Source organism: Suncus etruscus, chromosome 18, assembly GCF_024139225.1.
Source record: "Suncus etruscus isolate mSunEtr1 chromosome 18, mSunEtr1.pri.cur, whole genome shotgun sequence".
NCBI classification, from domain to species: domain Eukaryota; kingdom Metazoa; phylum Chordata; class Mammalia; order Eulipotyphla; family Soricidae; genus Suncus; species Suncus etruscus.
In genome coordinates this window covers 55,728,658-55,872,836 of record NC_064865.1, presented here as the reverse complement: position 1 = coordinate 55,872,836, position 144,179 = coordinate 55,728,658, and the positions used below count along the sequence as shown (strand labels likewise).

The window sequence follows — 144,179 nt, the reverse complement described above, 5'->3', positions numbered from 1 at the left end:
GAATACTATGCAGCCATCAGGAGAGATAAAGTCATGAAATTTTCCTATACATGGAATCTATTGTGCTGAGTGAAATAAGTCAGAGGGAGAGAGATAGACGCAGAATAGTCTCACTCATCTATGGGTTTTAAGAAAAATGAAAGACATTCTTGCAATAATTTTCAGAGACAAAAGAGATGAGGGCTGAAGGTGCAGCTCATGACATGAAGCTTACCACAAAGAGTGATGAGTGCTGTTAGAGAAATAACTACACTGAGAATTATGATAACCATGAGAATGAACGAGGGAAGTAGAAAGCCTGTCTCAAGTACAAGTGGGGGTGGGGTGGGGAAGAGGGAGATTTGAGACATTGGTGGTGGGAATGTTGCACTGGTGAAGGGGGGTGTTCTTTACATTACTACTGAAATCATACTACAATCGATTATATTTGTAATCACTGTGTTTAAATAAAGATAAAAAAAGCTAAAAATTCACACACACACAAAAAAAGCTACCTACTCTTATATGAACCGGTAATTGAAATCCTAGCTATCCATCAAATAAAGACAAAAATCACAAATCAACACTAATAATAACTACATTACTATTTAAAATAGTCTAGATATGCAAACAACCTTAGTGGGTAAAGATATGCTATAGGTACATAATAGAAATCAAGTCAGTTCTAGAAAAAAGGAAAATCTTCTGTGATATATTCTTTTTTGTTTTGTTTTGTTTTGTTTATTTTGAAGGGTCACACCTGGCATTACTCAGGAATTACTCTTGGTTCTGTAATCAGGGATCACTCTGGGTTTCAGGTTGCTGGTGGGAGACTATATCAGGTGCCAACAATTAGATCAGCTCTGCATGTACCAGGCACATGCCCATCCACCTGGGCCCCTCAATTGTGGTAATATGGATGGCATTAAGGGTATCATGTTAAGGAAAATAATTCAGCAAGAGTATGTAAAACAAACACAAGAAAAATCACATGCATTATCTTGAAAAAAAAAAAATAGCAAGGGAAGAGACCAAACTATCCACAACCCTTCATTTGGAGCTACAGAACTGAAGTTGAAAAAGGAAAGAGTATAGAGGTTTAGCAGGTGGAGAGGGGTGAACTTCACCACTTTGGCACAGGACATTATGGTGTGACACTTCACCCATTAACATATACTTAAAAAAAAAAGTCTTCCTCAAACATAGAAAACAATTTAAACTCTGTGATCCCAACAAAACAAAAGAAATAAAATGGGTTTTGTGGAGTACTGTGAGAATCAATTCCAAGAGGTCCTGTAGCCCACACACTTACCTTGAAGCTCTGGCTGACATCTTCAACAAGAGCTGTGACATGTCCTTTGTGCTGTGGTGACCGCTCACAGCGCCAGCAGATGAGCTGGTCGTCGTCTTCACAGAAAAGGTGGAGCTGCTCTCCATGTTTCTCACACAACTGTTCATGGCCCACCTCCTTAATGGTCTCTATGAGGTTTTGCAGCTGCTTGTTGGGCCGGAGGCTCTCCTTCTTAAAGGGTGCCCGACACTGGGGACAGTGGAATACCCTCTGCATTGTCCTATAGCACTGGTTCTCCACGATGCCCACTATGCACAAGTGACAGTAGCTGTGCCCACAGTCAATGCTCATGGGCTCAATCATCATTTCCAGGCAGATACAGCAGGTGACTTCCTCCTTCATCTTCTTGGTAGCTGTGCTTGAGGCCATGGTTCTTTTTCAGAAATGCTTCAATATTGGATCTAGAGGCAGAACAGAAGCACCAAGAATCTTCCAGAATGATGGAATTACACCTCACATGAATCCCGGTGTCTCTCTAGGTCTTGTAGAGAAGATAGCTTCTCTTGGAGAGCAGAAGTGGATAGGAATGAAGAAAATGAGTGTCGTCCAGTTCGGTTGTGGAAGATGTGGTCACTTAAGTAGATGCTAAAATAAATTAATATAAATTGATATTTTCTTTCTCTATCACACTAGACAAAGTTCACTGGCTGAATTTGTGCATAAGCCTATTGTGTACCTGACAGCCCAAAACAAAACATGCCTTCATTGGAGGAAGTGTTTTGGATCAAGGACTAGGAGAGAAGATGACAACCAGACTTTCTCACAAAAGGTGTAGCAAGGAGAGGTTTAAAAACATTATTTTCATTCTATAAACGTTGAGAAGCACTAGTTACTACACTCTATAACAGGAACACTATTTCAGTAGTGGTGGGTCCTTGGAGAAAGGCTCTTCAGGCTTCACTGGAAAATTCATCTGGGACCTCTCTCCCACTCTCACCTTCAAAGAATGAAAGATGAGTAAATACAGTCTCCGTGGAGATCCCACCAGGACAACAATTAAAATCAACAAGGCAACCAACCAGAACAAGCAGCATGTCCATTCTCTCATCCTCCCAGACTTGAGGAAAACAGTATTCAAAGAACCGGAAAGAGAAAAGATTGGTCCTGACCAAAACATTGGTCAGAGCTACTTGAGGCTGTGGGAGGGGACTGACTACACCAAGCCACCCTGGTCTCTCAAAAGTCCCTAAACTTGGTTAAATAGACTCTAGAGTCCAGAATCTGCAGAGCCCAAGATATGGGGCAGGCAGAAGCAGATGGGGCTGCCAAGAATGAGATAGTTAAGATTTTCACCACGTTGTGCTTACTGGAGAGGATCTGATAGTCTGATGCAGGGGACAGGGACCAGGCAGGGACGAGATCAACCTTTCCCTACTGCTCTCACTGGCTTAAGATCTGCCCAAGTTCCCCCTTTTTTTTTACTAAAAAAAAAAAACTTCGAAAGGGAAGCCAATCTAGGCAGCATGAAATGTAATGAGATGTTTCTTTAAAGTGAAGGCTTCCTGAGAGGCAAAATAGGAATCACTTACGGTTATTGGAGAGAATATTCCCTCCAATGACAAGACTAAACTCTTGTAGTATAGAAAATCTCTTCTGGGACCTTATATCTGTTGACAATGACATCCCCTCAGGGTTGCTGCATTCTGGGGAGAAGAGTCTCCCCACACAGAAGGTGATGGCATGTTTCTGGGCCCACAGGGACCTGGGCAGGGCCTTCACTCACCTCACATCCTGGGTCTGGGTTTGCTGTAGATTTTCAGCTTTGTAGAAGCTCAACTCACACACACACACACACACACACACACACACACACACACACACACACACACACACACACACACAATGCCACTCCGCAGTTCTAGCTGCCAGCTCACTGACAGCCTCCAGGGCAGCTGCCTCTTCCGGAGTCTACAGGGAAGTTCAATTCATTGGGTTACTTAGCAAGTCCTCCTGCTGTGTGGGCGGAGCCCCGAAGTGTTTGGGGAGGAAAGAGGAAATAAGTGGGTCAAATGATTCGTCCTCAGTTTATAATCCAAGGGACAACAAAACAGATAGGAATAATCCTCTCCTTACCAATGAAAAGAACAAGTAACAACAAAGGAAATTGCTTTGTGTCCCCAAATAGGAAGCATCCATGGGGTCAGTTCAGAGACTGACTTGAAATCCTCTACTTTTGCCTCCAAGCTTTTTGGGAACCCAGGATCAATCCATCCTTTCTGGGATGGCCTTCACCATGCTATTCCAGGTCCCTTATTGTTTTGATCAGCTCTGGAGGTTTGGGGTGCTTTCTGGGCTCATGGGCAGCAGAATTAGCCCATGCTAGTTCCATTTCCTCTTTACCATCTTGTTTCCTTCTGAAGCAGGCAGGCAGGAAAGTCCTTCTCTTCCTCTCATGGCAATGAATTCTTGGGATGTAATAAAATTTCTTGGGACATAATAAGATCAAAAGATGATATCTGGGACTGGAGAGATAGCATGGAGGTAGGGCATTTGCTTTGCATGAAGAAGGACGGTGGTTCGAATCCCAGCATCCCATATGGTCTCCTGAGCCTGCCAGGAGTTATTTCTGAGCGTAGACCTAAGAGTAAACCCTGAACACTGCCGGGTGTGACCCCCCCCCCCAAAAAAAAAGAGATGAGATCTGAAGGAATTAAGATGACTTAGTGCCACAGCAGGACCTTTACTGAGAGAAGTTTCATAAGAAGAAACATAAGAAAGATCCAAGAAGTCCATCAACTATCCCTGGCAAACACCCTAGCAACAGGACTTGCCTAGGTAGAGAAAAAAATCCCATGTGAGACACCTTTGGAAAGCATTTTAGAAGTCAACTTAAAACAAAGGAAGTGCACACATGTGCTCCTTGGCCCATGTATTGACACTACACACAGGTGTTGACTGGGTACAAGGTGGCCAGACATGTCACTCACATATCTCCTCTTGAGATGTGGACTTTCATAGGAAACAAGGTCATTTGCCCAGGTGACAAAAGTGGGTAGAGAAAGCTTCAGATTCCCTTCCCTTATCTCCTTCTCTCTTCATGCAAGTCACCCGGGGGACCCTCATCAGCATCACATACTACTATAACTAATATAACTCTGGGACTTGTACTGTGGATCTCACCACCATTGGAGAAGATCATGTACCCTTTTAACTTTATTATCTTATCTTTACTCTCTTATGCTTTCCTGAATAAAACCTGCTTTATTTCACTGCTTGTCTCCTCCTGAAATTTTTTTCGGTGAGGGAAGATGATGGACCAGAAAGATCTGGGCAAGATCTAGAACAAGATCTAGAATTGGCTTTGCTTCCATTGCTCGAGCAAGACTCATAGTCCTAGATCTCCCCAGCCACTTCCCAGAGTGGCAGAGCTGGATAGAGAGGAAGCTGCAGATTCCTTTCTCGGGGTCTCTGCCACTTTCCTCCCTTCTTGACATAGGTCACCACAATCTTTCACCAACATCACTTCTAACTGCCCTTCTGTGGAATTTGGTGCCGTTTTTTTTTGTTTTGTTTTGTTTTTTTGGGGGGAGTCCTAAAGGACAGTGCTCAAAATCTACTCCAGTCTCTACCCTACCCATATTCAAGTAGGATTTTTCTTTTTTTTTCATGTATAAATTAATTTATTTTCTTGGGATTACATAGCTAAACAATGTTTAATGATTTGTTGTTTAACACAGTACTGCTAAAATAGTAAGTTCAAGGTTAGTCTATCAGTGTACAAACTTATTTTTGATAAAGGCAAAAGCAGCACATAATGTACAGAATTATTTTACAAGCTCTCCTGATGTAATCAAGTATTAGGTTATAATATATATTATTATAAATTATAAATTTAATTTAATTTTTATTTTGACTGTGGAATCCTATTGCATAATTTTCTTTTCTTTTACATCAGTTTTTTAATTTTGTAATTTTAGTAATTAAAGCACAGAAAAGAAATTAATACTTGCCTATAAAAGGTAGATGTTTGTTCTGTGATTCCAAGTTCATCTGCTGGCTCAGGGCCTGAGCTATAGACAGTGCATTCTTTCCAAGAAACACTATACAAACAAGATTCTAATTTCAGAAATATAGGAAGTAAAATCATTGTTAAGGCACAGATAACAAAACCAGAGTATTTGAACACAAGAAACTCTGTATTGCGGTATGAGAAAAGAAAGGGTAGGATGTCAGGAGTAGGCAGAGAACCATTGAGTTAGGAAGGCAGTCAGGTAGGAAAGGGTCCCCTATGGAAATGAATTCTACAAATGTGATCAAATCAACAGACAAAATTTGGAAGAGTTACTTTGTCACTGATAAGAGTCTCACCCTGCTCTACTGCAGGGCCAGAGAAGATTGGACCCACTATAGAGAGAATCTTTAGCAGAGACCAAGGCCACGAAAGGAGTATCACAGAAGACCAACAGCTCCTCCAACCCTGTCTCCCTGACAACCACTCTTGCAATGGACTCTTAACCTAAGTGAAAGTCCTGTATGTGGAGGGTTGGGAGAAACTCTATAAAAGTCAACCCGGCTGCCAATGGCCTCCCAGGCTGCGGTTCCTCCTCCTTCTCCTCCTCGTCCTTCTCCCCCTACCCCCCACTTTCTATTCTGCATCAAATCAATTCTGTGACAACATATATTTCTTCAAAAGAGTCAATGTGTGGAGGTTGGAGTCTGTCAAGGGCAGAGAGTAAGTTATCATGTTTTAAAAAACACATCTTCAATTCCCGGAAGACCCTTTTGCAAGAGACCAGATTCTAGAAGACATTGGGCATCTTTTTGAGTGCTATTCTCTTTCCATGTCTTGGATCTGTTACAGACCAGACAACACCAAATAGGTCTATACGGCTCGATGTCCAGCCTTGCCTGGCGAGGAGTAGGGGGAGATGTAGGGAGGCCTGAGCAATAGAGGGGGAGGGGGTGGAAGCTGGTTTCCCTGCATGGATATTTTTCTCCCCATCCTCGACTTAGACTCAGGGTGCTGTGACTCCTTCCCCTGGTTGTTGTATTTTGAGGAAGTGTGGTGTGGGTTTAGCAAAGGATGTGGGAATGGAAGGGATGTCTGAGTCCACCCTCTTACGAGATTCCCAGGGTGGCTTGTTCCCTGATCTTTTTCCAGTGTGAAGTTCAGAGGGTCGGGAGGGTTGGCCTTCTTCATTCCCACCTTCAAAATTGGAAATTACCCCAATTAAGGATAGAGTTTTAGTACCCACTTGTGGCAGGAATCCTGGGGAAAACAGGTCCCTTGTCCCTTTTATCTTTTTCTTTTTTTCTTTTTCCTTTTCCTTTTGTTGGCAACCCACCCCTGGTCTCTCTCTCTCTCTCTCTCTCTCTCTCTCTCTCTCTCTCTCTCTCTCTCTCTTTCTCTCTCTCTTACTCTCTCTTTCACACACACACACACACACACACACACACACTTACACCCTCCCCCCAAATTATCCACCAAGATCCACTCACTCCTTTAGATTGACTGATGAAGACATAAAGCTCCAACCACTCTATTTTTTTGGAGATGACATGAGTGGTTTTTTCCCTTTATTTTTTTAAATGGCCAAATGACAGCTTGACCCAGTTTGCTTACCAAATCAAAGGGCATTTTCTAAAACGTCTCTTTGTGGTACAAGAGACAATGCAAAAATGATGGCAGCTTACAATGGCGGTGCATCTGCAGCTACAGCAGGTCACCACCACCACCATCACCACCACCATTGTGCAGCCCCAGCTCAGGTACAGGCTGCTGCAGTTGTTTCAGTGAAGGCATATCATCATCAACACTCGCATCATCCACAACAGCAACTGGACATTGAGCCAAATAGACCTATTGGATATGGAACCTTTGGATTTGTCTGGTTTGTAACAAATCCAAGAGGTGGAAAGAGAGTAGCACTCAAAAAGATGCCCCACGTCTTCTAGAATCTGGTCTCTTGCAAAAGGGTCTTCCAGGAATTGAAGATGTTGTGTTTCTTTAAAACATGATAACATACTCTCTGCCCTTGACATATTCCAACCTCCACACATTGATTCTTTTGAAGAAATATATGTTGTCACAGAATTGACGCAGAGTGACCTGCTTAAAATTATTGTCTCTCCTCAACCACTTAACTCAGATTGTGTCAAAGTTTTTCTTTATCAGATTTTGCGAGGTTTGAAATATCTCCATTCAGCTGGCATTTTACATCCAGACATTAAGCCAGGGAATCTCCTTGTGAACAGCAACTGTGTTCTGATTTGTGATTCTGTGATTTTGGATTGGCCAAAGTGGAAAAATTAGATGAATCTCGTCATATGACTCAGGAAGTTATTAGTATTATTGGGCTCCAGAAATTCTGATGGGCAGCTGTCATTACAGCAATGCTATTGATATCTGGTCAGTTGGATGTGTTTTTGCAGAACTGCTTGGACAAAGAATACTGTTTCAGGCACAGAGTCCCATTCAGCAGTTGGATTTGATCACAGATCTCTTGGGCATACCATCACTGGAAGCAATGAGGACAACTTGTGAAGGCACTAAGGCACACACAATTGGGTCCTCATAAACAGCCATCTTTTCCTGTACTTTACACCCTGTCTAGACAAGCTGTTCATCTCCTTTGCAGGATGTTGGTCTTTGATCCATCCAAAAGAATATCGGCTAAGGATGCCTTAGCTCACCCTTATCTAGACGAAGGGCAACTATGATACCACACATGTTGCTTTTCCACTTCTACTGGAAGAGTTTATACAAGCGACTTTGAGCCTGTCACCAACCCCAAATTTGACGACACTTTTGAGAAGAACCTCAGTTCTGTTCGACAGGTTAAAGAAATTATTCACCAGTTTATTTTGGAACAGCAGAAAGGAAACAAGAGTGCCTCTCTGCATCGACCCTCAGTCTGCTGCTTTTAAGAGCTTTACTAGTTCCACTGTCGCTCAGCCATCTGAGATGTATGACAAGGCAGTCATACATTTTGATCATTTGAGCCATTCCTGAAGATTTGGAGTTTTCTAAAAGAATATAGAAACCCTGCCTTTGGTGTGGGAGTGACGGTGGAAGATATTGTACTACTGAAGATGAAATGTAGCTTTCCACTGGAGTCTGGGATTTGCAATTCTAGAGGTTAATCATGCTTGTACTGTAATTTTACTAATGAAGTTTTAAATTAACAACCACTACTAGTATGATAGGAATAATATTTAGAAAATGTTACTAGACTTTTAATCTTGTAAAGTGGTTGTGCTTTTAGAAGAAAAATTATCACACGTTTTATGAATTTAGTGCAGCTGTTATGGCTCACCTCAGAACAAAAGAGAACTGAACCAAATTTGGGAGTTGAGGTTTTGTGGTTTCGTTTTTATTTTTATTTTTTAATGAAGTGAGATTGTTCACACACATACACACACAGATCACAAGGCAATTATACATTTTGATAATTTAAGCCATTCTTGAAGATTTGGAGTTTTCTAAAAGAATCTAGAAACCTTGCCTGCGACCAATCATGGAGCCACCCAAGCTGACTGTGGCTGCACCTGGGTTGGGAGTCCGGGCATGCCACCTAATGATCAAGCCCTATAAGTAGCTTCTCATTAGAGCCCTGACAGTGATGTGTGCTGTCTAAAACCCATTGTTATGAGTAGAGGGAATAAGTTTGTGACTAGGAGAGACTAAACTTTTGTTAGAAAACAAAATAAAATATAGAAACCCTGCCTTTGGTGTGGGAGTGACTGTGGAAGATATTGTACTATTGAAGATGTAATGTAGCTTTCCACTGGAGTCTGGGATTTGCAATTCTAGAGGTTAATCATGCTTGTACTATAATTTTACTAATGAAGTTTTAAATTAACAACCATTACTAGTATGATAGGAATAATATTTAGAAAATATCCTAGTCAAAAACTCATTATATAAGTATATTTAATCTATTTTTATTAAAATTTTTTCTGCTCTTTCTTATATAAAAGAACCCCAAGCATGCATCTTTCATGTGTGTAAATAAGTAATTTCTGGCCTAATTTCAAAAGAATCCCAACATTGCTGTATCGAGAGAGAACTAACTTGCACATTTTAGGTCTGTGAAATTTTATGAGACTTTGCCTGCACTTGATAGTAAATAAATAAATAAATAAATAAATAAATAAATAAATAAATAAATAAATAAAAAACAAAAACAAAAAAAATTTAAGCCACACACACAAAAAAAGGCACATAGGGAATTATGTGTCCTTAGGCAAAGCTGTGAGAGTCTTGAAAAATCACAGTAGTAAATAACTTATTACTTTTTGACAAATTCTTTTTTCTGTTGGAACACTGAATTCTTCTTTGCATATGTATATATGAATACAAATTGAAGGCCTCTACCTCCTGGAAGTTATACAACTTGGTTTGTTAACCTCCACATGCTGATGATGACTTTTTTTTTTTTAAGTTCAATGAGGAGACTTGAAACTTGAATGTCCCTTCCAACTTTTATATTAAAAATAAAATGGCAATAAAATTGAAGATTGTTTTTCACCTGTACAAGGAATACTAATGAATAGTCTTAAAATTGGTCTAGGATAAAACCTTGATGTGTGTTATGGACAACTAACTATTAAAGTTACTGTCAGTTATCTGTATTTAGCAGAGTATTTTCATCTTGAGTGATCTGAACTGAAATGGAAGACTATTAATAAGTTATGTTTGGAAGTTTTAACTTCAATGAAGTAGTTATTTGCTGTGAAAGATTGAATTACTAAACAAAAAGATGGTGCAATATCTTTGATTTTTTTTTTATGAGGCTCCTGAGAATCAACCCAAGTGAAGCATTTCAATTCACTTGAATGAGAAACGTGTTTAGTATCAAAAGAGCCCAAGAAGACACTGGTGTGAAAGGTACAATCTGAGGTTGGTCAATCACCCACCGTAGGCACACTGACTGGTCTTTGTACAATGTAGATTTGAAGTACAGCGGTGAAAACATTAAATGTGACATTTAAAAAATAAATAAATAAAAGTCAACTTGGAACTGTTATGCCCCAGGTTGGCCAGGATGAAAGCGCTGGGCAAAGGTTAAGTCAGAAATTTTCGTTTTAGTTATGTAGCAACTGCACTTGACGCAATGGAAAAGAAAGAGCATCCGGGTACTCAGTTCATCCTGTCCTTTAAATTTGTGCGGTACATAATTCTTCAGCAGATAAACAAAATACACAATGGTAAGAAATGTGGTTACAGTTTCAAGGTTATTTTAGCTTTAAGGATCCGAGAAAGCCCTGTCTTTGTTCTGGACTGATTAGTTTATGCAGAGGTTAGAGTTTCAAGTGTTGCCTCCTCCAGAAAATGCCTTTCCCTGGTCATAAACTCAGGACACCTGCAAAGATTATGGAGCTGGTTACAAGAATCGACAGCTGTGGTTCTCAGCAAAACTACAACAGATAGATTTCAAAATAGTTGTTTTCAGGAGGCCTCCATTCTGGACCTGACTAATTAAGGAAATTCCTACTTCAGAAGGAAGTAGCCCTATCTCTGGGCTAGACAAGTTAAGGGTTGGGGAAGTCCCCTACAATAAAACAAGCAAGTTGTGGTGGAGGCTAAATCCAGTTAGCAGGCAAGCAAGCAAGAATCACAGAAACCTGTGTTTAGCAAGCATTTTAATTCAAGGTAAATGGGGAAGGGGAGGGAGGTCCATAAAAGAAAACCTGCCAAACCTTATAATTATGAGTCAGCAATAATGTTTATTCTTCTTCTGGGTCAAGGTTTCACATTTTCTCTTCCTGATCTGTTCATAGTGAAAGCATTCACACATTACAGACATACTATGTTCCCCTTCTAGGTCAAGACGGTGATAGTGTACCTGAGAATGGAGGAATATTATCTTCAGCTCCCTTGAGCAGGAATTAATATATTTATCAAACACATCCACCATGCAAAATTCTACCAGTTGCAATAACATTATGGAAACCAGAGGCCCCACTAGGGGTGGTAAACAAGGCATCCGGTCACAAAGTCCTGACCAGAGGACAGTCACCTGGCCATTTTGCTTGCTTTCTAGTTATTCCTGCAGCTTTCTTACTTTGTCTCAGATGGTGCCTGACCTATTTGCATAACAACAGCATTCTTCCTGCAGAAACAAGCATTTTTCCCTTCTTTTGGGGGGTGGTCTAGAGGTCTAGACCTTCATCCTGGAGGACTTCACTGGGCTGAAGTTTTCACAGGAACAAAGGAAGGTACACACGTGTGTTGCTAGCCGATGTACATGGTGTCAGCAAACATATGTTACCTGCCTCATCCCTCTTGAAATGTGGACTTTTATACTTTAACTTTGGGCTGGGTATTGGAGCTCTCTGCCTTTGGAGAAGCCCAAGCTCTCTCTTGCACTCATTTTTTTTACCTTCTCCCTCGCCTTCCTCAGTACCTCCAAATAAAACCTGTTTTTACTTTACTGCTCCTGATATTCTTTTCTGTGAGAGAAAGCTACATGCCTGAAAGGCCTGGGTAAGGTCTAGGGCTGACTTTCCTTTCCTACAAAGAACAATTTCTCACTCCAGCTTGCAGCACAGCTCCCTGAGAAAATGGGTGGTGGGGGATGAACTCCAGTGCCAAACAGGACAAGTGGACTTCAGGTGTGACTTGACATCTGCCTAGTGGAACTGGTAGGACTTGATGTCCATGCCATGAAGTGGCTCACTGTTATCAGTCCTAGATTTACCCAGTTACCGCCAGAGAGAAAGGGTGAGTCACATTCATCACTTGGGGTTCCCCATCAGCATCCTAGGGTCCTTTGAAGAAAGGCATGAAACAAAAGAAAAATGACCTAGATTCCCTATTCAAGTTTTAGGTTACTTTTCAAAAACAGGTTCTCAGGTTGCCCAAGAAAACAATTTTAACATGAACCAAAGTCAGTATGGTCAACACGAAAAAGAGTTGCCCCAAGTCCTTTGAAATGCAACCAATATACTCATGGTCTTAAATACTATCAAGAAATGGTTTTGGGAACTTTTGAGCCATAGGCTTATCTATGCCAGTTTATATGATCAGTGGTATTCTAATTTGTATCATATTATTAAAACTAGTAACAAGACTGAGGTTGTGAACTATTGGAGGCAGGAAGGTGGAGCTGTTGTTCACATAGACAGATGGAGAAAACAAGTCAAGAAGATGTTAAATAACTTGCTCATAGATATCTAGCCAATAAGTGGCAGATCTCAGGCTCTAATTTAAGCATTCTGACTCTAGGTTTGCTTTGTGCATAATTTCTATCACAATTCTTTGCTGCTCCACAGATTCGTGAGCAGACCTTTTCTCTGTGGATTGGTTATCAGTGGTGACATGTAATTAACTGATGTGTGAATCAGAGCTGAGATTAGGGGCTGTCTTGTGGGACTAAGCTTTTAACTCTAGCCCTTGTTGATCTTTTAGGACCACATCAGGCAGTGCTCAGGTCTTACTGTTAGCTCGGCTCTCAGGGATCACTCCTTCCTGGCAGTACTCAGATGACTATGTAAGGTGTTGGGAATTGAACCCAGGTAGGGTGCATGCAAAGCAAATGCTTTATTCACTAGACTATCTCTCAGGGCACTCAACTCTAATCTCAACACAAATCCAATTAGTGTGAGATGAATTAAATTGTGAGTCACCCACCTAGTTTGATGGGAAAACTTACTCAGATGTATCAGAAGTTAAACTGAAGTTTGGGAGAGTGGTGAAAGTGACCCAGTATAGATTTTCTTAGATATGTGTGCATCCTGTCTATACAGGGGGCAACTTAGAGAAGAGAGACTCAAGGTAGTGTTTAGAATTTGAGCTTGTAGAGCATCTTAACAAAAGAACAACAGACTTTTAGAGATGTGAGAAAATAAGGGAAACTGAAATTCTAGCTAGCAGTTTGGGGAAGGCAAAGATACAAGGTGAATATAATGGTATATAAGAGTCACTCAATAGGTTTTGTTCTGTAGATCCTTCTATTTTTATTTTCTTTTGGCTTGTCAAAAGTTTAATTTTAGTCTGATTTTAAAGTTGATATTTATTCACAAGGTAAGGCAGATCTACCTTTTGTAATGCATTAAATTTCTTAACTTAAATGTTTCTCTCAGTTGATACAGGTACTTTTGGTCACTTTGTTTATAAAAACAAAATGGTTCTCAATATTCCTAAATTCATTTTTCTCTAAAAAGTCATGTCAGAAGCTCTTGTCGAGTTTAAAGTCAGTGACACAAATCATTATGTAGAAAACACAACACATTCAGTGTTAAGCAAGTAGAGTACAGAATACAATAACTAGACATAAGAGGTAGAATACTTAATCACAGTTTATCAAAAAGATGCTGTAGTTTATACCCGTAAGTCTTGTAAATTTCATGAACAGGTGAAGACTATAACTTGGATGCTCAGAGGCATTTTTTGTGCAAACTAAGGTAACTGATAAGGCATTTACCTCAGTTTTGAAAAGATTTTGAATAAAAATTCTAGCAGAATTCTATATTCATACTTCTATGTTGATTATAACTTATGTAACAATTTACAAGTGCATACCTAAAATTCTAAAAGCAAAATCATGCTTGAAGCAGAATTCCAAATTTCTATAAGCTAGGATAGTAGATGCTTTATAGAACTAGCAGGGTAATACAGGGTGCTTAAGAAAAATTTGTTTAATTTTATTTACTGAGGTTTTTTTTTCTTCTTGGGGAGGAGGTTGGGTCACACCTGGCAGTACTCAGGGGTTACTCCTGGCAGGCACAGGGGACCATATGGGATGCTGGGAATAGAACCAGGTTCCATTCTGTTTTGGCTGAATGCAAGGCAAACGCCCTACAGCTGTGCTATCACACCGGCCCCATTTACTGAGGTTTCACTGAAATGGTTCTAAGTTTAGGGTTATAATATTAACCACAACATACCCAATATCAAAGTCCCAGTGTTCCTTCAGCACTATCTATATGACTATTCGAACACTCACCCTTGGAAACCTCAGATCTAGTCTTAAGGGTTTGTTTTCATTGGACATTGTGTATTGTTTTGCTTTGGTTCTTTATATACCACACATTCTATTGTTCATAATTTAAGACTTCCTGTCTTGACTCAAATATAATGACCGTAACTTGTTTCAAACATGAATTCTATACAGAGATACTCTTCTACCAGTATTGCTTATAGAACAGATCTCAAAGGGGGAAAAGCAAATAAACAACCAAATAAAAAACCAGTGGGCAAAATTGTCACTATATAAGAGGATATCCGAAAAGAGTTATAGATTTTAAGGGAATACATCTGAGATATACAAAGGATATATACACATGTCCCTTTTATGTTTTAGAAATAGTCAAGAGGGAGGGTGTTTTTTCCGATACACCACTTTGGTCTGTGATCTTTGCCAAGCAAAGAGCGCATGGAGCCATGTCATCATCACCCTGTTGCCTGCTGAAGCTTCCGACTTTGCTTCCTAATTGCCGCGTTTGCTTCCTAATTGCCGCGTTTGCTTCCTAATAGCCGTGTTTGCTTCCTAATTGCTGGAAGACAGAAGTTCACCAGTCCCCTCCCCACTCCCTGTAGGAACGGGGAAGCCTGGGGTCTCCTTTAAACTGTTCCTCGCCCCCAGGAACCCACTTGCTGGGACCCTGAGCAGGCGGCCATAGGTAAGGTCAGAGAATCTTAACACCAAAAAGTATTGTTTTAGCTTCTTTCAGTTATTGTAGTATTTGGCAATTTAATGACATTTTGGGAATAATTTCTGTTTATGTTTGGCTTACTTTATTTTATATTGTCCTTAATCACCTGTAGGGAGCCAGATTCTCCCTCACAGTCTTGGCATAAGCACAGCCATCTTGTAGCAAACTGCCATTTTCTTTAGTTGAATTGTGTACGTGCCAACTGGCCATGAGTTGATGCAGATCAAAAGAACCATAAGGTCACACTCTTCTGACTCAGGAAACTCAGACCTATCGATAGAGCATTTGGTGTGATAATAGGATGTTCCTCAGGAAACTTGTATTAAATTAACAGGCACATGCCAAACCTTTTGAACTACTTGATGACAAATACATGCTTGACAAATGTTTGCATTGTCCCCTCCTCCCTTTGTGTAAAAACTATGTAAGTCATGGCATTTTAAAAATAAATTGACGCCATAATCAGAATCCTTGGTGGTCCCCTTTTTTCCACCCATTTCCTTTCCAGATGCAGACCCTTTCCACGACCACGAATAAACTGAAGCTGCTGGCCGGCACAATCACCTTATCTAAAAGAATTTAGTTTAAATGTGAAATTTTCTTTTCAAAATTATCATATGCATGTTGAAAAGCAATTTATTTATATCTGAATTATTATAAAATGTATCCATAACCTGAGTTGCAACCACTGTTACTGAGATTTGAAAAAATTTCATGACAGTTAACCATTTTAAAAAGTCAATTTATTTTCTAGTTGAAGCCCTTCATCATAATTCCTTTTCATGCTTTCTCTTCTTCTCCTTTAAAGCATCTCCCTACAAGCTGAAATTAACCTTTCCTCTAACCTGATTATTGATTGGCTAGGGCAGGGCTTTCTAGGTATGGTGTTTGGCTTCACTTAAAATCTCATCTAGGGGGGCCGGAGAGATAGCATGGAGGTAAGGCGTTTGCCTTTCATGCAGAAGGTCATCGGTTCGAATCCTGGAGTCCCATATGGTCCCCCGTGCCTGCCAGGAGCAATTTCTGAGCATGGAGCCAGGAGTAACCCTTGAGCACTGCTGGGTGTGACCCAAAAACCACAAAAAAAAAAATCTCATCTAGGGATAAGGCTCATATGACAATCAACAAGCTGACGATTGGTTAGAGAATTCATTTTCTTTTAAGTAGCTGACAGAGCATTAATGATGCTTCTTTCATCCTTCACAAATGAGTTTCAACAATAGCAAACAAACTCAAACCTCCTTCCTGATCTCAGGGTATCCTGTCTGATCAACCAAGAAATCTTAGAAATCAAATATCCAAAATGAAGGGGAGTATAATACATAAACACTGCTCTTATTTGCTTCCCTCTAGCTTGGGCTCATCATATGATATTCATTTTATAAGGATTTATTCTCAAAGATTTATTCATATGTCATAAAGATGTTCATAAAGATTTATTTAAAGCTTTAATTATTCTGAATCTGACTGAAGCAGATCAAATTTATTGCCCTCACCTGGATTTACATGATGTAGTTTTCATTGGATGAATAAACAAGAGATTTTGTACTTTAGTTAGTTGGGGGAGGCAGGAACAAAGAGCAACATGAAATAAACCTAAAAAAGGGACGGAGAGTGTCAGAGAAGGAGGCCTTAGGGAAGTTATGAGAGCCAGTGCTCATGTTGTAAAAGGACACAAATCCAGCCTCATCGTCCAGGAAAACCCCCAGAATCTCTGGCTTTGCCTTTGTAGGAAGACACTTGCTGGGAGAGCTAAGAGCAGCCAAAACCTGATTTGTCAACAGTTGGATGCTCCATATTCCAGATCGAGGCCCCAAATTCTTGTCAATGTCTCTGGGCACATGTTCCACACAAACTCCCACATCACACCAAGTAGCTCTTCTCATATCAACTTCAAAGTAATTTCTTCCTGTGATGAAGGCCTCACGGCCCAAGACACAGCACAAAGCCATAAACCTCTTGGAAGTACTAGGTTTCAATGAATATACCTGTGGGCCACTCTTCTGTTATTCTCAGACAGAATTAGTTCAGAATGAGTTGTTTTTGGATCCAGAGTTATATTGACTGAGAGATAGAGAGAGTGAGTTTATATAAAATAAAACTGACTTATCTTCAAGCCTGAGCTTTTTAACTTAGTAATTGTGTGCGAGACCATCAGTTGGGTTAAAACTGGTAGGAAACATTAGATTTGCCACAGTGGCAGGAATACTGAAGGAGCTAACACATGTCTAGTGTTTGGTGTATGCAAAGGATCATAACTGCAATAATATCAAAATCACAAAAGTACAACTCCACCCCCAATAATGAAGTTGCCTAATCTAAATGGATGAAATAGCTTAGGCAATACTTGATTACTCTTATATGAAAGTGTTGAAATTGGTTTTCAGCAATCAGAAGTCTGTTGCAAGTGTGTTGCAAGAGTAAATAAAAAATGTATTTTCTGTATTCTTTCCTGTGTTTCTCCTTTAAAGATGGCTACATCAAGTAGAAGTAAAGCCAGGGAAGCAATAATAGATTTAAGGCTATTTCAGGAGCTGGAGCAATATTTCAGCAGGTAGGGGCTTTACCTTGCATGCGGCCGACCTGGGTTCCATCTTTATTATCCCATAAGATCCCCTGAGCACTACCAGGAGTAATTCCTCAACACAGGAGTAAGCCTTGAGCACTGGGTATGCTCAAATCCCCTCAAAAAATAATAATAATAAAAAAATAAAGCTATGTTTCAGAAAGGGCCTTCCATAAGTGTTAGTTAGCATAATGTAATACACTTAGTCATCATATGAAAGCTATTTGACTAGAGAGACAAAGGACAGAAAACAAACAATAAACTGAATGTGTTTATTAAGGGTCATGAAATGTTAAAAATGAAAGTGTAATAGGATAGTCTAGTATGAGTTCAACTTGCTAGAAACGAAGTATGCAGAAATACTTCTAGTTCTAGATGGTCTCATTCTCTTTTGGTCCCCTTTAGATCACTTCCTACCCTTTGCCCCATATTGTTTCCTAGCAAGGCTGACTCCTGTGGAACTAGGTTCCTTTTCCTCTTACTTCTGCTTCAGCCAGTGGAATGCACCGAGGAGACAATTGTGGAAAAAAATTCAGAGAGAAGTAATTAGTTCTAGTGACCCTCCCATTGCTATGGTTGGTAGGTTCTGGATTCCTCTGCTTCTGCTCACACTCTCCTCCTACCCTCACATTTCTCTCTACTTCCTACCTCCAGAAGCCCAGCACATATGATGGCTCCCTACACATTCCTACCATGTACACTTGACTGTTCCTTCATGGTCCCTATTCTCATCTTTGTAAATAGCACTTTGACCAAACCCTCTTTATTTAGTCCAGAGCATGAGTCAGATTCATAACATTACATTACTTTACTTTACATCACTTAAATAATCCAAAAAAAAATCCAGCTGAAATATTACATTGAAAGTGTAGGGGTGGGGATGGGCGGTGGCGCTGGAGGTAAGGTGCCTGCCTTACCTGCGCTAGCCTAGGAGACGGACCGCGGTTCGATCCCCCGGCGTCCCATATGGTCCCCCAAGCCAGGAGCGACTTCTGAGCGCATAGCCAGGAGTAACCCCTGAGCGTTACCGGGTGTGGCCCAAAAAAAAAAAAAAAACCAAAAACAAAACAAAAAAAAAAAGAAAGTGTAGGGGTGCAAAAAAGTCAACAAATAATCTAGAATAAGGGACCAGAGCAGTGGCCCAGCATTAGGACATTTTCCTTGAACATGGCTGACCTAGGATGGACCGCGACTCGATCCCCTAGCATCATATGGTCCCATAAGTCAGGAGCGATTTCTGAGCACAGAGCCAGGAGTAACCCCTAAGTGTCACAGGACGTGGCCCAAAATGCAAAAATTAAAATCTAGATTAAGTATGATGTTCTAAACACTGTTTTAGCTCTTGTGAATTCTCAATGAAGTGTACATTTTTGGTATACTTTTTATTAGTTTTTTAATTTTTTTTAATTTTTATTTTATTGTGACCAATGTGAATTACAAGTCTTTCACAATTATATTTAAGGTACAAAGTGACAGTGAATTAGGGCCATTCCTACCACCACAGAGAGGTCAACAGTGCTAATAAATAGAAGAGCAGGATTTTGAAGAGTCTGTACAATTATCCAGCATGATATGCCCTTTCCTAGAAACTGGAGCATATTCAATGGAGAGTGGAACCGCTCCACTGTTAAGAGCTTGATAGCCTCTCTGTGAGTTTTCTAAGGGTAGGTGGTAATTTGGTTATGGCTTATAATCCCTTCCATTGGTTGCATTTAGGGACTATTGACTTCACATACATTGGTAACGCTTCAATATTGTCTTCATATCAAAGTAAAGTTCTGAAACATGGCATTCTGTATCAAGATCGAATGAGACCACATCTGAACTCCTAGAATAAGCAGAGACCCACCACTTCTTCACTGGGAATATTACTTTCATTTTATATTACCACTACCCTTCCATCCCACATTCAGAAGGTTAGCACTTACCTGTTCAAGGTGTCTTTCACACCCTAAAAGGAAAAAAAGACAAATATGAGTGAGGGTTACCACATAGGACTGTAGTCTATACATCCTCTTACTAAAGAAGTAGTTATCCGAGTCTTGGATATTGAGGGATTCAATACAAAATTATTTCCATGCCAATTTCTTAGGATATTCAGATATTTCAAGCAGAACTTCTACCAATCCTCTTAAGGCTCTTTCATGAAATTAAAGAATCAGGATCACTTCCAAATCGTTTTTATGAAGCTATCATCACCTTGATACCAAAAACAGACAGAGATCCTGCAAATAAAGAAAACTACAGACCAATATCCCTGATGAACACAGATGCAAAGATCCTCAACAAAATTCTAGCAAATAGGATGCAATGACTCATCAAAAAGGTCATTGACCACAACCAAGTAGGATTTATTCCAGGAATGCAAGGATGGTTAACATATGTAAATCTATCAACATAATACAATACACCATATCAACAAAAATAAAAATAAAAACTAACTGATCATATCAATAGATGCAAAGAAATCATTTGATAAAGTCCAATACCCATTCTTGATAAAAACTTTCTTCAAGATGGAAATCAAAGGAACTTTTCTCAATATAGTCAAGGCCATCTACCACAAGCACAAGCCAATGGAAAAATATTATTCTCAATGGAGACAAACTAAAACACTTTCATTGAAAATCTGGTACAAGACAAGGCTGCACTCTCTCACCACTCCTATTCAATATAGTGTTGGAATTTCTTGCAATTGCAATTAGGCAAGAAAAAGATATCAAGGACATTCAGATAGGAAAGGAAGAAGTCAAACTCTCACTGTTCTCAGATGAGAACATGATACTATATTTAGAAAACCCTAAAGACTATCAAAAAGCTTCTAGAAACAATAGATTCATATAGTAAAGTGGCAGGCTACAAAATTAACATAAAAATCAATGGCCTTCTTATACACCAATAATAATAGAGAAGAAATGGAAATCAAAGAAATCTCATTCACATTAGTGCCCCACAAACTCAAGTATTTTGGAGTCAACTAAAGATGTGAAGGACTTACACAAAGGAAACTACAAAGCCTTGCTTCAAGAAATAAAAGAGGACTCACGGAAATGGAGACACATACCCTGCTCATGAATTGGCAGGATTAACATAATTAAAATGGCAATACTCCCCAAGACATTGTACAGATTTAATGCAATCCCTCTAAGGATACCCATGACATTCTTCAAGAAATGGATCAAACTCTCCTGAAATTCATCTGGAACAGTAAAAACCCATGAATAGGTAGAGCAACCCTTGGAAAAAGGAATAGGAAAGACATCACTTTCCCCAACTTTAATCTGTATTGCAAATCTATAGTCATTAAAACAACCTGGTTTTGGAATAAAGACAGACCCTCAGATCAGTGGAATAGACTAGAGTACTCAGAGAATGCTCCCAAGACATACAATCAATTAATATTTGATAAAGGGGAAATAAATGCAAAATGAAGCAAGGAAAGCCTCTTCAACAAGCGGTGATGGGACAACTAATCAACCACTTGCAAAAAAACCAACTCAGATCTCCATCTAATAACACTCTGCACAAAGGTCAAATGAAAATGAATTAAAGAACTTGATATCAGACCTGAAACCATAAGGTATATAGAACAATACATAGGTAAAACATTCAATGACATTGAGACTAAAGGAATCTTCAAGGTAGAAACAGCACTCTCTAAACAAGTCAAAGCAGGACACAGAAATGGGACTATATTAAGTTGAGAAGCTTCTGCACCTCAAAGAAATAATGTTTAGGATACAAAAGCCACCCACAGAATGGGAGAAGCTATTCACTGAATACCCATCAGATAAGGGGCTAATATCTAAGACCTACAAATTACTGACAGAACTTAACAAAAAACAAACAAACAAACATCTAATCCCATCAAAAATGGGGAGAAGAAATTAACAGACAATTTCTCAAAGAAGAAATACAACTGGCCAAAAGACACATGAAAAAAAATGCCCACATCACTAATCATCAGGGAGATGCAAATCAAAACAATAATAAAGTACCATCTCACACCACAGAAACTGGCACACATCACAAAGAACAAGAACAATCAGTGTTGGTGGGGATGAGGAAAGAAAGGAACTCTCATTCACTGTTGGTAGGAATGCTGTCTAGTACAGCCTTATGGAAAACAATATGGAGATTCCTCAAAAAAACTGGAAATTGTGCTCCCATACAAACCAGGTATACCACTCCTAGGGATATACCCTAGGAACTAAAAAAACTCAATACAAAAATCCCTTCCTCACACCTATATTCATTGCAGTGCTATTTACAGTAGCAAGACTCTGGAAACAACCAGATACCCTTCAACAGATGAATGGCTAAAGATATGGTGGTACATATACACAATGGAATATTATGCAGCGATCAGGAGAAATGAAGTTGTAAAATTTTCCTATACATGGAATCTATTATGTTGAGTGAAATAAATCAGAGGGAGAAAGAGAGACACAGAACAGTCTTACTCATCTATGGGTTTTAAGAAAAATAAAAGACATTGAAATAATTCCCAGAGCCAGAAGAACCAGCTCAAGATATGAAGCTCACCACTGAATGGTGAGTGCAGTTAGAGAAATAACTATGCTGAGAACTATCATAACAATGTCAGTAAATCTAGAAAGCCTGTTTCAAATACAGGAGGGAGGTAGGGGAGGCAGGAGATGGGGGCATTGGTGATGGGAAGGATGGTGAAGGGGGGTGTTCTTTGTATGACTGAAATCCAACTACAATCATGTTTGTAATCACTGTGTTTAAATAAAGATATTATTAAAAAATAACAAAATAAAATGTTTGGAAACATGGGAAGAAAAAAAGAAATTACTGATTGCAGGATAATTAGTGGTGAATACTTGTAGATCCCCTGAAATTGGGCCAGTAAGGTGGTGGCAATAGATACTGAAATAAGGTACCATTGCTGAAAAGGCCCCATAAGAACTTCAAAGAAATGGCTTGACATTCAGATAAATCCAGGGAATTGTTATCTCCATCAGGGAAATGTTATCTTGACATTCAGATAAAGGGAAATGTTAGTTTGGCTTCACCAGTTTATATGCACCAGACGGGTTTCAGGAGACATTCAAGATCCCATGCTCATTGGAACACATACTAATAGTAGAGAAAAATTATCCCATGATCCTTTTGGTTAAGAAACCCATCCAAATGAGTTTCCAAGATGTGTTCCAAGTTAGAAAACTACCAAGTTTCCAAAACTTGTGAATACAGTTTTGTTTACATAATGGATACAGTAGTAGAGGCCACTCTGCAGACTGTCATGTGAATTTAGAGGAAATATTACTTCATATTCCCATGAATCAGTGGGAATATGTTGCCTCAGTGTGCAAAATGTCAGAGAGATCTGAGTATTGACTGAGGCAGACCAGATCTTGCCAATCTTTTCAGGTTTCCTCATAGTTCTCTTGGGAATAGTAGGTATAGCCTCCTCCCCCACTCCCTTCCCTCCCAGCGCTTAGTTTAACCTGAAGCAAATTTGTAGATAAGTCCTGACGTTTCTTCTTTAGCCTTAGGATGTGGTTCTGGGGTTTCTGGCTCTGCTCTTCCAGGCTTGGCTTCACTGACATGCAGTTTCTGCAGAACTTCCTCTCTTTCTTTCTCTAGTCTTCATAGATAAGACTTCTCCTCCATACTCAGGAAATTTCGAAGACTCTTAAATCTTAACTAATTTGCTGTTTTTGATTATCTGTTATCTCCTATAAACAAGAAAGTGTACTCAAAAGGAGCAACAGGCTTAGCCTTTATCTGTGAATAAGTCAATGAACAAAATAAGGCATATATATATGATTTTTATCCTTACAAAGAAATTCTTATATTTCCTATAGCATGAATGAAGCATAAATATTGCAAGATGAAGTAGCCAGAATCAAAAGGACAAAGAGTGCATATGTTTTCTTATATGAGTTACTATTTAGCTTCTTATAGAAATTAAGTTTTTGGAGATTAAAAAATAAATAAATAATGGCTACTAGGTATTGGAGAGAGTGAGAAATGAGAATTATTTTGCCAATTTGTAATGATGAAAAGTTATAGAAAAGAATAATAGTATGGTTGCAAACAATATGAATTCCAATATACTTTACACTTAAAATGGTTAAAAATAATGAATTTATATTTAATATATAAATTTTCCTACACAAAATATTGCTTACCATCTATGATATTATTTTTGCCAGATTGTTTTTTGCCACTGAGTTTTTGCCACTGAGTTTTTTTCTCCACAATTGTCTATATTCTCTAAATTAATTTTTAAATTCTCCAGCACAAATACAAAAGACAGGAGGCTAGAGTGTTAGATCATTTAATCACAGATTTTTGCTAAAGGATATAAAGATATGGCTGAGTTTCAACAGAAATGAGAGAAGGTCTATCTTCCTTCAGAGAGATTGTTTTGAAGCAAGTATATATAATAAACTTTAATTAGATTATATGTTAAGTTTGGTAATCTCAAAAGGCAGGTCTGCTTAGATACTTCTGCTACAGACTAATCAAATGATCTGTGCTGTGAGTCTCAACTTTTAATCTGAGAATACAGAACGACAATTTCCATTAGTAATTTCTAAAGTCATTCAGTGTGTAAAAAAACTGAAGTTGTGATAGCAGGGTCATTGATTTAGTCTGAAGTGGATTGTTTATGTAGTAGATGAAAGAAGTTTTTATTCGGCATTGATGAGGTTTCATTATGTTAGTTATAATCAAGGTCTTCCACACTGTCCAAGCTCCCCCAAATGAGGGAAGCAAAGGTGTCTTTGAAGAGTTCAAGTTTACCATCTACTCACAAAGAGACCCCTGAATGACCACGAGTCAGAATGACTTAGTTGCAAGCTAATTGATGGCAGCAACAGTTTCATAAGGAATGTGTTTCTGATCCTGTGGGGGCTGGTTAGCCATTCAATAGTTTCAGAAACCTAACCTGTATAATTTTTTTAAGCAGGCCTGATTTTATTTTTATTATTTATTTATTTTTTACTGAGACCATTGTGAATTACAAGTCATTCACAGTTGTATTTCAGTCATATAGTGACAGTGATTTAGGGCCATTCCCACTACCAGTGCTGGCCTCCCTCCAGCGGAGTCCCCAGCATGCATGCCATACCTCCACTTTTAGCCCCGGGTCTACCAGTGTAACAGGTTCATTTTATGATTTTATGTTTAGATTGTTATAGCTTGGCTTCTTGATTCTATTGCCATTGAATTTGGCTTGGGTATTTAGTTCTGGCCATTTTCCCCCCCATTCAATGCAGCTGAGACTTGGCCACTGGGCCCCATCCACTTTATTTTTTTCTTTTCTCAGTTTGTAGAAAGACAGAGAAATATAAGGTATAGCAAAGTGCTTCATGTCCTAAGGTTCTATAAAAAAATGTGGGAGCCCCTATCTAGAAGATATAAAATTAAAAGAGGTTTCAGGTGTGACAGGTTTCCCCCCCCCCCATAGGTGCAGTGAACATTGGAGAAATTAGAAAGGAAATACCCTTGGCCTAAAAAAATTTTTAGGGAGCCTCTACCCATAAAGCATACTGTCATAAGACTGACTACAGGCTACAGACATATTAATTGTTCAACACTAAGGTCTTTCTTCATGGTCACAGGAAAAGTTTTACCTAGCTATTGTCGCAGTCAGGCTTCTGTAATTAGAGATCTTGGTTTTGCACAGATCCTAGGGGGAAGCCGGGGTATATTATGTTAGAGCCTCATTATACTCTCTTGAGATTGAACAATATGATCTTAACCAGGAGTGTTCTTAATAGTCTCACCTCATCACATTGTTAGGGATTATAATATCCATTCCAAACCATGTAATAGGGTTAAACCCTTTGAACTAAGAAGTTATTAAAATTTAAGTTATTTAGATTTTTTTTTTTTTTGGTTTTTGAGTCACACCCAGTGACGCTCAGGGGTTCCTCCTGGCTCTGTACTCAGAAATAGCTCCTAGATTGAGAGACCCTGTGGGACTTATTTTGCTTACAATGACAGTCTCTAATTATATTTATCTTATAGCAAAAGGCAGTTATTTTATCCTTACTTCCAGCTTATATGTATTCTGAATGAAAAGGATCGGGAGGAACTGGAGATAACAACTTCAGACTTAGATGACTAGAGGAATAAAAATATATAAGAAACAATTTTTTCCTTCTAGTTTAACTATTTGGGTATATAAAGAATAAATCCTTATTTTGTTTTGCACAATCATTTTTTGCTTCTACTTAAACTCTAGATAGAAAAGTTTGATATTAATTCAATTTAATTCTCACCACACATAAATTTGCATGCTGATTTACTAATGCCATTTGACTTTGACATTTTTCTTCCAGGTTCCTCAATGCTGCCACAGTTTCCCGCAACTTTCCCTGAAAAACAAAAATTAGACACGTAAAATGAAGCTCATTTAAAAGCTTTTTACTTGGTGAATTCAGTTCTCCATATTTATAATAAAACTGAATATTCATTTATTAATTATATTTCAAAGTGAAGCATACTGAACACTGTATGTATCTCCTTGCAATTCTTAACTGTTATTCATTTATTAATTATACTTCAAGGTCAAGTGTACTGAACACAGTGTATCTCCTTGCAATTCTTAACGGTTAGATAGGATTTTAACATCAATTCTGGATTATCGAATTTAGAATTTTGGAAGGAGTTAAATAGCTTTTATATGGGACAATAACTGGTAGATATTTGAGTCATAATTGTGAGTTTAAGCACTAAACAGCATCTGAACTATTCCTAATGTTACGGTCTTGCCTGTAACATCTTCACACAAAGGTAACAATCATCATCGTATCAAGACTTCCATCTCACTTCTATATACAGTCATTTGTATGAGTCCATCATCTGTGGGAAATCTCTACAGATACCTTCCCACTTGTTAAAAACCCCACTTACTCCAGGCTGTTTATTTACCCCACTAGACTACTAGATACCTACAAAGTCATGCGTCTTTGTCCTTTGTTTTCAGATTCTATGACATGGTCTGCCCATATGAATTACAAGGGGCAGAATTAACCATGTATGTGAATGTTTGTTCATCCTGGAACCTAAAGTAAGGGAAGCTCATGACAGCATCATTAGTTAGGTCAAGTGTGTCATCAGGACCTGATGCAATGGAAACATATTTATAAACTAATATTCAGAAGGACAATATAAAGAAAGCTGTGTTTCTCAATCACAACTTCAAATTTCATGATAAATAATCTGAGGTCTTAGGGAACAACAGAAGAGCTGGCATATGTGAAACTCTATAACTTATCCACTTGCCTTGTAGACTTGGCATGCAGCTGTTACAAGAAGAGTAGTATGTCCTCTGCGCTGTGGTGTCCACTCGCAGCACCAGCAGATGAGCTGCCCATCATCCTCACAGAACAGGCAGAGCAGTTCTCCATGTTGCTCACATTTATTTTTATGGTCTATTTGCTTCAGGGTTTCAATAAGGTTTTGAAGTTGCTTGTTAGGCCTGACTCCTCCTAAATCTTGCCTGGCACAGGGGACTAATTCCTGTCCTCCAGAGACAAGGCAATGGTCTGTTTTCAAAGTGGCCAGATATGCACAAGTTGCAGAAGCTATGGCCACAGTCAATGATCATGGGCTCTACCATAATCCTCTGGCAAATGGAACAGGCAGCATCATCCCTCATCTTATTAAGAGCTGCATCTGAGGCCATGACTTTTATTCTGAAAAAAATAGCAATATTAATTATATAGTCAAAAGCAATGCAGTCAGAATTTTCTACAATTATGGAAATGCATCATGCCTGAACTTCTGTGGCCCACAAATGTTGAAATGTCTAAAGAGAAGACATGAATTGAGAATTCATGAAAATTTTTAGCCAAATGGGAGTTTCCTCAACAAAAATTTTATGGATTTGAATAAAGTAAAATATTTTATATGTGTTTCTGAATAGATAAGACCGCCAACCACGAATGTCTTACCTTGCTAGGTACTTGAAAGAGCAGTAAAGAACTTTTCAGACAAAAGCTAAAGGGCTATTAGAACATAACACTTAGGAATATTTATAAAAGAAAAAGAATCGTTACTAGAATACTTTAAAAACCCTAAATAGACAAATACAGTTACCATGTCTGCACCCAGACAGTTCCATAGACTCACTCTGTTCTCAAAGATGTAAACAAAGCCAGGAAAAATGATGGGTGTGCCAGCCACAGAGCTGAAAGCTGACAATCTCAGGAGGAGAGAGTGAGCAAAGTCCCTGCCCTATGCTAGCCACACCTATTGTGTTAATCACTGCTTTGACAATGACCCTTCTTCCCCACTCTTCTGTGGCTCTCTGTAGAGACACTAACCTGGCCAAAACTCCAAGTATGCCAGTATTTGGGCTGATATCACCAAGAATTTTTTGGAGTGACCCCCATCTTCTCATACTCCTGGAAGCCCTGGCAGCCAAAAGAATGCCCCACAAAAGCTGCAGTATCAGCAATAGTGTTTGGAATTCCTGGACCTCAAAGCCACATTTGCAGCAGTATACAACTCTATGTTTGTTTAATACTGACATCCCCCTAGAAACACAACAATTTAGATGCTGATGTTTACCTGAAGCCACCTAATGTTCAAAAACAAATGAATAGAATGGTCAACTAGCAAAAAGAGATTACTAAACCTTCTGACAATGAGTTAATGACCGCATTGGAGATACAATGATTTTCACAAATTTGCCTGTTGCTGTATTCTTTTTTTTTTTTTTTTTTGGTTTTTGGGCCACACCTGGTGACGCTCAGGGGTTACTCCTGGCTATGCACTCAGAAGTCGCTCCTGGCTTGGGGGACCATATGGGACGCTGGAGGATGGAACCGAGGTTCGTCCTAGGCTAGTGCTGGCAAAGCAGACACCTTACCTCTAGCGCCACCTCACCGGCCCCTCTTTCTTACTTTTTTTAAAAAAAAATTTCTCTCCCACTTACCTTGAAACAAATGTCTTGTGATCAGGTAGGTCAACTATGTGACACATGCTCTTTAAATAAAGTAAATTAAATATAAAAAGACTCAAAATATGGAAGATAAAGAAAATAATAGAAACTTTTACAACAAACTTAAGATTTACTTTCTTTTTCATGGGAGTGCTATTAAGCAGTGTTTAGGGAACCCAAGGGCCACTCTTGGTGATACTTGGAAAACTGAGTCAGTTCACTGGATGTTATGTCTGGTACTGTGATGCTGCTTAGTTCAAATAAGTGTTGGGGGAACTGTAGGACTACATCTGATGGTGCTCAGGGGACTCTGTGGTACCAGTGATCAAACTTAGAGCTTTGTACAAGGAATATGGCCCTGAACTTCCAAGTTCTATGCTCTAATTGCTTTCAGTTTAAAAATAGACCATAAATTTAGTACCTTAGGTATAAACCTCATAATAATGGCAAAACAAAAATAATTAGACGAAATTAATAAGAAGAAACCAATGGAAGGGGTGAAGTGATAGCACAGCAGTAGGAAATTTGCCTTGCATGTGGTTGACCGAGGACAGACCTGAGTTGGATCCCCGGTGTCCCATTTGGTCCCCCAAACCAGGAACAATTTCTGAGTTCATAGCCAGGAATAATCTCTGAGCACCTCTGGGTATGGCCCACAAACCAAAATAAATAAATAAATGAATGAATGAATAAACCAATGGAAATACAGACAGGCAGGAAGCCACTTGACTATTTGACAAGTTGCCAATCCTGGTTCAATTCCTGGCACCATATATGGTCCCCTGAGTACATCCAAAAAAGGAGAAGGAAGAGGAGAAGGAGGAAGAGGAAAAGAAGAAAGAAAGAGGAGAAAGAGGAAGAATAATGGAATCTTACTGTTATACAAAAGACAGAAACAAGGAAAAAGTAAAAGAATATTAAAAATTACAAAACAGAGACATGCTGAAATAGATTTTATAAAGAAAAAAGGGAAATATTTTACATTAATAATTCAATAAAATTAAAAATTATGAGCCCAATTAAAAGGCAAGAAAAGTCATAATAAAAGAGAAAACTAAACAAGCTTTCTGCTGTCTATAGGAGACAGACTTAAACCACAAAGATAAACATAGACTCTAGGTAAAAGGCTTGAAAACAAGCATATAGGCAAACAGTGACCTGAAAAAGGTAGACACAGTCACACTAGTATTAAAATAGAGTAGGCAGCAAGTTAGAAAAGGTAATAAAAGAAAAGGATCATTCTATAATACTTAATGGCTAAGGGACTTAATGTTCATTAGTCTTTATGTACCACATGACAGGTATTAAAATATGAAAAGCAACAATTATCACACCTGAAAAGAGAGGAACTGAGATCAGAACTGGTTTAGAGAGAGTTTTTCTTTGAACTCACACTGCTCAGGCAGAACTTCAAGCTGGCACTCCTGAAGAATTAAATAGGCTATTTCCTTCTAGAAGTTATACTATCTCTTGCAGATTTGTAGGGAATTTCTTCTAGAGATTTCTATTGCTTTGCAGGGTACTTCTCCAAAGGTTACAGTAGGATACTTTCAATCAGGAGTCCTGTAGTCTAGGGAAAGTCACCTCCCTTTCTCTGAGTCTCTAGGAGGTTGTTCTGAAAGAAAATAGGGTAATAGACGGGACTTCACACACACACACACACACACACACACACACACACACACACACACACACACACACACACACACACACACCCCAGACCCTGACCTGCACTTTGCACTGCCCTCACAGCTAACACTAACATCTCTCTCTCTCTCTCTCTCTCTCTCTCTCTCTCTCTCTCTCTCTCTCTCTCCTCTCCTCTCTCTCTCCTCTCTCTCCTCTCTCTCTCTCTCTCTCTCTCTCTGTCTTTGTCTCCCCCCACCCCCCAGCCTTCTCTGGAGCTGCCACTTCCAGAGACCTCAACAAGAAGTCCAAACTGAACAAAACTCAGACCTCAGAAGTAAATTTATCATGGGGGTGGATACCTAGATTGTGAAGTTTCCCATATACTTTTTTTGTTTTGTTTTCTTTTTGTTTGGGGGATTGGGGGACAACATCCATTGACACTCAGGTGTTACTCTTGGCTATGCTCTCAGAAAGCGCTCCTGGCTTGTCATATGGGACACTGGGGAATCAAACCATGGTCAGCCCTAGGTCAGCCGCTTGCAAGGCAAGCACCCTACTGCTGCGCCACAGCTCTGGCCCCTCCCATATACTTTGTAAGATAGGTCAAGGTAGCAATCACTGCCTTCATTTGGAGCAATAAAGAATGAAACAAAACCTAGGATACTGCTGTGTGTCCCTATCCCAGAATCTCCACAGGGTCAGCTCACAGACTCTACTTTTCAATCATTCTACATTGTGGGGTGTGTGTGTGTGTGTGTGTGTGTGTGTGTGTGTGTGTGTGTGTGTGTGTGTGTGTTTTAGAAAGGGAAGCATACCCAGTAGTGCTCAGGGCTTACTCTTGGCTCTGTGCTCAGGGATCACTCCTGGTGAGATTTGGGGGAACATATGTGATCTTGGGGATAGAACTAGGGATGGTTGTATGCAAGGCAAGAGCCATCCCTCCTCGAAGATTTATCGATCCAGCTCCAGAGTTCATTTGGCTTTTGTCACAAAAGTCCTTTGGGAATTAATTCATGAGACTGTGTTGGGTCCAGATTCAAGCTTCCCCTATGGCATGGAACTCAGAAACCAGCCTTGATAATATAATAGCAAAAGGGAGGTTTAATTTCCGGCTAGGTGAGGTCCATGTCTGTCCAATGCAGTGAAACTTTGACAAGGATCCTGATTCATATATAGGGTTACAATCTTATAATCGTTTTTTTAAACAATGTATTCATTTATTAATTAATTGATTGGGTTTTTTGGCCACACCCAGCGATGTTCAGGGGTCACTCCTAACTCTGTGCTTAGAAAATCGCTCCTGGAAAGCTCGGGGGATCATATGGGATGCCAGGAATCAAATCGGGACGGACCCAGGTCGGCTGCATGTAAGGCATGCCTTACCGCTGTGCTATCTCTCTGGCCCCACAATTTTACAGTCTTAACAGTAGCTTAACATTTCAAGCAGCCATCTGATATCTTAAGCACAACTTTGTAGTTTCTTTTTGTTTTGTTTTTTTTGTTTGTTTTGGAACCTACATTATGACCTTAACCTCTTATTATTTAATTATTTTTGCCATCTCTGTCCATATTGATGGGAACATCCTCTCCTCCCCTCGATATTCCTGAAGGGTATTAGCCCACATGTTGGGTCCATCTTGATGAGAACATCCTGTACTAGCCCTTTCTTCAAAAAGGGGGTTTGACAACTGCTTATTCTCACATTACAATCTTTTACATGTTACTGTGGTTGGCTATACCTTTAGGGTCTCAGGATTTAACAATCCCCTCTAACATTTGAATATACCTACTTTGTGCTCACTAAGGTCTCTTATTGTTTTAGTTTAAGAGGATGTGGGAAATGAATGTGATAATAGCAGAACTCATGGGCATCAGACACAGGCCTGCTCCAGGCCCCATTCTTTGTTCTGCTCTGTCTTCTTCCTCCTCCTCCTTATCCCTCAGGATCCACAGCTTAGGAGCAAGAATCAGTTCCAGGACAGTCCAAGAGTCACTAATTGCCCTACAATGATAGAGTGATTGCTGTCACCACTTGACTTTGTGCTGGTGGTGGAAAGGTCATGGATGGAGCATTTAGTCACACAGAAGCAAACTCTGTAAGTTGGATAGGGAAGAAACTGCTATCCCCGTCCAACTGGGAGACACACAATGCAAGAAAATCAGATCCTCATCTCAAAATAAGGCTACTTTATTTAGAGCCTCAATTTCATGAGACACTGGTTAAAGGGGAACATTAAAACATTTATTGAAGTAATTAATGTGTGTAATGTTCTAAGTTGGTTGATAGGTGTAAAATCACCCCACATGCCATATCTCTAACCACAGGTGAATGAGTCTGCATCAGTGTTATGCATGAAATAATCCAAAGCAGGACAAGGGTAAAACACGTGTAGTCTGGCAGTCTTCTACCTCGTGGGAGAGCAAGCTGCCTGCCAGAACTGCCATTTTTATTGAATACAGAGACCACCCCTGAGTGGGGCAGTAAGGACAGATAGCTCAGCTCAGGCTATCCTGAGCTATTCCCACCCAAGTTTACAAGTAAGACAATCTCTATTTTGTGGTAAATTTAAGTTGTAAACAAACATACAAAGGAACCATGGATGATCTTGTTTTAGGTAAAATAAGGCGTAACCTAAAAGGTATGGAGACTGAAAAAGGGCAAAAGTCACACTTGGATGCCAAGAGTCCTCTGAATCAATCTTGCACTCCTCCCCTGCAAAGCATTTTGTGGGGGTTCTGCTCATCATGCTTTAAAAAGTGAAGTGAAGGCATATCTATTAAGGGGCAATCCAAATATAAAATCAGTAAATGGATAGGCTCAGGGGCTAGTGTGCATCTTTGCATGCAGGAAGCCTGGGTTTCATCAACTCTGGCACTGCATGGTCCCCCCCAAACATTGTACTGGTCTCTGTACTAGTGTGTACTAGTCTCTGTACACAGTTGGGTGTGACCCCAAAGTGAAAAAAAAAAAGGAAAGAACTTGTAAGATGAATCACTGATCTTCTAGTCTTCCTGGTAAAAAGAGCCAGGATTGCATAAGTAAAAACATAAAAATTCCTGTGGATGTATCTGCTTTCATGTCACTTCCTTTGAGAGTGTTCTTTTCTTTTCTTTCTTTCTTTCTTTCTTTCTTTCTTTCTTTCTTTCTTTCTTTCTTTCTTTCTTTCTTTCTTTCTTTCTTTCTTTCTTTCTTTCTTTGTTTATTTCTTTCTTTATTTCTTTCTTTCTTTCTTTCTTTCTTTCTTTCTTTCTTTCTTTCTTTCTTTCTTTCTTTCTTTCTTTCAATTTAAAGATCGTGGTTACAAGGTTGTTCATATTACAGTTTTCTTTTTAACAGATAAAGTTGTTCATGATTGAGTTACAGTCATATAATGTACAACTTTCAACAGTGCAAATTTCCCATTGCCAACAGTTTCCCTCTCCTCCTCCCTGATGCCCTCTTTCTTCCCACCTACCTTTTTTTCTGGGGGAGAGAAAGAGAGGACAAAGAGGGAGAAGGAAGAGGGAGGGAGAAGAGGGAGGTATAGAGAGAGGAAAGAAGAAGAGGAGTTCTTACACCAGGATTTTTTGATTTGGATTTCCCAGAACAAGGAGCAATGAAATTTTGTGTCTTGAGTGACCCAGTTTTTGAAAATTCAAAATTAAAAATTTTGAAAATTACTCATCTTGTTAAGTCAGCCAAGCTCTGACAGTATTACGCAACAAAAACTTGAGGTAACAAGCTTTAAAGACCTAAATGACCTTTAAAAATTTTGGAATTGGGTATTTCTCAAATAGAAAAGTGCTCTGAAAAGCTACAAAAAATGATCAGTTTTTAGAAGCAGAAAGATGAGGGAATTAAATTTCTTCATGATTAGGTAATGTTTCTTTTTTCTTTCTTTTTGATCTTCAGGCTGCACTGGATGTGCTCAGGGCTTACTTCCAGTTCAGTGCTCAGGGATCACTCCTTGCAGGACTTCAGGGATTTTCTGAGGGTACCAATGACCAAATCCAGATCAGCTGAGTGTGAGGAAAGTCCCCTCCATTATTGTTCCTGGCCCTGGATAATATTTCTATAGTAAATGGATAAAGCTCTTGGAGAGATTTTTTTTTTAATATTTGTTTTTAGATCCCACCTGGCTGGACTCAGGAGTTACTCCTGGCTCTATGATCAGAAATTGCTCCCAGCAGGCTCCGGGGATCATGTAGGATTCTTGGAATCAAACCTGGGTCTGTTCTTGGTTGGCCATGTACAAGGCAAATGCTCTACTGCTGTGCTATCACTCCTGCCCCTTTGGAAAATTATTTTCTTTTCTTTTGGGTGTGGGGAAAATCTGTTGGTTCTGACAATGAAATTTCATACTTACCTGTTCTGACTGCTTCTGTGGGAAAAGATCAAAATTAGGTCTTTGTCAGCTTAAGATAAGCATCTGTTTGGGAGTGTCACTTTCTAACACTAGCTACCAATTAGATTAGACTTAATTTCCTTTTGGTTGGGCTGTTAACTTTAGCAAGTTTTTTTGTTTGTTTTTTGAGCATCACCTGGAGGCCTTCAGTGGTTATACCTGGCTCTGCACCCAGAAATTTCTCCTGAGACCATATGGGATGCTTTGGATAGAACCAGCAAAGCAAGACAAGGGCTCTGGCCCCTTTGAGTTTTCATTCAATTAGTTTGTGGGCTTTATCAAGTTATTTTCTTAAGCCAATGGGTTTGTAAGCTTTCCATTTTTCAGCCATTAACTAGAACAATTTAAGTAGTGTGTTTTTAGAGACTGTTGACTAGCTACTTCCACATCCATTCTCCATTTCTTAATATGAGATTCTTAATTTAAAATATTTATCTGACCACCATGAAAACAGAAAACATTGAGCAGACGCCCTACATGTGTTTTTTAACTAAATTCTATCGATGTGTGACAAAGGGATTCCATGGTGAGGTTTAGGAAAATCTGATAAGAGTAGAGTTGCTTTTGCATGTACACCCTGTGTCCTGTTTCTGTGTTTCTTTTTCCATTTTCCATCTAGAATTGTGAAGCCTAAGAAGGATAAGCTTAGGAAAGTAGAGTATGACAAACTGCTTTTGTTATGTGCTTTTGCTATGCATGTTAAAAGCAGAACCTGTCCTTGCTGTTTTAAACAAAGATTAGCTCCCCATAACTCCCACCCTGGGGACTGCAACTCCCATTCAGTGTAAACGGGATACCTTCAAGGACAGGAAGTGCTGACCACAAGACCTTCAACAAGGTGAGTGGCCCAACACTACGATACATTGGAAAACTTGTGTAACTCTTGTACCAGATGCTGTACCCCCTCCTACTTTCCCTTTCTGAACTATAAAAGTCCCGCTTTTTCCTGGATTTCTGGTCTTTGTCTGGAAGCCCTAGCTACCTAGAATTAATAAACCTGCTTTGCTGTTTTCATGCCTATTGAATTCGGAGCCCTTATTTGGTGGTGGGCTTCCATGGACCCCAACAGAATGCATGGAATAGCTGGCACCTTAGAAGCTGTCTTGGATTTGAAGAATAGTAAGAAGAAAACTGATGCTTTTCTGTGCCTTTGCCTTACTGATCCTGAACTTCATAGATATGAACATATAAGTTGCCTTTACCTGGAAGAGAATGCCTACCCTTCTTTGAGTAGTCTACTCTGTAGAACTTAACAAAATCTTCAGTGAGACTATGACTTGATAGTTCTTTAAAAAAAGGAAACATAGAAGCATGAATTACTTCCATTCTCTTCTTTTGATGCATTTTATTATTCAATTTGAATTCTGTATAGGTCTGATTTTTATAATAGCCTATTCACATTTTCTTTGCCCTCTGCAAGTCACTTTGGCCTTTCATTTTAGGAAGTCATTTAATCAAGGCTTCGAGTGTATTTTCACTTTCTGTTTCAAGTGACCCTTCTGTACTATTTAATTTTTAGAATATGCTCCCTGCTGTTTCAATAGTTTGATATACTCCCATTTGATATTTTATTTTCATTAACATATTTACAGTTGGTAATGTTTATGGGTTGTTGTTTTTTTCAGTAATAATGTCAGTGATCAAAATGGTTATTTCCATTTTGATTTCACCACGTTTATGCCACTGACTTGTACACTTGGTTTGCCCCCATTCACCACACAAAAGTTTCAGTGGCCAAATAATCTGGTGATCCCTTTGATCATTCAAGGACTCTTGGAAATGAAACATCTGAATGTTTTATTTTACTATTGGAATGATACATCTAGTGAGATGAAAGAAGACAATGTTGTTATGATGTTGCATTCTTTTCCCATTTCATGGTTCCTTGGCTGTAATGATTTTGAGAATTTCCATATCTATTTATTCCATGCAGATTTATTAAGTATCCACTAAAAACATCAGACTGTTTCTGGTCCAGCGAAATAGCAGTGAAGAATCCAGATCAATTGTTTGTCTTCACCTAGATTTACATTATATTCTCTACAGCGGATAAATGATGAAGGAGATTTGGTGCCTTTCCTTAGTTATCTGGAGGAGGCAGGCACAAAAAGGAATCACCACAAACCTGGAAAAAGGGTCTGAGAGTCCCAGGGAAGGAGGCCTTGGGAAAAGTAAAGATGTGAGAGCTAGTAATCATGTTGTAAAAGGATACAAGTCCAGCCTCCAGATCTAGGAATACCCCCAGGATTTGGGGGTGTTCCATCAGATGAAGGTGAGTAGGAGGAGAGGTCAGGGCTATGCAGCCATCCGGTTGGCACAGTCTAATGGTCCAGAATCCCGACAGAGGATCCTGCCGCTGGTCATCATCTCTTTCCACATTTTCTAGACAAACGCCTACCCCACACCCATTTCCATCTCCCACATCCACTTCAAAATAATGTTTTCCTGAGGAGAAGCCCTCACAGCCTAGAACAGAGTAGAACATTGTAGCATTCAACCTAGTATTAAGATTCATCCTGAAGGAAAAACCAGTTACACGTCTCCGATCCTTAGACACTTTTAGATCACGATGAGCTGTTTCTGGATCCAGAGTGACATTGACTAAGAGGAAAAAAATAACAGATTTTTGTGTGTCCTGAGATGCAAGTTTTATTTCTTAATAGTCATTCTTAGAATGAGTCATTCTTGGAGCCTCAGCTTATTCAATATAAAGCAGAAAATGTCATATGTGTCCTGAAGATGACTTGGAAATACCGAATGACATGATGTATTCTCTTGGTGAAATTCTAAGACTATGTTAATCTGTTAAATGGTAATATTAATAAAATATCTTATTCATCATCATCATCATCATCATCATCATCATCATCATCATTATATTAGTCATACTGAGAAGATAGACCCCAAACTAAGTAGAGTTAGCATGTAACTGTTCTCTTCAAAACCCTCTCTTTCCTTTCTAGAACATTTAGATTTATGAACTATTGGAGCAGAAATGAGCCCTTCCAGCCTGGATGGTAATTAGAGACATTGAGGATATGAACACAGCAAATGTCATAGGTTGTTATAGATGTCTCAATATTTACCTAGGCCTCAGGATAGATGCACATTCTTATGAATTTAATGTACAAGTTTGTCCTTCTTTCTGAATTCAGATAATATTCTGTTAGATCATACCTTGTTTTACCCAAAACAAAGACCATCCCTGGTTTATTTGTATCTGTATGTTTACCACTTGGTTTTACCCCAAAGCAGAGATTGTCTTACATGTATGAAAACTTGGGCAGGACTGGCTCAAGATAGCTGATCTATCTGTCCTTACTCTGTCTTCACTCCTCCACCCCAGAGTGGTCTCATTATTCAATAAAAATAACAGTTAAAAATAACAGTTATGGCAGGCAGAGCATTCTTGATATGAAGTAGAAGATTGCCAGACTACATGAGATTTACTATCAGCCTGGTTTCATGTGCAACCCTGCTTCAGACCCATTCACCCAGGGTTGGTGTGTGGGGTGATTTTACAACATTCCATAGGGGCTAATATAAAATGATACACTCAGAGAAAATCAACCAGCAACAATAATTTAGCAAACATTTCTAACGGTAACTTAATAACCATAAAGTGATATTCCTTAGTTTTCACAAATTTTCTTATCACTATATTTAAAAAATAATTTCATAAAAACTTACTTATAAACAAGCAATATAAAAATATGTTATTTTGTACCTTTCAAAGGAATAGGTTTGGGAATAGATGGGAGTCTCAGGACAATGATAACCTCCCCTCCCAAAAAAAAAAAAAAAAAACAATGATGAAGAGAATTTTACATTGGTCTTGGAACAAATGTGTTATGAGCAACTATGTAATACATGGTCTTTAAATAAAGTTATTTATAAAAATAAAGGTGATGCACTCAATACCCATATACATGAGAATTATTTAATTAGAAACAATTTTTTTTAAAAATCCTGTCTTATAATGCCTAGAAGTGCAATATTTAAAACAGAAATTCATGATGGGAGGTTCTAGTGAGACAGTTCACCAATCTCTTGATTAACACTGATGAACTGTGTTGTAGAGAAAATCAAGTATGCAGAAGCAATTATTCTACTCTGTTTTGTACCAACTCAATAACTACCTTACTTTGCTTTCTCTGTTTCCAGAAAGAAAGGTGTATGTCTATTGCCACATCAACCAGTCTCCCTTTCCTCTAGCTTCTGCTTGATTCAATGGAATTGAAATTACTTACATGCTATCCAGAAAAGAAATACAGGGCAAGAAAGACTGTATCTTAAAAAAAATATTTATCTTTTCTGTGATTATTTTAGACAAAACTCAAGCTTCAATTTTACATGTCCAACTTAAATTATAAATCTCAAATTCCTATCCACCTTTGCATAAGTTGTTTACTATTCTATCTAATCAGGAAAGTATTGGGCAGCACAGCTCTGATTTTATGTCGCATTAATATTAGACAGTCAACATGTCAGATATGATGTCTATGCAATAAAAAGTAGCTTTTATTGGAAAGGAGAGTTTCCTGAGAATTCTATGGTCTAACAATAAGAGGTACATTTTTATAATCACCACCTTACTAGATAAGAGGAGAAAAATCACATGATCTTACGAATTAGTACAACTAATACAATTATAAACCCAATGCCAGTGTTAACTTAGTTCTTTACACCTTGAAAATTTAGTTCTTCAGACCTGTTTACTCTAAACCTAAAATTTTATAGATAAAAATATGGAATCAATGTGCTCAAAAACATGCTAGAATAGATTTGTTATTCTAAGATCCCATAAATCAAGAAGTAAAATTAAAAACTTGGAACTTCAACATTTTTTGTTTTTATGTCCCAGAGCAGTGCTCTGGGAAGCATGTAGTATTGAGATCAACCCCTGGCCTCCCACATGCAAAATATGTGCTTGATCCTAGGAAAAATTTTTTCTTCTTGTTTGTTTTTGGGCTACACCCAGTGATACCCAGGGTTTACTACTGACTCTTCGGGAACTACTCCTAGCAGTACCCAGTGACATTATGCGATGATGGGATCAAACCTGGGTTGGCCATGTGCAAGTCAAACACCCTACCAGTTGCATTATCACTAAGGTCCTGGAAAATTCTTCTATCATGGATAAATCACAGAAGACATGTGAGGTTTAAGAAATCTTTAAAAATAAGATCAGTTAAACGGTGAAATTGAGGAAACAGAATTTAGGTGATGATGAGGTATCACCATGTTCAATACATCGGTTTCAGAAAATAGAAATGATATTGGAAACACTGTGTAAAGTCATTGGAATATATGGCACAGAGTGAGCTTCACTATTTCTGGTTTTAAATGACACAACCTCAGATCTATGTATTTAATAAAATTAAGTTGTGTATTTCTACATAGCCCCATTTCAGTTCAATACATAACCCTCAAGGAAACTATCCACAGGCATGCAACTATGGATAAGAAAGAAGTGTTCACAACTATTTTGTGCAATAGAACAGAGGAACAAAGCTGGTGATGTATGGCATTAGTTAAAAACATATTGCTATGTCTCTTGGTCACATTACAGACTGGGGACCACATGGGATCAAACTTATCTGTTGCATGTATGGCACATGCCTTATCTATCTCTGTGGCCCAGGAGTGAGTGAGTTCTTTACATACCTTGATAGCTCTTTAACTTTTTCCTCACATCAAAGTAGCGCTCAGAAACTTTGCAGTCAGTATTAAGATCCAAAGAAAAAGGCTCTGGCAATTTCAGCTTCACAGATGAACTCCTGGAATAAGCAGAGGCCAGACTTCATTCATGGAGCAATCCAATCAGCCCAATATATCCGCACTCCTTCCCTTCTCTGTTCATATAGAACTTACCTGCTCAAGGTGTCTTTCACATTCTGTAGGGAAACAAAGACCAAAGATGAGTTTGAAAACACCAAGATTTCATGGGGCTTGATTTATAGGACTGTTCTCTTTTTATGACCACTGCTTCCAAAGAAGGAAACAGAAATGTCACCAGACTTAGATATCAATGGATTCCTAGATAAAATTATTCCTGTTCCATACCTTTATATTATTCTGCATGGTAGCATATTTATCGATCTTTTATTTGCATTAATTAATTTGCATTAATTGGCCCCTTTCCCTTTTATTATTGTTATGTCTGGGAATTACAGCCACACCTGATTTGGGTGCTGACATATTAGTCATGGTAATTGGTAGAGATTGCAAATCAGACCATAGCATTTGCACCCTTGGTCAATGGGTTCATTAAGGTTTGCATTCATAAGTTTCAGTGCTTGCATACACTCTTATCAGGGGTCTCCTACTTGTGACCCTTGGCACACAAGTTACAGTGGAGGTGCTTGCTAGGGTCACTATGGTGTGTACATACACACACCACACACACACACACACACACATGCACACCAGTGGTATACTTTTGACATAGCTTCTATACTTATTTCTAAATGGTGTTTACCAGTAGTTACACTCTTTTGCTCGTGTCTATGGTGCAAGCAAAAAAGCACTTTCAGTACTGGGATCATAGACAGCAGAGCAGCCAGACTCAAACAGCAAAATCATCACAATTATGTTCAGTGTATATGGATCCCTTAGGGATTTGAGCTCCTAACCATAGGTTGGTTTTCAGGCAGTTGTTCTAAGGGACTGTGCTGTTCTTCCAGGCCTTGCTCTCAATCTTTGCATGTGTCTCTTCCTTGCAGAGATCTGTACAGAGATGCAATGATTTCAGAAACATTAGCCTGGGACTGCTAGGGAAAGAAGGCTAGGAAAGTTCCCAGGCTTCTTCTGCCAAAACTCAGGTCATGGTATTAATTTCCTTCAGAGTGGCCTGTTATTAGAAATAACTTATCACTATAGTCTTAAGTGATAGGTCCAAGTCGAGTCCCTGAAATTAGATGACTCTGAGTGGCAGCAGGTATTACATGTTGATGGGCAGTTATACTGCATTCTCAACATCTGGTGTCACCTCGAATTATTCTATAAAATGTAGACTAATCAGTTCTAGGCATTTATCTGAATAGTTCAGTCCTCCTTGAAGCTGAAGAGGCCCCATAGAAGTCCTTGGAATAAGAATTTTACAAAGAAATCAAGGAACAGTTTATCATTCATTTTGGTCTATGTTTCCATTGCACCCCCAGTCAATGGAAGGGGACAGTCATGCAGTCAGAATTTTATGTACAGGAGATAGAGGCAGATAAATGGTATCAAAAGTTCTCCAGTGGTTCCATTGGGCCAAGAAACCTACCATGAGTATCCAGAGTAGGTCTATGTTTCTGATTCACGTTAAGACACTTGATAGATACTAGTGGAAGTCACCCCCCAAGCCTGGATCTCCTCACCATTTTCATCTTCATGGTTCTGGAGCAAACTGGGTCTCTACCTCATATGTAACAGTCTTACCTGTAGCAACTCATTCTCCGGCTCCTGGCATTTCTTCTCTAGTTCCAGGATGTGGTGCTTGAATTCATTGCTCTGCATATTCAGACTTACTTGATCAGCTTGCAGTTTCTTCAGAGCCTGTTCTTTTTTATTCTCTAGTTTTGATAGATAAAACTTCTCCTCTTCCTGAAGGAAGATGTTGAGATTTTTAAACTCACTCTGGATATTTTCTTTCTGATCCTCTATAGTTTTCTAGAAACAATAAAAGTATTATTGGTGGACACGAAGAAAATGTTTAACTGCACAATATGGTACATAGATGCAACAGAATATTTTTTTTATTATTTAAGGTAGGTGTTGGGCTAGAAGGGGGCAGGAGGGTGTTGCTTAGAGGTTGCTCCTTGTTCTGTGCTTAAGTTACTCCTGGAAGTGCACAAAGGACTGATGCCAGTGATCAAACTTGGGCCTCTCCTGTCTAAATAGCTCAATCTCTGCCCTGTGAACAATCTTGCAGGCTGTTTATTGTTTGTTTATAAGAAAAAAATAATCTCTGACATCTGTTACAGCTTGCACAGAGCTTTAAAAGGAACATTGAGGGAAGTAAAGTCAGACATAAAAGAACAAAATCTGTATGAGTCTACATATATAAAATATCTAGAAAATATCAGGAACAGAGTAATAGAGGCCAGGAGCTAGTTGGAAGCAAGACCATTTTCTAAAAATAGTTTTAATTGAAATAACAAAACAATGTAGATGGATAATTTTGATAGTTCCTTAAGTAAAAGGACTTAAGCCATGGAACTATCCACATATCACAGTTAAAATAATAAATTTCAAGCCTTGCTTACTTCAACACAAATATACATGCTGACAAAAAAAGTTGATAGCATTTCTATTTTCCTATGAGCCATTTGCATTGAAAGAATGTGCCAGCTTTCCTAATGTATCCAAGGTGAGGTACTCAAGTGTAGAAGAAATTTTCGTATTTTTATAGTCAACTGATTCTTGATTCTTCAGTCAGGATATAGCAGAAAGAAGGAGTAGAAGAACTAAATAATCTAATTATGTAACCAGGGCAGTTATGATCCTGCTTATCAGTTTCATACAACTTGAGGAATATGAATCCCACCCAGAGTGATCCTGATTTGTAGTGTTTACAAAAGTTAATTTATGAACATGTAATTATGAGTGCTTTATCATTTACTATGGTAAATAGGATAAATTAATATGCTTGAAGCCTTTAAATCAGGAGTTTATTAAAACATGATTTGCTTAAACTATGAGGTATTTAAGTTTTGATTTCCAGTCAAAGGCAGATTATTGGAAAGGAGAATTATTTCTTTCAATCCTGCTTCCCCTGCCTGAAAAATCAGGAATTCTAGTCAATTACTATTGAAAGACTGGAGGAATTGAAAGCAAATTTTCACAGATGCAGACGCTCTTCGAAGTACCTCATAAAAATGCTGCATATTAACACACAATGGTTTTCTCTTTGAGTTCATCTATTTGGTCTGGCTTAATAAGAATAAATTATCATTGTGCTTTGCCTAATAAGCCACTATATTCAGCACTAGAATACAAAAATAGATTGAGGTAAAAATTCAAATTTGGGGGCCAGAGAAATAGTACAGTGGGTAAAGCACTTGTCTTACACACAGCTATCCCAGTTCAATCCCTGTCACCACATGTGGTTTACCAAGTCCTGCTAGAAATGACCCTCTCGAGCACAGACTTAGCCTTGAACATAATCCAGTAAGGCTCCCAAAACCAACTAAAAAGTCTTATAAAAACTCAAAAAAAATTTTTACCTCCCAGTTGGTTATTTGCTCTCTGATGGACATCTTTTTATTCTTACACTCATCTTGCATTTGCTTCAGTTTTGTCACAGCTTTCTCAAGCTTTGTCTGTTGGGAAAAAAAAAAGCTGAATAAGTCTAGTTAACTTGATAACTCTTCATTAAACACATAAGAGGAATTTCAGCTTTCAAAGAGTATTAACATGACACTGAATTTGATGACTCCTGATAACTGGAAAGCTGGAGAGTGCTTGCTGAGGGTATGTATACACTGATTACTTTGTACTCTCAAAATGGAGGAACAGTCAAAAGAATTTTTAGCATCTTTTCTGTGCTAGAAACTGGGCATTAGGAAGGAATTAAGACATAATCTACTGAAAGTTTTAGGTGGAGGATTGTGCTGATATCTGATCCACATATACCAGAATATTCTGACCTTCGAAGCACTGTATAACTATATTTTTTCCTAATATTCTATAAATAAGAATTATATTCTTCCTTCAGGAAGCACTAATGGAAAAGCTCCTCAGATATCATTCATTCCATTACCCCTTAGGATCCAAACCAAGCAGCCAGACTTTGGAGAAGACTGAAGGGTATCCGAAAGATTTTGTGTTCTTACATTTTGTATTTTCAGAATCTATCACAGGTTTGACCCATTGTTGATTCTCAAACACACAATAAATCATGCAGCTGTGGGTTTGCACACATTGTATTTTAGCACAAGAGAAGTTAATCTTAACAAAAGTGGAGGAAGACAAATGTCCGACCATTCTATTGAAGGTCATAATGCAAATTCAGGGCCATATTCAGTGAGGAACCATATTAACTAGTACTCAGGAAAATGGCATGATTAAATCTTATTTCAATATATGATGCCAAATTTTATGATAAGACCTCACTTGTGGGAGCAACATGAGAGCAGGGATTTGTGAAGCCCACTGTCACACAAACTTACCTTATAGTCTTGGTGTGCATCTTCAACAAGAGTAGTGACATGTCCTCTATGTTTTGCTGATCGTTCACAACACCAGCAAATGAGCTTCTCGTCATCCTCACAAAACAGGAGGAGCCTTTGTTCATGCTCCTCACACATTCTCAGATTCATCTCTCTGAAGGAGTCAATGAGATTTGCCAGCTGCCTGTTGGGTCGGAGACTATTCCTAGTAAATGATGCCCGGCACAGGGCACAGTGAAATGTCTCCTGTGGCTGGTTTTCAATGATGCTTGTTAGGCAGGAGCGGCAGAAGTTGTGCCCACAGTCAACGCTCATAGGCTCAGTCATCAACTCCAGGCAGATGGAGCAGGTGGCTTCTTCCTTAAATGTCAATGTAGCTGTGTGTAAGGCCATGGCTTTTCCTGAAATGCTCCAATATTAGATCTACAGGTAGAGAAGATGAAGCTAGAATTTTCCACAGCAATGCAAATATGCTTTGTATGCGTTTTTGTACCTCTTCATATATAAATGTCTTCTCTCTGGAGAGTAGATATAGATTTGAATTGACAAAATGCATGAAACAGAGTTGTAGAAGACAAATGTTGCTATCATGTGTTCACTAATAAATACAAAAATTTAAGTTTAGTTGCTCCATTCAACTCTTCTATTTGTAATCATGGAACATTTGGCCAGCTAGAACATTATTTTATTATTGATAAACAAGAAAACTTTTAGAAACTGGATTAAACATTGAAGCAAGAGAGAACTCAGTACAGGAGGTAAACCTCGAATTTCTAATAAGTAAATCATGATCAAAATCACATTTTGTTGTAACTGAAATCCCCATTTAATAAACAAAGAGTCAATGAAGAAGTCCATTTAGATAGCACAGTTGAGTCTACTTGGAGCACAAATCTAACCTATACTTAGTTAGGACCCTATTCTAGATATAAGACGATCATTTTGCCTACATTAAAAAAGTTCCCTATAATTAACTTGCAGTTTCAACTTTATAAACACCAAAACTTTACACCAAACCCCTACACAGAATCTAACTCTAACATTAGCCCTAATCCTACCCTAATACTCCCAATCTATACTTAGCCAGACCCTGGCCAAGGTTGAAATTCTCAATCAGCCTAAATTTAATAACCATGCCATACTATAACTTTCCTTTTTAATGTTAAACACAGAGAAACATATCACAAAACCTATACAATCCTACTCTAACCCTAACCCTAATATTATACTAATCCTTACTTTTATCTGGTTTTAAATCTACCAATTATTCAAAATTCAACTATTGCCCTATATTTAACTTCCAATTTTACCTTTGAATGCAGCAATACTTTATACCTAATCCCTACACAAAACCTAATCCTACCCTTATCCGTCATCCTATTCCTAACTCTAACCTATACTTAGCCTGACCCTAGACTAGGCTTAAATTTCTCAATAAGCCTAATTTAATAAACATCCTGAACTTCCCTTTTATTTTTGCACTCATTTCCAGCTTTCACTCCTCAGTTGTATAGTCCAAGAACATAGGTAAAATGGGACAAAGAATTGAAAGAGCAGGGAAGGAACACATGGGTTGTTCCTGAGCCAGAGCTCCTGGAGTCCCAGGGTGAGTCCTGCCTCTTTCTTGGGCTAACCTGGTTTCCTGGGATAAGTTCTGAGTAAGTAGAAGCCTGGGAGTTTGCAGAACTCGAGGTGAAATCCAGGTCTCTTGAGATCCTGGGACCCAATCCTATCCTTTACCAGTGGGGACCTGATAGAGCAGAGGCCTGCCAGTGGGACCAGGAGCAAGCTGTTTGGGGAGAAATTGGATCTATTCCCCCTTTGCCCTCTGAGGGGTGCTTTAGGGTCCAGAATTGGAGAATTTGGCTTTTCCTTTGAAGTCACAGTACCTCGAATTCAAACACAGATTCATTCTCTAAAGTTACTAGATAAACCCTCCAATAAAGAGAAAGAGGCACAAAGAACTTCTGAAAGTTCCTTGCTGGCAGGTTGTTTTTTCCTATGGGGAATACATGAGGATTTTCTGAGACGGAAACTGCTTTGGAGAAGGTTCTGCAATCTGGTGAAAGTGAAAGCAGAGAGGGAAAGAGGGAGGGAGAAAAGCACTAAGAACTGCAGTCGCTAGGCACCTCTCAATGCCACCCCAAGCATCCTGACTGACCCCTCACCCCCGCTCAATTGGAATCAGACCCTCAACCAGAAAAACCCCAGCCTGGATTTCTCCACAGCTTTAAACATACCCACAGCCTCGCTGACAGTCTCCAGCTCAGCTGCTGTTTCCGTACACTGAGATAAGGAAGTTCCCACTGATTGGTTTAAACTCAGAAGGGGCCGGGAAGGTGGCGCTAGAGGTAAGGTGTCTGCCTTGCAAGCGCTAGCCAAGGAAGGACCGCGGTTCGATCCCCCGGTGTCCCATATGGTCCCCCCAAGCCAGGGGCGATTTCTGAGCGCATAGCCAGGAGTAACCCCTGAGCGTCAAACGGGTGTGGCCCAAAAAAAAAAAAAAAAAAAAAAGAAGTGAAACTGCTTTGGGGCCAGAGTTCTGCTTGTTGAAAAGGAACTTGGTAGTTTGGCACTGAGTGTGCCCTGAAAGGAGACTTGATGGGAGTAACAGCTATTCAGCAATTAAGTAGTTGCCAGGAAATTTTGTTTTGTTTTGTTTTGTTTTGTTCTCAGGGGTTATTCCTGGCTCTGCACTCAGAAATCGCTCTTGGAGCCACATGGGATGCTGGGGATCAAAGCCATGTCTGTCCTGGGTCAGACATATGCAAAGCAAAAGCCCTAACACTGTGCTACCACTCCAGCCCAAGCCAGGAGATTCTTTTGGCTTGGTTTATAATCCTAACTCAGAATATAAAATCAAAAAGGCTACATAGGATCAGTTCATAGACTTTGACTTAAAATCCTTAATAATGTTTTTCTTCTCTTTTCTCTTATCTGTTCTGTTCTTTTCTCTTTTCTGGTGTCTTCTTTTTTCTGTTCTCCTTTTCTTTCTTTTTCCATTCTCCTTTCTTTACCTCTTTTTCCTTTTCCATCATTTTTCTATTCTTTTCTTTTTCTGTCTTTTTTTTGGGGGGGGTCACACCCAGAGATGCTTAGGGGTTATTCATGACTTTGTACTCATTGCAGAGCACTACTCCCTGGCAGTGCTCAGGGGAACATATGGGATGCCCTGTGATCCAACCTGGACTAGCTGCATGAAAGGCTATGTACTATCACTTCAGCATTCCTCAGTAAGACATTTTTTAAAACTATAAATTTAGACTTTATAATTTCTATTTGGAAGATTATATTAACATATGGGTGTAGGGTTCTGGTGTCAGGTCCCCCCAACAAGGCCAATGCAAGAATGGGAAAGGGTCAACCATACATTTGTGTCTTCTGTAAACTAAAGTAGGTTTCTCATTCAGAATTATCTTACCTAAAACAATCATGACAATGTTCATTATAATCCTAGTTTATTCTGTTTGAATACAATTTTTAATGTAAAATATTGGGTTTTACAAAATTATTCAGAGTTAAGTTTTAGACCTACAGTGTTTCAGCACCAATCCTACCACCAGTGTCAACCTCCCTCTACCAATATTTCCAAAGTCCATTCTCTACCTCGTCCTTATAAAGCCTGCCATCATTACAGACAACTTTCTAATTTGGTTGTTAAAGTCTGGGTCTCATGATTTCATTGTGGTTGGCTCCATGGTTTGTATATTTCGTTCTCTCCTCCCTTAACATCACCAATACTAGTTTATTCTCTATATTTTTTTACTTTATTTAAAGAAAATGCATCACACAATTGACATACTTGGCTATAATACATTTGTTTCCAGGTAAGTGAGAGCAAAGTTATTGAAAAAAGAAAGGCAAAAGGAAAAAAAAGGAAGAAAAGAAAGTTTTAAAAAAAGAAAGAAAAAACAGCAAAATTACAGTAGCAAGCAAATTCGTGAAAATTATTGTATCTCCAATGAAGTCATTAATACAATGGCAGAAGGGTTAGTAAGCTCTTGTTGTTAGTTGTCCATTATGTTAAATTGATGTGTTCCTATAGGGAACACTATTACAAAGCACTATTACTGATACTGTGGCTTTTAAAGCCATGTTTATAGCTTCTAGGTTTTCTAGATAAAAGATTATGGAGGTGTGGTGCCTGAAGTGCTCCTAAAAGTCAGGTGATATTAGTTTAAAAACCTGTGTACCTGAAGTTTGGTCAGATTGGCGTCTCCAAAGGAAATCATAAAGGGCCATTGATGGGGTAGGGCATCAGGAATATGGTGATTCTGGGTGATGGAGACAGCAGGCATGGCTTTGGCAGGGAGGAGGTTCGGGCAACTGTTTCCTGCCGAGATTGTTTTCTTTATGCTCTATGGCCAGTGTTGCCATTATCTATCATGGCTTAGACCTTGTTTGGAAAAGAAGGAGAATATGGAACTGATCTGGTTTGAACACCCTAGTTTATTCTTAATAGCAGCCTACACCCATTTTTTAGGTACTTCAAGATTCTGGGTTATATTTTTTAATTTTTAAATAAACAATATTAGGCTACAAACAATACTACTATAACTTTCAGAAGTACACTTTCACATCTCTCTATGTGCAAAATCCTCTCTATACCCAAACCAAAATCCTCGTGTCACTATCATATTGGTCACCCTATCTTTTCTGTAATCCAACTTCCCTTTATGGTAATCAACATATTTTTGTCTTGGCTTTATTTGGGAGAGTTGTAATGATACTACTACTGTTAAAACCTAGAAGTTTAGACTACATTTTTCAATATCTTGTGGCAATACTGCTTTTTTGGCTTCTGTAATTTAGCTTTTCTATAGCGCTGACTGCAACTGCTGACAGACCGGATAGCTAGATGAGTGAAGCAGAGGAAGGTTAAATGAGATTTTTTACATATGTGGAGGAAGTGGAGGGTGGGGTGAGGGCAGGAGAGCCACCAAGTCCAGGGTATGGGCAGAACAGCAGCTAGGCACAGGTACCACCTCCATAGTCTGACCTGGTCCCTGTGCCCTCCTCTTTTTATGCAAACTGCAGATCTGTGAGTCTTTTCATGGTGATGCAGTCCGAGCTGGATGGCAGCGAACTAGGGAGGAAGATGTGTCATCAGCCTAGGTCTTTCCAAATGTAGGAGTTAGCCCTAAAAGATCAATTTTGCTTATAAAACCATAAAGGAGTGCTCTTTACCAAAAAGGGTGGTAAAAAGGAACTATTAAGACACTGGAAATTCAGGCTTGCAGGAGTTAATGTACTCCTGAAAAGAAATTGAGGAGTCTAAGGTCTCTCTTTTATCACTCACTTTGTTAAAAAGTCATCTGAAAATACCAGACTATTAGAAAGGAAAATTGACTGAAACTCAACTACAAACGTGTTTGTAATCATGGTGCTTAAATAAATAGAAAAAGAAAATGTGGCCTTTTTAAAACTCAAACCATGTGAACTACAAAAAAGGGAAACTTGAAATTTAGTGGGTTTTACTTGATTATGTAATTTTGATTCATTATCTGGATAAATAAAAAGCTGATAACTAAAAGAAAGAAAAAGTTGGGCCTTTTAAAATTTCTTTCTTTTTTTTTTTTTTTTTTGGTTTTTGGGCTACACCCAGCGGTGCTCAGGGGTTACTCCTGGCTGTCTGCTCAGAAATAGCTCCTGGCAGGCACCGGGGACCATATGGGACACCAGGATTCGAACCAACCACCTTTGGTCCTGGATCAGCTGCTTGCAAGGCAAATGCCATTGTGTTATCTCTCCAGGCCCTTAAAATTTCAACTGAAGAAAATTTCTCTGACTTTAGAGGTTTCTAAGACTGAAAAATTGGGTGAAAAATGTTACAAATTTTCGTGATTGGCTCTTCAGACTATATTGCTAGTTAGTTTGCCCTGTTCACGGGAATTTATATCTCATGTCAATTTTATCACTAGGCATTAAACTTAATGTTGGTCATAAGATAGCTTTATAAAATGTGAAAGTATCAATAGGAATATTAGAAATAGAAATGCTATCTGAATATAATGATCCTTTATTGTTGATATCAAAAAGATGGGAACTCTATTGAACTGAGTTAAATGTCTTTAATAGGGCCCGGAGAGATAGCTCAGCGGCCTTTGCCTTGCAAGCAGCCGACCCAGGACCAAAGGTGGTTGGTTCGAATCCTGGTGTCCCATATGGTCCCCTGTGCCTGCCAGGAGCTATTTCTGAGCAGATAGCCAGGAGTAGCCCCTGAGCACGAGCCGGGTGTGACCCCCCCCCCAAAAAAAAAACTTAAAAAAATAAATGTCTTTAATAAGTATCATAAAAGACAATTTGGTCCTGTTAGGTGTAAGAAAATCTAGCGATTTGGTTTCAAATTGGCTGGAGGCAGTTTAAATTTTTCCTCCTCCAAGCCCCAGCTCTGCTTTGCAAAGAATTCATGGGAAAGGGCATAGAAAGAGGCTGGAGCATAGTGCTGAAAATGGCCATATCTGGTGCTGCAAGTTGGGTGCCAATCACAGCCAAGATGGCAGAACCACCCATTTGGAGGATGAAAAGAAAAGAGAAGGTTAGATGCAAAAAAGAAAAATAATGAATTTATGTTGATGGAAAAGGAAGGGAATTCTTTTAAAGTATGACCAGTTGGTTACAAATTGGAATAAAGAAAAATTATTAAATGAATGTAAAAGGATATGCAGAATGTTTGATGAATGTGAACTAAAGAAGGAAATTGTATAGTTAAATTGGATTGTTATTAATATGTCTCTAAATTAGAAATGATCTAACGTGGATTAAAAATTAAGACAACGTGTTGAGTGAGGCTATCCCAGGCACTGTGTTTCTGACCCCATAGGCAGAGGGGTCAGATGGAGCAGGGTAGTAGTGGTGCAGAAATAATACACAGAAGTCAGAAAAGATAATCAGTGGAGTCAGCTCGCTTTATTACTCACTGCTTTTCAGGTGCTTTTGTTCTGTACTGCCTATCCATCCCATATATCTTCTCTCTCCCACTCCCAAAGCCAGTACCTTTTCTTTATTATTCAGAACCTCACCCACAAGGTTGGGGATAGGCCATGTAATACAGATGTGGTTTTACATACCAAAAGAAGAGGTTAGGGAAACAGGAAGTTGGGAGAAGGGCCATTATTAGGCTTTTCACCTAGGTTCACTTTACAATCAAATGTTCTTGTATAGAGAATTCTATGGAAAAGGAACTTAGATGCTCTAAATTCATGTTTCAATGCTCTTAGAAGATTGCATCTATAAAACTGAAAGGAAATCAAGGTTGGTCAAATGAAATTTAAGTTTTATGCATAATGATTGTTCTGTGTGCTCTGTAAATTTGAGAAAGATTTGCCTTTTCTTTTTTTCTTGTCTCCTTAAGGAATTTTTTTATGCTTCATAAATACATAAATGCATAAATACAGGCAGGATATTTTTCTTTCTTTAATGAAAATTACTTCTCATGCAGACAAAAAAATCTTGAAACTCAGCTAGGGGACCCCAGAGCTTTCTTTTAGGGAAACAGAATTGAAAGGGATTGAGGTTAAACCAGCAGGTCCCACTCTACTGATGTCAGGGAGAGAGGCAAATAGGCCTAGAGAATTCGAAGATTGTCTAGGAGTGTTTAGATCTGTGCCAGCTGGCCAAAGCCTGGTCCCTACTCTCAGCAGCAAAAGTTCTGGAGGTCAGAATCTCTCTTAACCCCGGAGAGGAATGGGACAGACTCCCTCATATAATGGTTGGCCCAGGGTTATCTCTAGCTCATCTGTTGACCCAATCTTCCCATCTTTACATTGAGCAAGACTGGGTAACCCTGATGTGACATTTGAAGTGTTAATGCCTTTATTGGTAAATCAACTGCTCTGCCTCAGTCCTTGACCAATCCACAGAAATTCTCTGTAAATAATGGGGTGCCCAAAATGGAGATTTTTTTCCCCCAGTATTGCTGTGTTTATGCAAAGGAACGAGCCAAGTTTATTTAGCCAACTGGCATGTTCAATCTGAAGGTGGAGAAAAAATTATTTTTCGATAGTTGATTGAGTTAAATTTTTAGTGAGCTTAACTTAAAGCCCATTCCTCTTGGGTAAATTATATGAAAGTGTTGCAATAGACTGGTCAAAAGGGAACTGAAAGCTTTACATGTTATCACTGGCCTGGATGAATAGGACAGTAGGAGAAGTGATTCAGAGTGTGTTTTATGTGCTGTTACTGAACTTAGTGAGAGTTTTGCACCTGTAACACTAGAGACCATATTTGAGTAAGACTAAACTCACAAGGATGCCTAAATGCCCAGGGAATAGGTATAATGCTATATGGTTTTGTTTCTGTTGCTTGACTCCTGTGTTGTCATTCCAGAGGATGCTCTGTCCTACCAAGTATAGAAAGGGCCTAATTGGTTTAAGTAATATTCCTCTGTCTAATGGATCTGATTTTTTTATTTTTTATTTTTATTTTTTTATCTCACCCCCTTTTATAGGTAGGGCCTACAGTTCTTTGCCAGCCTGAAGAAGTTCCAGATGATGGACCTTTGCCCACACATCCCTTTAATGATTTCTGAATTGGTGAAATCTCTTTGGAAAATATGGATTAGAAGGTCTGCAGGAAAGCTGACAGGGGAATAATGCCAAAAAGGGCAATGAAATTTCAACTAGAAAAGGGTATTTATGCCTCAGAGGTTGGGAGAAGATTGGGGCTTCACTCTGGTAATGTTAAGGGTAAAAGAATTAACACCAGGTGTAGGAGGCCTTTCTCATGGACCCAGTACAGGGAGGGCAACAATGTTGTTTTCCCCCTCTACTTTAACAGTTATTTAAGTTGCAGGATTGAAGAAGACACAGGAACCTCCTTTCTGCATGAATTGCTTTTCTCCTTGAGGTGGTGAGTAACAGCCTGAAAGAGAAGGACAGCCTGCAGATTCAGCTGACTCAGTTCTCAGAATTAGATGATGATCCTGCTTATGGCGTGACCACGGAATGACTGGCAAGAACGAACACTTCATTTGCTTGTGGACTACACTTGAATTCTTATATGTACTGTGGCTGAGGGTTTGTGGGTCAAACTGTCACCCCAGTTATCTCTCTCTTTGGTTTGGGGATTTTTGTTATGCTCCACAGGGGTTAAATAAAAGAAGTGGGTCCACTCCATGGGTGTGAGTTCCATGATTGGGAAATTGCCCTGAGAGCATTCTCATTTTATGCTTGTCCAGAATGGAGCACTCCAGAATATGGAGATGAATTGGACTTTCTCTGTCAGGAGAGAACTTACAGAGGGAGCCAGACCTTGAGGCCTAGACTGGAAGTCGAAGGCAGAGTTTTGAAAGTGCTGTTTACCAGAGCTCTCTTGGCCCATGAAAAGAAAGCCAGCATTTCAACAATGCCTTCCACTAGTGTTCCCAAGTTGTCTTTTATTTATCCCTCCTGTTCAATCCCCAATCCCCAGGGTGCCACCTTGACAGGAACATTTTAAAGTTCGACTGTTGTAGTTTGGATTTATATATTTGGATCACATGTTTTTGGTGTTCATTATTGATTTCAATATATAGATATGCCCCCTCCCACACACATTACTGGTATACTTGAGGCTGCTGAACTCTGCTTCTTTTTTTGACTTTCCTTACTCCTATTCTTACTCCCTACCTTGATTTATTTTCTTTGTCCTATTTACAGTTTTTGTGAGACCTGTGAGGTTTTTTTTTTTTATTAAATATGTCTGGAACTGAAAGATATTATAATGAGAAGTAAGCCAGAAATATTTCAAAAACAAAAAGTACTCATTTACAAACACTGTTGAAAATTACAAGAAATTGAAAATCTGTAACCACTTATTTCTGAAAACAATAAACTGAAACAAAAATACCAAAAAAAAAAAAAACCGAAAAAACCCCAACCTAGACATTTCTCAGATTTAAAGGACAGAAAACAGTCATACAAGTCAATCATAGACCAAACAAACAAACAAACAAACAAACAAAAAACATCTCCCCCAAAACCCTGGTATAGTCATACTTATATAAAACCAAATAACATTTTATTGAAAGAAAAAAGGGGCCGGGAAGGTGGCGCTAGAGGTAAGGTATCTGCCTTGCAAGCTCTAACGTAGGACAGACCAAGGTTCGATCCCACGGCATCCCATATGGTCCCCCAAAGCCAGGAGCAATTTTTGAGCGCATATCCAGGAGTAACCCCTGAGCTTCAAATGGGTGTGGCCCAAAAACCAAAAAAAAAAAAAAAAAGGAAAAAGAAAATAAGAAAATAATTAGAGATAGGTATTGATATTACGTACTGGCTAAGGAAGCAATAGATGAAGAGCTTATCAACATATCTATCTTCTAAATAAACGAGCAGCTCATAGACCTAAAGAAGAACATTAAATTGCAACAGAGTAAGACAGGAGTGGTGGTCCTAGCATCCAGCTCATAACACACCCTGCTGGGACCTTGGCACTGATTCTGCTGTTCCTAAGTGCTAAGTCCATTAGACAAACAATGAGGAGGAAGGAGACAGAGCCAAGACACAGAGGATGGGGGCTGGCATGCCTCTAAGTTCTGATGCCCATGAGCCTTGTTACTGTCATACCTATTTCTACACCTCTCCCATGCCATTGAAAACAATATGGGACCCAGATAAACAAATCAAAGGATTCCAAAGTCTCATGGATTTCCAGGATACTTGCAATCAAATGCAGAAAAATCTCAAATCCACTGTGAACTAATCCTATAGAAGTTTCTTGATTTTTAGACTCTCTACTTGGAACAAAAATAAAATTTAGTTTCTGGCCAGAGTGATAGCACAGCAATTGTGCAGTTGCCTTGCTTGCAGCTGATCTAGGACAGATGGTGATTTGAATCCCTGTATCCCATATGGTTTCCCATGCCTGCCAGAAGTGATTTCTGAGAACAGAACCAGGAGTAACCCCTGAGCGCTGTGGGGTGTATCCCCAAAAAAAAAACAAACCAAAAAAAAAATTAAGTTTCTATTTCCCTTGTCCTATCTCTACATTGCTATAATAGAAACTATTCATTTGTCATATTGCTTTCATTTCTGACAACCTGAGAGACCAGACAGGAAATTGTATAACTCTGGCCCCGCACCCAAACCTACAGTGGTTTTATTTATTACTTGAAATCAGAGTAAAATTTCATGTTAAAGTGAAGGAAGGTGGAATCTGCAGAGGGAACTGTGAGTATCAGCTGTGTTATCTGGAGTTCTGGGGATGGTCTGATCAAAATTTTTTTCAGTGGAGAGCCTCCTTGTTGGAGATTGGAGAAAGAAAAGGGATTGTTTATGGTTGTCTTGAAGGGATTCCCCTACCAAAATTCTAAAATGGTTCCTTGCTCTCTCTTGTCTGTCTTCTTTATTCACACACTTCACACCATAATTTAGATGATCTAGGATGTGAGGAAAATAATGACCCAATACAAGCAGTATGGGGAACCAGAGGAAAAGGGATCCTTCCTAGAAGAATAAAATCGTTGTCAAAAAAGACCTAATGCTTTCCTTTAGAAAATAATTGGGCAAGAAAGTCTCAGGATTAAATTCTCTATGATTCAATGAGCCTGATCCTTATTAGAGAGAGAAATAGCTTCCTAGTAACTTTTGAAATAGCTTGTTTTTAATCCCAGACCAAGAATGCAAAGGAAAAATTTGTTTCTAAACTTCCAGCTACCTCTTCTCTCTCCCCACGAACTCCTCTCAGGGAGTGAATGAGGAACCAGGAGAAGGTTTGTGTGGATGATAGTGGGCTCCTCTGTAATTTTGAACTCTCTTCTCTGTCCCTGACTGTGAGATCCTGCTTGATGACACTTAGGAACCTAGTATCCTGAATCTAGGGAAATGTCTCATTCCTATCCTCTTTTAACCCTCCTCACATGGTAGGTTCTGCCAACTTTCTTCTCCATCCCATTTTATTTCATCATTTCAGAGAAACAATCTCCAGATGAGAAAAGGGACAGGGTTACCAGGGAAGTGTATAGTCATTACTCTGGAAAATTCTCTTTGTTTCTAGATCCAGTACTGGAACTTTTCAAGGAGTCATGGCATCAGGCTCAGTGATCAAGAGACTGAAAGAGGAGGTTACCTGCTCCAAGTGCCTGCAACTGATGATTGATCCTATGATCATCGACTGTGGGCACAGCTTCTGCCACGAGTGCTTAATGAACATCATAGACCAACAGAAAAAGTATGTAGTGGATGAACAAGCAGAAGAGACATATTCCTGTGACTTATGCATGGGAAGATTCAAAAAAGAGAGTTTTCGACCCAATAAGAAGCTGCAAACAATCACTGAAACTATCAAGGAGTTAAACTGTGAAAAATTGTGTGAGGAACATGGAGAGAAATTGCACCTCTTCTGTGAAGATGATGACCAGCTCATTTGCTTGTGCTGTGAACGAAAACCGCAGCACAGAGGGCATACCATAGTCCTTGTTGAAGATGTTTACCAAGAGTATAAGGTAAGCATGCATGCCAGAGCACAGAACCACCTGCTCTTGTGTGACTCCTTCAAAACAGATTTTTCATTGAAAGTTTGTGGTTCTGTTTGGTTAGCATTGCTATCAATGTACCATTTGCTGAAAGTAGCTAAAGTTTGGTCTCCACTGAACCTGGGGCTGATTGTTCTTTTTGACTTTTGTCTGTGCACTCAGACTGATGACATTCTCCTCAAGAATCTCGTGTGTCGGGGGCCGGGCGGTGGCGCTGGAGCTAAGGTGCCTGCCTTGCCTGCGCACGGACCGCGGTTCGATCCCCCGGCGTCCCATATGGTCCCCCAAGAAGCCAGGAGCAACTTCTGAGCGCATAGCCAGGAGTAACCCCTGAGCGTCACAGGGTGTGGCCCAAAAACCAAAAAAAAAAAAAAAAAAAAAGAATCTCGTGTGTGCAAACCCATGCTTCATTAATCATGTTTGTCATGTTTAGGCATAGTTTATCCCCTCATATTATGGACATAAGTTGAGAAAGGTAATGTAACCCTGTGAAATCATATAAAAACCTGGAAAAAATAGAAAGGTGATCATTGTTGCACTCATAAATGTTGACTGTACATAGAAGCATGGAAAAGGAGATGTCCTGGGTAGAGGAGACACATGAGAAGAAAGACACATGAAGGAGGAAATTGACTACACCTAGGTGGGGGTGTATGTGTGGGGAATAAGTGATAATATGGGAATAAAATTGTGCTCACACCAGGGGAGAGTAAATTATCATGCAAGGAGTCTATAGTTAATCCCATTACAGTATACTTCAGGGGTGGAGAAACCCTGTATCTCCTAGGCCAAGGGAATTTCCTCTATAATATTCCCAATAGTTACTGTGCCTATGCAGGGGGGGGGAAGCACAAAATAATCATTTTATTCACATATATATTGATTGATTTTTTTGACTTCTTTATTTTGATATAGATACTGAAGTTGATGTCTCCAATTTTATTTTATTTTATCTTTCTCTTTCTTTTTGCACTCTGGCATGGTTTGCTTTCAGGACCGAGACTATTGTGTGGTGCTTGTCTTTATTGCTGTAGTGGTCACTGGATATTTAATTTGATATTTCTTTCTGTATTGTTGTGGTGTTTCAATTACCTTGTTCATGTCCTCTCTCAAACTGAGGTTGAAAGCCTCTAGAAGGACTCCGCTCATTTTCAGCTTATTTTATTTTATTTTTTTATTTTATTTTTTTTTACCCTATTCTATTGCTTTTCTTTCCTTCAAACAAAACCACATAACTCGAATTTTCAAGCTCCACCTCTCAAATAGAGGGGGAAACAAGGGAGGGTACCAGGACCAAACAGATATATGATCATTAATAGTAAGCTAGACAAAGAGGGGACCGCCTACTCTAGCAGCCCAGGGGATGTTGGTGGGGGATATGGGTTGCAGGAAGGGAACGGAGATGGAGGGAGGACAAATTTGGTGATGGGTATTCCCCTGACTCAATGTTAATATGTACCTAAAATACTACTGTGAAAGATATGTAAGCCAATATGATAAAAATAAAAATTAAAAAAAAATTTGTGCTCACAACATTAGCCAAGAACCCAGGAAAGCCCAAGCTACAAGCTAGAACTAGCTACTGAAGGGTTTTTATTTGTGGATCAATGTTGATGTGAGGATAACTTTCTGTCTCTGACAAAGAAAAGGGAAACATTATTATAAAATCAGATTATTCCCCGAGGATGAGGGAACGGGTTGTTTATATTAAGATTCAGGAAGGGAAATGGAAAGAACTGGAAATGATTGGTTGTACAAGATCAAGCTAAGTAAGGAAGATATTTCATCTCAAATATTCCAGGAAGTTCACTAAAATGCACATATCAAAGTGGACCCTTAGCTTTGGAGGAAGGGAGAAGCAAGTAGGATTGTACTGCCTCATTCCTTCTATGCCCTGTCTACATTTGATTAAAAAAAAATGTGTCCTGGTTAGCGCTCTGTGTTTCCATTCCCATAAGTATAAGTGTTCTTGTGTGAAGGTTATGCCTTCTTTTCTCAAGGCATGTCACTACTGACATCTAAACCACAGAGTGTGTCTCCTCCACCCAGGACATCTCCTTTTCCATGCTTCTATGTACAGTCAACATTTATGAACACAACAACAATCACCTTTCTATTTTTTCAAGTTTCTATATGCTGTCACATGGTCACGTTGCCTTTCTCAACTTATGTCCATGATACGAGGTGATAAACTAGGACTCTATGAGGCAACAAAGAATTGAAGAGCCTGAAAGGGGTTATTTCCGTTGAAATGACATAAGGAAGAACATAGGCATAAACAAAAACATAAACAGTGACTGCAACCTATGAATCGGGCTTAGATGATAATCTTGGTCCTGACACTTAGGAGGCAGGAAACTGAGAAAGTGAAAGTGATCTATTGTCTTCCTGACATGGTTTTCTCCATTTGTTTTTGTTTTTTTGTTTGTTTCTTGTTTGTTTTTGTTTTTCGGGCCACACCCATTTGATGCTCAGGGGTTACTCCTGGCTAAGCGCTCAGAAATTGCCCCTCCCTGGCGTGGGGGGACCATATGGGACACCGGGGGATCAAACCGCGGTCGCAATCTTTCCTTGGCTAGCGCTTGCAAGGCAGACACCTTACCTCTAGCGCCACCTCGCCGGCCCCGGTTTTCTCCATTTGTTTATGTGTGGGTTGTAGGCACACTTCCATAAAGTGGAATAATAGGTAAGAACTTCACTTTACCATCCAAACACCTTACTCTGAGATCGTTACAAGCTTGAATGATAATGATATATTTGAAACTTAGAAGTAACATTAGGTGCATAGCAAGGGTAACTACCTATGGCTTACCAGTCACAAGAACCATTTCTTGCAGCTTCAGGATGATGAATACACAGAGCACATGTCTACTATTCTTTTAGTATTGAACGTACTGAATTTGACTCAAATGAAAATGGTTTCCCATACAAATCTGAGAATCTCTTTTGAAAAGTAACTTAACATCTCTCTTATGGAATCTAAACGTTTGTTTTTGTTCGCAGTTGGTTTGCTTTCAAAGGATCAGCAGCCATCCTCCTGCACAAATGGCTTCTCATATCTTCTGCCATCAGGCATTTTCCCTCCCAACCATCATGACAGAGAGTTTAAAATATGTAAAATAATCTGGCTTTGGTTATTTGTGGGTCAGAGATTATTCTAAATATTCATATTTATTCATTATGAACAAGTTGTGTGTGCAGTGCATTTAGAATGAAACTGCTCAAACATCTACATTTATTAAGTCCCTGGAAAAAGTACTCAATCTTTTCTTAAGCTTTATTCCTCAAACAAGAACTGACGTTAAAAGTTCTACCTATTTCTCAGAATTGTTAAGGGGAATCAAAGCTATTTACTGTCCTCACAAACTTGCTTCCTCTGCTAGTTCAAAGATTCAGTATATATGTTCAAGTTATTCTTTTTTGTTTGCTTGTTTGTTTGTTTTTGCCACACCAGGCAGTGCTCAGGGGTTACTCTGGGCTATCTGCTCAGAAATAGCTCCTGGCAGGCATGGGGGACCAGATGGGATGCCAGGGGATCGAACCAACCGCCTTAGGTTCTGGGTCGGCTGCTTGCAAGGCAAACACCGCTGTGCTATCTCTCCGGCCCATCAATGTTATTCTTATGTGGGGGGATATTGAATGGTCTAGAATACTGAGATTCCCATTGAAGCCCGGTAAAAAGTTGTAAATGTTATACATTTTAATATTACTTTCAGGGAAAACTACAGGAAGCTGTGACAAAATTGAAGGAAAATGAGCTTGCATGCAACAATGTGAAGTTGTCAATACAAAAGCAGAAAACAGAATGGCAGGTGAGAAATTTGGAATTATTGATTGAACTATATTTTTCATGTTAGAACAAAGGGCCTGGGGCTGAGTCAGCAAATGCACAATGATAGATGATTGTCCTGCAATCAGACCAACTTGGTGAAATCTAGAGAAGAGATTAGAATTTGTTTCTATGACATGGGCATTTGCATTTACAGGAATCTATTTCCAGTCCTTTTAGCTCTCAACTAGAGTTGATCATACCTCAGTCAAAAAAAAAAAAAAAAAAAAGCAAAATAGTGTATTTCCTTATTAGACTTCTACTCGGATTTAAACTCAAATAACTCTCTGGAAGTCTTAACTTTATCAACTTGGCACATTTTACATAAAGGTCAGAAGGTCTGTTTTGCAAGTTCAGAAACTAAACGTTGGGAAACAATAATAAAGTATTCTTTCTGATGTAGTGTGTGTGCCACTCAGGCTCCTGGAGCTACATGACCATGTAGACTCTGGCCTTTTATCAGGGGTTCCTAAACTGAACAGACTCTTTCCAGTTGTCAACAAGTCCTATATTGAAGTGGTGATAAATTCCCCAAAATTGCCATCAAATCCTTCCAGCCCCTGAAGCCTTTGTTCTTTCAAGGATCCCTTGGAAGTCTGTCCTGATTCTTTGTAACCAGATGATAAACTCTCTTCCACAAGGTTCGAGTCTGATTCATGGAGAGAACTTCACTTATTATTGTCTTATTATAAAATCCCATTCATGCAAAAGTGAAAGCTTCTCCTTCCTCGTGTACAAGCTTTATTTCACCCTAAAGCAGTTGTTTGTAACATAACATCAGAGCTTTTAAAACATGAAAATTTTTCCTAAAATTGGAATGAAAATGGCAGGTCTGCCAGAAGGAACGCTGAGTCTCACTGGATAGATCGCTAGATTCCTGTCAGTCTTATGCCTACAGATGATTTAGAGGAAGTGGGTGGAGAATGAGTGTTACTGTTAACTGGAATCAATGTCTTCCACCCAGTCCTCCTTTAGCTGAGAATCAAAGAACTTACCTGACTGTCTTCAACAACTATCTTCTTTTTTGTTTGTTTGTTTGTTTGTTTGTTTTTCATTATAAATGTTTGCTTCAGAAATACTTTCTGTGCATGAGATACAGAATATAAGTCCTCCTGCCCCAAAAGTTCTCTATATATAATTACCAAACACATTACCAGAGCCTTTTTGCCATGATCAAATATTATAGGCCCCCTGCCCCTCCTTTCTCCTGCATGTTGACTGAAGAAAAGGAAATCAGGTTTTCTAGAGAAGTGTGGCAAGTTCGCCCACATCTAAGTGTCTGATTTCTGGCCCTGTCTTAGCATCAGAAAATCAATCAAATTCTTTTATTTGGAATGAATCATGGGAAGTAATGTCATGGTAGCCAGCCAAGCTTTCTTTGGGTGAGTGTTGGTTCAAAGAAACATCTCATCAAAACTTCAATTTTGGGGCCGGAACAGTGGCACAGGCATTAGGGTGTTTGCCATGCACACGCTAACCTAGGATGAACTGAAGTTAGATTCCCCGGTGTCCCATATGGTCCCCCAAGCCAGGAGCAATTTCTGAGCACAGAGCCAGGAGTAACCCCTGAATGTCACAAAAACAAAACAAAAAAAACTAACTTCAATTTTTACTGTTTTTGGTGTAATGTTCATTGGCATTAAATATTTCTGAGCTTTGGCAAGCCTTCCCACTAACACATGCAGAAATTCCTCAATATTACAGACTGAAACTGTAATTCATTAATGCCTTACTGATTTTTTTATCCTAATTATTGGCAATAATACTATAGTTTCTGTCTTTATGATAGGACTGTGGACCTCCGATTGTGGGTTGATACTATTGTTTTTATTTTGGGGTCATGCCTGGAAGTAATTGGAACTTATTCCTGACCCTGTGCTTAGTGGTTAGTCTTGGTGTCACTTGGTACATTTTTATGGGTTTCTGAGGGCCAAATCCAGGTTGGCTGTGTACAAGAAAATCAGCCTGCCTCTTGCATTATCTCTGTGATGTCTGATAGCATTTTTTTGTTATTTTCTGTCTTTTTACTTCATTTGACTTAATTTCCCCCTTTCATTTACACTGTCATAGTTTTCTTTCTCATTACTTCTGAATAGTATTCAGTTGAGTTTGCATATCCAATTCTGCTTATTCATTCACTTTGAAATCAACACACAATTTGTTTCCATTTTTTTCCTTTTTAATGGTTTTTGGGCCACACCCGGCAGTGCTCAGGGGTTACTCCTGGCTGTCTGCTCAGAAATAGCTCCTGGCAGGCATGGGGGACCATATGGGACACCGGGATTCGAACCAACCACCTTAGGTCCTGGATCGGCTGCTTGCAAGGCAAACACCGCTGTGCTATCTCTCTGGGCCCTTGTTTCCATATTTTAAATTTTTTTGCTTCTAGGAGAAGGTAGATCTTCAGAGACAAAAAATCAAGTCTGGTTTTAAGAATCTTTATAGATTTCTGGGGATGGAAATGGAGCATTATCTATGGTCACTGAAGGAAGAAGAAGAGCAGATTCAGAGGAAATTACAGGAAAATGAAGATATGATAGAGAAACAAAGCCAGGAACTGCAAACCCAAATCCTGGAACTGGAGAAGAAAAGTCAGGATTCAATGCAGAATCTGATATAGGTACGACTGGGAACTTGGAGGGTGAAGAGTAAGCATCTGATGTTAGCAGTATTATATACATATATTAATACATATATACAACTTGTGTGAAATGACATTTCATTGCTTTCTTGATTTGGATTTCCCTTGTAAGTTATGATGAAAACCTTGTCATGAGCAAAGTTGGCATCTATTTTCTTCAGAGAAGTGTCTGTTCATTGCCTATCCCCATATTTTGATAGGGATTTTGATTTTTTTATTCTTGATCTTTGTGACTGCTTTATATCTTGGAGAGCAATAGTTTATCTCAAGTGTTGAGTGTAGCTATGCTCTGTCATTCAGTTGGTTGTCTTTTCGTTTCATCCCATCTTTCTTTTGCAGACATTTTTTAAAATTTGATCTCAGCACATTTGTTTATTTGTGTTGCCTTTATCATTGGAACTGAATCATTGAAGGCACTTTGAGGTTTGAATCTTGGAATGCGCTGTCTATATTTTTCTGTGGATTTCTGTGGATTCTGGTCTCATTTGGTCTTTGTTTCTCCACAGGGTGTGAAGCATATCTTGAGTAGGTGAGTGCTGTGCAAAGGCAGGTGGGAAGGTGCCATGACTATCTTGGTACAAACATATTAGAGAACTTCTTTGAATTCTTTCAGGAAAGTGGGTGTGCTAACAACAGATTATAAAATATGAGGAGCCACACACAGATGTATAGGAGAACAATGTTCTGGTTTATTGTTCTTTTTTTTTTTTTTCCCAGCACCCCCGTATTGTTCTAATATCAGGGTTCTCATGGAGGATTTTTGCCAGTTACAGTTTTTTTAATGGTATGAAAAAATGCTCACATTTGTTTCTTTGCAAAGAACAACACATCTCTCTTGGTAACAGAAGCTTTATTAGTATACACAGTTTGATCTTGAAAACGATTCATATGCCTCTAGGTGATTTGCAGAAATTATGAATAGATATATTTAATTTAAAAGTCCAGAGGATGAAAAAAGGGTAAATTTTAACACCTCAAAGTAGTTTCTCTTTGGACAGGCCCTAGGTGTCAATTCTGATGTCAATTAAAGGTTTAGCAAAAAGCCAGTGTTTCCTATCAAATATCCTTTTTATCTGAGAGAAAAGGTTTTGTTTTAGAGGCTATCAGAGATAACAAACTTCCTAGTGCCTGACTAAGAAAGTTTTCAGAAGGGGCAATAAAAGAGACAAACTTATATGAAAGAGATGCAAATCTATACCTGGTAAAAGTTTTCTTAACAATTCATTGCTACTTCCAGGCCAAATTTAGATGTTTACTCTGAAGTAAAAATTAGTTAGCAAATAACTCAGAGTCCTTTACAGATGTCCCAAAACAAACATTCTTTCATGTGACAGAGCAATCTGTTTAAAGGGTCATTTAAAAGACTAAGTGAGCAGAGCAATAGCACAGCAGTGGAGAGTTTGCATTCGGCCAACCCTGGACTAACCCTAATTTGATTCCCGGCATCCCATGTGGTCCCGCGAGCCTGCCAGCAACGATTTTTGAGTGCAGGGCCAGGAATAACCTGTGAGTGCTGCCGATGTAACTCCTCACTCTCCCCCCACAAAAAAAAAAAAAAAACATAAAAATAAAAACTATGAAAATTAATGTTTTTTTTAAGTATCTGGTGCTGAGATTTCCAGGTAAAGAGAAATTTAATCAAGGGTATATCTACCTGTATTAATCCTTATATGTGGAACTAAATGATCAAATACATACACACTCGATACAGCAGAAGGGAGATTCATATTTAGGCCAAATAAATGTAACTCAGCATGAGAAATATCATCCTTACTATCAGAGAAGTCTGGTCAGCCAGCTGAAGAAGGGACTCTCAGAGGACCTTCTGACAGAACTTTAGACCATAGTGGCATTAGGAAGGGGTGTAGCTCTATGGAGACTAACAATTTCCACTCTGACAACATCTGTGGCTCTGCTTATTCAGGAATTCAGCAGTGGAGCTGGAATTTCCAGAGGCTGTCTCTTTGAACCTTCATCCCATGTGTAATGTTTCTAAACTCTACTTTGATGTAAGAAATATGCTGAAGAAGTATCAAGGTATGAAAAGTGATGCATGCCCTAAATTCTAATATTGAAGTCAGGCACTTTAGAAGGAACTAGGTTTAGTTCCTTAAGAGACTCACAGTCACAAAGTGTGTTTCTTGGATTTTGTGGAACTGTCACAGCCTCCTTAGATTAGACCAGTGTTTAGTCAGGACAGTAACATTCTGTTCATCTGCAAAGGTCCATATTTTACTGTGCCAGACCAGAGTAATCACTTCCTCCACTTGCCTATTTAGAAAAGGAAATAATTACCAGTTTCTTCTTAAGAAAATTGTCATAAAAATGAATAAAGTAGGGCTGTATGAGGTGTTTAAGATTGTTTTGGGTGATGCTCATTTTAATATATATATATATATATGTTACACCCCACTCAGGAAGGGCACACATCAGAAGCGCTTTTCAGCCTTCTTAGGTGTAGTGCTCTCCTGAAAAAGAATTATTTGCCAAAAAGGCCCGCTTAGAGTAGTCAAAATCAGTTGACCCTTTGCGTGGATTGTTTGGCTATAATTCTAAACGTGGCTGTAACTATCTCTCTCTTTATTTTTGACCATTTTTAGAAATCAGGCCTCAATATTTCTTTTTAACAAAGAAATACAGTATCAAATCCCGCCAAAAGTCTCCCACTGACCAGTTCTCTGTGATCTCTGCTACCTTGGCGCCAAGATCATGTTTTTTCCAAAACTTAGCTCATGAGTAAAGCAATTTTCGGTTTTCCCCAAAACTCTAAAACATTTCTCTCTCTTCCCACTTCCCTGAAAATTACCTGGTTTCTCCTGCTTACCCAAAACAAAGCTAACCCACAACAGAAACTTCTTTTCACCTTCACTATCGGTTCTTTAATATGCAGATTTTAGCCATGGCCTTTCATTCTGTTTCCCTGACCATCTCCCACTTTCTTTGATCTCCAAAATTACACCCCGCATTCCAGAGCTCACCCCTTAAAAGTTACCCAGCTCAAAAAATAAATTTGTCTTCGTCTTTCTAGATGCAAGTCCCCATGCATTGTGTGTGGTAATTCATTTCTACAATATTGCTCCGTTTCGTGTTCCCACTCTCTCCCCGTGAAGGTTTCCCGGACTCCACGAAGAAGCTGCTTAGAGGCGCTGGCGTCTGCAGCATCTATATCTATATCTATATCTATATCTATATCTATATCTATATCTATATCTATATCTATATCTATATCTATATCTATATCTATATCTATCTATCTATCGATCGATAGATAGATAGATAGATAGTTATCACTTAGAAATACAAGAATGGGAAATGAGGATTATCCATTGTACTACAAATAGTTTTAGTGTTAACACCTATACATGTATTGAAACTCCTAAAACCCAAGTTTTACTCAATTCAAAACAGAAGTTTACTGTGTCTAATTTCTCTTAGTGCTTTCTGTATTTTATAAATCTCTCTTTTTTTTTTTTTTTTTTTGGTTTTTGGGCCACACCCGGTGACGCTCAGGGGTTACTCCTGACTATGCGCTCAGAAGTCGCTCCTGGCTTGGGGGACCATATGGGACGCCGGGGGATCGAACCGCGGTCCGTCTCCTAGGCTAGCGCAGGTAAGGCAGGCACCTTACCTCGAGCGCCACCGCCCGGCCCCATGTATTTTATAAATCTCTTATCTATAATTGTGAAATCCAGAAAGCTCTGAACCCTGACAGAATTCTTTTCCTATTTCACTGGACAACAAAATCTGTCCTAATCTAAACAATTTGTTGATTATATTATCTTTTGCTACAAAAATATTTTAATGACTTAAAACCATAGGCACATCTGAGCACATCTCCTCCCTCCCTCCCTCCCTCCCTCCCTTCCTCCCTTCCTCCCTCCCTCCCTTCCTCCCTTCCTCCCTCCCTCCCTCCCTCCCTCCCTCCCTCCCTCCCTCCCTCCCTCCCTCCCTCCCTTCCTTCCTTCCTTCCTTCCTTTTTTGTTTTTTTGGGCCACCTGGTGATGCTCAGAAATCGCTCCTGACTTTGGGGACCATATCGGAAACCTGGGAGGGGGGGGGGAAATTGAACCACAGTCCGTCCTAGGTCAGCCTCGTGCAAGGCAAATGCCCTATTGCTGTGCCACCGCTCTAGACCGCAAGTATTCTTTTTTGAAGAGAATTTTATTAATAAAAACAAACAAGATCAAGTTTAGAAAAAAATTGGGGAAAACAATGTTGAAAACAACAGGAAATAGAACCAAGCAAAAAATTAAAATGAGGGGCAGAGAGATAGCCCAGCCATAGGGTGTTTGCCTTGCACAAGACCAACCCAGGTTGGTCTTCTGAGCTTGCTAGGAGCGATTTCTGAGCACAGAGCCAGTAGAAACCCTTGAGCACCGCTGGGATTGGACCAAAAACAAAAGCAAAAAATTAAATGGAAGTACGTACAGGTAACTCATGGAAAGAACACAAAGCCCAAGGTGGTAGTAGGCCTGACATATAGGCAAAGGAGGCCCTGCTGAGGCCCCAGGCAGCACCACACCGTGTGTGTGTGTGTGTGTGTGTGTGTGTGTGTGTGTGTGTGTGTGTGTGTGTGTCTGGTCTGTGTGTATGCACAAGTGACTGATTGTGGAGATGACTCACAGAACAGAGAAAGTAACCTAGAAGAGTGTGTTCTGAGGCTTTAGAAGAAGAATGAATGCTGAGATGAATTCTGGAAGGTTTGGATTTGCCCAGAAGAAATCAAATGTGGATGAGAACCACTTTCTACTATCTTGTGCTCAAGGCCTGACCTCACCTCAGGGTGCCATGACTTTACTCCCCATCTTTAGTCCCCTGGTGTCATGTGGCACCAGATCAACTCAGAGCATCAACAGTCTGGCTAAGTAAGTTACCATCCAAGAAGCCGCACAGCAGGACTGACACCACAGATTCTTACAAATGGTCCCTTGCCAGGCACCGCCCTCCTCCATCCCTCTCCCATGATGCCTCTGACCCCTGCCACATTCGCCAAACCAGTTCCTCAGCTCTGGGATTGTGTATAATGGTTGTTCTGTAAATTTGAGAAAGATTTCATTTTTCTATTTCTTGGCACCTTCAGTATTTTTTTATGCTTCATTACACAATGTTTTGCATAAATACAGGCAGGAAGTTTTCCTCTCTGTAGTGGGGTTTACTCCTTGTGTGACAGGAAAAGTTAAAAGTCATTTAGATGATTCCAGAGCCCTCTTTTCGGGAAAAAGAAAGTGTCCAGCATGTCCCATTCTACTGACCTCAAGGACAGAGGCAAATTGGCCTAGGGAAATCAGAAATTGTCTAGAAGTGTCTAGTTCTGAGCAAGCTGGCCACAGCCTGGCTGTGTTCTCAAAATCAAGAAAAAGTTCTAATGGTCAGAATCTCTCTTAACCCTGAAGAGGAATGGTGCATACTCTCTTCTATAATGAGAGGCTCAGGGTCAGTTCTGGCTCATCTGTTGACCTGATCTTTCCATCTTTACATTGCTAACCATTCAGGGGTATAATGGAATCTTTAAATAAGATTAGGGAAAGACTGGCTAAAGAAAATGAATTAAGAAAACAACCCCATTCACAATAGTGCCACACAAACTCAAATATCTTGGAGTCAACTTGACTAAAGATGTGAAGGACTTATACAAAGAAAACTATAAAACACAGCTCCAAGAAATGAGAGAGGACACGTGGAAATGGAAAGACATGCGCTGCTCATGGATTGGCAGATCAACATCATTAAAATGGCAATACTCCCGTCGCATGCTTCTGGTCTTTGGCCAGCAAGGAGGTCAAAGGGAAGATGGCTGAAAGGAGTTAAGAGGCAGGGCTAGCTAAGAATGGCTGTGCTTGAAAGGTTATGATATAGGCCACACACATGTGGTGCATAGGGCATGAATAAAGTTGATGCTTCCTGAAGCCTGCCTGTGAGTGAGTTCAATACCCATCGCTTTCCTGGACCCCAGACCCGCTAGTTGATGGGGAATGAAGCCACGTGGCCGGGGCCCAAGGACAAAGGCCTCCATCCTTCACCATCCACCACCATCGTTTATTATTTAATGCAACAACTGGCGCCCGAACTGTGATTTGAATCCGCGGACTGATTTTCTCAGAATGACCTTTGGCTTGAATTTGAATTTCGACTTTGAAAATTTCGGACTGAACTTTTAAAACTCTGAACAGCCAAAAGCCCCATGCAAATAAGCTGTGGCCGCGAAACCTGCTTGCAAAGTGCCCCCCGTAAGGGAAAAAAGGCAGTGGTGATCAGCCAATAGAGCCCGTCCTGCAGCAAAGAAGCTGCGAAAAGCTCCTAATCAGCCCAGAAGTGGCAACACCTGTGGCTCGGCTCGGCTCAGCTCTGCTCCAGAAAAAAGGCAAGCCTGGAATCCACCCTCCAGATCACAAAGGTGAATTGGCGCGAGCGAACCGGCCTGCAGAAAGTTTAAAGAAGCCACGAGGTGAAAACAGCATGAGACATTAGCATCTGAACTTACGGTTTTAGGTGTAGGAACTAAGTGGGTAGTCATATATTTTACTCATAGTTGGTAATGGAATAAGTTTTAGTTAGTTAGTGGTTTAAAAAAAAAGGAGTAATAACAGCTCAGCCCATTTAAAGATCTGATTTCTAACCGCCTGCATCTTTGTCTTGATTAAGTCATTTTCTTTATAATTTAAATGTTTTGTTTTCCATAGTTAATATTTTCAATTACAAAATGTTTTACTGTGTGTATTTGAATGTACTTAGCCTGTTTTTAAAATGTATGTTATGTATTTATGCTGTAGTACTTGTGTGTAGGAAAGGTTAATAGGAACAGAAAGTTCCCCCAATATAGTTTAAAAGTATAGGAACATAAAAGTTCTGGAATAGTGCTTGATAGAAAAGCATTAAGAGAATTTTAAGTTACAGGTGTATAGTATATTTTGCAAAAATGTTATGTTATGTTTTTGAAAAGGGCTGGTATGTTAATTTTCACTTTATTACGTTGTTGCATGAAAATATTAACCCGCCTTTGGCTAAAGGTGGAGTCAGGATTACAAAAGGTTCTTTTATATTTCAGAGAAGGGGGAAATGAAGCCTCATCCCTCACCCTTTCTCCCTAGGTAACTTGACCTTACCTGCAAGACCCTGCCCATTCCTGGGAGGGGTCTTGGAAAAGGTTGATAAGGCCTTTGACCCAGGGGATTAGGTCGCATGCTTCTGGTCTTTGGCCAGCAAGGAGGTCAAAGGGAAGATGGCTGAAAGGAGTTAAGAGGCAGGGCTAGCTAAGAATGGCTGTGCTTGAAAGGTTATGATATAGGCCACACACATGTGGTGCATAGGGCATGAATAAAGTTGATGCTTCCTGAAAAAATTTAAAAAATAAAAAAAAAATGGCAATACTCCCAAAAGCATTTACAGATTTAATGCAATTCCTCTAAAGATACCCATGACATTCTTCAACGAAGTGAATCAAACACTTCTAAAATTCATTTGGAACAATAAACACCCTCGAATAGCTAAAGCACTCCTTGGGAAAAGGAATATGGGAGGCATTACTTTCCCCAATTTGAAGCTGTATTACAAAGCAATAGTTATCAAAACAGCATGGTATTGGAATAAAGACAGACCCTTAGATCAGTGGAATAGGCTTGGGTACTCAGAGAATGTTCCCCAGACATACAACAACCTAGTTTTTGATAAAGGAGCAAGAAATAGAATTTAGGAATGGAACAAGGAAAGCTTGTTCAACAAGTGGTGTTGACACAACTCGTTAGCCACTTGCAAAAAAGCGAACTCAGACCCCCAGCTAGCACCATGTACAAAGGTAAAATCCAAATGGATTAAAGACCTTGATATCAGATCTGAAACTATAAGGTATATAGAACAACATGTAGGTAAAACACTCCATGATATTGAGACTAAACGCATCTTTGGGGGGGGGGGTTTACACCCGGCAGCACTCAGGGGTTACTCCTATCTCTATGCTCAGAAATCGCTCCTGGCAGGCTCGGGGGACCATATGGGATGCCGGGATTCGAAACACCATCCTTCTGCGTCTAAGGCAAATGCCTTACCGCTGTGCTATCTCTCCGGCCCCAACTAAAGGCATCTTTTTTTGGGGGGAGGGGGGCACACCCGGCGTTGCTCAGGGGTTACTCCTGGCTGTCTGCTCAGAAATAGCTCCTGGCAGGCATGGGGGACCATATGGGACACAAGGAATTGAACCACCTTTGGTACTGGATCGGCTGCTTGCAAGGCAAACGCCGCTGTGCTATCTCTCCGGGCCCCTAAAGACATCTTTAAGGAGGAAACAGCACTCTCCAAACAAGTGGAAGCAGAGATAAACAGATGGGACTATACTAAGCTGAGAAGCTTCTGTACCTCAAAGGAGATAGTGTCCAGAATACAAAAGCCACCCACTGAGTGGGAGAAACTATTCACCCAATACCCACCAGATAAAGGACTAATATCCAAAATATACAAGGTACTGACAGAACTTTACAAGAAAAAAAATCTAACCCCATCAAAAAATGGGGAGAAGAAATGAACAGACACTTTGTAAAAGAAGAAATGCAAATGGCCAAAAGGCACATGAAAAGATGCTCCACATCACTAATCATTAGGGAGATGCAAGTCAAAACAACTATGAGGTACCATCTCACACCACTGAGATTGACACAGATCACAAAGAAAGAAAACAAGCAGTGCTGGCGTGTACATGGAGAGAAAGGAACCCTTTTTCACTACTGGTGGGAATGCTGTCTAGTCCAAACTTTATGGAAAGCGATATGAAGATTCCTCCAAATGTTTGGAAGTGAGTTCCCATACGATCCAGCTATACCTCTCTTAGGGATGTACCCTAGAAACACAAAAATACAATACAAAAATCCCTTCCTCACACCTATATTCATTGCAGTGCTATTTACAATAGCCAGACTCTGGAAACAACCAAGATGCCCTTTAACAGATGAATGGCTAAAGAAACTATGGTACATATACACAATGGAATATTATGCAGCTGTCAGGAGAGATGAAGTCATAAAATTTTCTTATACATGGATGTACATGGAATCTATTATGCTGAGTGAAATAAGTCAGAGGGAGAGATATAGATGCAGAATAGTCTCGCTCATCTATGGGTTTTAAGAAAAATGAAAGACATTTTTGCAATAATTCTCTGACACAAAAGAAATGAGGGCTGGAAGGTGCAGCTCACAACATGAAGCTCACCACAAAGGGTGATGAATGCTGTTAGAGAAATAACTACATTGAGAACTATCCTAACAATGTGAATAAATGAGAGAAGTAAAAAACCTGTCTTGAGTACAGATGTGGGTGGGGTGGGGAGGAGGAAGATTTGAGACATTGGTGATAGGAATGTTGCACTGGTGAAGGGAGGTGCTTACATTACTGAAATCATACAACTACAATCATATTTGTAATCACGGTGTTTAAATAAAGAGAAAAAATAAAAAGAAAGAAAATTAAATCAGAAGCAGAAAAACAAGTACTGAAAAAAAAAAGAAAGAAAGAAAATGAATGTGTAAACTATAGAAGTCAGGTTCAAGTGTTGGTTCAATGTTTTCACTTAATTAACTACTCTCCTCTTATCCTTGATGGGGCCACTACTCATACTTGTTCTAATATTAGCCCTTGACTCTGCCTAATGAACAGCTTAGTAAATTTTGTTAAAGATAAAATCAACACAGTCCAATTGTTGGTTTTAAGACAACAGTGCCAGCCTCTAAGTGAGACTTCTATGTAGGGTCAGGACTGACCCTTGTACAAAAACAAGGGGGAAATGTTAAAATAGAACACTTTAGAATGCCTTTTTAAAATAACTTGTGGCAATAGCTGCTTATTTGGATTCTATAATCTAGCTTTGCTATAGTCCTGACTGTAACTGCTGACAGGTCTGAAAATTGAATGTGTAGGCCAAAAGGTAAGAATGAGCAATAACGGGGCTGGAGCAATAGACCTCTATTCAATTCCTGGCATCTCATATGGTCCCCCAAGCCAGGAGCAATTTCTGAGCGCATAGCCAGAAGTAACCTTGAGTGTCACCAGCTGTGGCCCAAAACCCACTCGCCCCCCAAAAAAGAGCAATAAGTCCCAAGATCTGGCCTTGTGAACAGCCATTAGCCTTGTGGTCACCAGGAGCTACCACAATGATCAGGACATCTGTATAAGGCTAACATTACTATTATGACTATCACTACTACTTCTGCTGCTTCTAGTATCATTACTACTACTGCTTCTACTACTATTACTACTACTACTACTACTACTACTACTACTACTACTACTACTACTACCTTCTATTGTTATCATTGGTTTTGGGGCCACAGCAATCTCAGGACTTACTTCTGACTTGACACTCAGGATTCTGGCATCCAAAATATTCTCTTGAACCTCCCAGGAGTGATCCCTGAGCATAGAACCAGGTGTAAGCCTTGAGAATTACTGAGTTGAGCAACAAACAAATGAACAAAAATAAAAATAGGGGGCCGGAGAGACAGCATGGAGGTAAGGCATTTTGCCTTGCATGCAGAAGGACGGTGGTTTGAATCCCAGCATCCCATATGGTCTCCGAGCCTGCAAGGAGTGATTTCTGAGTATAGAGCCAGGAGTAACCCCTGAGTGCTGCTGGGTGTGACCCCCCCCAAAAAAAAAGAAAAGAGAGAAGTAAGCCAGACATTTTTCCAAGAACAAATAGTACTCATTTACAAATACTGTTGAAAGGGGCCGGAGAGCTAGCATGGAGGTAAGGCATTTGTCTTGCATGCAGAAGGTTGGTGGATTGAATCCCAGCATCCCATATGGTCCCCCGAGCCTGCCAGGAGTGATGGCTGAGTATAGAGCTAGGAGTAAACCCTGAGCACTGCCGGGTGTGACCCCCCCAAAATAAACAAAAAATAAACAAATACTGTTGAAAATTATGAGATTGGAAATCTGTCCCACTCATTTCTGAAGACAATAAACTGAACAAAATATCACAAAAAAGGCAAACTAGAAATTGCTGAGTTAAAAGAAAAAAGAAAACAGTCATACAAGTCAATTGGAGACCACCACCACCACCACCAACAACAACAACAAAAAAAAACTTGGGGTATCCATAATAATATTAATCCAAATAGCTTTCTATTGAAAAAATAATTAAACAGGCATAGACATTACTTACTGGCTAAGTAAGTAATAGATAAAGAGCTTATCAACATATATGGTCTAAATAAAGGGGCAACTCATAGAACTAATGAAGGAGATTAAATTGCAACAGAGTTAGATTATGAATGGTGGCCTTGGTATCTTGTGGTATCCAGCTGACAACACACCCTGCTGGGAACTTAGTGGCCCTGGGGTGGTTGTGGGCACTGATATTGCTGTGGCTAAGTGCTGAGTCCACTAGAAAATCAATGAGAAGGAAGGTGAGAGACAGAGCAGACAGAAGAGACAAAGAGACAGAAGGAAGAGAAGGGACAGAGAGGATGAGAGGCTGGCATGGGTCTATATTCTGATACCCATGAGCCCTGTTAGTGTCAAACTTTTTTCTGCACCTCTCCTCTGGGAGTTGAAAACAATATGGGTCCCAGTTAAACAAAAAAAGAAAAGAAGAAAAAAAAAAACAAAACAAAGGATTCCAGAGATTCGTGGATTTCCAGAATCCTTGGCAAACAAATGCAGAAAAGTCACAAATCCCACTGTGAATCAATCCTGTGGAAGTTTCTTGATTTTAGACTCTCTTCTTGGGACAGACACACATTTTCTATTTCTATTATCCAATCTATATATTGCTATAATAGAAAATATTTTTGTCATAGTACTTTCGATTCTGACCATCTGAGATCAGAATTACAGGAAATTGCGTAACTCTGGCCCCATACCAACACCAACACCCACAGTAGTTTCATTTAAGACTTGAAACCAGAGTAAAATTTCAAGTTAAAATGGAAGGAGGTAGAAGCCACAGAGGGAGCTGTTTATGGACACGCAAGAATTTCTGGACGTGATGGAAATGCTGGATGAGGTTGAGACAAGCCATTCTAAGTCGAGGAAACCGCCTATTGAAGATAAGAGAAAGTAAGTGGTTGCATATGGTTGTCCTGAAGGGATTCCCCCACCAAAATTCTAAAATGGTTGCTTGTTCTCTCTTGTCTGCTTTCTTTATTCACACACTCCATACCATTAGATGATCCAGGATGTGAGGAGAATAATAACCCAGGACAAGCAACATGGGGACCTAGAGGAAAAGGGATCCTTCCTAGAAGTGTAAAATCTTTGTCAGAAAAATCCTATTGCTTTCCTTTAGAAAATAATTTGTCAAGGGAGTCTTTAGATTAAATTCTCTAGGATTCAGTCAGATTAATCCTCATTATAGGGAGAAATAGCTTCCTAGTAACTTTTGAATTCTCTTGTTTATAATCCCAGACTCTTGGAATGTAAAGGAAAAATTAGTTTCTAAACTTCTAGCCACCTCTACTCTCTCCCACAAACTCCTTTTAAGAAAGGAATAAGGAACTAGGAGCAGGTTTGTGTGGATGATAGTTGTCTCCTCTGTGATCTGAAACTCCCTTTTCTGTCTCTGACTGTGATGTCCTGTCTGATGGACACTTAGGAACCCATTGCCCTGAATCCAAGTGCATGTCTCATTTCTCTTCATTTCTCCCCTCCGAACATGGTGGGTTCTGCCAACTCTCTTCTTCATCCCATTTTACTTCATCATTTCAGAGAGACAATCTCCAGGTGTGAAAAGGGACAAGGATTCCAGGGAAGTGTATATTCATTACTCTGGAAAGTTCCATCTTTTTTTCTAGGTCCAATACTGGAGCATTTCAAGGAGTCATGACAACAAGTACAGTGACCAAGAGACTGAGAGAGGAGGCCACCTGCTCCAAGTGCCAGCAGCTGATGACCGATCCTATGATTATTGACTGTGGGCACAGCTTCTGCCATGAGTGCCTAATAAACATCATGGACCAACATAAAAAGATTGTAATGGGGAAAAGAGATGAAATGATATATTTCTGTGAATTTTGCAATACAGCATTCAAAGAACAGAGCATTCGACCTAATAAGAAGCTGAAAACCATCATCGAAACTATCAAGGAGATAAACTCTGAAAAGTTGTGTGAGGAACATGGAGAGATGCTCCACTTCTTCTGTGAAGATGATGATGAGCTCATTTGCTTGTACTGTGAACGAAAACCACAACACAGAGGGCATACCACAGTCCTTGTTGAAGATGTCTGCCAAGAGTACAAGGTAACCATGCATGTCAGAGCACAGAGCCACCTGCTTTTGTGAGACTCCTAAGAACGGAGATATTTTTCCATTGAAAGTTTGTGGTAATGTTTGGTCAATATTGCTTTCAGTAGTATGCCATTGCTAAAACTAGCTAAAGTTCAGTCTCCACTGATCTCGTGGCTGATATTTCTTTTAGACATTTGTCTGTGAATTCATGCTGATGAAATTCTTCTCTAGAATTTAATGTGTGCAAATTCATGCTTCATTATATATGTTTGTCATGTTTGGGCATGGCTTATCACCTCATATCATGTACATAAGTTGAGAAAGACAATGTAACCATGTGACAGCATATAAAAACTTGGCAGAAGGGTCGGAGAGATAACACAGCAGTAGGGCATTTACCTTAGACTTAGAAGAACGGTGGTCCTAATCCTGGCATCCTATATGGAGCCTGCCAGGAGCAATTTCTGAGTTCAGAGCCAGGAGTAACCCCTGAGTGCTGCCGGGTGTGATCCAAAAACAAACAAACAAAAAACAACGTGGGAGAATAGTAAGGTAATCCTTGATAGGCTCATAAATGTTGATTGTACTAAGAAGTATTGAAAGGCATAGGAGTTAAATGAGCAGAAAAACACATGCAGGAGGGATATGACTATGTCCAGGCTGCATAGTGTGTGTGTGTGTGTGTGTGTGTTGAATTGGTGATGACATGAGAATAAAATTTGTGCTCACATTAGTTGAGAGCCCCAGTGAAACCCAAAGTAAAACTAGCTACTGAAGGGTTTGCATTTCTGGATCAATATTGATATGAGGAGAGCATTCTGTCTCTGAAAAGAAAATGGAAACATCATTATAAGATCAATTATTCCATGAAGATGAGGGAATTGGCTGTTTATATTAAGATTCAGAAAGGGAAAGGAAAGAACAGTAAATGACTGGTTGTGCAAGATCAAGCTATGTAAGGAGAGTTTTCATCTCAAACATTCTAGGTAGCTCACTGAAAAGTATATATAGAAGTGAACCCTTGGCTTTTGTGGGAGGAGAATCAGGTATGCTCTATATACATTTGATTAAAAAAAATAATGTGTCTCTGGTTGGGGCTCTGTGCTTTCATTTCCACAATGTAAAGTGTTCTTGTGAAGGTTCTGCCTTCTTTCTCAGGGCATGTCACTACTGAAAATTGAGCCACAGAGTAGAGGTCCTATATAACTCTATGAGGCAACAAAGAACTGATGAACCTGAAAGGGGTTATCTGCATTTAAATGGCATAAAGACTAACATAGACAGTGACTGCAACTCACAATTCAGTTTGCTTAGATGAGAATCTCAGTCCTGACACTGACTATGCAGCTAACCGTGAAAGTGAGAAAGTGATTCATTTTCTTCATGACTTGGTTTTCTCCATCTGTATACGTGTGGCTTGTTGATAACCTGCATACAATGAAATAATTGGTAAGAGCTACACCTCACCATCCAAACACCTTAGTTTGAAATTGCTATAAGCTTTAATGATAATGGTATATGTGAAACAGCTAAGTAGCACTGGGTGCAAAGCAAGGGTAACTACCTACCTATGGTTTAACAGTCCCAAGAACCATTTCTTGCAGCCTCAGGATAATGAGTACACAGAGCACATGGGACTATTCTTTTAGTATTGAGCATACCGAGTTTGACTCGTATGAAAATGGTTTAGCATGAAAATCTTAGAATCTCTTTTGAAAAGTAACTTAACATCTTTCTTATGGAATCTAAATGTTTGTTTTCCTACACAATTTGCTTTCTAAATGATCATTGGCTACCCTCCTGCATGCGTTGTGCTCGTACCTTCTCTACCATCAGTCTCTTTCCCTTGCAACCACCATGGTAGAAAATATCAAATATGTAAAATAATCTGATTTGATTTTTTGTGAGTCAGTGATTTATTCTGAATATATTTATCAGTGATTTATTCTGAATATTTATATTCATATTTATTTATTATCCACAAGTTATGTGACCAGTGTTTCTCTAGAAAGAAAAAGCTCAAACATCTACCTTTTTAAAGTCTCTAAAGCTTCATTCTTCAAGCAAGAACTGGCATTAATAGTCCTACCAATTTCTCAGAATTGTTAAAGGGATCAAAGATTTTTCCTGTCCTGACAAACTTGCTTCCTCTGTTAAAATGAAGACTCAGCATATAATCATTGTTATTGTTACATGGAAAGTACTGAATGGTCTAAATTAATGGGATTCCCAAACAGACCTAGTAAAAAGTTGTAAACTTCTTAAACATTTGTGTCCATCTTAACATCATTTTTCAGGAAAAACTACAGAAAGCCGTGACAAAATTGAGAGAAAATGATCTCAAATGTAAAACTGTGAAGTTGTCCATACAAATGCAGAGAAAAAAATGGAAGGTAAGAAATTTGAAATTATTTTTAGTTTTTAATTTTTTTTATTTAAGCAACATAATCACACACTTTATTGTAATTGGGTTTTAGTTTTAAAAAAGAACACTTTCCTTCACTGATGTAACATTCTTTTTTTTTTTTTTTTTTTTTGGTTTTTGGGCGACACCCGTGACGCTCAGGGGTTACTCCTGGCTATGCGCTCAGAAGTTGCTCCTGGCTTCTTGGGGGACCATATGGGATGCCGGGGGATTGAACCGCGGTCCGTCCTAGGCTAGCGCAGGCAAGGCAGGCACCTTACCTCCAGCACCACCGCCCAGCCCCTGATGTAACATTCTTCCGACTAATGTCCTCCATCTCCCTCCTTCTCCATCCATTGCCTGTATTCAAGACAGGCATTCTACCTCTCTCACTCATTACCATTGTCATGAGAGTTAGTGTAGTCATCTCTCTAACTATACTCACTAACAACAAGCCACTGCTCCAGTCTTCTCTTTTATTTCTTGAAGCGGGATTTTGTAGTTTTCTTTTTACAGGTCCTTCACATTTTTAGTTAAGTTGACTCCAATGTATTTGAGTTAGTGTGACACTAGTATAAATGGGATTTTTTAAAATGCCTATCCTTACTGATGTGTATAAGAAGGTCATTGATTATTTTCTTGTTAATTTTATAGCCTGCCATTTTGCTATATGAATCTATTGTTTCTAGAACCTTTTTGGTAGAGTCATTAGGATTTTCTATATATAGTATCATGTCATTTGCAAACAGTGAGAACTTGACCTCTTCCTTTCCTATCTGGATGCCCTTAGTATCTTTATTTGCCTGATTGCTATGGCAAGAACTTCTAGCACTGTGTTGAATAGGAGTGGTGAGAGAGGGCAGTCTTGTCTTGTACTAGATTTTTAGAGAAAATATTTTTATTTTATTGAATAATATTTGAGAATAATTTATTGAATAATAAATTGAGAATAATATTTTCCATTGACTTGTGGTAAATGACCTTGATTATATTGAGAAAAGTTTCTTCTATTCCCATCTTGATGAGTTTTTTTTTATCAAGAATGAGTTTTGGAACTTATCAAATGCTTTCTCTGTATCTATTGATATGATCATTTTATTTTATTTTTATTTTTGCTGATATGGTGTATTACGTTGATTGATTTATCTATGTTAAATCATCCTTGCATTCCTGGAATGAATCCTATTTGGTCGTGGTGTATATGACCTTCTGATAAGGCCTTAGATCCTATTTGCCAGAATATTGTTGAGAATCTTTGCATCTGTGTTCATCAGGGTTACTGGTCTGTAGTTTTCTTTCTTTTTTCTTTTTTTTTTTTTTGTCAGCATCTCTGTCTGGTTTTGGTATCAAGGTGATGTTAGCTTCATAAAAACTATTTGGGAGTATTCTTGTTTCTTCAATTTTGTGAAAGAACCTGAAAAGAATTTTTAGCATTTCTTCTTGAAAGGTTTGAAAGAATTCATTAGTTAATCCATCTGTGCCTGGGCTTTTGATTTTGGGGAGACTTATTTTTTGTTTTTGCCAGTGGGAGAAGCTACATTTATTCACCAGGCAAAGGCAATTTATACAGGGCACAAACTAGTTATCTTAAGCAAATATGCTAAAAAAAAAATGTAATTGGGCAAGATGTTCCTGTGACAGTGATAACAGGAACTGATAAACTACAAAAGAGTGTCACAAGTCATGTTTTTCTTGATAAATATCAGAGTTTTCCCAGGGCGCACATTGTCACAGGACACAGTTACAATGTCACAGGACACAGTTACAATTGTCAACAAGTCCTTTATTGAAGTAGTAATAAATTTCTGAAAATTGCCATTGATTCCTTCCAGCCAGTGAAGCTTTTGTTCTTTCAAGGATCCCTTTGAACTCTGTTCTGATCCTTTGTGACAAAATGATAAATTTTCTTCCACAATGGTGTGGTCTGGGTCATAAGGAGAATTTCAGTTATTATTGATTTATAATGAAATTCCATTCATGCAAAAATGAAATCTTCCCTTCTTGCAAAAGCTCTATTTCATCCTAAAGCACTTGCTCTTAGCACAACTACAGAGTTTTTTGAAACATGGCAGGTGTTCCTAAAATAGGAATAAAAATGGCAAGTCTGCCAGAAGGAACACTGAGTCCCACTAGATAAATCATTCGATTCCTGTCAGTCTTGTGCCTAAAGAAGATTTAGAGGAAGTGGGTGGAGAATGAGTGTTACTGTTATCTAGAATCAAAGTCTTCCAACAGGACCTCCTTTAGCTGAGAATCGAAGAACTCCCTTGACGGATTGTCTTCAACAACTGTCTAGTTTGTTTGGTTCTTGTTTTTCATTATAAACTTTTGCTTCAGAAATTCTCTTTGTGCACAAGGTGCAGACTATGAGTCTTCTTACCTCAAGAATTGTCTAGCTATAATTTACAAACACACTTCCAGAGCCTTAGTATTATGATCATAAATTATAGCCCTCCTGCCTCTTCTCTTTTTTTCTGCATGTTGACTGAAGAGAAGGAAATAAAGCAGATTCTCTAGAAAACTGTGACAACTTCTCCCATATCTAAGTGTTTGCTTTCTGGCCATGACTCAGCATCAGGGTACATGAAGAATCTTTCCTTTTAGAATAATTCACGGGAAGTAAAGTCAAAATAGCCAGCAAGCTTTACTTGGGTGAGTGTTGGTTCAAAGAAACATCTGAAAAAGCCTTCCATTTTCACTGTTTTTGGTGTGTAGTTCATTGGCATTAAATATGTCTAAGGTTTGGCCAAACTTCCCACTACCATCCTGCAGAAATTCTACAATATTACAGACTAAAACACTAATTCATGCATTAATGCATAACTGATCCTTTATTCTATTTCTTGGTAATAATGCTATAGTTTTTGTGTCTTTGAATAGGACTGTGGACCTTTTATAGTGGGTTAATATAATTTGGGGGGGGGGATCAAACCTGGCAGCAATTGGGGCTTATTTGTGACACTGTGCTCAGTGGTTAGTCTATGTGGCTTGGGCATGTTTTGGGGTTTTCTGTGGACCAAATCTAGGTTGGCTGTGTACAAAAGGCAAGCAGCCTGCCTGCTTAGTATCTCTTTTATCTTTTATTATCTGAAACTATTTTTGTCATTTTCTGCCTTTTTAAAATTAATTTGAATTAATATTCCCCTTTTATTTAGGCTGTCATCATTTTTTTTTTTTTTTTGGTTTTTGGCCCACAGCTGGCATTGCTCGGGGGTTACTCCTGGCTGTTTGCTCAGAAATAGCTCCTGGCAGGCAAGGGGGACCATATGGGACACTGGGATTCCACCTTTGGTCCTAGATCAGCTGCTTGCAAGGCAAACGCAGCTGTGCTATCTCTCTGGGCCCTGTCATCATTTTCTTTGTCATTACTTCTGCTTGATATTCAGTTAAGTTTGCAGATTCAATTCTGCTTTTTATTCACTTAGGAATCAAAACTCAATTTGTTTCCATATTTGGAATGTTTTTTGCCTCTAGGAGGAAGTACACCATCAGAGACAAAAAATCCAGTCTGATTTTAATGATCTTCATAGATTACTGCAAATAGAAATGAATTATTATCTAAAGGCACTGATCATAAAAGACATAAAGACTCAGGATATATTTCAGGCAAATGAAGATATAATGGAGAAAGAAAGCCAAAAACTGCAAACCCAAATTCTAGAACTAGAGAAGAAATGTCAGGACTCAATACATAACCTGATGCAGGTAAGACAGGTAACTTGGAGGATGAAGAGTAAGCATCTGATGCTAGCAGGTGCAGAGCAGTTTTATATTCATATATTAATACATATATACAACTGGTATAAAAGGATATTCCATTGTTTTCTTGATTTAGATTTCTCTTATAAGTAATGATGAAAACCTTGTCATGTGCCAAGCTGGCCAATCACCTGTTTTCTTCAGAGAATTATCTGTTCATTTTCTATCCCCATATTTTGATAGGGATTTTGAAGTTTTTTTTATTCTTGATCTTTGTGACTGCTTTATATCTTAGAGAGCAATAGTTTATCTCAAGTGTTGAGTGTAGGTATATTCTGTCATTCAGTTGGTTGTCTTTTACTTTCACCTGATATGTTTTATTTTGGACCATCCACACATATTTTAATTTGAACTCAGCACTTTTGTTTATTTTTGTTGCCTTTACCTTGGAACTTAATCCTTGAAGGCACTTTGAGTTTTGAATCTTGGAATGCTCTGCATGTACTTTCCTCAATGCATCTTATGGATTCTGGTCACATTTCAAGGTTTTGTGATCCACATTGAATTGACTTTTGTGTAAGGCTTGAGACTTGAATTTGGCTTCATTTTTTCACATCTGGTTATGTAAATATCCCAGAACCATTTTGGGTCTTTTGAGGTATTTTATTTTAGTTTAGTTTATTGGTTTTTGGTCATACCCTGCTATGTTCAGGGCTTACCCTGGCTGCGCTCAGAAATCACTCCTGGCAAAGTTGGGGAACATATGGGATGCTAGCAATCGAATTGGGGTTTGTTCTGCATTGGCCTATGGCTTTGCTATTGCTCTGGCCCCCCAGAACCCTTTGTTAAGAAGTCTTTCCTTATACCACTTCATTTTCTTTTTCAAAAAGTAATTGACCATAGCTGAGAAGATTTGTCTTGGGCACTTGGTTCTCATGCATTCATTAGAGTCTCTCCTGGTTATTAAGAAGAGACTAGTGAGGAAGTTTGTGCAGACCAACAAGGCCTGTCCGTTGCCTCTCTTTACCTCAGAGAGATAGTATAATGTATAGAGTGCTTACCTTGCATGTAGCTAAATTGGGTTAGATCACTGGTACCACAACTCTACATATGGTTTCAAGGCACACTTGGAGTGATTTCTGGGCACAAGCCAGAAATATCTCTGAACACTGCTGGGGACTGTTCCAAAACCAAAAAAAAAAACAAAATTCCCATTAGTTCTGGGAACAAAAATGTTATTATTTTCTAGACTGGCTCATGTACCTCAATCAATATGTTCTCTATTTTAAAAGTGTGTTTCTTGGGGAACTATGGAAGAGCTGTTCCCACTTTAAGAATACTGATTGTCAGGGCTGGAGAGATAGCATGGAGGTAAGCCATTTGCCTTTCATGTAGGAGGTCATCGGTTCGAGTCCCGGCGTCCCATATAATCCCCCGTGCCTGCCAGGAGCAATTTCTGAGTCTGGAGCCAGGAATAACTAAGCACTGCCGGGTGTGACCCAAAAACCACACACACACACACACACACACACACACAAAAGAATACTGATTATCAAACTGTCTTTTCAAAGATTCACATGGATGACAGTGGTTGATAAAATAGGGCAACCCAAATGAATGATAAACTTTTCCTAGGTATAGTTGCAAATTTCTTATTTTATGAGTTCTAATAGGGCTTTATTAGCACCGAGGGTTCAGGCAATGACATAAATCCTATTCTATTAATCTAGTTCACCCAGTAGAACTGGTGGTTGGCTTACAAAGAGAAATTCCAATCAGGATAACTGCTCATCAGTCACCTTACCTACCATGAGTATGGATTCAGCACCAAGGACATTTATGACAAATGACCTCTGATATAAACTCACTCACCAGATGGAAATCATTTTGCTGACAGCAAGAGGTATCCTGAAGCCTCACTGGACCTCTTCCCAAGTGGTCCACAGTTGTAATGTAGATACTACAAGCATTCAAAATTCTCCAGAAGGAAAAGAAAGGGCTCAGAGGTTGAACGCATGTTACAATGAAAATTATACTTTGGAGCCTGGGATGCCAGTATGAAAAATCCACAGTATCTAAAGCTGTATTCACTCTTTCCTTATACTTAAGTGGTTATGGAGAATAGCCCCGTGTGCCATGCCCCATGAAATAGTGATTTTACACGTTCTCATTTGGTCTTTGTTTCTCCACAGGATGTGAAACAAACCTTGAGCAGGTGAGTGCTGTGCAAAGTCTGGTGGGAAGGGGTGTGGCTCTGTGGAGACTTAACAATTTCCACTCTGACAACATCTGTGGCTCTGCTTTTTCAGGAACTCAGCAGTGGAGCTGGCATTCCCAGAGGCTGTCTCTTTGGACCTTCATACCATGTGTAATGCTTCTGAGCTCTTCTTTTTTGTGAGAAAAGTGCTGAAGAGGTATCAAGGTATGGAAAGTAATGCATGCCTTAAATTCTAAGCATGGAAGGGACTTTAGAAGATGACCTTGCTCCTTAAGAAACTCACAGTCACAAAGTGTGTTTCATTAATTTTGTTGTCATAACCTCCTTTGGTTAAACCAGTGCTAAGTCAGGACCATAACATTCTGTCCAACTGCATAGATCCTTCAAATTTTTGGTTGCCCATATTATACAGTGCCAGCCCAGAGCAATCACCTCCTCCATGTGCCTATTTGGAAAAAATAATTATCAGTTCACTCTTGAGAGAACTGTCATAAAAATGAAAGGAATAGGGCTATATGATGTGTTTAAGAGACCTTGACTTGGTGATGCTCATTATCATATATATATATATATCACTTAGAAATATAAAAATAGGTGAGGATTGTCCATTGTATTAAAAATAGTTTTAGTGCCAATACCTGTACATGTATTGAAACTCCTGAAACTCAAGTATTACCTAATTCACAAAAGAAGCTTTTTGTTTCTAGTTTCTTTTGTCAGTGCTTTCTGTATTTTCTAAATCTCTTATCTAGAATTGCAAAATCCAGAAAGTTATGAACCCTGAACGATTTTTTTCATATTTCAGTGGATAGCAAAATCTGTCTCCTTGAAAGAATTTGTTGACTATATTATATTTTGCTACAAAAATATTTTAATGACTTGAAATAATGCAAGTTACAGTATTATATCCCAGAATTCTAGGCACAACTGTAGGTTTTTATATTGAGTATCAAAAAGCTACAATTCGGATATTGACTGGACTACAGTATCATCTGGAAGCTAGATTGGAGAATGATCTTTCAAGCTAATTCCCATTGATGTAGGAATTCATTTCTCTCTGTTTAAAGGAAAGAGAGATCTGGAGCATTTTTTGAAGCTGCTCATTAAGTTGCTCTCAGCAATCACCAACCCAGTATCTTATTGTCTTGAGACCTGGTAATATTGTACTTATTTTTATTTCATAAAAGTATCTACACCTGGGGCCGGTGAGGTGGCGCTAGAGGTAAGGTGTCTGCCTTGCAAGCTCTAGCCAAGGAAAGGACCGCGGTTCGATCCCCCAATGTCCCATATGGTCCCCCCAAGCCAGGGGCAATTTCTGAGCATTTAGCCAGGAGTAACCCCTGAGCATCAAACGGGTGTGGCCCAAAAAACCAAAAAAGTATCTACACCTTACTTTTCAATAATTATTTTATGATAATCCTGTGGTTTACCAAATTGTTCATAACTTAGTTGTTTTAGGTATTATACAACCCAACACCAATTACTCTACCAGTGTGACCTTCTCTTCACAAATGTTCCCAGAGAGCTCCACATAACCAATGGACCTGCAATCTTTATTGACCAGTTCAATCCACAGCAGGAGAGGGGTAGGGTAACATGACAGAAAAACCTTTCTCAAACTGATCCAGGGGTAGGAGTGATAGCATAGTTTGTAGAGCATTTGCCTTGCACACATCTGACCCAGGTTTGATCCTCAATCTCTGGCATCCCATACCTCACCCCAGTCTACCAAGAGTGATTTCTGAGTGCAGAGTCAGAGGTAGCCCCTGACAGCTGCTAGTTGTGGCCCCCAAATAACAACAAAAACAAATCAATTTAATTCTGCCTAGTGAATCATTTACATGTCAAAAAGGAATACCTGAAAGGAAAGAGGAAGCTGGGGAAAATCTTTGTTTTATATAAAGCAGGGTGTGATCCAACACCATGCATGTCTTACCCATAACACTTACCTATAACATGTCTCTATGTTATCCTATTTTCTATCAATCTTCACCCAGGAATCATTTTTACTCTAGAACTGAGGAAACTAAGACTTAGTTGGTGAAGTCCAGAATACAAATTAATTGTATATAAAGTAAACTGTATTTTCAACCCTTTTATTGTTTGTTTGTTGACTTTGTTTTGCAGTCTGCGTGACTCTGGATCCAGAAACAGCTCACAATGACCTATGTGTGTCTGAGGATGGGAGAACGGTAACTGGTGGCTATGCCCAGAAGAAGCCACAATCTTCCAAGAGATTCACTCTAATGCCCTGTGTCCTGGGCTGTGAAGGCCTCTCCTCAAGAAAATATTACTTTGAGGTAGATGTGGGAGGCAAAGAGAACACTTGTGACATAGGAGTTTGTCTGTGCAATGTGCAGAGAGACATTAAAGGCAACTTGCAACCTGACCGTGGATTCTGGGCCATCCGATTGCATAAAGGCAATAACATTGATGCCCTTACATGGCCAAGAACCCCTATTCTTCAGGATAAGCCCTTGATTGTGGGGGTTTTTGTGGATTATATGGCTGGACTTGTCTCCTTTTACAACATGAAATTGGGCTGCCACATCTTCACCTTCCCAAAGACCTCCTTCTCTCACACTCTACTGCCCCTGTTCCAGGTCCATGAATCTTCTTGTCTGACCCTGTGCCCCACAGATCTGTGAAGGAGAAGTAAAGTCCTCCCCATTCCTAAATCTCCCTGGCTTAGCCAGAATAGAGTATGTATGCTGTAAATATTTGGGGACAAGAATTTGAGTCTATTTTTCTCATTGCTTTTCCATGTCCCAAGAACAGTAATGAAATTTTGGTGTTTCATTAATCTGCATAAAATTAATTACTATGAAGATTACTCCAAAAGATCACAGTGAATAAGCCTGAGGTAAGGAACCCATGGCCATGTTCGTTCACCAACTATCCTGTGTAATCTGCTTCATGGGAGTTTGCACTTTGATTTCCAAGAGGCCTTCATAGAGCTGGGACAGTAGCCTAGACATCCGAAGGGTCCTGTTCGTCTACTTAGCTTGATACCATTTAAACTCTGGCGTGGGAAGAGAGGAAGCAGTGGGCAGGAGAGATAGCACTGCTCATGGCACATTGACCTTATAGTTGAGCTACTCTGCTCCTTGGTTGGCACAGTCTAGGCCTACTGTTCTCCAGGCCACCTCTTTGTTGGAGAGAAATTTGGAGTGGTAAGAGCAGGGCTTGGAACGAATGACTGAAATAGAAGGAAAGGAGCAGGGTGTCTAAATCTGGGTGATGTGGGACATGTCCCAGGCCCATTCACTGCAGGCCATAGGCCTGGGGTGTCTCTTGCAATGGCGCCAACACAGGCAGGGACGTCCGGACACCGTCTGCTGGTGGGAAGTGCACACTGGTACTGTCTCAGTAAGAAGTCCAAGAAAGACATCATCATGCTAATTGTCCAAGATGGACAGAAAGTTCAGCCCCCTTTTAAAGATTGGCAGCCAGATCCCCCTTTTAGGCATCCTCTGTTTTTCAGTGTTAATCAGAATTTTGTTAGTTTGATTTACCGGATCTTAGTCAGAGAATCTAGGATAAGACAAGGAAATGAACTTTCAGGATCTTCTGGGCTCTGTCCACACAGTGTGTATGCCTTGGCAGACGCTGGTCTCACTGAGACATGCTCGGGCACAGATGAATTTCCCTCAGCTCATCTCTCTCTCCAGAGGTCCTGCTATCCTGCCCCACCTAGATGCTCACCTAGTTCGCCGTGGCCTGCAGCTTTCTATGTAGACAATTCTGCTCAGGCAAACTTTCACACCTTCAGCTTTTGGATTTGTGTAGCTTTGTTCAGTAAGACTAGAAGCCAAGACATCCTTTAACCACATAACCTAAGCTATAATAAAATTTTTTTGTAAAGGAAACTATCTGATAAAAGCATCTGATTCTAAAAAAAATAATAAAAATGATGGTTTAAGTATTCTTTTCTTAAGAGCATTTTGTCAAATTAAAACAAACAAAACCAATTTTGGAGACAAACTTTGGGGAAAAATGTTGGAAACAACCGGGAAATAGAGCCAACCATAAAATAAAAATGAATGTGAGTACAAGGAACTCATGGTAAGTTAGTGGTAGAGCTGACATGCTGGCAGAGGAGGCCTTGCTGAGGCTCAAGCAGCACCCCACCATTCTTGGTGTGTGTGTGTGTGTGTGTGTGTGTGTGTGTGTGTGTGTGTGTGTGTGTGTGTGTGTGTGAACAGATGATGGAACAAGGAAGAGTGTGCTATGAGGCGTTAGGAAAAGAGTGGATGCTCAGGTGAATTCCAGAAGGTTTGGATTTGTCCAGAAGAAAGCAAATGGGGATGAAAACCACAGTCTACTATCTTGTGCTCAAGGCCTGTCCTCCCCTGAGGATGTCATGACTCCAGACTCCCCATCTTTGGTTCCTTGGTGCCACATGGCACCAGATCAACTCAGAACATCAACAGTCTGGCTAAGTTAGAGAAACAATGGCAGTGGCTCAGTTACCATCAAAGCAGGTCGCATAGCAGGCCTGACACCACAAACTCTTACAAATGCCCCCTTGAAAAGCAATACTCTTTTCTGTCCCTCTCCCATGACAGCTCTGACCCCCACTACATCTACCATACCAGCCTCCTGAGCTTTGGATTGTGTCTCAGCTCCAAAATATGCATCCACCATGAATCTTGGATATAAGCTTGACTTAAAACCATGGAGCTACATGCCCAAAATACTGAGTATCATCCCAAGTGGTTTTCTGCTGTGATCATGCTAATAAAGTAAAGATCCCTGAACCACAGGACTAATATTTCTTTCCAGAAAATTGCTGTGCACTGGTGCAAAAAGTGAAGCACAGTCTAGCCTAGTGGCAAGAAAATATGATAGAGTTGCACAGAAGTTGGGTTTCCCAGCTAAGTTCTGGGTTGCTAGATTCAGAACCTGGTGGAGGGCAGCCATGTGAAGTTCCCCAGCAGGATAGAAGTCCAGGGCCCTACCTACCAGTGGTTTAGTAGCTATAAAATAGTTTGGAGCTGGGGCCAGAGAGACAGCATGGAGGTAAGGCGTTTGCCTTTCATGCAGAAGGACGGTGGTTCGAATTCTGGCATCCCATATGGTCCCCTGTGCCTGCCAGGGCGATTTCTGAGCGTAGAGCCAGGAGTAATCCCTGAGCGCTGCCGGGTGTAACCCAAAAACAAAACAAAAACAAAACAAAACAAAACAAAAAATACATAAAAAGATGTTGGAGCATGGAGCCAAAAATGGCTGCAGATCACAGAAAGTGTGGTAGGACAATCCATTTAGAGGATGAAAGAGAAAGAGAAGGCTATATGTAAAAAGATAATGGGTTTATGAATGCTGGTAAATTGTAAGCAATTCTTTTAAAGTGTGACCAGTTGGTTACAAATTGAAATAAAGGAAAGATATATATAATGAATGTAAAGGGATGTGTAGGATATTTGAGTTATGTGACCTAAAGAAAAAATTTTAAAGTCAAACTGGATTGTTATTTGGGGGGGGGGGGCTGTCACATCCAGCAAGGCTCAGGGGTTACTCCTAGCTCCATGCTCAGAAATCTCTCTTGGCAAACTCAAGGGACCATATGGGATGCCAGGATTTGAACCACCGACCTTCTTCATGCAAGGCAAATGCACTACCTCCATGCTGTCTCTCCAGCTCTGGATTGCTATTAATATGTCTCTAAATTAGAAATAATATAATGTAGACTAAAAATAAAAATAAAGTCCACATGTTGAGTGAAGCTGCTCCAGGCACTATGTTTCTAATCCCGTCAGATCGACAGACCTGATGAAGCAGGGTAGTAATGGTAGAGAAATAATACACAGCAATTAGAAAAGATATTCATTGGAGTCATCAGGCTTTATAACTCCTGGATTTTCTCTGCCATGGATCTCTCTGCCATCTGCTTTCTTTACTGAGCTCTCACTTTCCTGTGCAACTAAATCATGTACTTTTTCTGTGTACTGCCAATTCCATCTGTCTTCTTTTTCCTGCACACAAAGCCAGCACTTTTGTTTTTAATATTCAGAATCCCACCCACTGGTGGGGGGAGGCCCTGTAATCCTGATGTAATTTTTACATACCAAAAGAAGAGTTTGGGGAAAAGGAAGTTGGAAGAAGGGCCTTTGTGAGGCTTTTTCTAGGTTCACTTTACAATCTAATGTTTTTGTATAGAGAATTCTATGGAAAAGGAGTTTAGATGTTCTAAACTTGTGATCAAGTGCTCTTGGAAGATTGGATCTATCAAACAGATAGCAAATCAAGGTTTCAGGGATCGGAGAGATAGCATGGAGGTAGGGTGTTTACCTTGCATGCAGAAGGACGGTGGTTCGAAACCTGACATCGCATATGGTCCCCTGAGCCTGCCAGGAGCTATTTCTGTGCATATAGCTAGGAGTAACCCCTGAGCGCTGCGAGGTGTGACCCCCTCCTCAAAAAGAGAAAATAAAATCAAGGTTTCCAAATAGAATTTGAATTTTTTGTGTATAATGGATGTTCTGTAAATTTGAGAAAGATTTGATTTTTCTCTTTTCTTGGAACCTTCAGTATTTTTTTATGCTTCATGGCACAATATTTTGCATAAATACAGACAGGAAGTTTTCCTCTCTGTAGTGAGGTTTACTCCTCATGTGACAGGAAAAGTTATAAGTCATTTAGGTGATTCCAGAGCCCTCTTTTCAGGAAAAGGACTTGAAAAGGGTTGAGGTTAAGTGGCCAGCATGTCCCACTCTACTGATCTCAGGGAGAGAGGCAACTTGGCCTAGGGAAATCAGAAATTGTCCTGAAGTATCTAGTTCTGAGCCAGCTGGCCACAACATGGGCCCTGTTCTCAAAATTGAGAAAAGTTCTGATGGTCAGAATCTCTCTCAACTCTGAAGAGAATGGTGCAGGCTCTGTCCTATAATGAGAGGCCCTGGATCAATTCTGGCTCATCTGTTCACCCGATCTTCCCATCTTTACATTGCTCACCATTCAGGGATTAAATGGAATCTTTAAAAAATATTAGGGAAAGACTGGCTAAAGAAAATGAAAGCTTAACTACAGGAGTCAGGTTTCAGGTCTTGGTTCAATTGTTTTCCCTTAATTAACAAATCTCCTCTTATCCTTGATGGGGCCTCTACTCATACTTGTTCTAACATTAGCCTTGACCCTGCATAATGAACACGTTAGTAAAATTTGTTAAAGATAAAATCAACACAGTCCAATTGTTGGTTTTAAGACAACAGTGCCAGCCTCTAAGTGAGACCACTATGTAGGGTCAGGACTGACCCTTGTACAAGAACAAGAGGGAAATGTTAAAATAGAATACTTTAGAATACCTTTGTAAAGTAACTTGTGGCAATAGCTGCTTATTTGGATTCTATAATCTAGCCTTGCTATAGTGCTGACTGTAACTGCTAACAGGTCTGAAAATTGAAGTGTAGGCCAAAAGAGAAGAAAGAGCAGTAATGGGACTGGAGCAATAGACCTCGATTCAATTCCTGGTATCCCATATGGTCCCCCAAGCCAGGAGCAATTTCTGAGCGCATAGCCAGGAGTAACCTTAAGTGTCACCATTTGTGGCCCAAAACCCAATCCCCCTCCCAAAAAACAAGAGCAATAAGTCCCAAGATCTGGCCTTGTGAACAGCCATTAGCCTTGTGGTCACCAGGAGCTACCACAATGATCAGGACATCTGTATAAGGCTAACATTACTATTACGACTATCACCACTACATCTACTACTTCTACTATCACTACTACTACTGCTTCTACTACTACTACTACTACTACTACTACTACTACTACTATACTACTACTACTACTACTACTACTACTACTACTACTACTACTACTACTACTACTACTACTACTACCATCACCTTCTTTTGTTATAATTGGTTTTGGGGCCACAGCAATCTCAGGACTTCTGACTTGACACTCAGGATTCTGGCATCCAAAATGGTATCTTGAAACTTTCAGGAGTGATCCCTGAGCACAGAACCAGGTGTAAGCCTTGAGAATTACTGAGTTGAGGACCCGGAGAGATAGCACAGCAGCGTTTGCCTTGCAAGCAGCCGATCCAGGACCAAAGGTGGTTGGTTCGAATCCCGGTGTTCCATATGGTCCCCCGTGCCTGCCAGGAGCTATTTCTGAGCAGACAGCCAGGAGTAACCCCTGAGCACTGCCGGGTGTGGCCCAAAAACCAAAAAAAAAAAAAAGAGAATTACTGAGTTGAGCAACAAACAAATGAACAAAAATAAAAACAGGGGGCTAGAGAAACAGCATGGAGGTAAGGCTTTTGCCTTGCATGCAGAAGGACAATGGTTTCAATCCCAGCATCTATATGGTCCCCGAGCCTGCCAGGAGTGATTTCTGAGTGTAGAGTCGGGAGTAACCCCTGAGCACTACAGGGTGTGACCCAAAAACAAACAAACAAACAAAAAAAAAATAGAAACTAGTGTATTGAATCAAGACTATGATGAAACTGTGGTGCCAGTTGAAGCTATCTTCCTTGCCAAACACTGCACTTTCTATGGCACTGCAGTAACGGTGGCACATCAGTGCCGCACTTACAAGTGCCACACTTATAATTGTAAACTCCTGGTCATGACATCAGCAGCATAAACAAAAAGCTTTATTTTCTTTTTACATCAATAATTATTAAAGAATCATATTTAAAGTTATTAACAGTTGAGTATAGACATATGGTAATGTTCTACCACTGATTGCATCGCCAATGTCAACTTCCTTCCACTAGTGTTCCCCAGTTATCTTCTAATCCTCATTCCTACTCCGTCCCTTCTTTTCAGAGTGCCACCTTGACAGGCACATTTTAAAGTTTGGTTGTTGTAGTGTGGATGTATATATTTGGATCACATGTTTTCAGAGTTTACTCATGGTTTAGAGCTATAGATATGCCCTGTTTCACACACATTACTGGTGTACTTGAGGTTTCTGATCTTTGCTTCCCTTCTGATTTTCCTTCCTCAACTTCTTAGTCCCCAGCTTGATTTATTTCCTCTATTTGTCTTTTGGACAATATTTGTGAGACTAGTGATGTTTTTCATTAAATATTTTTGGAACTGGGTCCAGAGTGATAGCAGTAGGGCATTTGCCTTTCACATGGCCGACCTGGGATGAACCCTGGTTTGATTCCTGGCACTCCATCTGAACCACTAAGCCTGCCAGGAGTGATTTCTGAGCAGATAACCAGTAATAACCTCTGAGTGCTTTACAGTGTGTCCAAAAAAAACAAAACAAATAATTTTCTGGAATTGAAAGTTATTATATTGAGAAGTTGGGGCCAGAGAGGTAAGGTGTTTGCCTTGCATGAAGAAGGTCGGTGATTCGAATCCCGGCATCCCATATGGTCCCTGAGCCTGCCAGGAGTTATTTCTGAGCATAAAGCCAAGAGTAACCTCTGACCACTGTGGGGTGTGACTCCCCCCTCCCCCCAAAAAAAAGAAGTAAGCTAGAAATTTTTCAAGAACAAATAGTACTCATTTACAAATACTGTTGAAAATTATAAGAGATTGGAAATCTGTACCATTCATTTCTGAAGACAATAAACTGAACCAAACATATCACAAAAAAGCAAACTAGAAATTGCTGAGTTAAAGGAAAAAAGAAAACAGTCATACAAGTCAATCGTAGACCAAAGAACAACAACAACAATAACAACAAAAAAACCCTGGGATATCCATACTTACATTAATCCAAATAGCGTTCTATTGAAAAATAATAATTAAACAGACATAGACATTACTTACTGGCTACATAAGTAATAGATGAAGAACTTATTAACATAATGGTCTAAATAAAGGAGCAGCTCATAGAACTAATGAAGAAGATTAAATTGCAGCAAAGTTAAATAAGGAAAGGTGGCCCTGGTATCTTGTGGCATCCAGCTGACAACACTCTGCTGGGACCTTAGTGGCCCTGGGGTGGTCCTGGGCACTGATATTGCTGTGGCTAAGTGCTAAGTCCACTAGAAAATCAATGAGAAGGAAGGTGAGAGACAGAGCAGACAGAAGAGACAAAGAGACAGAAGGAAGAGAAAGGACAGAGAGGATGAGCGGCTGGCATGGGTCTATATTCTGATACCCATGAGCCCTGTTAGTGTCAAACTTTTTTCTGCACCTCTCCTCTGGGAGTTGAAAACAATATGGGTCCCAGTTAGACATAAAAAAGAAAAGAAAAAACAAAGAAGGATTCCAAAGACTCGTGAATTTCCAGGATCCTTGGAAATCAAATGCAGAAAAATCACAAATCCCACTGTGAATCAATCCTGTGGAAGTTTCTTGATTTTAGACTCTCTTCTTGGGACAGAAACAAAATTTCTATTTCTCTTATCCAATCTCTATATTGCTATAATAGACATTTTTTGTCATATTACTTTCGATTCTGACCATCTGAGATCAGAATTACAGGAAATTGCATAACTCTGGCCCCATACCAACACCAACACCCACATAGTTTCATTTAAGACCTGAAGCCAGAGTAAAATTTCATGTTAAAGTGGAAGGAGGTAGAAGCCACAGAGGGAGCTGTCATGGACACGCAAGAATTTCTGGATGTGATGGAAATACTGGATGATGTTGAGACAAGCCATTCTCAGTCAAGGAAACCTCCTGTTGAAGATAAGAGAAAGTAAGTGGTTGCATATGGTTGTCCTGAAGGGATTCCCACAACAAAATTCTAAAATGATTGCTTGTTCTCTCTTGTCTGCTTTCTTTATTCGCACACTCCATACCATTAGATGATCCAGGATGTGAGGAGAAAAATAACCCAGGACAAGCAACATGGGACCCAGAGGAAAAGGGATCCTTCCTAGAAGTGTAAAATCTTTGTCAGAAAAAATCCTATTCCTTTCCTTTAGAAAATAATTTGTCAAGGAAGTCTTTAAATTAATTTCTCTAGGATTCAGTCAGACTAATCCTCATTATAGGGAGAAATAGCTTCCTAGTAACTTTTGAATTCTCTTGTTTATAATCCCAGACTCTGAAAATGCAAAGGAAAAATTAGTTTCTAAACTTCTAGCCACCTCTACTTTTTCCCCACAAACTCCTTTTAAGGAGGGAATAAGGAACTAGGAGCAGGTTTGTGTGGATAATACTTATCTCCTCTGTGATCTGGAACTCCCTTTTTTGTCTCTGACTGTGATGTCCTGTCTGATGGACACTTAGGAACCCATTGCCCTGAATCTCATTTCTCTTCACTTCTCCCCTCTGAACATGGTGGGTTCTGCCAACTCTCTTCTTCATCCCATTTTACTTCATCATTTCAGAGAGACAATCGCCAGGTGTGAAAAGGGACAGGGATTCCAGGGAAGTGTATATTCATTACTCTGGAAAGTTCTATCTTTTCTTCTAGGTCCAATACTGGAGCATTTCAAGGAGTCATGGCATCAGGTACAGTGACCAAGAGACTGAGAGAGGAGGCCACCTGCTCCAAGTGCCAGCAGCTGATGACCGATCCTATGATTATTGACTGTGGGCACAGCTTCTGCCGTGAGTGCCTAGTGATCATCATGGACCAACATAAAAAGATTGTAATGGGGAAAACATATGAAACGATACATTTCTGTGAAGTTTGCAATACTGCCTTCAAAAAACAGAACATTCGACCTAATAAGAAGCTGAAAACCATCATCGAAACTATCAAGGAGATAAACTCTGAAAAGTTGTGTGAGAAACATGGAGAGCTGCTCCATTTCTTCTGTGAAAATGATGAAGAGCTCATTTGCTTGTACTGTGAACGAGAATCACAACACAGAGGGCATACCACAGTCCTTGTTGAAGATGTCTGCCAAGAGTACAAGGTAAGCATGCATGTCAGAGAGAGATCCACCTGCTCTTGTGAGACTCCTAAGAACTGAGATTTTTTTTTCCATTTCAAAGTTTGTGGTAATGTTTGGTCAATATTGCTTTCAGTAGTGTCATTGCTAAAAGGAACTAAAGTTCAGTCTCCACTGAACTCGTGGCTGATAGTTCTTTAAGACATTTGTCTGTGAATTCATGCTAATGAAATTCTTCTCTAGAATCTTTCCCCTAGTGTGAGCAAATACATGCTTCATTATGTATGTTTGTCATGTTTGGACATGGCTTATCATCTCATATCATGTACATAAGTTGAGAAAGACAATGTAACCATGTGACAGCATATAAAAACTTGGCAGAGGAGCCAGAGAGATAACACAGCAGTAGGGCACTTACCTTAGACTCAAAAGAACGGTGGGCCTAACTAATCCCAGCATCCTATATGGTTCACCGAGTCTGCCAGGAGCAATTTCTGAGTTTAGGGCCAGGAGTAACCCCTAAGTGCTACTGGGTTTGACCCAAGCAAACAAACAAACAAACAAACAAAAAAACTTGGGAGAATAGTAAGTTAATCCTTTATAGGTTCATAAATGTTGATTGTATTTAGAAGTATGGAAAGGCATAGGAGTTAAATGAGCAGAAAAACACATGCAGAAGGGAAATGACTATGTCCAGGCTGCGTGTGTGTGTGTGTGTGTGTGTGTGTGTGTGTGTGTGTGTGTGTGTGTGTGTGTATGTTGAATCGGTGATGATGTGGGAATAAAATTTGTGCTCACATAAGTTGAGAGCCCAGTGATACCAAAAGTAGAACTAGCTACTGAAGGGTTTGCATTTGTGGATCAATATTGATATGAAGAGAGCATTCTGTCTCTGAAAAGAAAATGGAAACATCATTATAAGATCAATTATTTCATGAAGATGAGGGAACTGGCTGTTTATATTAAGATTCAGAAAGGGTGGGGCTGGAGAGAAAGCATGGAGATAAGGCATTTGCCTTGCATGCAGAAGGACAGTGGTTCAAATTTCGGCATTCTATATGGTCCCCCGAACCTGCCAGGAGTGATTTCTGAGCATAGAGCCAGGAGTGGCTCCTGAGCGCTGCCAGATGTGACCCAAAAACAAACAAACAAAGATTCAGAAAGGGAAAAGGAAAGAACAGTAAATGACTGGTTGTGCAAGATCAAGCTATGTAAGGAAAGTTTTCATCTCAAGCATTCTAAGTAATTCACTGAAAAGCATATATAGAAGTGGACCCTTGGCTTTTGTGGGAGGAGAATCAGGTATGCTCTGTCTATATTTGATAAAAAAAAATAATGTACCCCTGGTTGGGGCTCTGTGTTTTCATTCCCACATTGTAAGTGTTCTTGTGTGAAGGTTCTGCCTTCTTTCTCAGGCATGTCACTACTGAAAACTGAGCCACAGAGTAGAGGCCCTACTATAACTCTTTGAAGCAACAATGGACTGATGAACCTGAAAGGGGTTATCAGACTAACATAGACAGTGACTGCAACCCACAAGTCAGGTTGCTTTGATGAGAATCTCAGTCCTGACACTGACTATGCAGCTAACTGTGAAAGTGAGAAAGTGTTTCATTTTCTTCATGACTTGGTTTTCTCCAATTGTATATGTGTGGCTTCTTGATAACATGCATACAATGGAATAATAGGTAAGAACTTCACCACACCATCCAAACACCTTAGTTTGAGATTGCTACAAGCTTTAATGATAATGACATATGTGAAACAGCTAAGTAGCACTGGGTGCAAAGCTAGGGTAACTAACTACCTATGGTTTACCAGTCACAAGAGCCGTTTCTTGCTGCCTCAGGATGATGAGTACACGGAGCACATGGGACTATTCTTTTAGTATTGAACATACTGAGTTTGACTCTTATGAAAATGGTTTTCCATGAAAATCTAAGAATCTCTTTAAAAAAGTAACTTAACATCTTTCTTATGGAATCTAAATGTTTGTTTCCTTACACAATTTGTTTGCTTTCTACATGATCATTGGCCACCCTCCTACATGAATTGCTGCTCATACCTTCTCTGTCATCAGTCTCTTTCCCTCACAATCACCATGTAAAATAACCTGATTTGATTTTTTGTGGGTCAGTGATTATTCTGAATATTCATATTCATATTTATTCATTATGCACAAGTTATGTGACCAGTGTTTCTCTAGAAAGAAAAAGCTCAAACATCTACCTTTTTTAAGTCTCTGGAATAAGTACTTCATTCTTTCTAAAGCTTCATCCCTCAAGCAAGAACTGGCATTAATAGTTCTACCAATTTCTCGCAATTGTTAAGGGGATCAAAGATATTTGCTGTTCTGACAAACTTGCTTCCTCTGTTAGAATGAAGACTCAGCATATAATCATTGTTATTGTTACATGGAAAGTACTAAATGGTCTAAATCACTGGGATTCCCATACTAACCTAGTAAAAAGTTGTAAACTTGTGTACCTCTTAATATCACTTTTCAGGGAAAACTACAGGAAGCTGTAAAAAAATTGCAGAAAAATGTTCTCACATGTAACAATGTGAAGTTGTCGATACAAATGCAGAAAAAAAAATGGAAGGTAAGAAATTTGAAATTTTTTTATTTTAATTTTTTCCTTTATTTAAGCAATGTAATTACATACTTTATTGTAGTTGAGTTTTAGTTATAAAAAGAACACCTCCCTTCACTGATGTAAATTCCTATGACCAATGTCCTCCATCTTCTTCCTTCTCTACCCAGTGCCTGTATTCGAGACAGGCATTCTACTTCTCTCACTCATTAACATTGTCATGATAGTTAGTGTAGTTATCTCTCTAACTACACTCACTAGTTTATGTGAGGAGCTTCATATCAGAGAGTTGGTCCTTCGAAGCCTTCATCTCTGTTGTCAGGGCATTATTACAATAATGTCTTGGTTTTTTTTTTAAACCCATAGATGAATGAGACCATTATGTGTTCATCTCTCTCCTTCTGACTTATTTCACTCAGCATATTGGTTTCCATGTTCATCCATGTATAGGAAAAATTCACGACTTCATCTATCCTGATAGCTGCATAATATTCCATTGTGTATATGTACCAAGTTTCTTTAGTCATCTATCTGTTGAAGGGCATCTTGGTTGTTTCCAGAGTCTGGCTATTATAAATTGTACTGCAATGAATATAGGTCTGATGAAGGCATTTTTGTATTGTGTTTTTGAGTTCCTAGGGTATATCCTGGGAGTGGTATAGCTGGATCAGATGGGAGCTCAATTTCCATTTTTTTGTGTTTTTTTGTTTGTTTGTTTTTGGGCCACACCCGGTGATGCTCAGGGGTTACTCCTGGCTGTCTGCTCAGAAATAGCTCCTGGCAGGCACGGGGGACCATATGGGACACCGGGATTCGAACCAACCACCTTTGGTCCTAGATCGGCTGCTTGCAAAGCAAACGCCGCTGTGCTATCTCTCCGGGCCCTCAATTTCTATTTTTTTTGAGAAATCTCCATATTGTTTTTCACAAAAGTTATACTAGATGCATTTCCACCAGCAGTGAATGAGAGTTCCTTTCTCTCCACATCCCCACCAGCACTGATTTTTCTTGTTCTTTGCTATGTGTACCAGTCTCTGTGGCATAAGAAGGTACTTCATTGTTACTTTGATTTGCATCTCCCTGATAATTAGCGTTGTGGAGCATTTTTTCATTTGCTTTTGGTCACTTGTATTTCTTCTTTAAGAAATTGTCTGTTCATTTCTTCTCCCCATATTCTGATGGGGATAGATTTGTTGTTGTTGTTGTTGTTGTTAAATTCTGAATATGCCTTTAGTCTCAATGTCATGGAATGTTTTACCTACATGATGTTATAAAGACCTTATGGTTTGGGGCCTAATATCAAGGTCTTTAATCCACGTGGATTAGACCTTTGTGCATGGTATTAGGTGGAGGTCTGAGGTCACTTTTTTTTTTTGCAAGAGGCTGACCAGTTGTCTCAACATCACTGTTGAAGAGGCTTTCCTTACTCCATTTTACATTTCTTGACCCTTTATCAAAGATTAGTTGATTGCATGTCTGGGAAACATTCTCTGAATATCCAAGTCTATCCCACTGATCTGAGGGTTTGTGTTTCTTCTAATACCATGCTGCTTTAATGACTATTGCTTTGTAATACAATTAAAATTGGGGAAAGTGATGCCTCCCATATTCCTTTTCTCAAGGGTTCCTCTAGCTATTTGTGGGTATTTATTGTTCCAAATGAATGTCAGAAATGCTTGATCCACTTCTTTGAAGTATGTCATGGGTATCCTTAGAGGAATTGCATTAAATTTGTACAGTGCTCTGGAGAGTAATGCCATTTAATGATGTTAATCCTACCAATCCATAAGCAGAGTATATATCTTTATTTCCTTGTTTCCTCTTTTATTTGTTTTTTTGAGGGGTGGCCCACACCCAGTGACTCTCAGTGGTTACTCCTGGCTATGCGCTCAAAAATTGCTCCTGGCTTGGGGGACTATATGGGACGCTGGGGTATCAAACTACGGTTCGTCTTAGTCTAGCAAGCACAAGGCCTTATGCTCTGTGCCACTGCTCTGGCCCCTCTTTTATTTCTTGAAGCAGGATTTTGTAGTTTACTTTCTATAGGTCCTTCACATCTTTAGTTAAGTTGACTCCAAGGTATTTGAGTTTGTGTGACACTAGTATGAATGGGATTTTTTAAATGTCTATCATTATTGGTGTATAAGAAGGTCATTGCTTTTATTCTTGTTAATTTTGTAGCCTGCCACTTTGCTATATGAATCTATTGTTTCTAAAACTTTTTTGGTAGGGTCTTTAGGATTTTCTTTTTTTTTTTTTTTTGGTTTTTGGGCCACACCCGGCATTGCGCAGGGGTTTACTCCTGGCTGTCTGCTCAGAAATAGCTCCTGACCGGCACGGGGACCATATGGGACACCAGGATTCAAACCAACCACCTTTGGTCCTGGATCGACTGCTTGCAAGGCAAATGCCGCTGTGCTATCTCTCTGGGCCCCAGGATTTTCTATATATAGTATCATGTCATCTGCAAACAGTGAGAGCTTGACTTCTTCCTTTCCTATCTGGATGCCCTTAATATCTCTTTTTTTTTTTTTTTTTTTTTTTTTTACCTGATTGCTATGGCAAGAACTTCCAGCATTATGTTGAATAGGAGTGGTGAGAGAGGGCAGTCTTGTCTCATACTAGATTTTAGAGGAAATACTTTTATTGTATCTCCATTGAGAATAATATTTTCCATTGAGTTGTGGTAGAGGGCCTTGATTATATTGAGAAAAGTTTCTTCCTTTCCCATCTTGATGAGAGTTTTTTTTTTTGTATCAAGAATGAATGTTGGGGGCCGGGCGGTGGCGCTGGAGGTAAGGTGCCTGCCTTGCCTGTGCTAGCCTAGGACGGACCGCGGTTCGATCCCCCAGCGTCCCATATGGTCCCCCAAGAAGCCAGGAGCAACTTCTGAGCGCATAGCCAGGAGTAACCCCTGAGCGTCACAGGGTGTGGCCCAAAAACCAAAAAAAGAAAAAAAAAGAATGAATGTTGGACCTTATCAAATGCTTTTTATTTCAATGTATCTATTGATATGGTCATTTGGTTTTATTTTTTTTGTTGATATGATGTATTATGTTGATTGATTTTTCTATGATAAACTATCCTTGCATTCCTGGAATGAATCCGATTTGGTTGTGGTGTCTGACCTTGTTGATAAAGCCTTAGATTCTAGTTGCCAGAATATTGTTGAGGATCTTTGCTTCTGTGTTCATCAGGGATATTTTCTTTTTTCTTTCTCTATCTCTCTCTCTTTCTTTCTTTTTCCTTTCTTTCTTCTTTTTCTTTCTTTCTTTCTTTCTTTCTTTCTTTCTTTTTCTTCCTTCCTTCCTTCCTTCCTTCCTTCTTCCTTCTTTCCTTCCTTCCTTCCTTCCTTCCTTCCTTCTTTCTTTCTTTCTTTCTTTCTTTCTTTCTTTCTTTCTTTCTTTCTTTCTTTCTTTCTTTCTTTCTTTCTTTCTTCTTTCTTTCTTTCTTTCTGTCTTTCTTTCTGTCTGTCTTTTTTTCTTTCTTTTTTTCTCTCTTATTTTTTGCTTTGTTAGATATGAGCATGCACACATATATCACATATGTTTACATACATATAAACACAAATTCATACAAGTCGTGAGAATTGTTTTATCATCTAGGATTAAATCTAGGCATTGACACCTATAAGTCATCTGCTCTACAAATTGAACCACATCCCTAGTCGCCTCCTCTTCTTTCTCTTCTTTTTTCTTCTTCATCTTTTTTCTTCTCCTCTATCTTTCATTTTCTCTTCTTCCTTTCTTCTTCTTCTTCCTTCTTCTCCTCTTCTTACTCTTCCTCCAACTTGTCTCATTATTATTCTTTTCCTGGGTCTCTGGGACTTCAAGTATTATGTTGTTTTTCTTGAATTTATCTAAGACTTCAATTTTTATCTGTTCACATTCTTTGAGTAGGTTTTTCTTTGTCTAATCATTTGTTTTAAGGTTCTTTTCTAATCTCTTCTGCTGTATGGAGTTGTTCTGCATCTCATCTAACAGCTCACTAAATGAATCCTCAGCTGCTGTTACTCTGTTCGAGAGGCTTTCCATTGAGACTTTTACTTCATCTACTGAAAATTTCAGCCCTGCTGTTTCAGATTGGAGTTTTCTGATTTCTATCTTTGTGGTCTGTTCAGTTTGATCTATTCTTTGAGTTCTCTGAGGATCCTCCATATTTCTTCTCTAAACTCCTTATATGAAAGGCTAACTAGGTGATTGGCTTTTCTCTGGTCATCAGAACTACCATCTTCATTCTTTGTGCATGAGTTGGCCTGCGTTCTTTCCCCTTTGTCTCACTTGTAGTTTGGTTTTTTTCCTACAAGGAATGGTGGAGTTCATTGTTCATTGGCTAGAAGATAAACACAGCAGTGAGGCTAAGTGAAGTGGCCATGCTCCTCTGGCACCATCCTTTGTAGATGGGGACAACCTACCTTGCTTGTGAACCTTGAGATTAAGTTCGATGGGATCTTCCTCAACAGCCTCACACAGGAAAGTAGGAAGCCAAGAATGGAGGAATTCAGAGGCTCTTAATAATACAATGGCAGGAGTCTGACACCACCCTTTGTGGTTGGAGACAGCCTACCTTGCTGGTGAGCCTTAATGGCATTATGTTTGCTGGGGGTCTTACTCAGCAGCCTCATGCAGGAATGCAAAGGCCCTTTATAAGCCCACAGCATCAGTCTGTCACCACCTTTTGTGGTGGGGACAATCTACCTTTCTAGTGAGTCTTGATGGAATTAAGTTTACTGGAGCCTTCCTCAGCAGTTTCACACAGGAAATCAGAAAGCCCAGAAATTTTAAATGATTGATTCAACTAATTTTCCTCCTAAGACATAGGACCTGGGGCTGAGTCAGCAAATGCACAATGATTGATGTTTATCCTGCAATCAGACCAACTTGGTGAAATCTAGAGAAGAGACAAGAATGTGTTTCTATGACATGGGTATTTGCATTTAAAGAAATCTATTTCCAGTCCTTTTAGCTCTCAACCAGAGTTGACAAGGATTGTGGATATTTCAGTCAAACAAAGCAGAATAGTGTATTTCCTTATTCAGACTTTTACTTGATTGGATTCAAACACAATTATCTCTTTGGAAGTCTTAACTTTATCAAGTTGGCACATTTTACAGTGGCCAGAAGGTCTGTTTGCAAGCTCAGAAACTAGCCTTTGGGAAACAATAATAAAGTATTCCTTCTGGTGTAGTGTGTGCCACTCAGGCTCCTGGAGTTGCATGAGCATGTAGACTCTGGCCTTTAGCAGGGGCTCCTAGACTGAACAGACTCTTTCCAATTGTCAAGTCTTTTATTGAATTGGTGATAAATTCCTGAAATCTGCCATCAACTCCTTCCAGCCAGTGAAGCCTTTGCTCTTTCAAGAATACCTTTAAATTCTGTCCTGATCCTTTGTTGTTGTTGTTATTGTTGTTGCTGTTTGTTTTCTTTTTTGTTTTGTTGTTCGTTTTTGCGCCACATCTAGTGATGCTCAGGAGTTACTCCTGGCTATACGCTCAGAAATTGCTCTGGCTTGGGGGACCATATGGGACGCTGGGAGACAGAACCTCGGTCAGTCCTAGGCTAGAGCTTGCAAGGCAGATGCCTTACCTCTAGCACCACTGCTATGGTCCCTGTCCTGATCCTTTGTGACCAAATGATAAACTTTCTTCCACAATGGTGTGACTTGGGTCATAAGGAGAACTTCAGTTATTATTAACTTATAACGAAATTTCATTCATGCAAAAATTAAATCTTCCCCTTCTTCTTGCAAAGCTCTATTTCATCCTAAATCACTTGTTCATAGTTCAATAAGAGTTTTTTGAACTCTTGTTTTTTGAACAGATGTTCCTAAAATAGGAATAAAAATGGCAAGTCTGTCAGAAGGAACACTGAGTCACACTAGATAGATCATTCGATTCCTGTCAGTCTTATGCCTAAGGATGATTTAGAGGAAGTGGGTGGAGAATGAGTGTTACTGTTATCTAGAATCAAAGTCTTTCAACAGAACTGAGAATCAAGGAACTCCCTGACTGATTGTCCTCAACAACTGTCTTGTTTTCTTTGGTTTTTGTTTTTCATTATAAGTTTTTGCTTCAGAAATTCTTTTTGTGCACAAGATGCAGACTATGAGTCTTCTTTCCTCAAGAGTTGTCTAGCTATAATTCACAAACACACCTCCAGAGCCTTAGTATTATGATCATAAATTATAGCCCTCCTGCCTCTTCTCTTTTTTCTGCACGTTGAGCAAAGAGAAGGAAATAAAGCAGATTCTCTAGAAAAAATGTGACAACTTCTCCCTTATCTAAGTGTCTGCCTTCTGGCCATGACTCTCAGCATCAGGGCACATAAAGAATCCTTCCATTTAGAATGATTCATGAGAAGTGAAGTCACAGTAGCCAACAAGCTTTTCTTGGGTGAGTGTTGGTGCAAAGAAACATCTGAAAAAGCCTTCCATTTTCACTGTTTTGGGTGTGTAGTTCATTGGCATTAAATATGTCTAAGGTTTGGCCAAACTTCCCACTAACATCCTGCAGAAATTCTTCAATAGTATAGACTGAAACACTGTAATTCATGCACTAATGCCTAACTGATTCTTTATCTTAATTCTTGGTAATAATACTATAGTTTTTGTGTCTTTGAATAGGACTGTGGATCTTTTATAGTGGGTTGATACAATGTTTTTTTGGGGGGTCACACCTGGCAGCAGTGGGGGCTTATTCCTGACACTGTGCTCAGTGGTTAGTCTATGTGGCTTGGGGCATCTTATGGGGTTCTGTGTACAAGGCAAGCAGCCTGCCTGCTTATTATCTCTTTAACTTCTGAAACCATTTTGTCATTTTCTGCTCTTTTTTTGAATTAATTTGAATTAATAACCCCCTTTCATTTAGGCTGCCATTTTCTTTCTCATTACCTCTGATTCATATTCAGTTAAGTTTGCAGATCCAATTCTGTTTACTTATTCACTTAGGAATCAAAACTCAATTTGTTTCCATATTTTTATTTTTTTTTTTTACTTCTAGGAAATGGTATCTCTTCAGACACAAAAAATCCATTCTGATTTTAATGATCTTCATAGATTTCTGAATATAGAAATAAATCATTATCTATGGTCACTGATGGAAGAAGACAGAAAGACTCAGAGGATATTGCAGGAAAATGAAGATATGATAGAGAAACAAAGCAAAAAACTGCAAACTCAAATTCTTGAACTAGAAAAGAAATGTCAGGACTCAATACAGAATCTGATGCAGGTAAGACAGGTAACTTGGAGGGTGAAGAGTAAGCATCTGATGCTAGCAGGTGCAGAGCAGTATTACATACATATATTAATACATATATAAATCTGGTATAAAAGGATATTCCATTGTTTTCTTGATTTAGATTTCTCTTATAAGTAATGATGAAAACTTTGTCATGTGTCAAGTTGGCCAATCATCTGTTTTCTTCAGAGAAGTGTCTGTTCATTTCCTATCCCCATAGGAAAAATCCATAGGGATTTTTGAATTTTTTTGTTGTTGGTCTTTGTGATTGCTTTATCTCTTGGAGAGTAATAGTTTATCTCAAGTGTTGAGTGTAGGTATGTTCTGTCATCATTTGGCTGTCTTTTAATTTCACCTGACATGTTTTATTTTGGGCCATGCAGACATTTTTTAATTTGATCTCAGCACATTTGTTTATTTTTGTTGTCTTAATCCTTGGAACTTAATCATTGAAGGCACTTTGAGGTTTGAATCTTGAAATCTCTGCCTGTATTTTTCTCAATGCATATTATGGATTCTGGTGGCATTTTAAGCTTTTTTTTGATAAACATTGAATTGACTATTGTGTAAAAGTCACTGAGACTTGAATTTGGTTTCATTTTTTTCACATTTGGTTATGTAGATTTTCCAGAACCATTTTGGGTTTGGGATTTATTTATTTAGTTAGTTAGTTAATTTTTTATTTTTGGTTTTTGGACCACACTCCTGGCTGTCTGCTCAGAAATAGCATATGGGACACTGGGGTTCGAACCTACCACCTTTGGTCCTGAATCAGCTGCTTGCAAGGCAAATGCCGCTGTGCTATCTCTCCGGGCCCGGTTTTTTTTATTATATTTTATTTTTTGGTTTTGGTTTTTGGGTCATACCCAACCATGTTCAGGGCTTTACCCTGACTACACTCAGAAATCACTCCTGGCAAAGTTGGGGAGAATATGGGATGCTGCCAATCGAATTGGGGTCTGTTCTGCAATGGCCTATGTCTGTGCTATTGCTCTGGCCCCCCAGAACCATTTGTTAAGAAGTCTTTCCTTAAACCACTTCAGTTTCTTTCTCAAAAAGTAATTGACCATAGCTGTGAAGATTTGTCTTAGGCACTTGGTTCTCACACATACATTGGGGTCCTCAAACTTTTTAAACAGGGGGCCAGTTCACTGTCCCTCAGACCATTGGAGGGTCTGACTATAGTAAAAACAAAACTTATGAACAAATTCTTATACACATTGCATATATCTTATTTTGCAATGAAGAAACAAAACAGATACAAATACAATATGTGGCCCGTGGGCCATAGTTTGAGGACCACTGTGACCTGGTTATTAAGAAAAGACTAGTGAGGAAGTTTGTGCAGGCTGACAAGGCCTGCCTTAGAGAGATAGTATAATGTATAGAGTGCTTACCTTGCATGTAGCCAAACTGGCTTAAACCACTGGTACCACAGCACTACATATGGTTTCAGAGACACACTTGGAGTGATTCCTGGGCACAAGCCAGAAATGTCTCTGAGCACTGCTGGTTACTGTCCCAAAACCAAAAGCCAAACAAAACAAAATCCCCATTAGTTCTGGGAACAAAATGTTATTATTTTCTAGATTGGCTTCATGTACCTCAATCAATAGGTTCTCTATTTTAAAAGTGTGTTTCTTGGGAGAACTATGGAAGAGCTGTTCCCCACTTTAAGAATATGGATTATCAAACTGTCTTTTTAAAGATTCACATGGATGGCAGTGGTTGATAAAATAGGGCAACCCTGGCCCGGAGAGATAGCCCAGCGGCGTTTGCCTTGCAAGCAGCCGATTCAGGACCAAAGGTGGTTGGTTCGAATCCCGGTGTCCCATATGGTCCCCTGTGCCTACCAGGAGCTATTTCTGAGCAGACAGCCAGGAGTAACACCTGAGCACCACCGAGTGTGGCCCAAAAACCAAAAAAAAAGGGGCCGGGCGGTGGCGCTAAAGGAAGGTGCCTGCCTTACCTGCGCTACCCTAGGACGGACCACGGTTCGATCCCCCGGAGTCCCATATGGTCCCCCAAGCCAGGAGCGACTTCTGAGCGCATAGCCAGGAGTAACCCCTGAGCGTCACCGGGTGTGGCCCAAAAACCAAAAAAAAAAAAAATAGGGCAACCCAAATGAGTGATAACCTTTTCCCGGGTATGGTTGCAAAATTCTTATTTCATGAGTTCTAATAGGCCTTTATTTGCACCAAGGGTTCAGGCAATGACATAAATGCCTGAAACTCTTTATTCTAGTCCACCCAATAGAATTGGTGGTTAGTTTACAGACAGAGATTCCCTTTAGGATAACTGCCCATCAGTCACCTTAACTACCACTATAATGATCCAGTCACAGGACATGAGCATGGATTCAGCACCAAGGACATTTATGACAAATGACCTCTGATATAAACTCACTCACCAGATGGAAATCATTTTGCTGACAGCAAGAGGTATCCTGAAGCCTCACTGGGCCTCTTCCCAAGTGGTCCACAGTTGTAATTGTAGATACTACAAGCATTCAAAATTCTCCAGAAGGAAAAGGAAAGTCTCAGAGGCTGAACACATGTTACCATGAGAATTATACTTTGGAGACTGGGATGCCAATGCCAGTATGAGGAATCCACAGTATCTAATGCTGTGTTCACTCTATCCTCGTACTAGAAAAGTGTTTATGGATAATAGCCCCGTGTACGCGCCAACACCCTTGAAATAGTGATGTTTTCACATTCTCATTTGGTCTTTGTTTCTCCACAGGACGTGAAACAAACCTTGAGCAGGTGAGTGCCATGCAAAGTCCGGTGGGAAGGGGTGTGGCTCTGAGGAGACTGAAAATTTCCACTCTGACAGCATCTGTGGCTCTGCTTATTCAGAAACTCAGCAGTGAAGCTGGAATTCCCAAAGGCTGTCTCTTTGGACCTTCATACCAAGTGTAATGCTTCTGAGCTCTTCTTTTATGTGAGAAAAGTGCTGAAGAGGTATCAAGGTATGAAAAGTAATGCATATCCTAAATTCTATTTTTAATTAATTAATTTTTTATTTTTAATTATGAGAACAAAGATGCAAAGAAAGAGAACAAAGTAAAGTTACAGTGGAAGGACAATCACCCATAAACAGAATTCTCAGTAGTCCCATTGCTGATATCTTAACTTTGAACTTTCAGCCAAAGAACATTAAGAAAGGGCCCGGAGAGATAGCACAGTGGCATTTGCCTTGCAAGCAGCCGATCCAGGACCAAAGGTGGTTGGTTCGAATCCCGGTAGCCCATATGGTCCCCCATGCCTGCCAGGAGCTATTTCTGAGCAGACAGCCAGGAGTCACCCCTGAGCACCGCCGGGTGTGGCCCCCCCCAAAAAAGAATGAAAATGCCCTTGGAAGCTTCCCCTAAGGGGAGAGAATTCCGGCCAGCAGTTTCTCTCAACCCAGGGAACAGCCAGAGGACATCTCCAAATTATTCGCAAATGGCCTGAATCACCCAGCACCTACAAACCAAATTAGGAGAGGTTAATAAGAAAGACTCAAGATGACAGTTGCCATTCAAGAGCGTTTATTCAGGAAAAAGCTTGGTCTTTTATCCCCTAGCAATTAGGGGAGGTTTCACGAAAAGCAGGAAGCATCACTTAGCCAATCACATTTGGCCAGGTATATACACAATATCCAATGATAACATTTCTTCCTCACAAGGCAAATACGGCTAACTTGTTTTTCTGGGGTACAAGGCAGGAAGCTGGATTGCAACAGTGGGGGAGGAACAGATCATAGGACTTCCTTATATAAGCAGGACATCTGGTTTCAGTTACAGGAACTAGCTTCAAAAGGCAAATGTTATAAACAACTTTAAGGTCAAAGAGGGAGTGGAGAAACATAGCAATACATTGTAAAGATGTTTTGTTCAGAAGTAGAAGAGGGTTCAAGTCCCCAGGGCAAATAACAAATGGAACATGCATTGAGCAAGCTCCTGTTGCAAGAACCAAATTTAAACATGCTGCTTTTCCTGTTAGCTCAGGGGCAAAAAACCGCAACTGCCAGCAAAGCAAGAAGATGGCTGGTGGGTGTAAGCTTCTTCACAGAAACGGTGGGTGCTTGGTCACCCACAAAAGAAAGATACAGTCTTGGGGCTAGAGAGATGGCATGGAGGTAAGGCATTTGCCTTGCATGCAGAAGAACAGCGGTTCAAATTCCGGCATCCCCTGAGCCAGCCAGGAGCGATTTCTGAGTGTAGAGCCAGGAGTAGTCCCTGAGTGCTGCCGAGTGTGACCCCCCCCCCAAAAAAAGAAAAGAAAGATACATGTAGTATATGAAAATATTTCCATAAGGTTATTCTTGGGGGCCTGGAGAGATAGCACAGCGGCGTTTGCCTTGCAAGCAGCCGATCCAGGATCTAAGGTGGTTGGTTCGAATCCCAGTGTCCCATATGGTCCCCCGTGCCTGCCAGGAGCTATTTCTGAGCAGACAGCCAGGAGTAACCCCTGAGCACCGCCGGGTGTGCCCCCCCCCCCCCAAGAAAAAAGATTGTTCTTGGAATTGTTGTATATAACCTTAGGATTTTTCTGTGACTATTGCCCCACTAGACCTTCAAGGTGGGGGCACTGTTGAATTGTCAATAAATAGCTTGATGGACAGGGGAAAGGGGGTCTTTTTTGCCAGAGTTGGGAGCAGACTGCAAAAGGACTCTCTCTTCGCCCAGCCTTTTACACCCTAACCTTCTTGTCTGTGTGGATTATTATTTGCTGCGGATAAATATTACCAAGATCTCCCCCCGAAAGGGGACAAGGGGATGGGAATTAATTTCTCATTCTGGGAACTATTTGTGGATTCACAAACACCCAACAAAGGATTTAACAGCACAGATTCACAGCAGATACAGTCTTTAGCACAATTCACATGCACGAGGTGGTCTTATAAAGTGAAATATAGACTTGACATCCCTCTGAAGATGCCAAAGGCATTGTTAGAGCCTCTTACAATCCATGTGGAAGGAATCATATAAGAAGGCAGAGTTCACAGATTCCACCAGAAGTCTGATGCCTGTAGAGCCAGGAGTAACCCTTGAGCACTACTGGGTGTGACCAAAATAAAATAAAATAAAAACTATCCTCATTGACATTTTTCCTAATAATTTCTAGAAATCAATTACAATTAAAAGGTAGCAATAGGAATATATTTAAAAATACTGGGGCCGATACTTACTGTGCCTATGCAAAAAAAAAAAATTGGGGGTGACACCAAATCTTGCCACTTCAACACTCCTTTTTCTTGTTTTGTTTTGTCTGTTTTTGATATTATTTTCCATCTCTTTTTTCTTCCACATTTTTCTTTCTTTTTCACTTGTGTGGATATTATTTGGTGATTTTTTTTTTGGCTGGGTGCATTTTTCTTTTCTTTCTTTTCTCTCTCTTTTTTCTTTCTTTCTTTCTTTCTTTCTTTCTTTCTTTCTTTCTTTCTTTCTTTCTTTTCTTTCTTTTTTTGGTATTTTCCTTCTCTTTTCCTTATCCCTTTTATCTCCAACAGAATCACATAACTTGAACCATTCAGCCTCATAAGTTGAGGGGGGGAAATGATGATACCAGGACCAGTCATGAACATGTAGTGAAAATAAAAATGATTAGACTTGAACACCAAACCCAAAGCCAATGACAACAGAATAGATACACAATCTATAACAAGCTGTAAAGTGGAAACCAGTTACACTAGTATTCTGGGGGGTAAAGGAGGGAGATATGGGATACATGCTGGGAACAGGGGTGGAGGGAGGACAATACTGGTGATGGGAATTCCCTTCATTCATTGTCACTATGTACCTTAAATAATTCTGTGAAAGACTTGTAATACACTTCGATCACAATAAAAATTTATTAAAAAAATACTGGGGCCTGAAAGATAGCATGGAGGTAGTGCGTTTGCCTTGCATTGTAGAAAGATGGTGGTTAGAATCCTGGCATCCCATATGGTCCCTCCAGACTGCCAGGAGAGATTTCTGAGCATAGAGCCAGGAGTAAACCCTGAGCACTGCCAGGTGTGACCCAAAAACAAACAAACAAACAAATATATATATATATATATATATTTATATTTCCAGGTTTCTTTTAGTGCTTGGCAACCCAATTATCCAGATAGCAAGATGCCACAGACAGATTGATCCTGATACTATGGAATTTTGGGGATTCCCTTGAAAGTTTTGAGCTTGGCTGGCTATGGGAGACAGAAAACAAGGACTCAAATTGTATTCAAGCTCTGTTTCATTTATTCAAAGCAAAAGGTAGAATACTTATACTCAATTTCTTGATAAGACATACTTTTCAAACAAAGGTATTCAGACAAAACTAATTTTATCAAGCAAAGCACATGGGGAGAATTGTTCAAAACCTATTTTAACACAGAGCAATTTCTTTTTAAGCCACTTACTGCCATCAGAAATTTCTCAGTAGCAAGGTCAGTTCAAAATTGTTTTGGTTTTATGCATACTGAACTTTGGCCTGAAATATTAACCCTTACTATGACTGCAATAGGCTAGAGCAAAGTTAGATTAAAGGATGAGTAATATTTCTATAAGACTAAATAAAAATACTTGAATCTACGAATTTGTCCCACCTGATCATGCAGCTCTTGTTTCAAACAGGCATTAAAGCTCAAGTCAGAGTTGTTGTTTATTAGAGTGCCCATGCCAGGTCACTAGTTTGAAAATAACAGCATGCATTCTCAACAGCTATGAAAAAAATCACTTTATCACTAAAGGCAACTCACTGTAATACAACCTTAGGATAATTGGTAAGGAACAGGACCACACAATAATTAATAATCCAAGACAGTCATAAGAGAGAAAAGGATGGGATCAGTGGGCTTCCCTGAGAGCCCCACATAACCAATGGACCTGCAATCTTATTGACCAGTTCAATTCAAGTAGATCATGGGGAAGGTAACATGACAGACAGAAAAACCTTTCTCAAACGAATCCAGGGGTAGTAGAGATAGCATAGTGGGTAGAGCATTTGCCTTGCACACATCTGACCTGGGTTTGATCCTCAATCTCTGGCACCCCAGATCTCACCCCAGTCTACCAGGAGTGATTTCTGAGTGCAGAGTCAGAGGTAGCCCCTGACAGCTGCTAGTTGTGGCCCCCAAACAACAAAAACAAATCAACTTAATCAAGTCTAGTGGATCTTTTACATGTCAAAAGGGATTCCTGAAAGGAAAGAGGAAGCTGGGGAAAAATCTTTGTTTTATATAAAGCAGGGTGACCCAACACCATGCCTGTCATACCCATAACACTTACCTATAACATGTCTCTATGTTATCCTATTTATTTATTTTTGGTTTTTCGGGCCACACCCATTTGATGCTCAGGGGTTACTCCTAGCTAAGCGCTCAGAAATTGCCCCTGGCTTGGGGGGACCATATGGGACGCCAGGGTATCAAACTGCTGTCCTTCCTTGGCTAGTGCTTGCAAGGCAGACACCTTACCTCTAGCGCCACCTAGCCAGATGTTATTCTATTTTCTATCAATCTTCCCCCAGGAGTCATTTTTACCCTAGAAGTGAGGAAACTAAGACCCAGAGTGGTGAAGTCCGGTTGTAATGTTCTCTACCAGCTACTGATACACTTGAATACAAATTGGTTTATATAAAGTACACTGTATTTTCAACCCTTTTGTTGTTTGTTTGTTGACTTTGTTTTGCAGTCAGCGTGACTCTGGATCCAGAAACAGCTCATAACAACCTATTTGTGTCTGAGGATGGGAAAAAGGTAACTGGTGGCTATGCCCAGAAGAAGCCACAATCTTCCAAGAGATTCACTCTAATGCCCTGTGTCCTGGGCTGTGAAGTCCTCACATCACAGAGATGTTACTTTGAAGTGGATGTGGGAGACCAAAAGAACATTTGTGACATAGGAGTTTGTCTGCTCAGTGTGCAGAGAAACATTAAAGGCAACTTGCAACCTCACCGTGGATTCTGGGCCATCCAAGTGCATAATGGCAATGGCATTTATGCACTTACTTCACCAAGAACCCCTATTTTTCAGGATAAGCCCTCAATTGTGGGGGTTTTTGTGGATTATGAGGCTGGACTTGTCTCCTTTTACAACGTGAAAATGGGCTGCCACATCTTCACCTTCCCAAAGGCCTCCTTCACTCACAGTCTCCTGCCCCTGTTCCAAGTCTATAAATCGTCTTCTCTGACCCTGTGCCCCACAGATCTGTGAGGGAGAAGTAAAGTCCTCCCCATTCCTAAATCTCCCTGGCTTAGCCAGAATAGAGTATGTATGCTGTAAATATTTAGGGACAAGAATTTGAGTCTATTTCTCTCATTGTCCCAAGTACAGTATTGAATTTTTGGTGTTTCATTAATCTGCATAAAATTAATTACTATGAAGATTACCCCAAAAGATCACAGTGAATAAGCCTGAGCTAAGGAACCCATGGCCATATTCGTTCACCAACTATCCTGTGTAATCTGCTTCATGGGAGTTTGCACTTTGGTTTCCAAGAGGCCTTCATAGAGCTGGGAGAGTAGCCGAGACATCCGAAGTGTCCTGTTCGTCTACTTAGCTTGATACCATTTGAACTCTGGGGTGGGAAGAGAGGAAGCAGTGGGCAGGAGAGATAGCACTGTTCATGGCACATTGACCTTATAGTTGAGCTACTCTGCTCCTTGGTTGGCACAGTCTAGGCCTATGTTCTCCATGCCACCTCTTTGTTGGAGAGAAATTTGGAGTGGTAAGAGCAGGGCTTGGAACGAATGACTGAAATAGAAGGAAAGGTGCAGGGTGTCTAAATTTGGGTGCTGTGGGGACGTGTCCCACGCCCATTTACTGCAGGCCATAGGCTGGGGTGTCTCTTGCAATGGCGCCAACACAGGCAGGGACGTCCTGACACCGTCTGCTGGTGGGAAGTGCACACTGGCACTGTCTCAGTAAGAAGTCCAAGAAAGACACCATCGGCCCGGAGAGATAGCACAGTGGTGTTTGCCTTGCAAGCAGCCCATCCAGGACCAAAGGTGGTTGGTTCGAATCCCAGTGTCCCATATGGTCCCCCGTGCCTGTCAGGAGCTATTTCTGAGCAGACAGCCAGGAGTAACCCCTGAGCACTGCCGGGTGTGGCCAAGAACCAAAAAAAAAAAAAAAAAAAGAAAAGAAAAGAAAAGACCACCATCATGCTAATATTCCAGGATGGACAGAAAGTTCAGCTCCCCTTTAAAGATTGGCAGCCAGATCCCCCTTTTAGGCATCCTCTGTTTTTCAGTGTTAATCAGAATTTTGTTAGTTTGATTTACAGGGTCTTAGTTAGAGAATCTAGGATAAGAAAAGGAAATGAACTTTCAGGATCTTCTGGGCTCTGTCCACACAGTGTGTATGCCTTGGCAGACACTGGTCTCACCGAGACATGCTGGGGCACAGATGAATTTCCCTCAGCTCATCTCTCCCTCCAGAGGTCCTACTATCCTGCCCCACTTAGATGCTCACCTAGTTCGCAGTGGCCTGCAGCTTTCTATGTAGACAATTCTGCTCAGGCAAACTTTCACACCTTCAGCTTTTGGATATGTGTAGCTTTGTACAAGACTAGAAGCCAAGCCATTCTTTAACGATATAACCTAAATATAATTAAAAAAAATTTTAAATGAAACTATCTGATAAAAGCATCTGATTCTAAAAAAATAATAATAAAAATGATGGTTTAAGCATTCTTTTCTTAAGAGCATTTTGTCAATTAAAACCAAGAAAACCAATTTTGGAAACAAACTTTGGGGAAAAAATGTTGGAAACAACAGGGAAATAGAGCCAAGCATAAAATTAAAATGAATGTGAGTACAAGGAACTCATGGGAAAAATATCAAGCCCAAGGTAGTGAGTGGTAGACCTGACATGCTGGCAGAGGAGGCCTTGCTGAGGCCCCAGGCAGCATCTCACCGTTCTTGGTTGGTGTGTGTGTGTGTGTGTGTGTGTGTGTGTGTGTGTGTGTGTGAACAGATGATGAAACAAGGAAGAGTGTGCTATGAGGCATTAGGAAAAGAGTGAATGCTCACGTGAATTCCAGAAGGTTTGGATTTGTCCAGAAGAAAGCAAATGATGATGAAAACCACAGTCTACTATCTTGTGCTCAAGGCCTGTCCTCCCCTCAGGGTGCCATGACTTACACTCCCCATCTTTAGTCCCTTGGTGCCACATGGCACCAGATCAACTCAGAGCATCAACAGTGTGGCAAAGTTAGAGGAACAATGGCTCAGTTACCATCCAAGCAGACCGCACAGCAGGCCTGACACCACAGACTCTTACAAATGGCCCCTTGAAAAGCAACACTCTTCTCTGTCCCTCTCCCATGACATCTCTGACCTCTACTACATCTACCATACCAGCCTCCTGAGCTTTGGATTGTGTCTCAGCTCCAAAATATGCATCCACCATGACTCTTGGCTGTAAGCTTGACCTAAAACCATGGAGCTACATGACCAAAATGCTGAGTATCATCCCAAGTGGCTTTCTGCTGTGATCATGTTAATAAAGTAAAGAGCCCTGAACCACAAGACTGATATTTCTTTCCTGAAAAGTGCTCTGCACTGGTGCAAAAAGTGAAGCACAATATAGCTTAGTGGCAAGAAAATATGATAGAGTTGCACAGAAGTTAGGTTTCCCAGCTAAGTTCTGGATTGCAAGATTCAGAACGTGGTGGAGATCTGTCATGTGAAGTTCCCCCTCAAGTTAAAGGACTGGGCCCAACCCACCAGCGGTTTAGTAGCTATAGAATAGTTTGGAGCTATTTCCAGGCTCAGTCTACAGAATGATCCAACCCAAAACTGTGCTCCTTATATTTTGTTTCTGGAAAAGTTGTATGGACACGTGCTAAGGCTAGAGAAGACATTTATGAAGTGCTTGAAAACATCTCCTCTATTCTAAAAGGTTTCACTTCTCTATACCTACCTCTGCAAACAGTGCTCAGAGAGCACTCAGAATCCAATCCTGTTCCTCAGTTCCACCCTGCCCTATTGGATTTTAATTTGTTTTGATTTTGATTTATAATTTTGATTTATGATTTATGAAAGTATGTGCTGTTTATTTAGCAAGATTCTTACAGCAGGGCTACCTATATGACAATGTTTGCTTGTGAGGAAGTCTGTTTTAGTAACATTAAGTGATTTAGTTGGGTAGTCAGAACTTCTTTCCTTTATTGTTGTTGTGTTCTTTTTTCTTTTTCTTCTTCTTTTGTTTTTCTTTCTTTCTTTTTTTTTTTTTTACTTCTTTTCTTCTTCTGATTTGATATTATTCTTTTGGACCACACTTAGCAGTGTTCAGGCTCTGCACTCAGAATTCTGGCCACTGTGAATAGTGCCGCAATGAATATAGGTGTGAGGAAGGGATTTTGGTCAGGAGCGATTTCTGAGTGCAGAGCCAGGAGAAACCACTGAGTGTCACCGGTATGAGCCAAAAAACCAAAATTCAAAAAAAAAAAAAAAAAAAGTTATTTTGTTCCTGCTAAAAGGATATACTTGTGAGGGCAGGAGTAGAGAGACTGGGGACATTGGTCGAAGGAGGCTCACATTGGTGGTGGAATTGTTGTTGGAACACTGAGAACCTGAAACAACAATATTAAGAACAACTTTGCAAATGTCAAACACCAAAAATAAAAGCTCCGTTTTGTTTCTAGCACATAGATAAAGGAAATCTTAGCTCCTATTTTATATAGGATATATATAAATTGATATATCCCTAAGTATATAAATATATAATATTTATGTTTGTGTATGGGATGATTTATAAGTATATATAATGCATTGTACATGTATTTGTCTGTATTAAGTATGTGCTTGTATGAATATGAAGATGGCACACAATTAAATTGGCAAGTGATATAATAAATGTACAGAAATCACTTCCCAGAGCTCTAATCTTCACCCTCATGTAAAATAAAATGGAAGAAAACTGAATCACCTAGGAACACAAAAATACAATACAAAAATCCCTTCCTTACACCTATATTCATTGCAGCACTATTTACCATAGCAAGACTCTGGAAATAACCAAGATGCCCTTCAACAGATGAATGGCTAAAGAAACTGTGGTACATATACACAATGGAATATTTTGCAGCTGTCAGGAGTGATGAAGTCATAAAATTTTCCTATACATGGATGTACATGGAATCTATTATGCTGAGTGAAATAAGTCAGAGAGAGAGAGAAAAACGCAGAATGGTCTCACTCATCTATGGGTTTTAAGAAAAATGAAAGACATTCTTGCAATAATAATTTTCAGACACAAAAGAGAGGGCTGGAAGTTACAGCTCACCTCATGAAGCTCACCACAAACAGGGGTGAGTTTAGTTAGAGAAATAACTACATTTTGAACTGTCCTAATAATGAGAATGTATGAGGGAAATGGAAAGCCTGTCTAGAGTACAGGCGGGGGTTGGGTGGGGAGGAGGGAGATTTGGGACATTGGTGATGGGAATGTTGCACTGGTGATGGGTGGTATTCTTTACATGACTAAAACCCAAACACAATAATGTATGTAATCAAGGTGTTGAAATAAAATATATATCAAAAAAGAACCTGAATCACTTCTAAAGAGAGCTCATTAAAGTGTGGATAACAGCACATACTATTATATTATAAATATATACTATTTATATATAATATGTAATCTCTGAATGTATTTCCTTATTTTTATTTTTATTTCTTTCTTTCTTTTTTTTTTTTTTTTGGTTTTTGGGCCACACCTGTTTGATGCTCAGGGGTTACTCCTGGCTATGCGCTCCTGGCTTGGGGGGCCCATATGGGACGCCAGGGGATTAAACCTTGGTCTGTCCTACACTGGCACTTGCAAGGCAGACACCTTACCTCTAGCGCCACCTTACAGGCCCCATATTTCCTTATTTTTCAATCTGTCACTTCCTTCTTGCTTTAATTTTTGACTTCTCTTATCAAGGCCCATGAGATTATAGTTAGCAAAGGAAAGAAGCATGAGTATAGAAGATTTGTTTCCCAGAAATACTTACAATTGCTTCTAAATTCCAAATTCTGTAGTAGTTGAGATGAATAGGAGCTGCATTTCTGTCTTTGCAAAGAGAAAATGTTAATTTTGAATAGAAAAGAATAAACTTTCCGGCCCGGAGAGATAGCACAGCAGCGTTTGCCTTGCAAGCAGCCGATCCAGGACCAAAGGTGGTTGGTTCGAATCCCGGTGTCCCATATGGTCCCCCCGTGCCTGCCAGGAGCTATTTCTGAGCAGACAGCCAGGAGTAACCCCTGAGCACCGCCGGGTGTGGCCCAAAAACAAAAAAAAAAAAAACAAAAACAAAAAAAAAGAATAAACTTCCCATTGAGATTGAAATAACATTTTTTCTATTGATTTCCTTTATGACCAAAGAGCTATTTTTTTTCAAAAATTATTTTAAATATCTTGTGCTTTAATTCAGGGAAGCAGAAACTGAGTATTAGACAGAATTAGACAATCCACCCAAATCTAGAACTACTTTTCAAAGATTAATATATAGTGGTTTGGATTTGGTAGGGAAGATATAATAGTTTATGATTCTCTTTCTATGGACAGGGAGCCACAAAAATCACAATTCCATCTTTTCCAATATCTGCTCTGCTGGTTCCACGTGAGCTTTTTGTTAGTCACTAAAATATCATATATCTTCTAGAATTTAATCATATTAAAAATACTTATTCCGGGGCTGAAGTGGAGGTACAAAGTGGTAAATTGTCTGCCTTGCACGCTCTAGCCTAGGACAGACCAAGGTTAGATCCCCCGGAGTCCCATATGGCCCCCCAAGCCAGGAGCAATTTTTGAGCAGATAGCCAGGAGTAACCCCTGAGTGTCAGCGAGTGTGGTGGAAAACAAAAACAAAAAACAGAAAATTAATTCCCATTTGCTCATTGAGGGAGTTTCTAATAACAGTTTTACAGAGAAATTGTGAGTATCCTGCCAACTCTCGGAAGGAAGCAGACGAGGGCCAGTCTTTGAAGGCAGATGTAGGAATGTGTAGGACACTAATTAGTGGTGGATAGAGCATTAACTAGGCAACTTCTGTCTCCATTGGTATAATTTCCTTAGGGTAAAAAGATAATTCAGACAGTGGCTCACCGGAATAAGTCAAAGGACAGTAGGAATCACATGAATCTTAAACTCTGTGACAGGCACATTTTATCGCTTTAATTTTTTATTAACTCTGTGCACACAATATTTTCATTAGGCTATTTTAGACATATAAGTACATTTGTATGATAATTAAAATAGGTTTCTCATTCAGAATCATCCTACCTAAAACAATCACCACAATGTTCATTATCATCCTAGTTTATGCTGTTTGAATGAAAACTTTTAATTTAAAATATTGTGATTTACAAAGTTATTCATAGTTAAGTTTTAGACATACAGCGTTTCAGCACCAATCCCACCACTAATGTCAATCTCCCTCTACCAATGTTTCCAGAGTCCATCCTATATCTCTTCCCTGCATCAACCTGCCAGCATCACAGGCAACTTTCTAATTTGGTTATTAAAGTCTGGATCTTATTATTTCATTATTGTGGTTAACTTCATGGTTTATATATTTAGTTCTGTCCTCCTTTACATCACCAATACTAGTTTATTCTTATTTTTACTTTATTTAAAAAAAATGCATCATTTATTAAAATAGTTGGCCATAATACATTTGTTTCCAAGTAAGTGAGAGCCAAGAATAGAAACAAACAAACAAACAAAAAACAAATAAGAAAAAGGAAGAGAAGAAAGTTTTTTTTTTATAAAAATAAAGAAAGAAGGGGCCGGGAAGGTGGCGCTAGAGGTAAGGTGTCTGCCTTACAAGCGCTAGCCAAGGAACGGACCGCGGTTCAATCCCCCGGCATCCCATATGGTCCCCCCAAGCCAGGGGCGATTTCTGAGCACATAGCCAGGAGTAACCCCTGAGCGTCAAACGGGTGTGGCCCAAAAACCAAAAAAAAAAAAAAAAAAAAAAGAAAGAAAACAGAAAAGGTGTAGTAGCAAGCACATTTGTGAAAATGATTGTATCTCCAATGAAGTCATTAATACAATGGCAATTGAATTGTGAAATTTGTGTTTTCCTATAGGAAACACTATTGCAAAGCCTGATTACTGATACAATGGCTTTTAGAAGCATGTTTACACCTGCCAAGTTTCCTAGAAGAAGGAATATGGGGGTGTGATGCCTTCACTGTTCCTAAAAGTCAGATGATATTAGTTTATACACATGTGTATCTTAAGTTTGGTAAGATTGGTGTCCCCAAAGGGAATCCTAAAGGTCAATGAGGTACAATGATGAGGTAGATCATCAGGTGATTCTAGGTGATGGAGACAGCAGGCATGGCTTTTGCTCAGCGGGGGGGGGGGGGGGGAGGCCGCGGGGGAGAGTGGGGTTCGAACCACCTTGTCCTCTTGAGATTGTCATCTTTATGCTGTATGGCTAGTCTTCCCATCATCCCCCATCATCTTCATGGCTTCAATCTTGTTTGAGAAGAGTGAGACTATGGAGCTGGCCTGATTTGAACGACCTAATTTATTCTTTTTTTTTTTTTCTTTTTTTTTTTTTTTTTTGATTTTTGGGACACACCTGGTGACACTCAGGGGTTACTCCTGGCTATGGGCTCAGAAATCATCGCTCCTGGCTTGGGGGATCATATAGGACATTGGGAGATCGAACTGTGGTCAGTTCGAGTCTAGCATGTGCAAGGCAAATGCCCTACCACTTGTGCTACCTCTCTGGCCTAATTAATTCTTAATAACAACCATACCCCATTTTTAGATACTTCAAGATTCTGGGTTATATTTTTTCAATTTTTAAATAAATTGTATTAGGTTACAAATACTGCTATGACTTTCAAAAGTACAGTTTCACATCTATTTATGTGTAAATGCCTCTCCACACCTCCACCAAAGTCATAGAGTCACCATCAAACTGAACCACTTTACCTTTTCTGGAATCCAACTTCCCTTTCTTTCTAGTAATCACCATATTTTTCAGTCTTGGATTCATTTGGAGGGGGGGACTATTCTACTACTACTACTACCTATTATTATCATTGGTTTTAGGGCCACACCAAGCTCAGGGCTTACTCCTGAATTTACACTCAGGAATCTGGCATCCTATATGATCTCTCGAACACCCCAAGAGTGATCCCTGAGCACAGAACCAGATGTAAATACTAAGACCTGCTGAGGTGAGCAACAAACAAATGAACAAACATAAAAATAGATACTTGTGTGCTGAAATAAGGGTTTTGATAGACTGTGATTCCAGTTGAAACTATCTTTCTTATCAAACACTGCAGTTACTACGACACTGCAGTAACTGTGACACTTTGCCACAGTTATAATTGCAAAACTCCTGGTCATGACAGCAGCAGCATAAACAAAAAGGTTTCTTCTTGCATCAATAATTATTAAGGAATAATATTTAAAGTGATGAACAGTTGAGTTTTAGACATAAAGTTCTACCACTGATCCTATCACCAGTGTCCACTTCCTCCCATTAATAATCTGAGTTGTCTTCTATTTCTCCTTCCTGCTCCCTTCCCTCTCCCCAGAGTGCCACTGTGACAGACACATTTTAAAGTTTGGCTGTCCTTGTTTAGATATATATATATATTTGGATCATATGTTTCAATATTCACTCATGGTTTAGATATATAGATTTACCCTGTCCCACACACATTACTGGTATAATTGAGGCTGCTGAACTCTGCTTCCTTTCTGACTTTCCTTTCTCCTCTTCTTACTTCCCACTTTGATTTATTTTCTTCTTTGTCCTTTGAACAGTATTTTGGAGATTAGTGATGTTTTTTCATTAAATATTTCTAGAACTGAAGGATAATATATTGAGAAGTAAATCAAAAATATTTCAAGAACAAAAAATGCTCATTTACAAACACTGTTGAAAATTACACTCTTGGAAATCTGTCTCATTCCTTTCTGAAGACAATAAACTGAACCAAAAATATTACAAAAACTAGACATTTCTCAGAGTTTAAGGACAGAAAACAGTCATACAAGCCAATCACAGACAAAAAAAAAACCCTGGAATTCCATACTTATATAAAAACAAATAGCATTCTAATAAAAGAAAATAATTAGAGATAGGTATAAATATTACCTACTAGCTAAAGAAGTAATAGATGAAGAGCTTGTCAACAGTTATGCTCTAAATAAAAGAACAACTCATAAATCTAAAAAAGGAACATTAAACTGCAACAGTTAGACAGGAGTGGTGGTCCTGGTCTCTTATGACATCCAGCTGACAACACACTTGCTGGACTCCTAGTGGCCCCCACGTGGTCCTTGGCACTGATTCTGCTGTCCCTAAGTGCTGAGTCAACTAGACAAAAATGAGGAGGAAGGAGACAGAGCAGAGACAGGATGGGGACTGGCATGGGTCCATGTTTTAATACCCATTGTTACTCCATCCCCCAGCTTCCTGTTTAATTTTACCTGATGTTAAGACCAGCCCATTACCTTCTATGGAAAGTAACAAAGGAGTTGCTTTAAGGGTATTAAGGGGTGATTTAGAGGATTGAGGGGAGAAGCAAGAAGCCTCAGGAGAGGAACTATCATGGAGGGTTAAGAAACAAGTTTTATATGCAGGGCAACTGCGGAGAGATTGCTTAAAAGGTTAGCTTAGAAGCCACACATGGTGGCTAGGGCTTTAATAAAGTTTCATGTCTCCTGAAATCTGACTGCTTGTGGTTCATTTCCTCACCGCTATCCTGAACCCTTAGACCTGCAGGCTGGTTGGGGGTGCAGGTGCCTGGCCCGGCTGAGAAAGGCCTCACCATCCATCCACCATCATCCAGCCCCATCCAGGACTCTTATTAATTTAATTAATTCTACACCCATGAGCCCTGCTACTGCTAAACCTCTTTCTGCACCTCTCCCTTGGCATTGAAAACAATATAGGACCCAGAGAAACAAATCAAAGAAGGATATCAAAGTCTTATAGATTGCCAGGGTACTTGGAAACAAATGCAGAAAAATCTCAAATTCAACTGTGAATCAATCCAATGGAGGTTTCTTGATTTAAGACTCTGCTTGGGACAGAAAAAAAATTCAGTTTCTATTTCCTTTGTCCTTCCACTACATTGTTATAATAGAAAGTATTTTTGTCATTTTACTTTCGTTTCTGACTATCTAAGATGAGGATTACAGGAAATTGCATAACTCTGGCCCTACACCCATACCACAGTAGTTTCGTTTATCACTTGAAACCAGAGTAAAATTTCAGGTTAAAGTGGAAGGAGGTGGAAACCACAGAGGAAACTGTCAGAAATATGTGAGTATCAGCTGGGTTATCTGGAGTTCTGGTCTAGTCAAAGCTTTCTCAAAGAAGGAGCTTCCTTGTTGGAGATAAGAGAAAGTAAGGGGGTTGCTCATCATTGTCCTAAAAGGATTCCCCACCAAAATTCTAAAATATTTCCTTGTTCTCTCTTGTACGCTTTCTTTATTCACACATTCCATACCATTGCTTAGATGATCCAGGGTGTGAGGAAAGTAATGACCCAGGACAAGCAGTGTGGTGACTCAGAGAAAGAGGGATCCTTCCTAGAAGCATAAAATCACTGCCAGAAAAGGCCTAATGTTTTCCTTCAGAAAATAATTGTGTAAGAAAGTCTCAAGATTAAATTCTGTATGATTCAGTGAGACTCATCTTTATTAGAGAGAAAAATAGCTTCTTAGTAACTTTTGATATCTCTTTTTTAATCCCAGACACTGAGAATGCAAAGAAATAATCGATTTCTAAACTTTTAGCCACCCTTACTCTCTACCCACAAACTCCTTTCAGGGAGGGAATGAGGAAACAGAAGGTTTGTGTGGATAATAGTTGGATAATAATTGGATAATAGTGATCCTGAACTCCCTTCTCTGTCTCTGACTGTGAGGTCCTGTTTGCCTAATGAACACTTAAGAACCAATTACACTGAATCTAAGGACATTTCTTTTACTTCATCACTTCTCCCCTCCTCACATGGTAAATTTTGCCACCTTTCTTCTCCATCCCTTTTTATTTCATCATTTCAGAGAGACAATTTTAAGATGTGAAAAGGGACAGGTATTCCAGAGAGGTATATAGTCATTACTCTGAAAAATTCTATCTTTGCTTTTAGGTCCAATACTGGAGCATTTCAAGGAGTTATGGCATTAGGAGTAATGACTAAGAGACCGAGGGAGGAGGCCACCTGCTTCAAGTGCCAGCAGCTGATGACCGATCCTATGATCATTGACTGTGGGCACAGCTTCTGCCATGAGTGTGTAAGGAACATTATGGCCCCAAACCAAAAGGTTGTAATTGGAGAAATATCAAATACAAAATATTTCTGTGAATTTTGCAATAGACCATTCAAAAGACAAAGCATTCGACCCAATAAGAAGCTGAAAACCATCATCAAAAGTATCAAGGAGATAAATTGTGAAAAGTTGTGTGAGGAACATGGAAAGATGCTCCATTTCTTCTGTGAAGATGATGACCAGATCATTTGCTTGTGCTGTGAACAAAAACCACAGCACAGAGGGCATACCATAGTCCTTGTTGAAGATGTCTACCAAGAGTACAAGGTAAGCATGCATGTCAGACCACAGACCCAGCTGCTCTTGTGTGACTCCTTGAAAACTAAAATTTTCAGTTGAAAGTTTGTGGTACTGTATGGTCAACATTGCTTTCAGTGTGTTATTGCTAAAACTAGTTAAAGTCCAGTCTCCACTAAATTCATGGCTGATTGTTCTTTGTGACTTTTGTCTGTGTGCTCATTCTTCTCTAGAAACCATTGTGTGCAAACACATACTTTATTATGCATATTTGTCATGTTAGGGCTTTGTTATCACCTCATATCATGTAAATAGTTGAAAAAGACAATGTAATCATGTGACAGCATATAAAAACTTGGGAGAATAGAAAAGTAATTCTTGATGGGCTCATGATGTTGACTGTACATAGAAGCATGGAAAATGAGAAAATGTCCTGGGTAGAGTAGCCACATGAGCAGAAAGACAAATGCAGGAGGAAATGACTATGCCCAGCCTGGGGTGTGTGTATGTGTAGAAAATCATTGATGACATGAGAGTAAAATTTGTGCTCACAACATTAGTCAAGGGCACAGTGAAGCCTAAGGTAGAACTAGCTACAGAAGCATTTGCATTTGTGCATCATTTGTGCATCAATTTTCTTTGTCAGAGAACATTTTGTCTCTGTTTCGATGGAAACATCATTGTAAGATCGAATTATTCCCTGAGGATGAGGTGATGGACTGTTTATATCAAGATTCAGAAAGGGGAAAAAAAAGACCTGGAAATGACTGGTTGTACAAGATCAAGCTAAGTAAGGGAGAGGCTTTATGTCAAATGTTGTAAGTAGCTCGCTGAAAGCATAGTAGAAGTGGACCTTTGGCTTTGATGGGAGGATTGTGCTGCTTCATTCCTCCTATCTCTTTCTACATTTGAAAAAATAAATAGACAGGAATAACCCCTGAGCACCGCCGGGTGGGCCCAAAAACCAAAACCAAAACAACAACAAAAAAAAGAAAACAAAAATGATTCTGAAAAATAAATAATGTGTCCCTGGTTGGAGCTCCGTGTTTCCAGTCCCACAATTTAAGTCTTCTTGTGTGAAGAAGGTTCTGCCTTCTTTCTCGGGGCATGTCACTACTGAAAATTGAGCCACAGTGGAGAGGAGAGGCCCTGCTATGACTCTGTGAGGCAACAAAGAACTGACGAACCCAAAAGGGGTTATCTTCATTGAATTGACATAAGGACTAACATAGACAGTGACTGCAACTCACAAGTCAGGTTGCTTAGAGGAGAATCTCAGGCCTGACACTGATTAGGCAGGTAACTGTGAAAATCAGAAAGTGGCTTATTGATAATCTCCATAAAATGGAATAATAGGTAAGTGTTTAACCTCACCATCCTAACACCTTACTTTGAGACTGTTACAAGCTTTAATGATAATGATATATGTGAAACCTCTGGGTGCAAAGCAAAGGTAACTACCTATGCCTTACCAGTCACAAGAGCCATTTCTTGCAGCCTCAGGATGATGAGTACACAGAGAACATGAGACTATTCTCTTAGGATCGAACATACTGAATTTGACTCCTATAAAAATGGCTTTTATGCAAATCTGAGAATCTCTTTAGAAAAGTAACTTAAGGGACCGGAGAGATAGCATGGAGGTAAGGCGTTTGCCTTTCATGCTGAAGGACAGTAGTTCGAATCCCATATGGTTTCCCGTGCCTGCCCGGGGCAATTTCTGAGCATAGAGCCAGGAGTAACCCCTGAGCGCTTCCGGGTGTGACCCAAAAACCAAAAAAAAAAAAAAGAAAAGAAAAGTAACTTAATATATCCCTTCTGAAGTGTAAATAATGTTTGTTTGCTTTCTAAAGGATCATCGACCACACACCTGTACGAGTTGCTTCTCATACCTTCTCTTCGATTAGTCCCTTTCTCTCTTACCTACTATGATAGAAAACATTAAATATGTAAAATAATCTGATATGATTATTTTGAATATCAGTGATTATTCCGAATATTCATATTTATTTATTATGAACAAGTTATATATGCAGTGTTTCTCTGGAAAGAACCAGCTCAAACATCTACCTTTTTAAAGTTCCTGGAATAAGTATTTAATCATTTCTAAATCTTCATTTCTCAAGCAAGAACTGATATTAAAAGTCCTACCAATTTCTCAGAATTTTTGTTTTTGTTTTTGGGCCATACCCGGCGTTGCTCAGGGGTTACTCCTGGCTGTCTGCTCAGAAATAGCTCCTGGCAGGCACGGGGGACCATATGGGACACTGGGATTCGAACCAACCACCTTAGGTCCTGGATCGGCTGCTTGCAAGGCAAATGCCGCTGTGCTATCTCTCTGGGCCCCAATTTCTCAGAATTCTTAAGGGGATCAAAGATATTTGTGGTCCTGACAAACTTGCTTCCTCTGTTAGTATGAAGACTCAGTATTTATTCAATGTTAATGTTATATGGAGATACTGAAGGGTCTAGAATAATGGGATTTCCATAGACACCAGGTAAAAAGTTGTAAATGTGTGTACATTTTAATATCATTATTCAGGAAAAACTAGAGAAAGCTATGGCAACATTGTGTCTGAGGATGGGAAAAAGGTAACTGGTGGCTATGCCCAGAAGAAGCCACGATCTTCCAGGAGATTCACTCTAATGCCCTGTGTCCTGGGCTGTGAAGCCCTCACATCACAAAGATGTTACTTTGAAGTGGATGTGGGAGACCAAGAGAACATTTGTGACATAGGAGTTTGTCTGCTCAATGTGCAGAGAGACATTAAGGGCAAGTTGCAATCTGACCGTGGATTCTGGGCCATTCGATTGCATGACAGCAATGACATTGATGCCCTTACTTGGCCAAGAACCCCTATTCTTCAGGATAAGCCCTCAATTGTGGGGGTTTTTGTGGATTATGAGGCTGGACTTGTCTCCTTTTACAACGTGAAAATGGGTTGCCATATCTTCACCTTCCCAAAGGCCTCCTTCTCTCACACTCTCCTGCCCCTGTTCCAGGTCTATAAATCTTCTTCTCTGACCCTGTGCTCCACAGATCTGTGAGAGAGAAGTAAAGTTTTCCCCATTCCTAAATCTCCCTGGTTTAGTCAGAATCGAGTATGTAAGCTGTAAAAATGTGGGGACAAGTATTTGGGTCTATTTCTCTCATTGCTTTTCCATGTTCCAAGAACAGTGATGAATTTTGGGTGCTTCATAAATCTGCATTGAAAGAATTAATGTGAAGACTACCCCAAAATACTACAGTCAATAAGCTGGAGTAAGACAACCCCAGGCCTTTTTCATTCACTGAATGTCCTTGGTAATCTGCTTCATTGGAGTTTGCACTTTAATTTCCAAGAGGCCTTTACAAAGCTGGAAGAGTAGCCTTGACATCCAAAGGGTCATGTTCTTCTACTTAGCTTGATACCATTTGAACTCTGGGGAGGGAAGAGAGGAAGCAGCAGGCAGGAGAGATAGCGCATCCCATAGGACACTGGCCTTATACATGTTTTTAAAATTTAATTAAAGAAAATGCCAAACATAGTTGACATAACTGATAATACATATTAATATTTAATATAATATTTAATTATTATGCAATATTATATGTAATGTATTGTGTATTAATTGTATGTTAATTATATGTTATTAATATATTATATGATATATTCATACTTAATATTTAATTCTATTTAATATTTAATACTATTTGATGATACTAATTTTTAGGAAGACCAAAAGCAACATTTAAAAAAAAACAACAGAAAGTTGAAAGAAAAACTAAAGAGATGGAAGAGAAAGGAAAGAATATTTTTGAAAACTATTGGCTCGCAATGACTTCATTGAAGCACCAGCAGAAACTTTAGTAAGCTCTCCTTTTTTTCTTTAAAGGGGGTAAGAGTTAGTGATCCTCGTTAGTATAGTGGTGAGTATTCCCGCCTGTCACACAAAAGACCGGGGTTCGATTCCCCAACGGGGAGCCAAAGAAAAGACAAAAACAAAAACAAAACCAGTGAACCTTCAAAAAAAAGGGGTAAGAGTTAAAAAAAAAATACAGCATTAACGAACAGTATAAGAGTGGCAAGAGTTGTTTGCATAGGCCCAGCAAAATATGGGTAAAATGGAAAAAAATAAAAACAACAACCTTGTCCTAACTACAAAGAGACCTTATCCCTGAAGTTCTCTGGCATAAGACTGACTCTGGGCTCCAAGCATCCTAGGTTGTCCAACCCCTGATTCATTCTCTGTGGACACGGCGAAATTTTTTCACACATTTGCTGTTGTCGTTGTCCAGTTTATGTAATTAAAGATTCTGGTTTCTGTGCGAGAAGGATTCTGGTTTCTGTGTTTCATCAAAGTCAGGATGTGGAGCATCCTCCAGTTTCACTTCACCATCAGTTGCGAAGCATCTTGCCCTGCAAGCATGTTGCTGCTGTCACTGAGACACCTGGGTGTCAAGGGAACATTCCTTGGAGTAAAGTCAATGCCAGGGTAGTGACAGGGTCTCCCCTGGTAGAGGTTTGCCTCCTGGTGATGTTGTACACCATTGTGGTTGTTTCTGTAGATAGTCAATGGTTCAGGGATATATGGGCAATGCCCATTATTCGGAAGCCTGAGCCAAGTCATTATGACTGGCCTTATACTTGACTACTCTGCTCCTTAGCTAGCACAGCCTAGGCCTGCAGTTCTCCAAACCACCTCTTTGTTGGGTAGAAATCTGGAGTGGGCAGAGTAGGGCTTGGAAGGAACGACTGAAGTAGAAGGAAAGGAACAGGGTGTCTAAATCTGGATGCTAGTGGGGACTGACTGATTGTGTCCCATTCACTGCAGGCCATAGGCCTGGGGTGTCTCTTGCAATGGAGCCAACACAGATAGGGTCCTCCTGACGCCATCCTGGTAGGAAGCGCACACTGGCACCGTCTAAGTTGGGAGCCCAACTTGGCCAAGAAAGACAGGATCATGCTAATACACAGAAAGTCCAGCCCCCCTTTAAAGATTGTCAGCCAAACCCCCCTCTTCCTCAATCTCTGTTTTTCAGTGTTAATCGGAATTTGTTAGTTTGATTTACAGGAACTTAGTCAGTGAATCAGGGATAAGAAAGGGAAGAGGCCTTCCAGGATATTTTTGGCTCTATCCACACAATGCATATACCCTGACAAAGACTGGCCTCATGGAGACATGCTGGGATACAGATGAATTTCCCTCAGCTCATCTCTCCCTCCAAAATTCCTGCTATCCTGCCCCACCTCGATGTGACTTTGCCCAGTGCGCAGTGGTCTGCAGCTTTCTATTGTAGACAATTGTGTTCAGAGGAAATTTCACACCCTCAGCTTTTGGGTTTGTGTAACTTTGCACAGCAAGACTAGAAGCCAATCCATCCTCTAACCACATAACCTAAGCTATAATTTAAAAAAATATTATATCTCTTACCTGAAGGGAAACAACTCTCAATGAATCTATGGTTAGACTTTCAATTATTTCTTTATCTACTAAAAAATCCTACTAAGCAAGAATAAGCAAAATAAATGAATGTTTCCTGTAAAATAAGATGGTTTCATCTACAAATCATTATTTCTTGGTACTCCACACTTGTAATACATGCAAACTAAATTAAGATGTGAAATCCTGGGCCCGGAGAGATAGCACAGCGGTGTTTGCCTTGCAAGCTGCCGATCCAGGACCTAAGGTGGTTGGTTCGAATCCTGGTGTCCCATATGGTCCCCCATGCCTGCCAGGAGCTATTTCTGAGCAGACAGCCAGGAGTAACCCCTGAGCACCACCAGGTGTGGCCCAAAAACAAAAAACAAAACAAAACAAAAAGATGTGAAATCCTTTTGAAGAATGTAATTCTGAAGGATCTAATATATAAGTTAAACATGTTATTAAAAAAATTAAATAAAAAAAATTAAACGAAGCTATCTGATAACAGTATCTGATTCTGAAAAACAAATAAAAATTATGGTTCAAAGAACATTTTGTTAATTAAAACAAACAAAACCAACTTTAGAAACAAACTTTGGGGAGAAAATATTGGAAACAACAGGGAAATAGAGCCAAGCATAAAATTAAAATGAATGTGAGTACAGGTAACTCATGGAAAGAATATCAAGCCCAAGGTAGTGGTAAGCCTGACACGCTGGCAGAGGAGACCCCAGGCAGTACCAGACCACTCTTGGTGTGTGTGTGTGTGTGTGTGTGTGTGTGTGTGTGTGTGTGTGTGTGTGTGTGTGTGTGATCGTGGAGATGACTCACAGAACAGTGGATGGAACCAGGAAGAGTGTGCTGTAAGGTTTTAGGAAAAGAGTGAATGCTTGGTGAATTCCAGAAGATTTGGATTTGTCCAGAAGAAAGCAAATGGGGATGAGAACTACAGTCTACTATCTTAAAACTCATGGCTTGTCTTCACTTCAAGATTCCATGACTCCTGACTCTCCATCTTTTGTCCCCTGATACCTCATGGCATCAGATCAAAGCAGAGCATCAACAGTCTGGCTAAATTAGAGGAACAATGCCACCAATTCAGTCACTATCCTAGAAGGCCACACAACAGCCAACAGACCTGATATCAAAACTCTTACAACTGGCCCCTTACATAGCACAACCCTTCTCTGTCCCTCTCCCATGATGCCTCTGATGCCCGCCAACTGTGTAGTACATTATAAGATTTCTTAGCAGTAAAAAAAGCAATATAAAGCCATGAAATTTATGTGACTCCTTAAACATTGAAAGCATAGTATTTTTTTATATTTTCATACACAGGCATATTGGTTTAAGTTAACATCAAAAGTTTAAGAGGTTTTTTTGGGGGGTTAGAGTCAAAGGAGCACAGTAAAAACGGTGTTAGAGTGGCAAATATTGTTTGCATAGGCCCACCAAAATATGGGGGACATGGAAAGGAAGAGCCTTGGTCTAAAGAAAAGGAGACCCTACCCCTGAAGTTTCCTGGCATAAGACCAACTCTAGGCTCCAGGCAAACTAGTTTGTTCAATCCAAGTCATTGTCTGTAGCGCCAATACAGTTTTATTTTTCACGTAGTCTCTATTGTTGGCATCAGGTTTCTGTAGTAAAGATCCTGGAATCTGCACATCCTACATTGAAGTCAGGCTAGTGTGAAGTATCCTCTAGTTTCACCTCACAATTAAGGGGCAATACAGAAAGCCCAGTCCAGTAAGCAGGTCATTGTTGTTAAGTCTTCTCAGTGTAAAGGGAAGTGTCTTTTGAGTAGGTCGATGTCAGAGCAGCGGTAGGGTCTTCCCTGGTAGAGGATTGCCTCCAGGTGATGTTATAGACAACCTTGGCTGTTTCATAGATGTCTTTCCTGGTTCAGGGGTGAATGGAGAATGCCCATTCTTCTGAGGCCTGTGCCAGGTCATTATGTCAATGTTCAGGGTGTAAGGTCCCATTGTACTACAAGATTTGTGTGTTCCCATCTCTATTAGATAAGAATTTATTTGTATGTATAGTATTTTTCCGTTTTAATGTACCTAAGCAAACAAGAAATAAAGCCACGTGGCATTATCAGAGTATATGGGGGTGTAAGAACACATCCAACAATACCCATGACTTGGTTCAAACATAAGCATTAAACTGAGGGACTCTTTCACCAAATTCCCTATTGAACAGTTCACAAAGAGAAGAAAAGATAAAAAAAAAGGGGGGGGGGGGAATCGTCAGTGTAATAGTTCTCACTATCATTGAATTATGTTTTTGTGTATTCAGAATGTCCATTTTGTACTCTGCCCTTTCGCACACCCTTAGAAAAGATCATTTTTCTCTTAACTCTCTCACCCCCTATCATCATTACTCCACATTTACCCTTTTTAACTTAAGTACTGTAATCCTAAGTCACAGACCATAGTGGTGCTCTGGAGTTAACACCCTCCCAACTATTCCAAAAGGCATAGAATGTACACATATGTCTTTTCAACATTTTATGTGTGTTTCCTTTGACAGCTATAACTCTTGCTGAATATTTTCTTATACACTGCCAGGAGCTATTTCTGAGCAGATAGCTAGGAGTAACCCCTGAGTACCACCGGGTGTGGTCCAAAAACCAAAAAAAAAAAAAAAAAAAAAAGTCAGAGTGATAAGGATAATCATTGTGGAAACATCATCATTTTAGACATTTATTAGGAAATCATTAGATTCCGAAACTGGTTTCTGTTGTTGTTGTTGTTGTTGTTGTTGGTTTGTCTCAATGGTTATTCCCAGTTCTGCATTTAAAAATCATTCCTGGAAAGCTCTGGGGACCATATGGGATGCCAGGAATCGAACCCAGTAGGCGGCATGCAAGACAAATGCCCTACCTGCTGTGCTATTTTTCCAGCCCAGAAACTGGCTTTTGTGAGATATTATGAAATAGAATCCCTGCAGAGCTCCTCTTTCATTCAACTTCAGGAAGCTACTCAGTCATAAAGATTATCTTAGGCCTTTAACAGGATTTTCTAGACCCATCAGACTCCTCCAACTTGTCAACATAGAAGGCCCTCATTGAGATGGTGATGAATTTTCAGAATTCTCTGTCCTGCTCCATTGTGTTCAGATGTTAAACTTCTGTTCTTCTTTGATGTTGAGGTCTGGAAAGTGAGGACACCTTTACTTACTACTAAAATGAAAAGAAAGCCTGTCAATGCAAGTGACCCTTAATTTCAGAGTCTCTGAAACATTGAACATATTTTCTGTCTCCAGGAATTTGGGCCCCACAGATGCAGACTGAGATCCCCCCCCCTTTTTTTTTTAATTTATGTGATCAGAACTTCTCTTCTTATGAAGAATGAATCATGTTCCACTATTGCCATGTACAGAAATATTGTTTACTCACTTAAGAATAAACTCTTGCTTTGTTTCCATGTTCTGAATTTGCTTTCTTGTTTCTAGGAGAAAATACAGCTTCAGAGAAAAAAAATTCAATTTGATGTTGAGAATCTCAGTAATGTTGTGTCAAGAGGAGAAGTATTATCTATGGAGCCTGGAGAAAGAAAACAAGGAGTAGACTTATATATTTATGTTTTAGAAGCCCAGGGACAGTTGTATGGGTCCTTTGCTGATTTGGGTATCACAAAACTTCAGTTCAGGTGCTGATTGGCTATGTTAACATCTGAAGATCAGACTGGACAGTGAGCTTTCAAGCTAATTACAATTGATATTGTACTTGCAATTTTATTTCTCTATGTTTATAGAAATTCAGGTCCTGGGGAATTGCAGGAGATTATCTGGAAGTTGCTTGCAGAAAATTCCTACCCATTACTTAACAGGCCAGAGAGACAGCATGGAGGTAAGGCATTTGCCTTTCATGCAGAAGGACGGTGGTTCGAATTCTGGCATCCCATCTCCTAGGATCCTACCCATTACTTAACAGGCCTTCCTGTGAAACAAACTATTTGCTAAATAATTAGAGCTGGTTATTTCTTCCAAGTGAGATCAGAATGGTTTTCCTCTATTAGATTAAGATCAGTCTGTATATTACAAGCTTGCTAAGGGATTATATATTATATATATTGGTTTTTCAAGCCACACACAGACACTCCTGGTGGGGCTCAAGGACTATATATGTTGTAGCTTTCACTACTGTATTGTTAAGGGCTAAACACGAATTAGGAGGGCCAAGTATAGCAGATGGTAAGAAGTGGGACCCTGAATATTGAAGGTGGGAGGAAATCCTTGAGTCCAAGTTGCTTGAGAAAAGTGCTGACAAGACACTAGTCTCTTGTGGCCATCTACTTTTTAGAACTGTCCACCACCTGAGCCGGAGAGATAGCATGGAAGTAGAACATTTGTCTTGCATGCAGAAGGACAGTTGTTCAAATCCCAGCATACTATATGGTCCCCCAAGCATGCCAGGGGCGATTTCTGAGCATAGAGCCAGGAGTAACCCCTGAGCGCTGCCGGGTGTGACCCAAAAACCAAAATAAATAAATAAATAAATAAACAGTTCTTAGGAAATGCAAATATACTCCATGTTATGGATTGGAAGAATGACCATTATCAAAATGACCATTCCACGTAATGAAATGCAATCCCCATTCAAATCCTGACGACATTCTTCAAGGACTTAGAAAAATCACTAATTAAATTTGTATGGAATTATAAAACTTGCTGACTAGCCATGGTCAATTGAAAAATTAATATTTTCCAGGATCTTTAATACAGAAGCATGATACCAACAACAGAGACTATGTGAGGAATGGAGATGTATTGCCACTACAGACGATGACTTGAATTGGACAAACTAGTTTGCCTGGAGCCTAGAGTCAGTCCTGTGCCAGGAAACTTCAGGGGTAGGGTCTCCTTGTATTTAGACCATAATTTTTCTTTCCATGTCCCTTATATTTTGGTGGGCCTATGCAAACAAATGCCACTTTAATACCGTTTTTTACTATGTTCCCTTGACTCCAATCCTTAAGAAAAACAACCCACTAAAACTTTTGAGGTTAACTTAAACTAGTAAGCATGTGCATGGAACTAGATAAATGTACTTTGCCCTCAATGTTTAAGGAGTTACATAAGTCTAATGTCTTTAGATTATATGGTGTGCTGCTAAGAAATAATATGTACTACAACTGGGGATTTGAGGGACAAAGTAATTGTATTGTACATGGGTTCAGTTTTGTTTTTCTTAATGTTCTTTGGCTGAAAGTTCAAGGCTGGGATACCATCGATGGGACTACCGAGAATCCTGTTTATGGGTGATTGGGCTTCCACTGTAACTTTACCCTGTCCTCTTTCTTTGCATCTTTGTTGTCATAATTAAAATAAAAAATAAATAAAAAAAAGAAAGAAAAATTAATATTTTGGGAAATAACAGGGTCACCTAACTTGGAACTGTACCACAAAGCTAAAGTAGTCAAAACAGTATGATACTGGAATAAAGATAGAATGACCAAAGAGAATTGAACACCCAAGGATAAATTTACAGACATAATTCATTACCTGATAGGAACATGTGGTTTTTCTGCAATAAGATAATACAATAATTATGATTATCTACTTTCTTATATTAAAATATAGTACATCCATGAAAACACATAAATTTGATATGTATATTAAACTCCAGATTTGATACTTTAATATCTAGATATCATACAATAATTATTCTTCTATATTATTGTCAGACAAGAGGTGCTTATGAAGAATGGTTAGTCAATAAATAAACCATTCTGGCTGAAAGTTCAAGGCTGGGATATCATCGATGGGAATACCGAGAATTCTGTTTATGGGTGATTGGGCTTCCACTGTAACTTTACCCTGTCCTCTTTCTTTGCATCTTTGTTGTCATAATTAAAATAAAATTAAAAAATAAATAAATAAATAAACCATTCATAAGAAAGGAGAAATCTTGACATTAAAAACATTGGTAAAGGAAATTTAGTGCTAAGAAAAATGTCTGTAATTGGGGTATGATAAAGGTAGTTGCTACTTAGGTGTGGATAAACCAATTACACATCAGATATTCTTACTTACAAAGCAGAATCATTTTTCAGTAAATTATTCCTTTTGAGATACCTTCCTTCACAAATACCTTGAGCATTTATTTAATCAGCTCGATGGTGACAACATTGTTTTCTTCTCCACTGGACTTTTCAAATTTTCTTCTAACTTGCCTTAAAGTTTTATTAGGTACATGTAATGACTCTATTGCAGATTCTGTTAACTGCTTAAATATCTACTTATAGATAAAGTATTTAACTCCCATTTTCATTCATTTTCCTTCCTGTCCTTTGGAATTGACCTGAAGCACTTGTTCCATAATCTGTATCTCCCACAAAATTTCGTTTTTTCTTTCTCTTCTTTTTTCCCCACAAAAGTCCTAATCGGGGATAACCTTTCTGTCTGTCAGATTGTCACTTAGGAAAAAAAATAGCCTAGATGGACCAGGATTCTCTTGAACCTCCACTGAATTTACCTACACTACTTAGACTAGTCCAGCAGAAATTTGTAATCAATGATTCACCTCTTGACAGGACCAAACTCCCCAGTTTAGCAGTACACTCAAATGAGTATTAGCCCAGAAACTTTTTCTTCAGTCATAAATATGTAGCAGTTTCTGTTGCAAAAATAAATATAGCTTTTCAGCAAAGATAGTAGAATTTTCTGGTCAAAGTTCAACCTTAATCCAGATAATTTCTAGATAGCCTTTAGCAGAGAAGAGGAGGGCATAGGAATCTGGATGAGCACTCCAGGGAAATTGAAACTTGAATGAGATCTGCTTCTCTCGGAAAGTCTTTGACTTATTTAATTTTGGTTGGGACCACCTTCTGAAGTGCTGTTCAGACACTGACCAGTATTCTGCTTTTCCTGATCATAACACTCTTGGTGATTTGCAGTGCTTTGATCAAGGCCTTTAAATATATCTTTGCAAGTCACTAAATGCTAATGGTAGGATCTATCTAAGACTTAAACAACAGAAAAATAATTTAAAAAACTAACTAGCTTAAAGATAGAGATAATGGACTTTTGACCTGTCAGTACACAGGGGTTAAGTAGAAACACCAATAACTTCATTTTTTTGTTTTTTGTTTGATTAGTTGGTTGGGATTTTGTTTGTTTTTGGTCAGTTAGTGGTCAGTTACCTCAGAGAACAGAGAACACAGAGAGGAGAGTATAAGAATGGATTTATTAGGGCCAGAGAGATAGCATGGAGTAAGGCATTTGCTTTTCATGCAGAAAGACAGTGGTTCAAATCCCGGCATCCCATATGGTCCCCGTGCCTGCCAGGAGCTATTTCTGAGTGTGGAGCCGGGTGTGACCCAAAAATCAAAAAAAAAAAAAAAAAAAAAAAAGAATGGACTTATTAAAACTCAGTGCTGAGGGACTTGGAGCCTCAAGAACGGGGTGCAATTTACACATTTATAATTGCAATTTATGCAATTTATACATTTTCAGTCCTTGTATTGAAGACCGATAGATGCTTTCCTAAACCTTATCTAAGCCAAGCAGAAGTTATATTAAGCCATGAATCTTTTGTTTTGTTTTATTTGGGGGGGGGGCACACCTGGTGATGCTCAAGGGTTACCCCTGGCTATGCGCTTAAAAATCGCTTCTGGCTTGGGGGACCATATGGGACACTGGGGAATTGAACTGAAATCCATCCTAGACTGGTGCACACAAGGAAAGCCACGCAAGGCCTGCGCCACCTCCCTGCCTCCTAAGCCTTAAATCTTGTGTTTCAGCACTGTTTGTTTATTGTTGTGGGCTTTTGCCCTTCCAGAGACCCTGGAGGGAATTTTCCTAATCTTATTCTAGGCACTTGGTGAGTCTCATCTCTGTTTTATGTTACTATGTTCAGGTCTGAACTGTGTAATGACTCTGGTTCACAGGGCCACACACAGCAGTGCTCATACCATACACAGTGTGGAGGATCACTCTGGCCTTTTAAAAACTTTTTTATTGATTGATTGGTTTTGGGCCACACCTGGTGGTGCTCAGAGGTTACTCCTAGCTTTGCACTCAGAAATCACTCCTGGCAGGCTCTGGGGACCAGACGAAGGATTGAGCTCAGGTGGACCAAGTGCAAGGCAAACACCCTACCCACTATAGCTCTGGCACCTAAAAACTTATTTTTAAATAATAACAATATTTGCAGTGCTGCTACACCACATCTACACCAAAGTGTAAGTCCTTCTACCATTATTGCAAGATCTGTTCTCTCTCCAGCCCTCTCAGATCACAGTTCCCATTGTCCATATCTTGGGGTTTGTTTCCATTGCAGGACGTGGGAAGAATTGCAAAACTGCAAGTAATTCAGTGCAAGTACATGAATGATGGAGCATGTCTTTAATGCCCTGAATCTTAATCATTAATCTCAAGTGATCTGAATATATTTGCTTAAAAGCAGAAATTTATGAAAACAAATTGTAAGTGGAGGTGCTTTGCTAATCCCATAGACTTGATTCCAAATCCAGTTTTGATTTCAACCTCTCCCAAGAATGCAGTTTTTGTGCTCACTTCGGCAGCACATATGCTAAAATTGAAATACAGAGAAGATTAGCATGGCCCCTGCGCAAGGATGACATTGCAAATTTGTGAAGCGTTCCATATTTAGAAAAAAAAAAAAAAAAGAATGCAGTTTTCAGTGCTCAGGGGATCTTTCCAGAGGCCACTGGTGCATCTTGGTTCTAGTCACCTACATAGCAGAGAACTGGTTACCTACCAGGTCTTTCCCATTCATCTCTCCTTATTGGTGGTGGTTCACTTCTTTGTCCACTTGTGGGAACTCTAGTCACTGTTATATATTAGGCTACATTTTAATTTTAATTAGATTACCAGTTTGCGAGATTTAAATTCCAGGAAATAGAAATAAGATCTAGGGGTTAAAGAAGGGCATAGTAGTCGGGGGTGTTTGCCTTGTATGTGGCTGACCAGGGTTCAATCCCCAGCACCCCATAAAATCCCAGAAGTAATTTCTTTTTTTCTTTGTCTTTTTTCTGGCTCATACCCGGGGGGCACTCAGGGGTTACTCCTGACTCTGTGCTCAGAAATCGCTCCTAGTTGACTTATGAGACCATAGGGATGACAAGGATCAAACCTGGGTCCACCCCAGGGCCGGCTGCATGCAAAGCAAATGCCCTACCTCTCTGAGCTATGGCTCCTGCCCTGCCAGAAGTAATTTCTGAGCACAATGGCAGGAGTAACCTGAGAGCCATGGGGTGTGGCCCAAAAACCAAATGATGATGATGATGATGATGCCTTCCTAGCCCCTGTTTTTGAGCCAAACCCAGCAGTGCTCAGGGCTTACTCCTATTTCTGCAGTCAGGGATCTCTTCCGGTAGAATTTGGAAGGACCATACGGAGTGCCAGGGATGGAACCTGGGTCAACCAACTGCAAGGGAAATGATCTGCCCTTACTATTGTTACTCCAACCCTAAGTAAGATATTATAATTACTTTGAAGTACCAGGTGAAATACTAGCTGTAGAACTTCTATGCTCAAAGTCACAAGGTCCAGATTCTCAGCTCTGAGAAATTTCCTACACAAGCCATGCTCTCCTCTCTGGAGGTTCTTATGAGGCACTTTGTTAGCTGACTCGTATGTAAATTCTAAGAGTCATCAAGGCTACTTTGGAGCAGGTCCTCAAGCACTTTGGGAAACCAACGGGGGGGGGGGGGGACTGCTTGGTGACAGCTCTCCCAGAGTTAAGCATCACAACAGAAGAAGGAGTGCCCCTGGTACCTCTTCCATCAGGATCTGTGCCCTCACCCCTGTCTGGACCACAGGATAGCTCGGGTTAGTGCTGTAAACCACACCCTGGAAGCATCAGGGAGCAAAGGTACCTAGAGGTTAGAGGAATCTAGGCCGGAATTAGACAAAAGCCTGGGGGCGGTGACAGCAGGTGACAGAAGGCTGGGTGGAGCGCCAAGAGATCTAGTTGACTCAACTGGTCACTTTAAACGTCTCACACTGAAAAGGCCTCCAATCAAAATAGGCTGGGGGTGGGAGAACAGCAGGTAAAAGGGATCCTCTGGTCCCTCCTCTCTCACCTGCCCCAGCCAGACTGACTGCAGGACCAGGTAGTTTCCTGACACCCCGACAAATAGACTCTGAATCACTCATACAGGCAGGACCACAGGGATCTCACCCCGAGTCGGTGGCTGTGGCCAAAGGTTCAGGAAAACCCCTGCAACACATCCAGGGAGTCTTTGGGGGTGGAGTTCCACCCATACCTCCACACCTCTGCAGGTACATAGTCAAAGAACTCTTGGGGTGTGGGCCCTTAGAGGCCCAGTGAGGAGGTTTGAGACTAGGATTAGTTCCAAGAATGGTGTAGGGACAAGACCAGGCCATTGTGAATTGGAGACAGCAGCTGCAGGGGACAGGACAAGTGATATCTTAGCAGGGGTTCAGAAGAGATCTGGACATGAGAGGGAGCCAGAGCCATCTGTGTGAACTGTGCAATAATTCTTAACTTCTTTTTTTTTTTTTTTTTTTTTTTTGGTTTTTGGGCCACACCCGGTGACACTCAGGGGTTACTCCTGGCTATGCGCTCAGAAGTCGCTCCTGGCTTGGGGGACCATATGGGATGCCGGGGGATCGAACCGCGGTCCGTCCTAGGCTAGCGCAGGTAAGGCAGGCACCTTACCTTTAGCGCCACCGCCCGGCCCAATTCTTAACTTCTTATCCTCTGAGTTTTGTATGCAAACTTTTATACAGGTCTAAAGAATCCATTAGAGCAGAAAATTCAGTGTGTATGGTATTAGGTTAAGAGTCTTGGGGTGGGGTGGAGCGCAAACCCTGATTTGCCTTCACTTTTGATATTTATTGCTTTGACTGCAGTCATTAGGTGGTGAGCCATGTTCTAACTTGGCCAAACCTTTTACCTACCAGAGGACCTCCTTGAAGGAGGACAAGAAAATTTTTTTGTAAGTGTATTATCTCAAGGATTGTTCCCTCAGGGGAAAAGAACACTGGCTTCAGTGACTGTCCCATTTTCTACAGTTTCTGCATTTTTTTTTCTCATTAGACTAGATGAACAAACAGGACAGCAAGGAGGGCAGGGAGAGGGACAGAAGTGGCAGGAGCTGGCCCAGCTAGAACATTTTCCAAGTTGGGTCTGGAGCAATAGCACAGCAATAGGGCATTTGCCATGGACCTGGGCGATCCAAGACAAACCCTGGGTTTGATCCCCAGCATCCCATATGGTCTCCGAGCCTCCCAGGAGCCATTTCTGAGCACAGATGCCTAGATTGAATCACAAATGATCTTATGTTCATGCTCTTATGAATTCACGTATATCTGTATGTATAAAATATGTGATATATTTATGCATGCTCACATCTAATAAAGCAAATGTAAAAAAATATAGGCAGGGGTGGGGAAGAAGAGGGGGTAATGGTGGTGGGAATGTTGCACTGGTGAAGGAGGGTGTTCTGTTTATGACTGAAACCTAACTACAATCATGCTTGTAATCATGATTAAATAAATATTTTATTTAAAAAAAAAAAGAACATGCTCCAAGGTATGTCCCAACTTCCAACCATGATCCTGACATCCAGGCCCGAGATGACAGTCAGCACCTTTCTCTGCACCTTCCCATTGGAGAGGAGCATCTGTTCTCAGGTTCTACCTTTACCCAGCATGACTGGGGTATGTCCCCTGGCCCCCCACAATGTTCATGTAACCCCATGCTCCTCCCAGAATCTGTCAGAGCCCCTACTCAATGAGCATCCATTCCTCAGTTTCCCTCCCAGTCCCCTTTGTACTCTGGAACACTGAATTTAAATGTTTGATATTTTTTCTACAGAAAACTATAACCTGAGGCCGGAGTGATAGGGCAGTGGTAGGGCATTTGCCTTGCATGGAGCTGACCCAGGACGACTGTGGTTTAATCCCCCAACGTCCCATATGGCCCCCCCAAGCCAGGAGTGATTTCTGAGCACATAGCCAGGAGTAACCCCTGAGCATCATCACCGGGTGTGGCCAACACCCCCCCCCCCCCCGCCAAAAAAAAAAACTATAACCATAAATAGGTTTTATTTTCAGGTCGTGTGTGAATTTTCCCATTTGATGAATAAGTATTTTTTATATTCTTGAGGGATATAATGAGCCAAAGGGTACCCCCCACTTCTCACCCACAGTCTCTTCAGAGCGCTGAGTCTTGCAGAGGGACAAGAAGGAGGGAGACAAAGCTGAGACTGGATGGGGCCAGTGTGGACCTGAGACCAATTTGCATAAGTCCTTGAGCCCAACTACTGTCCCTCCCACTTCCCTGCCCCAGCCCCAGGCTGTTTAAAAACAATAAAGGGGCCCAGAAGCTAAGGCAAAGGTGGCCAATAAATGTTAATTTCCCTGGGCTTGATCTTATTTTTAAAGGACCTCAAGTTAAGTGTGTGACTGATCCTTGGCTGCTTTCTGATTGTAAACATTTTCCTGAGTTTCCTTGTTCTTTTTGTTGTTGTTGTTTGTTTACTGATGCATTTCCTACTGAGTCTCCTCGCTATAGGTCCAGGACCAAACAATAAAGGTTTGAGTCAATCTCTAGGACTTTAACCCCTGCAGCTGTTTCACATCCCAGGTTAAACCAGCCTGAGGGAAC

General features: G+C 39.8%; 3 protein-coding genes, 1 non-coding gene and 1 pseudogene across 6 annotated transcripts in view; 3 read left to right on the top strand and 2 right to left on the bottom strand.

The window, feature by feature from the left end:
* Positions 1-3,096, bottom strand: part of LOC125996019 (E3 ubiquitin-protein ligase TRIM38-like) — a 9,750-nt gene extending 6,654 nt beyond the window's left edge. The window contains exons 1-2 of the mRNA XM_049764975.1: positions 3,054-3,096; positions 1,292-1,915 (exon numbers count right to left, since the gene is read on the bottom strand). Coding sequence (XP_049620932.1) covers positions 1,292-1,699 — 408 coding nt within the window. The 5' untranslated portion in view covers positions 1,700-1,915; positions 3,054-3,096. The remainder of the gene's footprint in view (positions 1-1,291; positions 1,916-3,053) is intronic.
* A 3,068-nt stretch (positions 3,097-6,164) lies between these two features.
* Positions 6,165-8,282, top strand: LOC125995856 (serine/threonine-protein kinase NLK-like; annotated as a pseudogene).
* Positions 8,283-36,501: 28,219 nt separating this feature from the next.
* LOC125996020 (E3 ubiquitin-protein ligase TRIM38-like) lies at positions 36,502-45,110 on the bottom strand. Its single transcript, XM_049764976.1, has 6 exons — positions 44,597-45,110; positions 43,652-43,747; positions 41,865-42,095; positions 40,314-40,336; positions 40,107-40,219; positions 36,502-37,040 (listed from the first exon to the last, which is right to left on the bottom strand). Exons 1-6 carry the CDS (start codon positions 44,987-44,989, stop codon positions 36,520-36,522), a joined length of 1,377 nt encoding a protein of 458 aa, XP_049620933.1. The 5' UTR covers positions 44,990-45,110; the 3' UTR covers positions 36,502-36,519.
* Positions 45,111-75,473: 30,363 nt separating this feature from the next.
* On the top strand, positions 75,474-114,931 carry LOC125996010 (E3 ubiquitin-protein ligase TRIM38-like). Of its 3 annotated transcripts, none has more exons than XM_049764965.1 (7): positions 75,474-75,565; positions 76,300-76,747; positions 79,033-79,128; positions 106,412-106,642; positions 109,397-109,419; positions 109,513-109,625; positions 114,318-114,931. In XM_049764965.1, the coding sequence occupies exons 1-7, from the start codon at positions 75,495-75,497 to the stop codon at positions 114,836-114,838; spliced, it is 1,503 nt and encodes a 500-aa protein (XP_049620922.1). In that variant the 5' UTR covers positions 75,474-75,494; the 3' UTR covers positions 114,839-114,931. The 3 variants fall into 3 exon arrangements, with proteins under 3 accessions (XP_049620922.1, XP_049620923.1, XP_049620924.1); XM_049764966.1 differs by lacking the exons at positions 106,412-106,642; positions 109,397-109,419 and adding exons at positions 82,614-82,844; positions 85,031-85,053; XM_049764967.1 differs by lacking the exons at positions 106,412-106,642; positions 109,397-109,419; positions 109,513-109,625 and adding exons at positions 82,614-82,844; positions 85,031-85,053; positions 85,148-85,260.
* Positions 114,932-140,087: 25,156 nt separating this feature from the next.
* Positions 140,088-140,192, top strand: LOC125996741 (U6 spliceosomal RNA). The gene has a single exon (XR_007491422.1). It is a non-coding gene; the product is annotated as a U6 spliceosomal RNA (small nuclear RNA).
* The last annotated feature ends 3,987 nt before the right edge of the window (positions 140,193-144,179 follow it).

Bases quoted from the DNA above. Each gene is read 5' to 3' on its own strand.
- LOC125996010 (XM_049764965.1), top strand. From the start codon at position 75,495: ATGGAAATGCTGGATGAGGTTGAGACAAGCCATTCTAAGTCGAGGAAA. The intron at 76,748-79,032 runs GTAACCATGCAT...ATCATTTTTCAG, and splicing joins ATGTCTGCCAAGAGTACAAG to GAAAAACTACAGAAAGCCGT. The intron at 109,420-109,512 runs GTGAGTGCCATG...CTGCTTATTCAG, and splicing joins GTGAAACAAACCTTGAGCAG to AAACTCAGCAGTGAAGCTGG.
- LOC125996020 (XM_049764976.1), bottom strand. From the start codon at position 44,989: ATGGCCTTACACACAGCTACATTGACATTTAAGGAAGAAGCCACCTGC. The intron at 43,748-44,596 runs GTAAGTTTGTGT...TTTTCCCAACAG, and splicing joins ATGCACACCAAGACTATAAG to ACAAAGCTTGAGAAAGCTGT. The intron at 42,096-43,651 runs GTAAAAATTTTT...TATTGTTTCTAG, and splicing joins AGCAAATAACCAACTGGGAG to AAAACTATAGAGGATCAGAA.